At 40.0% G+C, this 140,004-nt stretch overlaps 1 protein-coding gene across 2 annotated transcripts; it reads left to right on the top strand.

The window, feature by feature from the left end:
* Positions 1–42,426: 42,426 nt before the first annotated feature.
* On the top strand, positions 42,427–98,411 carry CNKSR3 (CNKSR family member 3; the record flags this gene model as incomplete). 2 transcript variants are annotated; one of them, XM_080341770.1, is made up of 13 exons in its annotated part: positions 42,427–42,554; positions 72,329–72,492; positions 78,993–79,195; positions 80,689–80,776; positions 83,602–83,643; positions 85,488–85,607; positions 87,382–87,441; positions 90,173–90,241; positions 91,021–91,167; positions 93,327–93,451; positions 95,806–96,014; positions 96,488–96,589; positions 98,113–98,411. In XM_080341770.1, the coding sequence occupies exons 1-13, from the start codon at positions 42,503–42,505 to the stop codon at positions 98,409–98,411; spliced, it is 1,680 nt and encodes a 559-aa protein (XP_080197896.1). In that variant the 5' UTR covers positions 42,427–42,502. The 2 variants fall into 2 exon arrangements, with proteins under 2 accessions (XP_080197896.1, XP_080197897.1); XM_080341771.1 differs by having other exon boundaries at positions 96,488–96,577.
* Positions 98,412–140,004: the final 41,593 nt, after the last annotated feature.

A 140,004-nucleotide genomic window follows, 5' to 3' on the forward strand; every position in this document is an offset into this window, starting at 1 on the left:
GAAAGTCCATTTTACAGATGTTTGGAACACCATATTAATGTTGCCTCCTCCTCTGCAGAGGTACAACCTACCAGCCAACCTGAGAAGATAACGTCAGTTAATAGAAAGCCTGGTTAGTTTACAGAAAATTTCACTGGTTTTGTGGAAGACAGTGCTATTTAGAGAAGAAAGGTTTGTAGCACTGTTAATCACTATTTTTCTCAGGAACATTTCCCTTCCCAAAGACTGAAGGCCTTTCTCCCTACAAATGCAGCAATGCTGTCTCTTTCTGCAGTGGGAAGAATGAAGCTCACCCTGAAGCAGCAATCTGCAACCCACTTTCTGAAGTCTCCTGGTGGTGGTGGAGAACCTGCTGAGGAAAATGCTCTGGCAAACAGAGAGGGGAGCACACCATCTTACTGCTGGTACTCATCCTGTAACCAGTGCGTGCTTCTGTTTTTTTGGCTAATCTGTAGTCTGTACATTTCAAGTTTGTTTATACCTAGCAAGTAGGTTTATTGCTTGTTTTTGCTTCACTTACAGTTTGTTTGCATCCAGATTACAGTAGGTTCGCTGGCAAATTGTACCCAATTTGCAGTCTTCATTTAATTACCTTATTTGTTAATACCTTGTTTGCTATCTGTTTACAAAATTTGTCAGAGAGGCATTTTTTGATATTATGCAGGTCTGGATGAGGAGGAGAGGAGCTTTATACAGGTTCAAAATGTACATGGACTGGGCCTTATTTGCTCAGCTCTTGAACAGACTGCCATGTTAGTGGCATTAAAAAATGGGCCGTATGTTTTAAGTGGGGAGAAAATGAATAATTCAACAGTAAGGGTCAAATAATCCTGCCAAGAAAAACCTACAAAAGAGGAAGTACACTGGGTTATAATTATTTGCATTGTAGATAATAATATCAATTATAGCTTCCAGCTGGAATCAAGCCTCCATACTTTTGGCTTCCATACAACCACAGAGTAACATTTCCAGTCACAACAAGTTTCAGCCAAATTAAGACAAACTCAGTTAGCAAAAAAAACGCAAATTTGCAGAAGCACAAGGTTGGACAATTAGGGACTGATGTTTGGATACAGTTCCATATGGCAGTTCAGTGACAATTAGTAGCACTAATAAACATTTATAATTAAAGTCATTTTGCAAACAAAAAGTTTTAACCCTTCCCAAAAGCCGGATCAAAGAAAATCTCTAGCTGGGCACACTAGCAACCATCTGCATAGGATTAAGTCTATGGTCTAAGTGAAATTGCCAACCCACAAGGCTTTGTTGTAAATGTAATGCTATCAGCTTCTTCTAAAAGCCCCAATTTCTGCAATCTGGTGATTATGTGGGAATCATATTTTCCTTAAAAAAAAAAAAAAAGATAAATCAGTAGCAAGGAGCATGCTGGCAGGTGCTTGGGCAAAAGGGCGTCAAACTAGTTTGAGGCAAATGAAGCAGCTACATTTGCAGACTGCTGGGGGACTGTGCCTGGCACAGAGCTCTGAAACCCAGGCTGGCACTGCCACTGTCCAGGCAAAACATCAAGGTGTACAGGGAAGAAATAATAGCAATAGGGCTAACCCTCTTCAGCGCCTCCAATCTCCCCTCCTTCTGTGGCAGCAGGAACAGTAATCCTGGCTTTTTGAGGTTCTTCCCCGTTTTCCTTTTCCTAGTTTCCCTACATTTTCTGTGTCTTCCTCCACCCCTCTCCTCCTACCATAAAAGTAGCTTGGGTCCCTCCCACCTGGGGTTGCAAAATTCAGTTTTGCCGACACAACTGAAAAGCTTCATGCAGTTTCTGTCCCAGATGAGGTGACTAACTTTTCCATGGGATTGAGCAGTGAGGCTCTCACAGAACTGAGGAGGCACAGAGCTGGAAAACACCAGCCTTCTTTCTATAAATGAAAATGTAGAAGTATGGACATCAACCTTCTTGGGTGAGTTGTCAAGCATTCATGCATGTCACCGATCTCCATGGAGATGGCAAAGGCCTTGGCACTTCTTGAACCACTGCTTGAAAGAAATAATCTGCATATACTTCAAACAGCTCTGATGGTCCAACCATCCTATACAGAGTTCTCAGGTCATGGGGAAACCCAAGTATGTGTCACTAATGGGACAGAGGAAGGTACCAGGGTAAGATGAAGAAAGAAATAATGTAAGTGCCCCTGTGGTAGTCCATGCAACTGTGGTCAGCTTTCTGGAGTAGCTAGTCTTGACTTTATCTTTGCAAGACAATTTTTTTTTATTTCAAGGCAAATTCATCCTAAAAAGTGGTAGCAGTGGAGCCAGCCAGAGGCTTCCTGCTTTCTTGTGGCACCTGACCCTGCCCATTGCACAGTGTGTTGGTTCACACCACACTGATTCTTCTTCACCTTCCCTGTGTTGCTCACACCTGATGAAGCTCCTTTTGTAGGACAATAATCCATGATGTGATCACAATGGATTGCTATTTTAATAAGTGAGTGACGAATGAGTAGAAACACCTCTTAAGCCTTCCTTTTCTAGCTGGTAGGAGAAGACATAGCCTTCTCTTCAACTTCCCACCCTTTAGGAAGAAGAAACTTTCTTTTCTTCTCCTACCTAAAGCATATAGCAAGAGGTCTCACTTAATTTCCCTAGTGTGGTTGTGGTCATCCAGAAAGGTGACCTATTTTTGTCTCCCATTAATGCACTCTTTGGGAAACAGATGTGTCTGGCTACCTCATCCTTCTTGGGGGAATCATGCATGCTCCCACTTTTAGATTACATCTCAAGGCTTCAACTTGCTTGTTTACTGGCAGGGTTAACTTGACAGGCCTAACTGGATTTGACACATACACACCCTTTATCTCTGTTGTGACAGCAGTTAATTAAAGTGACTCAGAAAACAGCTTCTCCAAAACAAAGTAGTGTTTATTTGCCAAAGGAACATCCAAAGAAGTGTCCTAAACAGCAAAGAGATGCAGCTTAGCTTGACCTGCTGGCAGGTCCGGCCCTGCCTCAGCTTGGTAGGGAAGCCTGCTACCTGCTACACTGCCTTATTGCCCAGATCTCCTCTCTGCTCAGTATTAGTGGCAGCTTATCCCTCCTCCTTGCCAAACCAGTATCTTTAATGTGTAAAATCCACCTTGACCTCAGCTCTTGGTGTGAAGAAGCACCAGTGTGCTGTCTGCCTGAGAGGAGCAAGCCTAGAGTAGACCACTTTTCTTCAGAGGCACTCATATTGCCCATTCTCTCCTTTCTTACATGCTTCCTATTAGCAGTTTCATTGCATTTTAGCTTCTGGTGCTCAGAAAAAATAAGACACGTCAGACACAAACAGTACACATTTTTCTTATCCAACCTAATTACGTTAGGAAAAAGAGGAGGATTCTCTTTCTTACTCTTAAGAGTAGGTGGAAAAGCATATCTTAGTGTAAAAACCACAATGTAAACAGCAAAAACTCTTGAGACTGAGTCTGCTTCCACTTACGTCCACTTAAATGCTGTGGAGTCAGATGAACTTTGTGCAGTCCTTTAGATCTGTGAAAGATCTGTGCAAGTTTGCTACTGCAGCTGCGCCTGGGAAATCTGCAGTAAGCGGCATTTCCACTCATGCAGCTCTGACACCAGTGGGACCACAGCAGGAATAGCGGTGCTGAATCACAGTCACCAAGGAGCATGGAATTACTCACAGGTGTTTACAAGATAAAAATCAGCCTTCTGCATCTAAGGTGTCTCTAAAAGACATTTGCGTTAGTGATGGGCCTAGTCTCTAATTCTGGGCATTTGACTGCCACTGTTTTGCCCATCACTGGTGGTAAGCACAGGGGCTGAAAGGAAACACCACCCCTTTGATTAGGAAGATATGATGCCATCCCTAATCACTGCACAAATAAAACTAATTGTAGTACAGAAAATGCAGTTACGAAAAGAAAACATACCCATTTCCTTCACAAGAAGAATTTAGGTCTGGAAACTTGAGCAGGTATTGCTGAAACTGCTTTGATGACTGTAACTTCCGCACATTGCGAAGCAAGCAGGTCAGGGACTGTGGCTTAAAATAAACAGGCCCAAGCTGAAGAAAAGGAAGGTTCATTAAGTTCCTCTTGCTATGCCTACCTAGTCCTGTGAAGCTTTGGCACAGAAATCTGGAGGACCAAACTTAAGAAAAATTTCTGAATGTATAACGTGAAATAGTAAGTCTGGTAGTTTCTACCCTGTTTATTCAGTATGATAATCAAACATCATGTGTGAAAAAAGTAAAAATGGAGCACCAACAGCTAAACCAAGACATGTCAGGTCACTGAGAAAGAAACATGATAAGCATATGGCATGTTACTGGTGATACTGCATTTGAGGCCCCAAGATTAGTTTTATGTTTGATGGATGATTGCTGCATGTTAAAGAAATAAAAAGTTATTAAGGATCTGTTTTCTTTGTCTTTCTCCTACCTAGGTTCCTTATGTATTTGGCTCACAATTTTGTGGAGGGAATTCTTCACCCATATGAAAGACCTTACTAAAGTTACTAAAAGGAAAAGCTTTTTAATTTTTTTTCAACATTTGCCTTTTCATTCTTTTTATTTTTTATTGTTCTTGGTGTATTTTCATTGTTACACTTTTGGTTTTCAAATGTTAATACCAGGTTATGAAACAAATATTCTTTTTATATTCCAGTAGTCAATAAATGCAGTTTGCTTACTTCCATTTCTTTTTTTTTTTTTTTTTCCATTGTGCAGTTTTGGGCACAGAGTATGTGAAAACTGTTATTTTAGTATTTCAGGCATTTTTGTATTCCTTATATAGCTGTGGATTCTGTATGCATACAATTAAAAACCATTTTTTTGTGATGTTCACAGTCACACCATTCTTCAACTTCTGACATGGAGAATGCTTGAATCATGATTCTTTTGTCATACTTCCATCCCCGCTTCTCTGAAAGTCTGTAAACTCCTACTTTATTCAGGTATTAGGGAATGCTCAGAATCCTCTTGAGCCTCAGTGGTAATTAAGACCCATTGGGGACATGACAACACTCTGAAAACAGATAAGATTATGGAGAAAAAATCCCTACAGAATAATAATTTTTGCCTGAGAAAGAAGTTTGTAGACAGCAGTTGCTTTATGCCAAGGTTACTGTGCCTGACTGGAATCTCAGAGCAGTGTTTGGGCATGGGGGAACTGCAGGATCACGGGCTGACTTCAGCTTCAGTTTCTGGAGCAAGTCTTTAAGTGATTAGCTTCCTTGAGCTTTGTAGGTGTTGGAATATGATGTTTTAATCTTTTTTTTTTTTTTTTTTTTTTTTTACAGCTTGCCTTCCTACTAAAACATAACTAAAATTTGTATCCTAAGCTAACAGTTGAATATTAGCTCTGATTGCCTTCTGGTTCTAAAGAAATGCCTTCTAACACTGCTTTTTTTGGGTTTTTTTGCTGTTGCTCAGGAATCTGCTGACATTTAAAATCCTTTATGAGGTAATGTCATTTGTCTGAGAAGAAAATAATTCTTGCCTGAAATGTGACATGGAAAGTACTGGTGCCGCAAAATCATAATTTTTATGTTTGGACTTTATTTTCACATTGATTTTATTTTATTTTTTTAAGAAGGAAATAATGACAGAAATAACAAAACCCCCACATTATTTATATTACAGTTTCTAAAAAAATAGCTTTTATTGAAACTGAACACAGAATTGAAATCTACTGTACATAGTGATCAGGAAAGGCTTATTCTTAAAGGACACACCCTCAAAAAAAAAAAAAAGCAGAATAGGGATTTTATAAATGCTATCATATAACATTTTATCTTCAATAGATCGAAATGCAGTTTATCTTTCTGATAGAGAAAGAAGACGCCCTTCTTCTGCATCCTGTGATGTGCAGGTATTTCATGTCAGGACAGCTTTCTTGTGCAGGTCAGCATACAGCTGATGTATTATGATCAACATGTAATTAAGATTCAGGTAAGTTAACAGACTTTCTATATTTTAAAAGCATCTAAAAGTAAAATAAGGAATACATTTCTTTAAGAGCTGAGAAATCCTGATCTCCGTTTTTTGCTTCCCTGCTTCTGAGCAACTGCACAACCATTTAGGCTTCCTGATTGCCCAAACATTATCTACAAACTTGTAGCAAAGCTGTTGTGATTTATGCGCTTTGGATGAGTCACTTCTATGAAATTCCACTCTAATATGGGGGTCCCATGCTGAGACAAGAGAACTTCATGTGGCATGAGAGATGTGCAGTAGTGAATGAAGCTCTTTTCAAATATTCTTCCCAGTTATTTGTGATGAGGGGTTCTCAGTGTCTGTGTATGTGAATGTGCAAGTATGTTAATATGTTTGTATGTATTTATGCATTAGATATTATTTATATTTTAGATATGTCTCTCATTACTATAATGTGCAGTCCAAAATCAGTACAATACAGCTTTTTATTTCAGAATTTATTGCTGCTCTGAAACCATTATTGGTAATTGGAGGAAGATGCTATTTTCTCATTCTTTACAGATCTCCTTTACAGACTGCAGTGGATTAAAGTTGTTATGGTTATGGCGTGATAGCTAAATGAGATGCTTACTCATTTAATATTAATCTACACTGGAGACAGTAAGAGTTTTTAAAAGGTTTCCTTCCCTCTTGTGTCAGGAAACTTCTCTGTCAATCATTAAAAAAAACATTTTTGAAATCAAATTTAAACAGAACATTAGGTATGCGACAGTAGGCCTAACAGTTAATCTGAGTAGATATTTCCGATGAAGATTTTCTGTTTGTCCGTTTCAGATTCTCTTCCTATCAGATACCACTGGGACAATCAGTGACATTTCAGTTTGTAGGTTGGGCTTTAAAAATTTATTTATTTCCTTTCTCTGTACATGAAAAAAAATACAGTGAAATCTGGTTTGTGGGAATATAATTTAAAGCAAATATTTATAGATATATATTTCCTTGTCACCTTAGAGGTAAAACATTTAATTATCCATTATTATTTATGAGGTAGACTAGTAATCAGAAGAAAAATCTGCAGGAATTGGTTATTCTACAGGAGAAAGTTGTCAGAAAACTGGTTAGGTTTACCAGTCTTTCTGTAGTGGTATGTCAGAAGTGGCACATGAGAGCTGCCATTCATTGTATCATAAGGGTTATGAAAAATACTGTTTTTCTAGCAAATTGAGCTTCACTCCTAGACTGAAGATTATGCTGGCAATAGCTTTCCCCCCTCTCAAAAGTTTCCCACCATAATATCAGCTAATATTTCAGTGGTGGTAGTATTGAAAGCAGTAGCATAGACCAAGTTCAGATGGTTTCCAGTGATTGACTTAAAATATTGCCAGTATGTTGCCTACATGGGCAGGTCATCACTTGAAAACAGTTCTTCTTTCATGCCTGTTAAGTAGTAGAATTGTATATTCATTAAGTATATCCATGTTATAATGATCTAAGTCTGGTTATGCTTTGCTGTGACATCTTCAGTGACAGCATTTTTAGCATTTTAGGTATTGATCCAACCCAGTTAGAAAACAGTTTCCTACAATGAGATTTTGCATTTTCAGTTTGTGCCTGGCCTGTGCATCTGTCATACAGATTTATCTCCAAAGCCCCCAGCACGTCACTCGCTAACATACGGATTTTGACTGGTATAGGAAGAATTCAGGACATACTACAAACATTGCAATAAACCTATTGCTGAGCCTGCAGAGTTCTTTAATTTAGATTAATGAGATTACTGCATATTGACTGCAATAATCATTTACCATAAGATTAGGTAACTAACAAAGATGTAAAAAAGCATTTGCAGGGCAGGGAGAGCGGCTGGGCTGTCTCTTGGAGGCTCTAATGAAATTACCTTCCTACAGCTCCAGCTCTAAGGCACTCCAACCACACTAAGGTTCTCCTGGTCTTCAAACATATATCACACCACAGAGGAAATACTGCCATTTCCAGGGAGCTGACATGCACCATTGTTTCTGTCAACAGATGGGACATTGATGGGATCTAGCCATGTGCTACAGGGCTGTTTGTTCTAGAAATGCTTGTTTCCAGGGTTCAACTTCAATGAATGTTTATGCCCTGTTGCCATTGTGGAAGCTCAAAAATATATTTCAAAAGCTGTCACAACCTTTATGAAACACTCAAGTGATATTATTATTGCACTAGCACTGTCCCTGTCCCTGCCTGTACTTGAACTGCACCAACATTAATGACAGCGGGAAGCGTCAAAAGCCTGAGAAGACTTGGAGTGCTTTCAGCCATTGAGTGGCTCCACACCATCCCCTAGAAGGATGGACCCTGCCTTTGCGCTGATGATAGGATTACCTGTGCTGCCAGGAGAAACTCCTTTGCTCAAAGCACTTCTAAAATAAAATCTATTGTAACTTGTGACTCCCTGGTTTACCATGGAGATAAGTGCTGACTCAGGGATGGTGGAATGGACCACCAACCTCACCCCACAATTTGTGCTGTACCTTAATCTACGAAGACTCATTGGGAAGCACATACAGACATCTGAAAATCCTAGAGGGACAGTGCAAATTACAGTGAGTCAGCTGTACTTGCACTGTAGTGAAATGTGGAGATTCCGGGCAATGGGAATTGTCAATTTTGTGACATTCACCACTGTCCTCCATGTGCCAGTGCACAAAGAAATATTTCCCACAGTTGAGCGAGATATTAAGTTCTGTGGGGAAGAGCAAGACATTGTGGGAAAATGTGTCATGTCACATACCTAATACTTGGCAAGTCTCAGGTAATAGTTATGCCTAAGATAACAGCAGCTAGCACAGTGAAAATAGGTTGGGCATGCAAAATATTCACTATACCCTGAGGTCCTCAAACACTTCTGTGATTAGATATGCTCACCCTCAGATCAAATGAGGATTAGAGGAAAGGTGTAGCTGGCACATGTATCAAAAAGGAAATTAAAAAAAGAAAAAAAAAAAAAGAGTCCTTAACCTGCTGAGTTCACAAACATAGGGTAGTAAAAATAGCAAACTGAAATTCTTCCAAAAAAGACAGGTGTGCAAATATTTCCTGCTGAAGGGAGGTGTAATACTGTTTACATTGCTGTTTTTAAGCAAGACTTCACTTCACCACCTCCCAAAGCATAAATATTAAGATTTTTAATGAAAGCAGCTGCAGTACATCTAAGAACAAGGATAGTATCTTTGGATCAGGCTATATCGACACAGTGTATGTTAACCCTGCAAGTCAGGAACAATTAATAAAGTAGTTTACATTTTCTGGTTCTATACTCAATAGCAGAGATTAACAAGGCAGCAACATTTTAGACTTCATTTTCTGTGTGTTTCACTCTACATTTTGATATCTATAGATAGATGCAAATATGTAGCTGAATAATTTGGCGAAGTTTGGTTTTAATTAGATCTTCTGTTGCTCCAAAAGAAGCAAATTTGGAGAAATCTTCTGGGGAGGATAATGACAACAAAGTGGTTGTTGTAAGCTTGGTAAGGACTCCAGGTAATCAAGCATGGAGAACTTCCTGTAAAGAAACCTCTTAGGAAAACCATAGTGAGAAGCTGGAGGTTTTCTGCAGTCAATCCTACAGAAGATTGTGTTTGTAAATGAACAAATACGTTGAACTGGTAAAGGCAGAAAAACATATTTCTGTCCATTTTATTCACTGTTTTTGAGGCATAATATCCAAAATAATAATATAGAAAACATTTTGTATACTAAGCCATTTGAGGTAGTTATCAATATTGCAGTTTAGTTTTACCTAACTGCTCACAGAACCTGCTCTCCCGATCAGTCTCAGCCCACCTCCATCCTCAGGGAGGTGCCTGATGCTGCGGCTGGGGCTGCCCTGGTGTCCCCTGATGCTTGCCCTTGGCTGGGGTGATGGGATGGGTCCTGGCTGCCATGTCATGCTTTCCTGTCCCCATGGGGAATCCCTGCACTTGGTCTTGGGCACCCAGCTCCTGGGAAACCCACTGGTGCTGGAGTAGTGCTACATTCACTATGTAAGAAAGGGACAAACAAAATAATGCAGCATAAGGTATCAGAAGTGTTCAAGAGAGATGAAAACCCAGCGCAGTGCCAGCCCCATGCCAGCTAGACAGCCATCTCCATTAGTCATAGCCTGACAGTCATTTCCAGCTCCAGTAGCAATAAAGATGCTGTATCAGATGCTTCCAATTATCTTCTAGTGCTAAATATGGAAATCTTTTAAATAAAATGTAGTGCTTGAGAAGGTATGAAATAAATGATAGGACAAGGGGTAACGGGATCAAGCTGGAACACAAGAGGTTCCACTTAAATGTGAGAAAAAACTTCTTCTCAGTAAGGGTGACAGAGCACTGGAACAGGCTGCCCAGGGAGGTTGTGGAGTCTCCTTCTCTGGAGGCATTCAAAACCCACCTGGACATGTTCCTGTGTGACCTCACCTAGGCGTTCCTGCTCCAGCAGGGATATTGGACTAGATGATCTTTTGAGGTCCCCTCCGATCCCAAACATACTGTGATACTGTGATAAAATCCAGGATTTTATTCAGTTATCTTTGTCAATCCATGGAAGAATGAAATGCTGACTCTTTTGGATCCCAACTCAGTGGCCAGCAATGGACATGGAATGAGTTCTTTCTTGCTTACACACATCACTGCACATCTGGCCTTAGCAAAGCAGAAGAGAACTTGAGTTCTTCTGAAGCAGATCACATTAGAGATTGACAAATGCAAATTATTAGGCAAGAGGACCAGTGACTGCACCCACTACAGCATGGCCCATTTTTAAATTTAATGTGCATACTTATCTCACAGAAAATAATTAACTATATCAGTTAAATTAACACTGAAATCAAACAGCACTGCTGCTTGGCTATGTGTCCTGACGTGGCATAGGCACTGTTTTATGGTGTACCTGCCAGGGACACCTGAAGACCATGAACTACATTTCAGTAAAAAAAGGTGATATAACTGAATTTTATTTTTCTAAAGAAGTACATGTTGATATATTTTTTAAACTGAGGACATGAACTGGGTGGAAAATTTAAACACAAGGCTTCCAGATATGATACAAGTAATTCTTTCTTCCTTTCCTTCCTTTCCTTCTTTCCTTCCTTCCTCCCTTCCTCCCTTCCTCCCTTCCTCCCTTCCTTCCTTCCCTCTTTCCATGGTGATGTGGGTAGCAGCTGGCCAACAAATTCAAATTCAAAAGGAAAAAAATGACTCAGCAGTTTACCCTTCATGGAAACCCCCCCTTTTTTTTTTTTTTTTTTTTTTAAATTTTGAAACATCACAGTATAGTAATGATTAAAAAATTCTCTGTCTCGTAGTACATTATCATACTAAGTTGCCATGCTGCATTAGTGAGCAAAAAAGTATTTTTTTAATAACTGGAGGTTTCAGAGAACCATAATTCACGCTGCCTGAAATACAGCTCAATTTCATTTTGAAAGGAGCCTTTCTCACAAGGTTCCTGGCACCTCTTGGGTCCAGCTGGATCAGAAGCAAAATACAAATAGCCTTTCTTTGAATTCAGTGTTTCTTCTCTGGCCACAACATCGACTAGGAAGTCAGCAAGGGTGTGTACGTGTGTGGGTAGATAAATGAATAAGTGAGATTACTTTAGTTATTCCCATAGATTTAGCTGCCACCTTTGTGACGATGACTCTAAAAATCTATTTCCTACCTCTCCCACTTTCATGTATAATATTAGACATGTCATTGGTGTCTTCCTCAATCAAATCTTCTCTATCTCAGTTCTTTCCTCACCCCACTTGGGCTCCTGCCAGGTCACATAGCTTCATAAAAGCCCTGAAATCCATTCCCACAGCCACCAAACTGATTCATCCTATGACTTGTTTTTATCTTGGCTATTGCAGGCTCTTTGTTTCAATTTACACAGTCCATAAAGCCTGCACTTGCACAAGTAGTCATGTTAGTTATAGGCACTAGCAATGTCCTGTGCTTTCACTGGCAGATGAGAACGGAACAGAGTGCAAAGAAATTGCCAGTTTAATATTTGTCCACCTTTGAGAATCTAGTCAATTTGATTGACTCCTATTTTCTTAATTAATGCAGCTTAGAGGATCAGAACATGAACAAGCTGAGGTAGCCTCTTCATATTTTCATAATATTGGGTCAGTTGTGGGAAGTTCCAATTTACTTCCCTTCTGGTGGTAGTGGCCTGTGTGGCTCTAAATACCACTTTGACAGAGAATGGAAGACAGGATTCACAGGTGCTATTCTTGTTACTATAAAGAGATTTTCTTTTATTTCTACCTGCCAGCTATCTGATAACTTTCTTTTTTTTTGTTGTTGTTTTTTTTTCCTTGCTGGATCCCTGGAAAGGAAAGCAAAAAGCATATTCACCTAGATTATCTTAATTGAAGTGATATACTCTCATACTCAATACAGGGTCATCTGTCTGGTTCTTTAGGTGGGATTTGGGCACTGCTATCCAAAGAATTACTATGTATTATGAAGTATTTCCTGAAGATGCTAGTGAAGACCCTGCTGTGTACAGTGGTGCTCATACTTACATATCTTCAACACACCTGTCACGAGAATAGCCAAATCAAACAGGAACCACTGCTGAGCCAGACACAGCCCATTGCTGGCAGTTCCGATGAGAAAAAACATCATCACCCAAATCTCAGGCCCCTTCCACTGGTTCATTATCACTGACAGATGACATGGATTATAAATCCTTTTAAAAACAGAGAGAGACAGATGGAAATTGCATTTAAGAACCAGTCCATAATAGCATTTTCCCAGCTCATCCTTCTAATTGTCCTGTGATGCTTGGAGGGTTAAAAGACAAGAAAAATTAATTAATATAGAAAGAGACAAATCCTAGCAATTACATTCAGCTGAGGATTTGGGGTAGGCTGAGGAAATAGGCCTTGACTGTCAGGCTGTGAATGGACCCATTTTTTCTCACACAGGGAGTGGGCCAGCAAATTGCACAGGGTGCACAGAGACCTTGGGCTCAAGCACAGCACTCCCAAGTTAAGCTGCTCCCTTTTTTTAATCTGGAAGTGTCTCATTGCTTCAAAAGGGTTATAGCCATCTGAAGTCACTGAACCTGAAGACTCAGCCATGGATCAAGCACGTGAAGAATGTGTGACCTTCTCAACATGGAAAACCTTTGTCGTGCAATGAACTTGAGTAGCAACAGAGGAAACTTGTAGTGAGAATCACTAGAGCCTCTCTGCTCCTCCCATGAAGAGATAAATAATTCATCCAGTGTTTGAAAGTGGGAAAAGAAAAGCATACCACAGATAACCGTTACTTTTTAAATCTACAGTTTCCAGGACTCTTTCTGAGTCCTTGGTGAGAACAGTTATCACTGCATAACGAGGGGACACTCATTGGTTCTCACACATAGAGCCCAGGGAAGAATTTGCTGTTTCTTATTGCTTTGTTTGCTTCATAGGCAGACTCTCTCCTCAGTGAAGGAGGTAAAAAGAAATGCTGTAGCATCATAATTTGAAAGGGTGAGGTCAAAATCCACGCTGTTTATATCATTCTTTCTTACCCCTCCAATGTGACTGTAAACATCTGAATGTAATTTTTTGCCTGTCTACTGATTGGACAAGTTCTGCAAAGGCGAACAACTCCGATGCTGTAATAATATTGACCTGGAAAATTAGTCTGTAGAGCTTCTGTATGAAATTCTAAAACCTTCTTGCAAACATCAATGAAAAGCATTTCACAACCTTCTTGTCAGACTGGTGTTATTGTCATCATTTGACGTCTGCAAGAACTGGGCCAGAGACTATGTGAGTTGCTCAAAGTCAAGTGACAGAGCTGGGAACAGCATCCAGTTCCCTGTGCTACAAATATGTACTAGTAAAATGTGACAGCTTCTCAATCCATTTAATTTCGCTAACAAAACAATGTAATGAGGACATATACAAAATCAATTTAATCTGTGTGGTGACACAGGTAACTTTTTTTTTTTTTTTCCAGTAGGAATTGTATGAGAATGCTTCAGAGAAGTCACAGCAGATACAATGGCGGATGTGTCAGCACAGTGTCCCCACGTGAGCAGGGGCATTGAGACACTGGGCTTCTATTTCTGCATGCTCTGTTGACCTTCTGGTGAAAGCCTATGCTTATCTGTGCAAGGATGCACAATTCCAACTATTACTTGATCCTTACAATTGCTGGAAAGGTCTTAAAAATAAGTCTGTGTTCAGGGTTTGGCCATTGACAAACCAGCTTGGACTGGCACTGTCCCTTTTGCTGTATATAGGAAAAGATAGCAAGAGATGGTTGGTTCATCCATGCCCAGATTCTCTTGCAGCAGAAGATGTGATTCCATTCACATGTGATAGTTGCCACATTTTATTTTCACCTAGAAACAAATGGGAAAAGTTTCTTCAGCTACTAGGCAAGTTGCACCATAGTGGATTAAAATGACAGCTTGTTCTACAACTACTTAAGGATTAAGAGCATACATTTCTAGGCATTGAATCCCAGCAAAAGGGCAGGAGGAGTTTGGTTTGGGCTTGGAGAAATATCACAGCTGATAGTAGAGACACTGAATAAGAATATAGTCAGCAAGGTTGGAAAAATGAATAAATGCAGAATTAGATTTCATTCTTTTTACTTTATTTTGTACAGCAGATTATTGCATTGCCATGTGTTTATAGTAAAGAGTACGAACTTAGGTTATACTTTGATTTTGATTTCAAAAATTGTTTGTATTCTCTTCTGAGTTAGTGAATCAGAAGTATTTTATAGGCGGAAATAATTATCCTCCCTCTTTGGCTGTGCATTCTACATACAGCAAATAAATTTCAGCTGAATTTTGGATGCTTACCAGTTTAAGCTATGTGATGTAAAAACAATGAAATTCATTTTCCCTGAGTTTCACTGCAGTAAACTTAAAAGCAGATGGTGGATTATCTTGAAAATAATCTTCTTATAAAGTTCTCTTTATGATCTTGTATTGTTCTAATTCATTGTATACCTAAGACTCTTATTTACCATTGACTATTAACAAATGCCAGGGAAGATATGTGTATTTGAGGGAGACAGGATATTGTATTGTCCTCATTGAACTGAATTCACTCAGGACCAAACAGGTGTCAAAGTTTCCCAGGGTTTATGAAGAGGTCAACCACACTGGGCAAACACCAGTAAATGCTACTGTATATCTACATCAGAGGTGTACATAGATGAAGCTTCCTAAATGTAAGAACAATTTTTTAATCTAGCTAAACTTTGGGGGTTTGCATTTTAGATTATAATGTTTTTGCTCTGTATTTCCTCTAGTATGCTGGACTTGGCCTTTTAGTCTTCTGAGAAAGATGTAATGGCTTGGAAACTTCCAGGTAAGAATCAGGTTTAAAATCCAGTTTGATTTATATGTAAGGACCCAAATTAATAGTTTTAAGGAGAAAAAGCTGTAATAGTGTCTTATGTTTCTTCTCACTGTTTCTCTTGTTTTGTTTGGTATTTCAGTTGTGCTTTGTTTGTTTTGGAACCCTTTGGGCATGAAAAGATATTCCCCTGAAATGGTATTAATTATGTGTCCTTTCTACCAAATGAGAAAGAATGCTAGTACTTGCTATGGTCTTCTGATGCACAATAAGATGTTCTGGCATCTGTCTAAATATTGCATCTACTTGATCTGTATTTTATTGTCATTCAGTACTTGTATTTCAAGAACATCTGATATGTTAAGAAATCACTGAGCAGCCAGGAGAGAAAGAACAATGAAATCTAGTTGTGGAGACTTCTGGTTGTGCATAGACTGTCAGTGTGTCTGGGGCACTCCAAGGCAGTGTTATATGGCTTAGAGATTGCAGTCCCCTGTAGACGTGCAACACACCCACAATGTTTCATTTGGGAGCTTGCCTTCAAGCCCTCTGACATGATAGGGAAAGAATTCAAACTGAAATATCTCAAGCTGATGAGCTTTCAGGCAAGTATGTTGCGGATTCAGCTTTTTTGAGTTCTTAAAATTGTAATGCAACTCTACAGTCTCTTTGGGGGTAAAATCCTTGACAACTCTAATGTAAAGAATAAGGCTGAATCTTTTGTATGCCTCTGCGTGGCTGTGACAGCATCAGTAAAACATGGAAGCAAATATTGAGCATTTAGCAGATACTGTAAGAATCACTTCGATTTACCAGTGGTGTTGTTCTGGGTGTTGAAGAATTCTTGCTCTCTCCCTTCTAGTGTCAACAGTGAAGTACTTTAATGAGATTCTTGCACTTTGAGAATTTGCACCTGAGATTCAAAGCTTTTCCAAACGATCAAGGTTATGCCTAGACTGTCAGCGGGATGCATTCATGGCATCCCAACAGGCTTGTTTGTTTTCTTTTTTGACCGTCCCAGTTGTCTGGCACTGTTTTGTCATTCATACCACGATGATTATTACTACAGATGCAGTTCAGTTGTAAGTATGATGAAATAGGCCATTGCAGTAAATCTGATATTCTCACTGTACACAATCAGACCTCTCTGTATCAGATGGCTCCAGAGGGGCACAGTCCTTCCTCTGGCTGTGCTTGTCTTGTGCAGTTCCTGCTGTGCAGCCATATTGCTCCTCCTGTAAACAGATTAGCTGGTCCTCTCTGCAGAAATAATACTGCACCATCAAATTATTTTTGCTAAATGATATTTGCTTTGATATTCTTTATGGAGACTATTGAAAATCTCCAAGAATATATAAAGATGTAATAGGGATGAAGGCAGTAGAATGCTGTAACTCAGTCTGATTCTGTGATAGAAAATACTACAGAAATATAAACTTTGAGGGTGAAGAATTAAAACATTTCATTATTTGCCATATTTAATTGGCATGTATGTCCATTGTATGTGTCTAACATAAGACACAGAGGTGGTTTGTGCTGGATTTCCTCAGTGCAAAAAATAGATAATCTTTTTTTATAATAGAGATATTATTCCTATTAAATTCTATGCAGCTCTTCTATGTTGTCTTCTTACAGGTAGAACTGCTATACATGAGAGTAATATTAGGTGTATAACTTCTGCTTATCAGGCTGGAGGCATCTGTGCGTACACTCCAGTCCTTTGATGTGTTGTATGTCTTGGATCGCCACAGATTCCAGAGAAAATCTGAGCATCTGAAATTAATGTTTAGCACTTTTTAAAACTGAACCCTGCTTTCCTTAATGGGTTTCTGGGCCAAAGAGTAAGTGGTACTGTTAAAAACTGGGGACTCTGCTGGTTGGTTGTCTAATTTCAATGTCTAACTTCCAGGTGATAGCTGAAGCTGAATTTTTGCTTTGTTGTGTGTGTCACACACAAATAAAATAATTCCTTTTCCATTTACTTTTTTGAGGTTTAGCATCTCCATATCTAGAGCCCAAGAAACATTTGTCCCAAAACATAGTTTCTTTGTGTCAGAATGTGGCTTAAGTGTTCTCCCTTCAAATATAGTCTTGGGAATTCATATATTTAGCCACTATAATGCAACCAAAACGCTGTTACCCAAAAGTGAGTTTCCACTGACTCAAATTCACATTGGATGTGCAAAAGTTGTACAACTGATGCAAAAAAAAATTAGACTATATAATTACCAGTATTCCTGCATTCTTTCTGAATCAAAACAATCTAGACCAATGCTTAGACAAAATACCTTGCTGCGAATTATTTGCCTTTTCTAGGAGTTTATTATTTCTTATTTTTAATCTGTAAAATATAGATAGAACCTCTCTGCTGCACACACTTTGAAGTACATTTCTGGCCTTCAAACACAGAGAAAACTTACATAATAATTACTGGACTGGATGTTCCTCTCTGTCTTCCTGTGCATCATCATGCTGACATTTCATCAGTGACATGAATTTTCCGTGTGACTTGTATTTAGTTTTTAAAACCTGCCTGCATATAGCTGTGTCAAAGTTATCTACTTTCAGAATCATTATTATGCTTTAAATGCTTGCAACTGTGAAAACCCATAGCCAGATGTTTCCTAATGAACAATGTGTGCCATGGCTGGCTGCATGTGAACAGTAGAAATACAAACTTTTCAAAACAATACACATTTTGTGGTCGGCTTTCTCCAAACTAGTGAGTGTCCACACCAAAAGCAATTTCCTGGCAGAATGTAAGGGTACAGCAGCTGTTTGAGAAAAAAAGAATAAAGAAAAACAAACCAAAACAAATAAAACCACCTCAGTTGCTGGGGTGATTTGATATATCCTCATTTTTATATATATATTTTTTTTTAAACTGCCCAAATTTGCACCTGGAATTCACGAAGTAACACACAGAAAAGGGTCCTTCATATGCATTAGGTATGAGACATCATTACATTTGTCGTGTCATAAGTTCTGTATGCAAGCCTTCTCATTTGGGAAGCTGAATGAAAAGTTACTTATCTAGAAGTCAGACACATCTATGAGGAAGAAAAGATGCTTTTCTGAGCCCATACTTCCTTAGCAGAATAAGCCTAAATTTCAGAGGACTTCACATATTCGGATCCCATTAAGTCAATTAGAAATATTCTTATTCAGCATCTCAGCTAATTCTTTCTAGGAAAGTGAAACAAACAGAAGTGGTAATTTCAGTTTAAGAGGTATATTTTGTTAACAATTTGTGTTTGGCTGCTTTTTGGTACAGAAGTGTATTATCATTACAGAAAATGACTTTAAAATCCATTTCACCCATAATTAATTATGGCCTTTGTTTATCCGTTTGTCTTTGCTTCTGTATTTATCACAGAAGATTAATAAGGTCAGTGTATTACATGGAATGCCTCACTGATCTATAGGATTTTTCTGTTATTCATTTACTATTTTTTCCTATGGGAAAGAAGAGAAGGCATACACCATGTCAATATTATGATGTTCTAAAATGCTGTCTGAAGGCATTCCCTTACGTATACCAGAACTTTACATATTTTTTTTGTGTTATCCCTAGAACAGAGAGGCTTTCAATTTCTTTTAAATATTTATTTTCAGAAGAAGTGAAAGATCTGTTTCTTTGTCTTCTTTATTCTGGCAGAACATAATAAGGAAAAGAGATTTTAAAAATAATCATTATACTTCCAAACATATTTAATGTGTATATATTTGGATACATATTATTCAGGTTTATATTTTCTTTTATTACTTGCTTCTCAGAATAAAGAAGGCAAAGAAACTAATGGAAATACAAGCCAAAGAATAGTGTGTTAGAGGGTGTATATCTGCATGTAATAATTTATATACTAAGTTCATCACATAGTAATACAAACCATCTAAGTAGCAATGTTCCCCTGCTTCATTATGCTGTGCACAGAAAAACTGACATTTGTATTAGAGATCTTGTAGTATTCATTGCCATCTGGATCTGTTGCTCTTTCATTGTTCTGCTCATCTCAATTTAAAACACAGTTCTGATTTTTATCTCAGAGTACTATAAATCCAAAATAGGTCTAACAACTTCAAAGAAGTTTATTTCTGCTTTACATAGTTATAACTAAGATACCAATCTGGCCCACAGGCACATTCATTTTATAGCGAGTTAAAACATGTACCCTTACTACTGGCAAATCCTTAAGGTTAACAGAAAAACGCGCTGTTATCACAGCAGCTACAGTGCCTATTTTTTTTTTTTAAATCCAGAGCTATTTTTGGTTCCTTCCCCTTTAACACACATTCCTGGTACCAACTAAGAGCAGCTTGTATAAAATTAAAGCTGATAGCTGAGCACTTTATGTATCAAATACTTTTTCTGTTTAGATGATGATGGTTGTATATGGAGTAGAAATGTGAGGTCTGATTCTCCCTTTAGTTGCAGTGGTGTAAACCACCAGAGATGGGGTGAAAGGTAGATAGGAAAATATTCTGGGGATCTATTCATCTTTGATGCTGAGCTATCAAAAGAAGATTGTGATGCAGAAACAGGGACAGCTTGTGCCTTTGTGGGCTCTGAACCAACCCTGACCCTGTTTGCGGAAAGTCTGCTTGGAGGGGAAAGCAATTCACAAGGTCGTTTGCAGCTTTCTCCTCTTGAAGGAGCCACAGTTGACACTGTAGTACGATGCATTAACGGGGTTTGCTTTGCCCTAGGTGGGGAGGTAGGACTCGCAGGAAAGGACTGCTCCCACTGTCCCTGCAGACTGTCCCACAACAGTTACAGGTCCTATGTCCCTTTTGATGCAGCTGTTGCCCTTGAAGGTTGAGAGGGACTTGGTATTTGTGCTCTGCCTGTGGATAGACTCCACCCCAAAGGTGAAAGAAGAAATGGATGACTTTGTCCGTCACGAATTCCTACAGTGGGCCTTTAATCTGCCTTAATCCCCAGGTGCTCTTACTGATGTAGACTACTGAATGCCCCTGCATCTAATTGGTTTATTCCAGCAACTCAGGGAAGGTGTTCCAGACTTTTTTGGGATCATTTTTAGGGACTCAGGGCTCTCCTCTTTTCATATGATCTGGCCTAGCCAGTAATATTTCCTGGGGTGATTTTAGGTTTACTCCTCAGATGTGAATTTCCAGGTGCTGGCAACAGAAGGTTCTTAGCGGAAAGTCCCTGGGATGTTAACTCATTTCCTCTTTTTTTTTCCACTGGGGTCCATATTTTCTGACTTTCAGTGTGCACAACCAGGAATATTTATTTAATTTAGCATTCCTGAGTCTAGGCAAAATGCCAGGAATTATTTTATCAGTAGGTGGGGTGGGCAGATGGTGGCATGGCTTTGGGCATCTGCCAGCGGTTGGCAATTTCATTTGTTTATTTTTCTTTAACTGTGCACTCTACTTACATATGACATTGTGATAAGGGGGCAAATACCCACGAACCGTGATGAAGGAGATCAGCTTCTAATAAGATCTCCATTAAGGTGAGAGCATGTTAAACTCACAGCCTACAGTCATCTATGTGGACTCCAGGCAGCCTGTTAACCCAGTTCAACAATGTGTGTTAAAATGTCAAACCCCTCCTCAGGAAAAGTTTCCCTTTTAAGGGTACTATGAAGGATTTAGGTTCAAATCAGTTGGATTTAAGCACAGGCTTGTTTCCTGCAGTAGGACTTTGTTAAGTTTCATTCCTTCCAGCTAAACTTCAGCATTGCCATATATTCTTCAGAGATGAAATGCAGCCAGGAAGTAAATGTTTTCACTGAGATTAGCTCTTGCACCCCGAGTCACTGGGATTCGAAGCAGCCTGTGACTGCATTTGGAAATGGCCAAAAACATGGGGGGAAAGGGTCCTGTTTCTGGGGTGGTTGCTGGAGCAAATACTGACAGTGTGGTCATCAATGGATGAAGACGGCTTGCTGTCATCTTGTGGTGGTATGCCAAACACATACTTCATGGTAAGAGCTGAGATACTGCATGGTAAAGAATGTAAGAATAGTGAACATGTTCCTGTAATAAAGACTAGCAAAGTCTTATTTGGTGTTAGTAAAGATTATACAGTTGGCCTTAAAGGCAGAATCTAGGTGTTGGGAGATGATGCCACCTGTATTACACGCTCTGTGTGTGTTATTTTCCTGGTTATAGGGTGCACACAGCAGCACTCTGGGGATCCCACATGGCCCATGAAATGGCGTGGCAGTTTCCTGAGATGCAAAAGGCTGAAACTGATGCTCATTAAAATGCCATTAGTGCCTTCATCAGGGCTACAAGTAAGTAGTTAGCTAATTCTGTGCACCTTTTTAGAATAACACTTTCTTGTGTAAAGTTGGTTATTGGAAAAACTTGCATCCTTAAAAGAGCAGGGTGGTTTGTGAGCATTACTGTCATATGTGACCTCCAACATTTGAATCTCAGAAACTTTAGGTGGCTTTTTTCTGAGTGTTGCAGGTGCTCTGATCATAATTCCTGTAATAGTCCAGCCCATAAATACTCAGTACAGTAAATAGCCAACACTGTCTAGTGCAGCTAAACCTTGTGTTTGCCTGATGACAGTCAATATTCATGCTATTTTAAAGACTAAACTTTCTGATTAAGTTATACCTCTCATTATAAACTTTGTTCAAGTGAATTCTGTGATGCACCATGACATACAGTCAGGTGACACTGTTTTGCATCACTGGAGATGTTATGTAACCACAATGCCCAGCCCTAAGACAGAGAGTTGCTTGGTCTACAGCTCATATGAGGCAGTTTGCCATAGGAAACACCCTGAGCCAGTTCAACAAGTCAAAATACTGTGAGTTGTTTGTTTGTTTGTTTGTTTTTTCCCCTAGAAAATGATATATAACTACCATTTTCCTCTGGAAAGCAACAGCCTTATGGGAACTGCATTTTCTGTTGGAAAGGCATAACAGTGAGAGATCCTTGACCGCTCTAGTAATTTAAGCACTGTATCTTTATGGAGTGTTATTATTGACTCTGGCAAATAAAAAAATGTGTCCTTTGCTCCTTTCTTTTACTTGCAATACCCTCCTTTCCTTTCCTCTGCTTCCATCGCATTGGCCCTGAAAGGCTGGCTAGACAAACAGATCAGCTAACCTCGCCCATATAGTCATTTTTCAGCTAATTACTTTGTGCTCCCAACCCCAAAGCAATTTTCATGTAAACATGTTTCAGGAAATAATGTTTCATTGTGGATAAATTCCCTTACCACTCTCAAGTTCAGGCAGGTGTGGGGTTTGTTTTGTTTTGTTTGTTTGTTGTTGTTGTTTCTGTTTTTTTTTTTTGTTTGTTTTGTTTACATGTTCTTATTCTCTATCGTTAGTTTTTGTAAGTCATTATTTTTGTTTTAACTGCTTTGATCTATTCACTAACTTCAAACTAGTCTCAGTAAAAGTTGACTCCTATATGTTTTCACTGACTGATCTTCATGTTATATTAATGTTCCTAAACACAGCTTATCTTCATTCAGCTTTTCACCTGTGCTAAAATAAAAGAGATTTATGCCACAAATAGGACCCACAGACCTTTCTTTCCCACAAGAAGAAATACAGATCATCATGTGGCAAGAGCTGCCAGGTAAAACCCCAGCCTACATCTGACTGAGGATGCACATACTGTGTGGTGATCCACGGGAAAGCTCCTGTGGCTCCACAGGATGCTCAGCTGCATCAGGTCATGCTGTGAAGGTCCAGGTGCTTCAGAAGAACACCAGAGATGTCCAGAGCAACAGCCCAGCTCCAAATGCCAACCTTCAGCTTGTGCAAGGGGGTGGCAATGAGCTCAGGTAAAGCAATTTATGCCCTGAAATCTTCAATTTTATTTCCAACTTTTACCTTTGCAATCTCTCATCTCCAGCTGAGACTAAGCTTGCCTTACCTTTAAAACAGGTGATATTGCCTGAAGTCTGTAGTTATCCTTTGAATATTCTTCAGCAGATGCGGAAGGTCATGCTCCTGTTTTCACATAAGCACTTTGAACTATTGCACAATCCTAGAGGAAAGGCAGGGCCTCTTGGTATACACAGCTTATGAAGAATAGCAGGTAAATATGCTACCTAGAAATATGAGTTTTCAAAGATCAAATCACATCACAAAATAGATGACAGGGCAGAGTTTGTTGAGGTTGCCAGTGAACATTGAGTCTTTTCTCTTGAGATGCTGAAAGCTGAGATGACACGTCAGGCAACTTCTAAATTAATTAGAATTTTCTTTTTTATTTACTCAAAGTCCCTTGAAAAACAGGGAAAAAAAATATGTTTCTTTAAAACTGCTGAATAGAAGGTGTCAATCTAAAATATTACCAAGTTTTTATTGTATTTAGTAAACAACATAAATAGAGGATGGAATATCACTGGAGGAAATAATGGTATCTGTCTAAAGCTTTTCATATCTACACCTGGTCTGGTCAGTTATACATGAACCTATGTCAATGACAGTATGCTCCTTCTTCCTGAAATGAGCTAGGTCGTAATGATGTGAGGTTTTGTTTGTTCATTTGGTTTTGTTTGAGTGGTTTTGTTGATGTCTGTTTGTTTGTTTTGTGTTTTTTTAATGTTCTTTTTTTTTTTTTTTTTTGTTTTCCTGTTTGTGAAAGAGAAACAAAAGAGAATGCTTACAATAAGATTTCCCTATTGTAACTGACATTAGAAACATCGATGTTGTCTCTTAGTGGGAAATCCGTGAAATCCTTTGTAGAAATCCTGTTGATTTCAGGCGGGAGAATAGCAGAGGTTCTGCAGGTTTCCAAGACCCAGCTGTCAAGTACAATGTGTAGAAAGCTATGATTTAGAATTTCCTCTCTAGGGTTCCCTGGTAGAGAGTCTAAATGCAGAGTGTGTCTTAGGGAACCTACATTCTCCCTGGGGAGGTAAACCAAACACAACCAACAGTCAGAAAAGAGTCTGTTCTCATAATATTTCCAGCTTGCTTTCAAACCAGCTGGGATTTCCATGCTGTGAAACTTGGATCCATATGAGAATGACTGTGTACGACTCTGACCCTAATTTTACTTTCAAGCTTTAGAGTTTTGTCCCCCTCAGGGAATGATGCAAAATGGAATCAGGATGGAAGCAGAGGAATAAACATATTTGTGCAACACATTTGGCTTCACAGTTAGGCATTCTTGCTGCTAAACTCAGAAAGTCATTCATGGCTTTCAGGGGAATTTTTGCCTCTTGGTGCAAAGATAAGTAAATGTAAACATTTCTTCCTTCTCAGAAACAGAGTAATGTGGGCATGATTTGACTTGACAGTAAAAACAGCGCTGACCTGGCTGTGCCACCGGGGTCTAATGGGCTAAAGCTTTAATTCACTAAGCTGCCATGTCAGCTTGGCTATTCCTTTCCAGCTGTTGTGAAGAGAGAACTACTCTTCCTCTAACTCCTCAAGCCAGTCTGGTTGATGTGCTCTTCATATGAACGTGGCAGACCCCGCGGTAGATCAGTACATATTCTGTTGTCACTGACTTCAGGTTATGAACACATTTCTCTTGTCTTCTATTTCTGTGTTTTGGTGCCTCATACAGTGTGTTGGGTGTGTTCTGACTTTCTTGCTGCAGGGTGCAGGCAGGTCTTTTCCAGGTGATCATAACTGCCTTTTCGAGGCATAATAGAATGTATTGCTAACACTGTTTGTTAGTACAGGAGTAGTAGCAATGAAATTCCTGTAGCTATGATGACTGCAGATGTGAGAGGGTCCTTTCCTGAGTGCTTGGAAGGTTTCCTGTGTCTTCTACCTACATCACACAAATGAATCTTTTTGTGCAATGCTTACTTCTGTTTGCTAGTAACCTTAGAGAAAATGTCCGCATATATTAATCTGTAGCTAGGATTTTAGTTTACTCCCTTCCCTACGTTTCTGAAACTAATTAAGACTTAGCTAACTATTAAATAAAGGATCCCTTTACTTTCCCCTCAACTTGCAGATCTGGAAGCAGAGTGGAAACAGACCTGGTGCAGTGTAATCTGTAATATTACTTACTTTCATTATATTTATTTTTTGTTTCCCTTTCCCTTGAAATCTTTTTCCCTAGGGTTTACAAATCTGGGGCAAATTGGCTGATGATGTTTTTCAATATTTTTTGATGGAAAAGGGTGCAAATTGATGCATGTAACCAGATAAGTTTTAAAATAAGTCTTCTACAACATGCAAAGCCCTGCTTTGTCTTCATGAAATTAGCTTGTTCTTGTAAAGAGACAGTGCTTAACAGAAAACAGAGAATTTTTTTTTAAGTGTGTTTTATTAGTATCATAATGTAGTGTTGTAAGGTCATAGCAGCAGAGAGTTACTTGAATTTATTCCAGATGTTGCTTAAAAAAAGCCCAAAGTGATTTTTGGAAGATGTTTGAAAAGAAAATATAGACAAAGACAACTAAGAACTTTTGAAAATGCAACTCTATGTTGTAAACTTCACATCAAGGTGCAAAGAGTCATTGCAGTTATTTTGTGCAGCAGAGGAAAATTTGTGCCTCTGTTGAGGGTAGTCTCTATAAATGAGCTCAACTGTATTACCAACCACTATAAAAAGCCACATGGGAGACAGACGATGGCAATTCGGAAATGCTCTGATCAGACACCATGCTTTGTTACAGAAGGAAATAAACCACATGTCGTACAGAGACAGAACTAATCTTTACAGTTGCCACTGCTAACTGCTGTCTTTGATTTAAATGAACTGTGTTGCATGCATCACTGTTGAAACATTCTGTTGAAAACAAAAGAACACAAGTTGAAGGTTTAGACTGAAGTTTAAAACAAAAGAGTTGTATAGGATCTTAGAAATCTAGAACATTATCTATTCCATCTTTTATTGATTTTTTAAACTGTATGAAACCTATAGAGCTCCTTGTTCTGGGCACTTCTGGGACTGACACTATCACCAGTTTCCAAGCTTCCAGTCTCCACCAGAGGCTCTGGCAGATGACTTGCACTGACTTAATCTGTTTCCCCCACCATGTTCCCCCACCAGCTGTCCACCCCACCTTTCTACTGGGGCTTATCTTCTCTTCTGCTGTGTTACCACACAGAGTGCTTCTGCCTGGGCTGTTCCAGTGCTCACAAATAAATAAGGCTTGAGCTAGGGCTGAGATGCATTTCAACATCACAGTTTAAAACATCTTACTTATATTCATCAGTGAATTGCAGCCACACTTGTGAAATAAAGATAAATTTCTCTCTTCAATCTCTTGCAGTGGTGGCTGTGTCTGGCTGAGGCAAGCTGGAGCCTGAAGCTTTTTTGTTTGTTGGCTGAATGGGTACAGAAGTCAGAAGCTCCCTAGCAAAAAAAGTTAAATCACAATTCAGAAGTGTGTTTGGGTATGTTCTCTGCTCTGAGCACCTGAGTAGTGCTCAGATGTACAAAATGAACCTGCATGCTTAAGCCAGGCATGAGCTTAAATGTGCTACTGAATCAGCAGCATGGCTGTTGCTGCAGCCAGAAAATGACTTCTGGGCCTTTCTCTACTATTGATTTTTGAATGACTCTGCCCAAATCAGTCAACGTTTATCACTTTCACTGCTCTCTGAGACTCAGTTATTTGTGAGCTTTCTTGAGTTCCTTGGATGAAAGTCTATGCAAGGACAAATTAAAATACAGTAGCATGGCGTAATTCAGTGGAAGGAAAGTATTCCCTTTGCTTAGCTTTGCCTGATAAGGTCAACATTATATTTTTTTCTTTCCTTTTGAAACCAGATTTTCATTAATGTCAGTAAGACCTCAAATTGCCTTTTGCAATAATGCTTTTGAAATATCTTTAGTAACAAAAATAAAGTCACTGTTCTGCTAAAAGGATTGGTTTCAGCAGATGGTGTTCATGTTTGTAATGTTGTGATAAAACAGTTGAACAAGAGTCCTCTTTCTTCACTAAAATACATGTGACATTGTGATATACATGGGTCTTCTTTCTTCTTCTTTAATATACATGTGAAATAGATGTCCATCTCAACTTGTTGCATGAGAATTTGGCTGCTCACTTTCCACTAGCATGAGAAAGTCCGTGTATTTATTTGGCAGCACAGATTTTGGTCTATGACAATACTGCTGAAGCATTTTGGGATTAAAAAAAAAATACAAAAGCCATTATCTTTCCATATAAACTTGGACCACGTTCTGTCTTACATCAAATGACAGAGTTAAATATATTTCACAGGATTGCTGAGCCCAGTATGACAAAATGACCTTTGAGAAAGAACCAAATATAGACAAATGGCCAAAGGCCATGACAAATATCTAATTTGTATTATCTGCTTTACTAAAAAGCATATTCTCCTTTTGATTCTTCTTTCTCTGTAGAATGATTTTTTTCCACATATTTCCAGAAATATGAGATGTAATCCAAATAGCTGTCTTCCTGACTCTTTATATACACAAGTCTTATATACCTGAGTGGTGTCTTTCTGGGAACTAACTTTTGTATTATCTCATCCCTTAGGATCTGGGAGACAATGGGAGGCTATTGAGAGACACGGAAGTTTAAGTTGCCAAAAAGTAGGCATTGCAGGCTAACTGCCTGCATACCCTGTTGTGTATTAGTACCTTCCTCTGCAGTATTTGATGTTTTATTTATGCTCTCTTTGTTTTTTTACTCTTTGTTGGGCCTGCCAGCTTCTTTCCCTAAAGTTTCTCCATTCCTCCATCAGGCTGTCCCTGGCAGCCAGAACACCCTCCCACAGCAAGTGCCGCCCTCTTGAGCTTTCTGCTCTTTCTCTACAACACAAAAATGTTGGCCAGTACCAGCTCCAGTGTATTGCTAAATAAAACTAAACAATCCTGCCTTCTTCTTTGGACACCTCCATGCTCGGGAAAATGATTTCTCCACCACAAAGCTAGGCGGGTGCTTGCAGTTTGGTGGTTATCTTGGTCTGGTTAGAAGAAGAGCTCCTTGAGGCACAGGTTAACCTTAGGCTATTGTCTGTATCAGCACAAGTACACAACTGGCACATAGCTCTGGGTAATAAACGTAACACCAGCCCACAAAAAGCCGGAGATGTTACGCTGTTAAAATCTTTCCAAGCTGCAGGTTTCAAAAGTAAAGCGCTTAAGGAATCATGAGTCATATTGAAGGATGAGGAATAAGTCAAGTTTAAAGGGTTATTATTGTGTATGGAAAAAATATTTTAAAAACTGAAAGAAGTTCATCCAGCTCCCCAGATCAAATATGTATTGCTTGCCTTGACTGACTCATTGGGACACATTGGCTGCCTCATTCTCTTGCTTTTTCCTCCCCACAAGTGTGTAAATAGCCAGATATTTGGACAAATAAAAACAGATCAGTCCTTTTGCAGACTTCTGGATAAGATGAAAGTATCAGGACTGAATAAGAGCTGTCTGGTTAGAGATGCTGTCAGTTATATAAACCTCCTAAGAAAGATCTCCCAAGTCACTGCTGAAGCCACCAAGAAGACTGAGGTAATTATTGCCACCTCCTGCTTTATGCAAACTCTATAGCACAGTTAAAGCCACAAAAGAAACACATCACTTGCAAAATGAAACAAAAATCTCAATAGATTTGGAAGTTTTTAATATCAACTATTAGCCGGTTATTGGAAGACTAAGAAGTTATATTGGGAAGACAAATAGGTGGGAAATCCATCAAGATTTTTAGCAAATTAAAGCTAAAGAGGGCTATTTCCAAAAAGATTCAGAGGCCCCATTTAGTTCAAATGATAAACTCTTAATAACTTGCGTATTTGTCTATAACTACCTTTTGAAGTGCAGAATACTGAATCTAATTTTATTTCTGTTGAAGTCAGTAAGAATTCATCCACTGATTTCCTGTACAAAACATTCTTCTGTGTCAACAGAGACTACTATGAAATATCCTTCCTTCACCATTTGAAAAACAGAGACGTGCACAGTGTCACAAATTGTGACAGCAAATGCCACAGTCAGTACTTCCAACTTTGACTAAGTTTCAGCAGACTTTGGCAAAGAACAAGACCAACATGGAGGATCTGAGATTAGCACCAAATGTGGCTTAGTTCATTTAAGAACATACAAATAAGACCATTAGTCTTTAGAAATAGCAGCTGCTTAGTATTTTAACAAGGGTCTGTATGCCCAGGAGAGTCTCAACAGGGGTCTGTATATCCCGAAGAGTCTACACAGAAGTTGCCATGAACCATGCATGTGAGATCTCAAAACTGTCTTTATAAGCACAAGACCACCACATGTCTTAAGGGAGTATGGGAAAACTTAATGTAGTGATATGTATCCAGGGGAAGATTCTTTCTAATGGAACTTCTTTCTAATGGTTTGAACAGTTCAATATGTCAACAAGAAGACATTCAAAGGTTCCAAATAACCTAAAAACCTCATTCCTTCATTTATAAGCAAATCTGCTGAAGCGTGATTTTAAAAAGTAAAAAAAAGTACAGAACACGTGGTGGTAAAAAACCAAATACAATCTTATTGTTCTGCTGCCTTAAACAACAGATAAATGAAATGCAAAATCCCACTAGCTCCCTGAAAGCATTCCTGTGCACTTTTTTTTTTTTTTTTTTACAGAAATCTGTGAAAAATAGCCCCAAACTGCAGCCATTAGAGACTTTGGTTTAATTGGCAGAGGAAGGCAGTGTTACTTAAACATGGAACTTTTTGTTGTTGTTTTTTTATTGTTGTTATTCATCTGCACTTTTTTTTTTGCTGCAGCTAGAATGTTTTGAAGAACTGCCTGTTGTAAATGGCGTTCATGAAAAAAAACATATGGAATCAGAAAGAGCTGAGAATGCACTACCAGTTTTTATTCTGAGATATTATGTCCAGAAAAACAAATACTGAAAGTAAAATGTCCACTTGAACCTTACAAATTGTCTAAATATTCTCAAATGTAGTGCTAAGAATTGTTTACACAAGTTGTGCCAGCTGCTTAATGGTTAAAGACTTTACCTTTCTTCACAGTGAAGCAGCAGGGAAGGAGACACATAGAGGAGGAACTTGCAATTAGGAGCAAGGTAATTGATCATCCAAAAACCATCTGGAAAATTTGCCTGCTGATGGACAAACTGCTGCTGATGGTTTCAAGATGTTTAACTCTTAACACCCAACACTACACTATGCTCACAGAATTTATGGCCTTAGGAGCAAACTGTCTGGCACCACTAGTTTCTGCTTGGCCTTCTGCACTACTGAAAATCATGAACCTACAATTTCAGAATTGTTTCCTCACTTGAGGTCAGCTAAAGACATTGATCAGCAATGCCTTGCGCTAGTGACATTTTCCTTCAGAAGCTAACAAAGTACCTTATTAACATCAACTATTTACTCTTGTTGTTTATAGTGTTGAATCCTTTAAAATCACATATTAATGATATTACTGAGGCTTGTGGTCCCTCACTTACAATGATATAGTCAACTAAGAGAAGCTCATGTTTGGAATTTTAATAAAAGCAGCTATTTGATGGCTTATCAGAAAGTGCAAGTATTTTTTCCACGTATATGGTCTTTTTCTCTTAAATGAATCATCTCAGCTTGGCTCACAGCATTAAGGTCTGATTCCACAAAGTACTTAAACACAAGTGTGACTTTAAACATATGACTAGTGGTACTGTTTCAAAAATAGCCCCAGTGTGCATGCCCCTCAGTTTACAAATACTGAAGGACCTTGTTGAATCAGCAGCTTCAGCAAAATTGGCAAACTTGTACTGCTCTGAATCACATTTAGTGTTTTATTTTGTTTTGTTTGTTTGTTTGTTGAAGTGTAGGTCTTCAAAACAAGAAAACCAGTGGGAAAAATCCATAATTCAACTCCAAGTAAACAGAGGACATAGTGATAATAGTAAAATATACCGTACTGTCATACTGTGACTGTTAGTAGACAATTACACACAAAAATAAAAAAAGACTCATGCTTCACCAGGCAAGTAGACCATTTCTAGACCTATTTTGTTCAAACGTATATCAGCAGCCTTAACTACAGATTCAGTTACCAAAGACATATAGTAGTGCAATAAAACCCAGCAACTGATGACAATAAAACTAGAATGTTGTCAAAAGATAGTAAAATATTGCTATATAAAAGAATTTGCCAGTACAGTAACACTGAATGAAAAGGGAGTTGTGAAGCCTTTGGGACATATATTTTATTTTTCCATTGAATTTGACTCCTTTCAGAACATAAACAAAGGCTGCACAGTGCTGCCTGGTTCTCCTCTACTTCTTCAGAAAAGGAGATTTCTGTTTATTGCTTTCATGTGCAGTATATGTGTTCACCTCTTTCATTAAGAAGAGGTTTATGTTTTGATATAAACACTGCAGAAGAAATTGCCAGGGATCCAGGGGAGGCAGGCTTCATATAAACCTGCTGTAGGCAGTAAATGAAGACTCTCATTCACTTTCGTGTTAATTACGGTTTTATAGGGCAAATCCTGACCATCCTAAGGGTCAGTGAATGGAGAAGCTGCTCCTGGCCTCCAGAGCCAGAATTCACCCCAGAAGTCTGCTGGGAGTCCTGCATGGAAGTACAACCTTTCCACTTCTGGTGCTAAAATCCTGTAGCATCATTTTCAGTCATGGTTAAAATCCCTTCCAGTTTGGTCCCACGGGGCCTGCAGGTGCTCAGCTTTGAGAAATCTGCCCACCCCTTCCAATCGCAGCAGTTGGGGGCAAAATAAACAATGCAAGAGCTTGGAGAAACCCCATTTTCTCTTTCTTCTTGAGCGAAGCCTCCCTAGGCCTCCTTTGAAACCACTAGAAAATGTCCCAAATCTAGCTGTAAATTAAAGAGTGGCATTTCAAGATCACTGGAAGGATTTAAGTGATCAAATCTTACTTCTTGTTGGGAGTTGTGCATATAAGTCGTCAGAGGTGGAATTCATTCCACCCTCTTCCTAACCGAATGCATTTGCCCTGTGGTGATCTCTCCCTGTGACTATGGAGTGTGAGGGCAGCACTAGGCTGAGTGAGAGCAGTGTTGCTCTTGGACTTGCTTTCAATACTGCTACTCAGATGCTCACACAGGACTTGATATGAAAATGAGCATCTCCCAGGGGCTGGGCCAATTCACCTCCTTTTATTTTTTTCCAAAAGATAAGTCGTTTTGGGAAAACACAAGCAAAGGTCCTTACAAATAACTTCTCTGTGTGTAGCAGGGCCACTGTGCTTTGGCAAGGCTCTGTGAGGAAAATGGGCTTTGCCATCACCCTGATCCAAAGATCACTGCTGCCAACTTGCTCAGCACACTGTACCTCTTGTGCCTTGCTCTGTTGGAGCTCTTGGTTTCTATGTCCTCCCATGACCACAAAAATCACTTTAAATTGAAGAACAAATGCCAAAAATATATAGAGCCATAAACTAAACAAAAAAAAACCCAAACCACACACAAAAAAGTAGGCCCCAAGCTAGTAAGTTGCAAATACAGCTCTGTCTGTGTGGGAGGGATGGATAATTGAGGGCTGAATGAGGATTTTGAACTTGTGATGGATCCTTGCGGTGCTGTTTGTCTTTCAAGGAGCACATGAGAGGTTCCAGCCTTCCAACAAAACACTAAATATTTAAATACAACAACCCCACTCACATGGTGACTGCATTTGAAAGAACAAACATCAGTCCATTGTCTGGCTTCAGCCGTCATCTTGTACACACAGAAAACCAAAGACTCCAAATAATTTTGTGGCCTCAGGCATCAACAATAAACAATGTATATTTGATGTGTTGGCCTAATTTCTGTCCACTGAATCTGCTGTCTTAAAGCTGTTTCCATGCTTTTTTTTTTTTTTTTCGTTATGTTCAGGTCTTTTATATGTCCTGCAATATTTCTTTGCACCATTCTCAAATGTTACAGTTTCATGTTTAGGACGCTGTTACTGAGGAAGAGGTGACCAAAGTAAAGTGCTCTTTTGCATTAAAAGGCCACTGCGGACTTAATTCTTGCAGAAATTTGCAATTCCAGTCTGCTGAAGCATAGCCCGTTGCCACACTTTGTACTTACATTATCAAGTTTTGGGGGGAAAGTTCTGAAAGCAGGGAAAAGGAAACATAATTATCCTTGCAGTGGAGACAAAAAATACTTACTGAATGTGGTTTCCAAAGTTTTTTGCCAGACTTCTGCTATGAAAATTATTGTCTAGAAGGGAGGCTGTAAACCTATTTTTGAAGATCAGTATGTTTCAAGGACTACTGTACTTCAGATAATTGCTTTACCCTTTCTCATATGATTTATAAGGTCTTCCAACACTTGTGGTACCAACATTTGTTTGTGACTTTTATTGCTCTCAGAGCAGTCACTGATTTAAATTACAGAACCTACTCTTTGGTCCCTGCAAAGCTGTATTTTCAGAGGGTTAAATGACTCCTTTTTGCCCTCCATTCCTCTGAGATCCTCTCCTCAGGGCTTCAGTTTGCACCCCAGGCTCAACACAGCCAGTGAGTCAACTCTTTGCAGAAGCAAGAGTAATATACAGTCTAAGGAAGCATTATACATAATGTAGTAATTTATTAAAAGAAAAAGCTTGTGATGAAATATTTCAATGTTACTCCTCAATGAAGAAATGATAGATATAAACTTCTCAGCAATTATGATAAAAAAGGTGTAATGTATAGAGCAAACTGTTAAGTGTGAGTTACCATTTCAATTTCAAGCAGCGTTTTATAATAGCAGTACTTCACCAGTACCAACAGCACTTGCAGCAAAGGTGAGTGCCACAGAGCCAAGGCATTTGCTTTCTTCTGAGATTACACAGGCAACACGTGAGGAGAGCTGGCCACACACAGGGTGTAAGACACAAAATCTAAAAATCTTTGTAAGACCTAGCTGAGCCAGTCCACTAAGAAACACTGCTAGGGTTAGGCTGGGGAGGTGAAACCCATAGCTAGAAACGGCCTCAGGAAGCAAAGCAAAATGCTGAGGGGTGGAGCGGGGAGGCTGAGCTGAGATGCCCCACAGCCTGGGTGAGGCTGTGGCTCACCCAGCTGGTGGATGGAGCTCCAGTGTTTTCACCCAACTGGTTTGATCAGACCTACTCTGAATGTGCCTATTAATTCAAGATCCCCACGTGCCACAGGGAAGCGAACAAAGTCAGCACGTGAACCCAGAAAAGGCCTTGCTCAAAAGATGTCATTGCTCCGTTGAGTCTGGTCAAGCCTGAACCTGGGCAGCTGTACCAAGACAGCTGTAGTAGTAAATAGTCTTGTTTTAAGACATTATTGCTATCCCTCCTGCAGCTACAGGAGGGTTGCTTGGACTTTGAACCAAAAGGTACCCTTAAATCCTCTTAATCTGAAAACACTTGAACGCATTATTCCCACTGAATTTAACAGAATTATTCTCATGCCTAAATTTAAAGCACTTCAGGATCAGAGTCTTTCGTACTCTTGCATGAGCTGGCTGTTACAGAGCATGGCTTTGAACCTCTTTCTTTTGAAATTGAGTTGGGCTGTCTTAGCCACAAGACCACAGGTATTTTGTGAGACTGCTTATTAATGTTTGCAGCATGTTTTGAGATCTGAAGATTTGAGAATGCTATAGAAGATACTACAACAGTAGCTTGCTTTCCAACTTTCTAGAGAAACTGTTGCAAAAGTTAATGAGGTCTTTGATTCCTGATTAGGTTGATTTTCTTGTCTGCAGTAACCAGTTGTGATACTGTTGCCAATTCTACTTAAAACATTTACATACATGACAACAAGTGCAAAAAAAAAAAATTAAATTCTTCTGCTGAGATTTAAGATATTATTTTGAAAGCTAAGCAAATATTTAAATAATTAGTTTATTTAGTGTTAGTCTTTTCCTCTTCAAAAAAATAGCTGTAGCTGTTATTTGCAAGTGAGGCTCTAGGAGTTAGAGTTAATCCACCTTTCTTACATTTTGGGGTCTGCAGATAAATTTAGGCTATTAAGAAAAATGGCTGAATATATCTAGCATCCTTTAAAAAGAAGAAGCAAGAGGAAGACTACAAAAGAGAGCAAGAAAGTCTGCATTTGTTTTTTCTGTTAAAGTTCATATAGCTTTTCAAAAAGCCTGTTTCTAGTTCACTGTTCCACTGCTGCACATGTACAGAGACCCAGATTCAGCCAACCTGGCTTTAAATCCCTCTGGCTGTTATTTCCTGATGTCTGAAGACTTAAATAAGGGGGAGGAGTTAGAGTGATTTAGGCAGAACACAGGCTTTTTGAATCAGGGTCTTCAAATACAATATAAAAAGGACTATCAGCAAGCTCCATGCAGGAACATCTCTGATTTTCCATCATACCATTCATACCTCTTAGAATTTATTTTGAGCAAGTTTCCAGACAAGGTGTGCTGGCATCATCTCTGATACAGTAGAGATGGTCTTCCCTTCTTAGGCCTACATGTCTCACTTCAGCAGCAGCAGGAGGGGTCTTACATCTGCATGTTCCTTCAGGGGTGGTGGTGAGATCCCATCTGCTCCAGCAGCCCTTCTCGTCTGCACCACCTGCCATCGCAGCCTTGCTTCCCATGCTGCCTCAGCCCGGAGCAGGGGGGTGCCTGAAGGGAGCAGAATTGTACCTCTGCTACCTCCTCTGCTCTTGCATCTAGGGCTTGGCTGTGCCATGTCTGCTTCACCTGCTGAGGTACAGCACTGTGTCATGTCTCACTCACCCTCTCTGCCTCTCCAGGCACCAGGCAGGATGGGCCCAAGTTGGCCTCTATGTGCCTTTGATAAATGACTGCTGGGCAAACATCCACAACAGATGCTGCTCCTGCTAATTTTGTAAAGTGCTTTTCCCGCTCTGCCACCATAACCTTGTCTTTGCTAGTATTAAACTCCCAACAGTTGTTCTCCATTTGGGAATGTGATTCTTCTGGATCCAACCAAACTGACTGATGGGCTGTGTTTGGGACAAATCTTTCTTCTGGTGTGCCATATGGGCAAGGAAATGAGGATCAGGTAAAGTCACCCCCCTACTTCTGTATACAAATATGCTGCCATTTGACTTGAATTTTCTCTTTAAGCATTGATATTGATGAGTTTTGTAATTTTACACAAATCACTTGTGTGCTCGGCTTACCTGAAAGTCAGATAGTTTCATAGCCATGTCAAGAGACTCGAGGTAGGCCAAAATAAATTTATAATCTGATTTCTGTTAACTATAAAATATAATTATAACCGATTTGTATTTTGCAAAACACGTTTGTGATCCTCTTCTAAAACATGCTACCTTTGCACAAGGTGCAGTGAAGGAAATTATTTCCATGCAGTCATTTGAGACTCACTCAATAAAATTGCCTAGTGGATTAAAAATGTGAATGTATAAATATATGACAATTCAGGTCTTATTTCCACACTCTTGAAGGAAAACAAATGCTAAATAAAGTTTAAAGGATTTTGCTTTGAGTAAAATATTCTGCAGAAGGCCTTTCTTCTTACTGATTAGCTCAGTTTAGCACTGTCATCAGTATATGTGTTTATCTCCACACATATATTTATATGTAGACATATACATCTATCAGCAGGCAGTGGCACCTTTCACCTAACTAGGAACTTTGTGTAGGTTGTTTTAAAGCTGAATGGAAGAAAATAGGGACAATCCAAGTATAGGATCCAATAGAGCTCTATCCTTAGGAAATAAGTGGTGCAGGCACCTGATCATGGGGGAAAAAAAAATCTGCAATAAGTCTGATAGAGCCATTTCTATATGTAGGTCTTCCTAACTAACTTTGGTTCCTGATAAACCAGCAGTAACTGTAGCCCTCATTATTCAGTATGTGTTGTACTATGGCCAACTATAGATACACATAAAATAAAATGAAGTTAGCAAAATAATTAGAACCATTTTGCACCCATCTCTTTATCTATTTCTTACTCCTTTGTACCTAGAGACATTTCAGGGCTTAGAAATCTTTTCATTAACTGAAGTTAGCAATTTACTTTTGTTTCTACAGATATTTAAGTTATTTGGAAAGGAAAGAATATACTGGATAAAGAAAAATGGGGTATTTCTCACTAATGTGAGATTATTATCCTTTGAGTGGTGAGGTGGTGGAAATACAGAGATTAAATGATTTGATCCAGGTCAGCCAGGGAACTGGAAGGAACACGGGCCAGAATTCATACCTTTCTGATGTTTCCTTTTCTTGGCAACCAGTATTTCATTTAAAGCAATACTTTTTATAATATATAGTTGGTCTGATATGAAGCGACTGTGTTTGTTTTACTGAATATTTAATTGCTTTATTAAAACCATTCTGAATTTGTGAGAGTATTTTATGAAACAACAGTACACCTTGGTCAGTTGGTTCTCTCTAGGGCACAGGGAAGGCATGGCCAGGACACTGTTTTTCCAGAGTACATGCTCAAGCCAGAAAGACCCTCAGGCTACCCTCCTTACCCCATCCAGCTGAAAAAGACTCTCTTTGAATGCAGTGTATTCAAAAAAGGACTAGGCAGATCTATTTCTCTCACCAGGCCACACCAAGATCTCCCACACCGTCATATATAGAAGAGAAGTATCGCTAGCAATCCTGGTATCAAGGTGAGAAGTAGGATGTTGATTCTTGTGCAACAGTTTCCTATTAGTGTGAAGTTTTAAAATCACATGCTTATAAAACCAAACCCAGTTCTGAACGTGACTCACTTTGACTCAGTTAATTTACCTGTTGCAATTTCCAAATGAACTTTAAATACTCACTGACCTTACCAGGAAGCCCTGTTTAGGAAGGGTAAAATTCTCTTACTATTGTGCAAAAAATCCTACAGACTTCTGTGGACCATGTGTGTAAGATAATGCTTGTAAAATCATATGTGACATCTATTTTTTTTTATAGTGATGGTAGTAGTGATGGACTCTGAAACATGAGTGACAAAATGTCAGGGAATGACTATTCCCTAATGATCATCTGTGGATTGTAAATAGATGCAAACTGGATTTTCTACCCATACACTGGCTTTTGTTCATGATACTTTAAACCTGTGAATTTTCACAGCTTTCGGCTGTGAGTATTAAATAAATAAATCTGTAAGCTTTTCATGAATCATGTGCTGAAATATAGCAAAAACTTCTTAGACAATGCTTTGCCAAACAGGATAAACAACTCTTCTACTCAGAGATACAAATTACAATATGCTGAGCCCTCTAAAAATTTGATTCAGGAAGAAAAATAACTTTTTGTGTCCCTGAATAGAAAACACGCTTTTTAAACTTGGTATATGGCCGTTGGCTAAATGCTTGTTTATTCACCCCTCCAGAGATGAGTTTATGGCAATTACCTCTCTTTGAGAAAGGGGCTTAAGCCTGGAACCTACATCCCTGCAGGCAGAGCACTCTGCACCTGGGCAGGGCTGCCGCTGCCTGTGCAAACACACGCTACCCAGAGGGACATGCTGCATAGCTCTGGTAGCTGGTAGCAAGTCTGGTGATGGGCAGTGGTCAGTGGTAATGCAGTGGTCAGGGGACACAAGCAGCAACATGATGTAAAGTGATAACCTGGTCCAACCTCACTAAACTCTAAACTGCTCAATGAATTTTGTTGTGTTCTCTCTGTACCAGCAGGTCTTTGTGCTAGATCAACCATTGTCTATCTCATCAATGCCAGCTTAAAATTTGAATACCGTCCTTGTTGTACACATACTTTGGTTACTTTGTCAGAAATGTGATCATCCACTACCATGCATGGCTCAGATCTGAGCTGGTGACCTGGAAGCACACAGATTTGGTATTGAAAACTATGGCCTCAAAGGCAGGGTCAATCAGACTGTGCTTAGATAAAATGCTAAATCCAGTGTTAAGCCAGACTAGAGCAAACATAACTGCTGAAATGATGCTAAGACTTTCCAATGATTTTTTGTTTGTTTGTTTTTTGGAAAGAATAAGTTTTCTCCAGCAGACTTTCTGTTATAAAGAATCACCTGCCCTCCTTCTGCTGAGCAGCAGCCAGGACAGAAACCTGAAGGTGACAAACACTGTGTAGCTTCCTCTACCAATTTGACAGGGTGCAGCTGTGGGTTTATGACTGTTTTGTAAGTCTGTGCTGTGAGGTGACAAGAGAGTGCATGCTGCTGTGTTCATGACTGTGAAACCACGATCCTGGTCCACAGTGAGCTGAGTGGTGCCAGACTGCCCATGCAAACTAATCCAATGTCCTTTTGAAAACTTGGTCTGCAAGGGGAAATGAATAGAAAGAAAACAAAGCAAGAAGGGAATCACTAAACAATTGGTCTGAATCTCCTTATAAAATCAAATCACTTTTATTGCTGGTAAATTATAACAAATGAAAAAATGTGCACTCCTGGAGAGCTGGTAGTGGGGTCCTTGCCACAGCAATGAACTCCACACAAAGCTGAAAGCTGGGAAAGGAAACTGACATCTTTTAAATACTCCATACTGGCACAGAACTCATAAACTAACCCACAGAGTCTCTGAAGACATGCAAAAGGGCAGTGTTTTACTTTTATTTAGCACTACTGGAAATCAGAGAGAGTTGTTTAGATTTTTGGTTTTAAATTTATTTTGCCAATTAGTATTTTTTGAACAAAAACCCCTTATTCTACAACCAGAAATTCTAATTGCATCATGTCATTCGACTACTAATTAATCTTATCTCAAATAAAGATGAGACTGAGATGATGCAATCATGAGAAAAATCAACTCAACAGTTGCAATCTGGGCTTGGAAAAAGTAACACAGGTAAGCAACTCAGCAACGAATCCTTTTGAGAAAGTGGAGACACGCTGCTTTCCCCTGTCAGCCCCATTTCATTTGTCCAGAGCAGGCTGTAAAGCAGCTGGTGTTGGGGGACATAATGTAATAAAAGAACAGAAAGTCACTGCAATATTGTCCTGCTTAAAAAAAAAAAAAAAACATATTAATAGATTTGTCATTTTGCAAATTACAAAAATTACTATCAATGAATTATGGATTTATCAGATTGGCAACCTGCTAGCAAGTGACCAGATCTGCTTGCCTGACTCATAAAATATGGTGCTCATCTTATCCAAACCAGACACAGGGTCTGGCCCAAGATATCTGACAAAGAAGGATGACGGCAGATGAATGTTCCAAATACCAACAGCGAGAGACATTTGCTTTCCTGCGTGCAACCTTGGGAAGCATCTGTGCAGTTAAGACAGAAACACTGTTACATTAACCCTTGTGAAACCATTAACAGGGCACATAGCAAGGCCCATCTGTTTACTCAGGCCTCTTTGAGGGGGGAGAGATGATGTTTTGTCACTCTTTAAATGTGACTGACACATGGTTCACTGGGAAACTGAGAAACCTTTGGTCGTTGCACCAGTATTGAAGCCGTGGTGAACTGCATTTTAAACTTCCAAATAGGCAGAGAGGTTATCTGACAGGCTTAATATTTCAGAAAGTAAAAAGCAAATAAATAAATTCTCCATAATGAATTGACCTTATAATAAAAAAATAAAAATACGTCTTGAACCACCATGTAACAAAAAGAATGAACAAATTACTAGGTTTTGGGTATACATGCAAAAAGACCATTTTTAAACTACTAATTCTCAAAACTAGGACTGTGAAGTGTCACTTCTTAACTCCGTGGCAGGGGTCTGCAGCAGCGTGTGCAAGAAAGCAGCTGTCTGTGCTGTGGTGGGAAAGCTGGGTGCTGCACAGCTGGACATTGCACAGCTGGATGCTGCACAGCCATGCACAGAACTGACAGCCCCTGTCCCAAGAAGCCTACATTTGAAGTATATGAGTAGAGATAACAGATGGATAGAGATGGGAGCTGATGAAAACAGAGGGATACTGCACAGTCTGAAATCCCAGCTGTTTACCCACTCTCTAATATTGCCAGGTTAAAATTACAGTCTTATTGTCACAGCAGAATTCACTCTGCTCTTCTTCACTGAGGAATAGGAGCAGCAAGTTACCAAAGGGCTTTGGGCTGGAATTTTCTCCTGAACCAGATCCTGTAAGTGATGTATGTGATAAAAATACCTGTTTTTCCCACATCTTCTTACTGCTCTGTTGATGGAAAAGTGGTTGTAGATAATGTGTTCGGTAACAAGGAATGGTGGAGGTTGGTAAGCTTGGCACACAATTTTGAAGGTCAGCACTTGAAGCTCTAGGTATAGGCTGACACTCGCTGGGGGCTCCCATGGGCTTCACGAGGCTGCTGGGATACAAGGGACACATTTCCTCTGAGGAAAGTAAGCTTGAGGTACAGCTGATGGCTTAATGTAGCTCCCAAGTTGAGAGCAGCAAAACAGAAGTAATCATCTATTATGGTGAAATAGCCTCCACACCCAGGGACACTTTAAAGTGCAGGATTCAGAAATAAAAACTCAAATGCCAATACTGGGACAAGTGTGGTTGAAGGCAGTCTGCAGTCACTACTAAAATTGCCATGGGGCTGTGTGACTCACACAGAGCTGCCATGGAAGCAGGATGAAGATCCTAGCCACCATTCCAGCCTGCGGGCAGGTCACCAATCCCAGGGTAGGATGCTGCATTCCAGGCCACCCCCTGCAAACTATGGTGAGGGGAAATCTACTGTACATTCACCAATCCTTCCCTTTCCTCAGCATGGCATCACCAGTCGCAGCGGCCTCAGTGGTGGGCCTTCCCTCTCTTGTGTCCATGGAGATCCTGAGCCTTCAAAATATGCTCATTAAAAAAAAAAAAAAAGGCATTTAACACTGAATACAAATTGAGCAATTTTAATAAGACAGTAGCAGTGATATGGCTCACAGCAGTTCCTGTTTCTAGTAATAGTTGCTGTTTCCATTACCTGGTCTCTGTCAGGATTCTTCAAATTTTCCAAGCTGGTCTTCACACCTGGGAGAACTAAAACTGCACCTTGCTTTAAGGAAAAGTGAGATCTGTGCCACCACAAGGTCCCAAGAGCAGTGGCTTTCAGATGTGTCACACTTAAAGGGTCTTGTTGCATGGTCTCAGCTACTGTCCTGCTTCAGAACATCTTTTCTGCGCAGATTTACAGTCAAAATCAAAGCTGGATGTGGCTTATAGACAGTAATGACATTAAAGCGTGAGATGAAGTGTCAAGTTATTTCGTGTTTTGGGGAGTTCACTGGCAGACTCTGAAAGGTATCAAGATTTTAAAAGCTTTGTCCCCAGGCGCCTTCCCCTCCCCTTCCCGGGAAAAGCAGCAGGGACCCCAGAAAGTTTCTCCTCAGCACAGGGCCCGACCCGCTGGGGTATCGCACCTGGGGGCGGAGCGCCAGCGGGGCGGTCCCGGTCGCGGCCGCTGGGAGGAGCCAGGGCCGGGAGGGGGTGGCCCGGAGCGGCGCTGCCGGGATGGGAGCTTGAGAGGGGGCGAGTGTGTATTCGCAGGAGCGCGGTTGCGGTGTCTCCCGCGGGGGTTGGTACTTGGCGGGATTGAGCCCACCATGGAGCCGGTGACCAGGTGGAGCCCGAAGCAAGTGGTGGACTGGACGAAAGGTAAGAGGGCGATGCCCCGCTTCGTGCCGCGGGAGTTTTCCGGTGTCGGGCTCGGAGTCGGGCTCCCGGCGGGGCGGCCGCGTGGCCGGCGGGGCGAGTGGGGCCGCCGCCGGGCGCCTTTGCCAGCTCTGGCCTCGGCTCCGTGCCCGCCTCCCCCTGCTGAGCCCCGGGACAACCGCGGTGTGCTGCTTGGGAGCTGGCGGCTTTCCGTTCTCTCCCGACTTGTCTCCTTGCCTGGTAGTGCACTTGTGCAGACTTCGCCTTGCAAGTTTTAAGGTTTTTGTGGTTGTGGGTTTTTTTTTGGGAGAGGGGAAAGGGGTGAGTCGAGCACCGGGCTGCGTGAGGGTGGCTGGCTCCGGGTACATGCATTTGCAGTGGGGTCTCCCCAGGGCTCCGTCCCCTTTCTCCGTGGTCGTGCTGGCCGGTCTGCTTGCGTAGACATCGTAACTGTTCTCCTTCAGGCAGATATCATGAGTTGACTTCCAGCTTTTCAGGCTAAAGCTGCCCACTGGTCGAAAAAACTTCAGTTTTGTAAGTTAAGCAAAAATTTTATCAGCTAGCTCAAGTAAGCAAGAACTCTTAATCCCATCACCATTAAGCAGAATTAAAACGCTGGGCTCCCGCTCGGAGAGTTGCATAGCGGCCCCTCCATCTGTCTGTCCATTCCTCCCACCCTTCATCTCTGGTGTATGCGCTTGTTTCTCTCCCTCTCTCGCCTATCAAAACTTCCTGGTCTGCTTCGAGGTTTGCTCACGATGTTGACATAGCTGCGGAAAAGCCTCAGCGGGACTGGTGAGTGACGGAGGCGTTTGGGAAGGTCTTGGATGGGAGAGAAGGTGGGGACGCTTCGGGCGCTGGGTTGTGGGCTGCACCCGCGATGTGCCCCGTTCCTGCCGTGGGGGACCCCGCGGTGTTGGGTGGTCTTGGGTTTTTCTTTGAAGGTAGGTTGAACCTCAGTTTTGTCTAATCAGGTTGGACTCTGTGAGTGCTTTCTGAACGCTGGTTAAGATATTTGCTGTCACAGTTCCTGCTCTACAGGGAATAAATCAAAAGGGAAATAGCTATGAATTCAGTGAAGTATTTATGAAATGTACTTCTGTTTTCTTATAGGACTGCGTCTTATTGTGATAATCTTTTGTTAAATAAAGTGTTTTCCCAGGCTTTGCTGAAGTTGATGTGAAATGAGAAACTCTTTCAGAGGTGAAAGTTTTCCTGGATTAGGAGTGGCATTTGCTTCCAGCAGCCATTACTCCCCTGTCTCAGGACCATAACGCTGATTAGGCTTGTGTGCCTGTGGTCAGCGCTTGGCTGTAGTTCGGCGTAAGACTGAGGCAGTTTTGAAGAGCAGGCTTATGTTTTCGTACAGTGCGAGATGGACACTCCCAGCCCTCCTGAGCCTGAACATGTGCACGAAGGGGCTGGTGCCAGTGAGGGACCGTCCGAGCAGCCTTTGTGAGAAGAGGATTCCAAACAAACGTGCAGTGAAGTTACGCGTTAACATATAAATAGCTTCCACAGAAAGATCTCTCTTTTCTGATTGGTATTAGTTTAAACAGGAGTGCATTGTTCCAATGAAATAAGCCTTTTGCTTTGGCATGTGGAATATTTATACAATGCTTTTCCTTCATTGTGTTTTTTCTCTTGGGTGCTGAAAGTTTGTTACCTTGCCAGATTAAAGAGTAAACCTGCTAATCATTTAAAAAGACTTTATTATACTGAAGCATGCTTGGCTTGCTTTCTTGCATAATTTATTTTACTTGCAAGTTCCTTGAACAGGTAACTCTTTAGCTGGACCCTCAATTAGTGTTATACAGACTAATTTGAGGGCTGGCTCTAGTTGGGAGGTGGATCTTCTGACTAATGCAAACACGTGTGTCCTTTGAAATGCAAAGGAATAAATTAAAGGCTGCTGGTGACTTTTGTTTCTCCTCTTGTTGTTCAGTTTCTAGGTAAGCTTTTGACCTCTTTGGTGCCCAGCGTCATTTTATGTCACTCCCTACATGACAAGACTGTAATAAAGAAATGAAATGTGGAAAATTTCTCTTTATGGTTACGCTTTCATCTCTGCACATTAAAATTGACACTTTAATAGCGAGCTAACAGCCTTATTAGCACAGTGTTTCATAGTTTATTTTTAATCTGAAATGGTTATTTACTGTGTAGTTCATAACCACTGGATTTTATATATGACCAAAGACTAATATTCTGTATTTTACCTTATGAATATTATATTGAATTCCCAAGGTTAGTTTTATAGAGCAAGTGATTGGAGGGGAGCTTATATTATTTGTTTTCTTACATGTGCTGTCTAGGAAGGGTGATGCCATGATCTTCACTGAACTGGTGAAACTGTGGGACAAAGTATTTAGCTGGTGATATCTGCTGCATGGAGTTAGGGCTGTGGTGCCATAGAGATGTGTTGTGGAAGAATGACATAAATAACTGTGGTGGGAGATGCCAGCTCTCAGTGGGGAGATTGTTTTGCAGATAATGATGCATGTTTATCGTACAATGATAAAAACGTATTGGAAAAATGTAGAGAGTAACGGAAATAAGTAGCCTGATTTATTCCCTTTTAATATTCAATGTAAAACTAAGAATATTTCTCCAGGAACTTTTTCCTTTGAGATCTTTTTACAATTAAACACCTATGAATTGATGTCTTTTTAATAACTTTTCCAATCCAAAAGAAGCATGAAATTTTCCTTCTATTCTATGAAACAAACCCCCAAAAGCAAAGTCCAAAACCAAGCTGTAGGATCACTGCTGGGACACTTAAGCATTTGTTGTGGTTTTTTTTTGTTTTTTTTTTTTTTTAATGGCTTTTGATTAAGTTTTTCTTTAACGAGGTAACTCTTACCCTGAGTAGTTTTATTCTGTGATTTTTGAGCTATTCAATCCTAGGTAAATATGCAAATAAGATTTATCTAGTATTTAAAAGATAACCTGCCAAGAATCAGTAAGTCAAACATGAACATTTTTAGATTTTTTTTTTTTAGTCAGGCTTTAAATAAAAAGTACTCTGTTCATTGTTACCGAGAACAGCTGATACAAAACACAGTTGCTTGTCTTCTCTTGCTAATTCAGACTAGAATGCTGCTATTTTCTGTGAACTGGGCTGTTTTTTCTGGCAGTGTGCTGTACTGACAGTAGTAGGCTATGTAGCTAGTAAGAGTTTGTCTAGTTGAACTGAATCTGCTGAGGAAGAGTTGTGCCTTTACTTGCTAGCAATTCTCTGTGTAGGTGAAGCATTTCTCAAGCTTTGACCAAGGATGTGATTACTTTTTTAGCTACAGTATCAGTATTTGAAAACTGTAGCAGAAATTTTTATAAGCACCTCCTCAATTTCTGTCTGGAAGAAGTGATGGTGTAGTTTTAGGATTCTTATACAGTATGACACAAATTCAAGTAGTATTTAGGGGCCATGTTAAACCATGAGAAGGTACTTCTTTGGCTAGGATGCTGTGTTGATTTGACTTGTGGCTGGGTTGATGTGGAGTACATGCTCTTTGATATAGCCTGCAATGTTTTCCTGGCTATACTGAGAAGATTTTTTTTTTTTTTTTTAAATTATCTTTTTTAGGCTATAAAGTAACATCTGGATGGTGTTGTGGTTTACCTGTGGTCTTGCTCCTGTGCAGGCTAAGATGCTTATGGGCTTAAAGTATGTGTCTGTATCTCACGAAGTATGTACCTATATCTTGCAGCACTCCATTGTGTGCCTGTGAGACTGAACTCCCCCAGAGTTCCTCAAGAGGGATTCCTGGAGTTATTTGGGTTATTGTGGGACAGGTGCATGGCCATGGAAGTTGTATCACACTTGTAGTACACTGCTGGCATTTGATTGCAGGCTTGAAGTTTCCTGGGCTATCCTGGGTGCAGAAATCAGCAAGAACTTGTTTAGTTCCGTAGGGCTATGCACATGGAGAAATATCCAACATAGAAGTGACTTAATTTTACTGGTGTGGCAACAATTTGAAGGAAACAGAGTGATCTGATGGTGTGGAGAAACTTTCTCTGGTCTCAGGAGGCCCTGGCTACTGAAAACCCTGCAGCTAAGGTCATTCCTCAAAAGATGTGAGGGGGAGGAAATCTGTGTATTGGATGGAGCCTCCTGTGTGGGAAATGTCATTGTCTTATTAGAGAACATTGCTGTGCCTCCTCTTTGTTCACTGTAGCCTGATCTGTCTCTTCCCCCCGCCCCCAGGCCTCACCTACTTATGTGAGTTGTGACTTCCAGCCAAATTTTACACCGTAAAGACAGTTTGACGTGCTTGTGGTTAGAAGCCTCTGTTGTTGTGAGGCTCCATTACAATTTGGCCTTTGTCACTGTAGCTGTAGGCTCAACCAGCTGGAGATCACGCGTTGGCTTTGGTCTCTTTATGACACTCCAGGTTCAGTTATTCCCTTCCTCAGTATTTCATGGATATCACTTATTCCTGTTATATCAAGAAAAACTCTGATTTCCATTCCTGGTCAAGCTTTTGAGCAACTATTTTTATTTATAGGTATGTCTGGGAGAAGTGGGAGAAATTCGGTAATTTATAAATAGTTAGCAATTAATCATGAGGGCCTGGTGTTATTTTTTTTAGGGCTATCTTGCTTACCCAGGGAGATTTCAGCAAGGTTAGTCATCTTAACTGTGCATGCTGGGAGCTGCAAACCACAACTGGATTTTAGAAACAATTATGGGTAATGCACAGCACTGGAGTGTGTGTGGTGTTTTTTTTAAGTTTTTTTTAGTCTTTTTTTTTTTTTTTGACAGAGTATTTTGTTTTCAGTTAAGAAGAGTAGAGAGCTGACCATAAGTGGGGCTGCAGAAGATCTCTTTCCTCTGTTTACAATTATTTTTTAAGTAACCAAGTATAGACTGCTTATTTGTTATACAGATCAGAAAATTACATTGAATAACCACTCTTTGCAGATCTCAGCTGAAATTCAGAATATAGTTGGCCCATAGTGTTTGACTAGCAGAAGGTGAATTTATTAAATACATCTGTTTATATTTATTTGTGGTTTGAAACAAAGTAAAAAGCTGAAGTAGTTTGTACTACTGCTGTCTTAAAGTCATTAATTCATTGTTGCTAAGATCAGTGCATATGTATGAAGAAAACCCCAAAATTTGTCTCTGTGTTCATGTGCTTAGATCATGTTTTCATGGGTTTTTTTTCTGCTGTGTTGCGTTTTCTGAGCTGCTTGTGGGTTCTGTGATTCCCCTCCCCATCATCTTTTAATGTTCATAGTCAGCTCTGTTTATTTGCAGTTAAGTTGCTGTTTAAAGTATTTTAACCAAACATCAGGAAGTCTAAAAGTTGAATGCTGTCAGCATAATATCTGGAAAAGAAACAACATAAATGCTAAAATCACAACAGTCATTAGTGGAAAGCTGATTGTAACCTTTGAGGAATGTAGTGAAACTGATAATGAATTTTCTGAGTACAAGCAATAACGCTCCACAGCTTAGAGGATCTGCAGGAGGGACAATGAATCAGTCTGATCTGTTTCACTGGCTTTACACATTCATTACCTATTGAAATAGATATTTATGATATGTAGCTAATTTTTGACAAACATCGTATGTGCTGGAGAAAACCAAGCACCTGTGATTGATTTGGTGAGATCAAATCACTGATCTCTGTAACTTTGGTCTACAGACATGCATTCAGTATCTGGCTGAATTATAATATTGCCTCAGAGCTGAGTTCATTTGGTTTTTTTATATGTACTTCTCTGGCACCCTCTTACATGAAGACAGTTCTTTGTTGCTATAATGACAAAATCTCTTTAGTTTTTTGGGCTGATTCTTATACTAGTAGTTAGGTGTAGGTAAGCAAAGCTTACCTACAGGTGTGCTGTTGCAGTCAAAGCTCTGTGGCATAAATGTGATCTTATCTTGCTCCTTGATCAAAGAAAGAACTCCATTTAAAACTTAATTGGTGCTCATCAAGGGCTAAGGCTTCTGCTAAAGCAGGTGTTGGTACAGCTTCTAGGTTAATGATCCTGATGTCTCTGTCTTCTGTGTGCAAAATGAATGTTGCTTAGGTTGCCATCTTCTTATCATTAATATCTTTCCTTGTCTCACAGAGTCTTGTGCTACTGTGGTGAAGTTTGCTGGGTAAATCTTTTATGAAAAGCTCTGCAATATGCCCATTTCATCATTAAATAAAATATATCTTGCCTGGTACAGATACTTTCTGAGCCAGAGCAGAAGGGCTCAAGTTATTGCCTCCTTTGGATATGAGTGTAACGGGCCAGTGAGGCAGACTGGTTACAGACTTCTGTTGGGCTTTTTAGCTTTTGTAGCTTGTAAAAACAAAAACAAAAAACAAACAAACAAAACTAAACAAAAACAAACAAAACAAAAAAACCCCCTTATCTAATAAGAGATGATTTCTGACTTCTGTTCTTATGTCATTGCTGTTGCCCATTCCAAAGATGCTTTGCTCTGAGCTGCAGGTCTTGGCAGTGCTTTTTGCGCCTCCTGAAAACCATTGTAAAAGAGCTGTGTCCTTGCTGTGATGGCCAAAAGGCAACTCCTTGGTGACAGGTGGAGATGCAAATATAAGAACGAAAATCTACCAGTCCGTTTCATTGGGACAGCAGTATCATAATTTCAGTGCCTTGAAAATTTAATTTCAAGTTGGCTGCCATCCCACTGATGAAGGAGGCAGAAGAACAAGTTCAGGCATGCCTGAAGAATGTGGACTGAAAAACATTTGAAGGGACCAAGGGATGGAGCTGTGCCTGGAGAATATTGTAGAGCAAAACTGAAATATAGATACCTACTCTGACCTTCGACATGAGTGTGTTTGTGTGTATGGCATTGTGGTTTGTGCTTTTCTTTTCTTTTTTTTTTTTTCCTCCCTGAATAGTTCTAGTCATGAGATGTATTCATTCCTTCACTTCCTTCACAAGGTACAGGATTCTTTCTGTTTGTATTCTATTAGCTTCACCAAACAGAATTTTAAAAGGGTTATGGCAAAACATAAAACTTGTTAATTGTTGGCATTCCTAACACAGGCTGTAATGGAAACTTTGGAAGAGAGAGAAGACAAAAGATAAATGTGCTATAAATTCTATGTACTTGTGTTTTTTCTTGAAAACTTTGAGTATTCCATGTAGGACTTGAACTTGAGCTGTACTTGCCAGAGTATGTAATAATATACCTCTCGAGAAATATAATCCTTGTATAAACATAAAAGCATTGTAGTTATTTCCTTGTATTTAAACACAATCCTTCATTTTTTTTTTTCTCTAACTATACATACTTAACACTATTTCAGACAATAACATCAGATAAATAAATCCATGTGTGATTGAAACAAGAACCTGGGATTCAAACTGCCAGTAACATTTTTATTTCTTGCTGATTTTGGTTTTATCTCATGACAACATGTGTTAAGCATCACTAAATTTAAATTAAAAAGATGAAACAAAACATGATTTGCCCTCAGTTATGATTAGGATTTAACAGTAATCTTAGAGGAGTGTGTAATATTGGCACTTGACTGAGAATGGGATTCACTGCTTATTTGGCGGGGTAGGTGTGGGTTTGATGCAGCAGTGCTGAAGCTGGAACATTAAAATGGACTGAGATGGGTGCTGTGCTTCCATAGCAGGTACTCACTGGCAGTGGAGGCTCTAAATAGAGGGGGATCTATTTTTATGCTTGCTCTTATGATAGTTGCATGCTGCTTAAATATTTTACTGTTTACTGCTTTATTACCATATACCTACCAGACTGATACTAGCTGGTAGGATTCTGACTAGTTGTGTCAGAAGGATCAAGAGAAGGAAGACTAGAGTAGAGCCTTGAGAAACAAAGTCTCTGGGGAAGAAGTATTCTTTTGGTCCCTTATGCAATTCTTATCTTGATTTAACCTTAGTGTGTCATTATCGCAGTGTCCCTGGTGCTTTGCGGTCTTTATTCTTTCAGCACACCTCTCAGTAGGAATTAAATCTATCTTTAAAATGAAAATAACAGTAAACTTTGTGAGGAATTTGGGGTGTGCCTACCTTAAACAGTACAGGTCCAATTAACCTGAAGGAAGTAATGTATGTAGTAGAGGCAGCATTAGCATGATTGTCTTGGCTGTTTTAATTCCATAATGCATTTATGTTGCTTATGAACTCCTGAAATGTCTGTTTGGGCTACTTCAAGTGTCCCATTTATGGCTCTGCATCGTGAAGCATACAGTGAAAGTGATTCGCCTCTGGTCATACGGTGGGTGGCATTCAAATCAGGATTAAGACATGATTAATTTAGATGTCCATATTCCTGTTACAGTCACTGGAGCCTAGACAGTGCCTCAACAGATCTTGGTCTTAGTGTCTGTTACATGGCAAGCTGAATCATGCTCTGGGCTCCATCGAGTTCTGAGTAGGGCTCCATTGAGTATCCTGAGAGTCCAAGCATGTCAGTCTCCAAATGGGTTCATCCCATGGTGTCTGCAGCAGAGGAATAAAACTTGCAGGCCCTGGTTCAATGTTGTAGTTACTGGATCTTCCTTTCTCTTTTGGTTACCTGAGAACTGCTGGGGTGTGGGAAGTCATAACAATGAATGAGGGGACATGCTTGCTTAAAAAAATAGAGCATGGCTGCATTTAGGGTTGTTAGGATAGTACTAGTCAATAGGCATCTGATGTATGAAAGAGTTGTTGAATGTAATCTGTGATATGTCTGTGGGAGAGCTGCAGTTGTTTTGTTCTCTTTAGCATCTGATGAAAAAAATGTTTTGTTTTAACACAGGTCTTAAAATATGGCTTGGGAGAGTAATAAAAGATATATGATAACTTACCTCTTCTGTCCTTTTTGTCTAGTTCCGGTGCAGCATCTTGAGTCAGTGGACTACCTTTTAAAGCTATGCAGAAAGATGGGCAGCACCTCATATTATTGCATGAAAAAGGAGCATCTAACAATTGTAACTGAATCAGGGGTAGCTGATACTTTTTGGGTATTTGTGGTATAATTAGAAACACTTAGAGCCGCCTTCTGGAGCTACTTGGGATTCTTTTTACAGCAGAAACTCTTCCTATCTAATGGTGTTAGCCATGATGGGAAACCAGTAGGAAAATTATGTTTTCCAATGATATTGCTGGAACCAAATGTTTCAAGTAGCTAGTCTTTAAAATTTTGGGAAGACGTTCAATATTTTGTCATCTTAGACCACATGACAGTGCTTAGGTTCCACACTAGTGAGCATTTGGGTGTATGATATTGTCTCTTGAAATAAGGCAAATTGACAGTTGGACACTGCGATGTGGCCATGGTACCACTAGCACGCTGTATGTCAGCTTTTAGTGTGGTAAGATTAGTACTGGCTTCTCAGGGCAGTATATCTGGTGAGGAATTCCAGCTCCCAGTAGAGTCAATTCTGTGCTAGGCATGCCTGGAGACTTTTCTTGAGCTGTCATTCACAGACATACTCGTTTCCCAGATTGTCAGCTGGTATGTATGCTTACAGGTTTTGCTCAAATTAACATGGCTTGGTTGCTGCAGAATACTGAATGGACTGTGTCATTTCTAACCCATGTATAACTGAGCAAAATGCATGTAATTTTATTGTCCAGTATCATCTTCAATATTCCAAGGGTTAAGAGTGTGTTGAAACGGAAACTTAGTTAATTATCTCTTGTGGCTTTACTGAAATACATTTTGCTTTTTAATATTCCTCCCTGTCATTTGGTATTCTCAAAAATCTCTTAGCTTTTGAAAACTAGTCTTCTATTAAGATATAAACTATTTTCATTTCACCTGCAGCATCCCCCTAGCAGCAGCTTTGTTAGCCATATATGCAAGGGCCCTCCCTAGAGCTGCTTCTGGCACCTAGGAATTATGCACTCACTGGAAGCTGCACCGGTACGGTTGTATTCTGTAAGAGATCTTCCAAAAATAACCAAAACCAACCAACCCCAAGCCCCCAAACCTCATTTTAGCTGAAATGCTGTGAGAAAGAAGCAAGTAGCCATCAATTGAATCGAGTGACTTCCCTACAAATATCTGATGGTGTTTTGCTGGGCCTTAAAAGTATCAGGAAGACTCATTTGGAGCTTCAGCAGAGGGTCAGCAATGTCTTGTCACCACCCTACTAAGAGGGTAGAATATTTGCTCACACTCTTGCCTCTTCTTAGTTACAGAAATGTCAGATGGAGTGGCTGAAATACATACAGGGCTTTTTCCTGCCTTCTTCCACTCCACTTTGCATCTAGGAGGGAAGTAGGGCTCCTGGTCAAGTTGGTGATGTTTTGGACATGTGTATGATTCAGACAGAGCCCTCAGGCAGCTTTGCTACCACTGGCAAAGAGGCCTTTGGCTTTCTTACAGTTGAGGTGTTGCACTTGAACTCTGAGGTCTCTGCTATTTTAGGAAGTAGCATTGTCACTGCACACCTAGCTAGGTTTGTAAGACTGTGTGGAATGATGAAAATGTGTCAGGCAGCTAATTGTTTGAAGCAATTGCTTTAGATGTTTAAAGCAATTATAAAAAATGAAAGAAACTAAGAGATTGGGTGATTGACTGCTCAGTTGATAAACCTGTTTTTTTGACAGTCTGTTGAAAGGAAGCTGAGATGCTTCAGTGAAATGCTTTAAAATGCCTATTGTATTGTGTGCCTCAAGGCAGGTCTCTCCTGTCACTGGGACAACATTATCAGTGTATTTTACTGCTGGAAAGTTGGTGTGTGTGGTGTGTTGTGTGTTCCTTTTTTTTCCCTCCCTCCCATCTCTGGTCTGGCTAGATGTGCTAAGTGTATCAGTCTTTTCTTCCTCCCTCTCTACTGCATTTATTGCTTCAAATGTATGCTGGCTACTTTTACTCTCAGATTTTTGTGGCCAGGTCTTCTAGCATTGCTCTGTACATCTTCCCTCATCTGTTGTTTGGACCCCAATAGCTACTTTACCTGAAGACCTTTAAGCTTTCTGATCCTTTTCACATTGCTGTGAAGCTCTCCTCAAAGCTGTCAGCTGTGATGGCATTAAACTTTCCAGCTCTTTGCAGGTGAAGGGTGATGGCTAGCATAGTGAAATGGTCACCTGTCTAATGGTATGGAGTGTTATTCTTTGTCTTATGTTCCTTTCTCTGTTTCAGGCTCCCTTTGGACAGGGTTTGGGATTTTTGTTCTTTAGTCTTGAGGCTCTTCGTGTGTTGGCTCATGGAAAGGACTCGGATGTGCTATATAAAAGAATGCAAACAATAACTTGTAAGAAGCTAGAATTCCTGATGTAAATGATGTGGGGATTTTTAACATGAAGTAATGTATGCATCCAAGTAATGACAGTGTCTCCTAGGAGAATACAGTAGTGACTCTTGGGGATCTGTCCATGATGGAAAGAAGTATGCACTGTCAGCAGTTGTCAATGTCATTCAGCTTGCTATGACATAGTAATATGATTAGCAGATGCTGATGGCTGGAGATTCTCATGTGCCTGTACTTATACCTCCCTGGTGACTGTGAGATTGTAAGGTGCTAGTCATAAATGTTTCGTAACAGTGTAGGAGGTTGTCATCTAAAAGGCTGCCTATCTGGCAGCTACATCAGCTGTTGCCTTGCAGCAAACTGCTCCCTGACAAGCTCATGGGTGTAACAGTAATCACAGTGTTCGCAAGGGTGCGCACACAAAGGAGAGGCAGATGTGAGTAATGGGCCTTGCTGCAATCAGCCGAAACAGTTCCACGTGGTGGTGTGAGAAGGCAGCCAAACCAAATTAGAGGGATCACCCCATTTCTTCCTGGGAACCAAGAGGCAGGCAGTTTTGCAATGTTGCCTTTTGCTTCCACTGTGGGAACAGACACCATAGTGTTAATTGCCAGAGTTCAAGAAAAAGAGCTCTTGTGACTAATGAACTGATCCTTCAACCACAAAAGCCTTGAAACTTTTAAATGGCACACTCTTAATTGCATGTTTGGGATGAAGGCCCTAGGGCGGGGGGTTGTTGCACACATACAGGCTTTGTGTTAGAAATACAAACATGTACAGTGTACTGTTACTGCTTTTAGCAAATGAAATTATTTTGGGTTTAACCTATGGAAGGATACTATCTGTTTTTAGGGTCAGTAAAGGCTCTTTTTGTGCTTACTAAAGAGTACAAAAATTACTCTTGGTAGAAAGGTGTTTCCAACAGAAGAGGCCCAACCTATTAAAGTTGAGGAAGGCAGCCACCTTAAGAAGTATGCTTTAAAGGAGACAGTGCTTTTGTATTGCCTGTAGTCAGTGTGTAATTACTGTGATTAATATGAATATTGCATGTGACTGAATTCTGTGCTTATGCTTACTTCTATTTTATTCATTTGAAAGAGTATTTATCCATACTGTTGTGAAGAAGTTGCTACCAACTGTTAACCAGAAGAACAGAGACTTGGTGATGGGATGCAGGGACTGGTGAAGTACAGCTCAGGATAAAGTAGGCAGAAGTTTTGATTTTTGTCTCTGACTGACTGGAATGAATTGGGCTTTTTTTCAAGTTGGGTTGTTGCTTTGCTGTGAGTTTTGCTGTGTAGTAGTCTCTAAAGGCTTCCCTTGCTGGAGGTTTCAGCATGAAGATGTGGCTGTGTGGCTGGTGGGGGTCTGGCCTGTCCCAGAGCTTCCTAAGTCCAGCCAGTTTGCCCTCTAGGAAGAGGGTGTGAGCTGCTGCTTTCAGCTCTAGTCTTGCAAATAACTGCATGGTTTTTTTTGTATTGCCCTCATTACAGCGTCTTTTAGCAGGATTAGTGTGTGCGCATGAGTGGGGAAACAGAAGTTGAAGTTTAGTGCCTGCAGACCAATAGGTTGTTGACAGTTTTGTATCTGTTATAATAAAAAATGAAGAAGGTAAAATATATGTTTGTGTTATTTCACAGGAGAGGGATGGGATGTTTAGAGAGAGTAACTTGGGGACTTCTGTGTTACCCTGTTTATTATATGCCCATAATGCTCTTATGTGGATTGCTTGTTTTTGGAATATTGCTAGTTCTGTCAACTTGAAATAAACACTAGGATAGGAAAATAATGTAAAAATTTTTGTACTTACTGTAGCTAAAGAAGGGTGATGGTTTAAACATGAGTTAAATGGTCTCTGGGTGAGTTCCTCAAATGGAAGTATTCAGTAGTATTTTCTCCTTTTTTTTTCCCTCTTGTGACTGTATTTCCTTTCATTCCCATTATTTTCCTGTTACGTGGTCTTCTTGCCCAAGTGGTACTTTGTCATGTTGGTCTTACATGGATAGGAGCTGCTTTGCTGTCTCCTGACTGTTTTATAACAGTTTTGAGAGGATTTTGGGCTTCTTTCCTCATTAAAGAAGATGCTTAGAGAAGTGGCCAGTAGCAGAAAATGTTTTGATGAATTGCATTAGTCCTTGGGTGGAGAGCCCTCATTCTTTTCCAGTGAATGGCAAGCAGAAGACAGGAGTGCCTGGTAGCATCTGTGGTCACATTTTGGAAGTAAGTTGGTACTTTGCACCTTTCTGCTTATGGATCTCCATTACTTTTGAAGAGGATACTGTTGGAGTTGGTGGGTTTTCTGGAAGTTTTGGTAGAAGAGCACATGGGGATGATGCCATCTTCTCAGTAGCAGTCTTAGTTTGGGGTTGCAAAGCCAAGTCTACATAAAGGGAGCATCTGTATGAGATGCTGTTTCTTTCCTACTATTTTGAGAACTTCTAAAAATCATTAATGCCTTTAATTTAAAAAAGAACTGCCTACCTCTCCCTCCATCTCCCTACCGCTTACCTTCTCCCCACTGTTCCTCACCCCCTGTAAGACCTAATGATTAACTTAGGTATAAATAACGTCACTACAGTGACTATAAGTGAAGAAAAAAGATGAACAGTGATCAAACAGGCTTCCATAAATCACCATCTTAAAAATCCATCATGGCATAGTTAACAAATAGGAATACTCCCAGGGGTTGAGAAGGATCCAGCTGGTTGCATGTTCTCTCTCCCCTTACATAGCAGCACACAGAAGTATTACTTCTGAGTTGACATTTCCAAATAAATCCTTTGGCACAGTGAGACATTTCTTATGATTTGGAAGTCTGAAAATTGCAAAGAGATTGCTACACAGTACTAACCATGTCACAGATCAACAGTCCAAGCTATGGAAATTCAGATAGCCTGGAAATAAGACTCTGTGATACTTGAGATGAAGTATGGATCCAGGAGAAAGGCTGCTCGGGCAGCTTTAAAATGGTCAAAACAACCAACTGTATTGGAACAAAACTTATGATATTTCTGGATCAACTGTGATATCTTTTTATTAGTGGACAAACTGCTTCTTCTAAGTTTCTATGCCCTTGAGTTTTATACACTGATACCCATCAGATGGCACTCTTACAAAAATCATGCAACTTTTAAAGATGGGGAAAAGGAAGAGGGTGGGCAAGAAAAAATAATAATTTTTTAAAGGAATTTTGTAACCTTTTACATGTTTTGAATTAATGACTCTAGTAAGTCTATTCTGTGACTGAGGTAATTATAACTCCTTTGAGAAATCAGGAGGAGAGCAGATCATATTTCAGTTTTGCTCTGGAAAATGATGTTGATGATAAATATTTGTTAAAGTGGCCAGGCTTCTTCCAAATCTGTATTTCAAGGACGAGCAAAGCTTTGAGAATTTTACAGTGCTCATTAAATATAATTTAGTTTTTCTTTCTATGCCATTCTTCAAGTATAATGTTAGTCATGGAGCTACATGAGGTGTTCAATTTCACATAAAACCTTGCATTTACTACTTCTCATTTCCATTCTTTGTACTGATTTGCAAAATGAGGATGAGGGCCTCATATTAAAAGATTGCATGTAATCTCCCACGTGCACACACATACACACGTAGTGCGATCCCCAAGGAGTAAATTATGTCAGACGTTAAGAATGCAAACAATTTATGGGATTTTTCAGCCCTTTGTGCATCTGTTTTGCAAATACAGAACTCAAAGCCTTAAGGAGAGATTGTTCACTTAATACTTACTTAAAAGTAGAGCTGTTAAATGGTTGGTTTATTATCTTCATGAATGTTAACTATTTAGCCTTATTTAAAATCCAGCTTAGAGAATCCTCCCCCATGGTTACTCTACATATGTAGACGTGGCTGATGTGAAGTTTGATAGAACTGAAATTAGGAGTAATAGTGTTTGGGATGAGGGAGAAATATGGTCCTTATAAGGTGGATCAGCCACTGGATAAACAGTCATTTTCTCCATGGGTGGCTTGTCAGTTTTTAGGAGGCATCTGCCTGTTTTTACCTCTTGCAAGGGTTGCCTTTCTGTACCAGTTCCTGTCCTTTCAGATGTTGAATTTAGTACTTAATTGAGATGGGCATGGGAGCTCTTTTTAAAATGAACTGTTGATTAGTTTGTTTTGTATGAAAGCTAATGGAAGAGTTAACATACAAAGATATTTTGCTAAAAAAAGCTTTGAAAGTAACTCTTTAAAAAAATAAAACAAACAGTGCCATAGAAACCATGCTGTATGAGGCAAAATTGACTATACATGAGAAATCAGTGATGCTATGTAGACAAAGAGAACTGTTAAATGCATTAGAATAATCAACTGAAGAAGCATTGCTTTGAAGTGTCAGTAGGCAAAAGATGATACAGGTGGAAATACAGGTGGCTGTATATTACTGAGGTTAACTCTCTGTGAAGCAGAAGCATTTCCTCATTCAGACTGCTTTGAATTTCTGACACCTTGAAGTTTCATTATGTGATGGTGCTGATGCAAGCTGCGTGTTACTGTGAATACATTAACATTACAATTGAAATTACAAGACTTTATAAAGGGAATGGCTCATTAAATTGTCCAGGAGTCCTCCCATGTCTGGTACTGTTGTGAAAATAGTTTTTAAATTTGGTTGTGAATTACTTTATAGTAATAACAAAGTTAGGTGAGGTAGAAAAGTACTGTGATAGGGGAGCTGCCTCTTGTTAAGTTTATCTTTATGTTGGCTTCTTGGAAAACAGGAGCAGGGAGGCGTGAGGGATGGGGTGAAACTGCCAAAGGACATACCCCTTGGTAAGAAGTGAAATGTTGCTTCACTTTAAGCAATATTATACAAAGTGACTGATGGTAATAACATTTGAGTCCCATAAGACCAGTCTGACCAGCAGCCTGGGACACTGGTGTGACACATGTTGTGTCAGTTTTGAACACTTAGTAAATGCACTTGTTGTGTCTTGAATGCTTTGTATCTGGGGATATGGTGAGAGCACTGGCATGCAGGAGGGACTTCATTTTTATGTCAGGCACTGACAGTGCAGAGATCTTCTCCATCTCTGTCCCATCTTCTCTTCCTTTCCCCCCACCCCTGCAAGTACTTGGATGAGCAAATAGGATTGTCAGCTGTACCTTGTAGGACCACCTATTAACCTGCTGTGCAACCCTACATCCCACACCACAGTATATTCCTTGCTGTCCTCAAAGTTTTGCGTATTCACTGCCACTTGTCCAACCTCCCATCAGTCATTAAAGGGCCTTCTTATATTCATTAAGTCCTTGATGTCAAATGCAGTCCTGTAACATCTCTGGTTCATCTGTGATACTTCCTCTGTGATACTTATGTAGTACATTTCCAAAAACCTGTGCCTTGCATGCTGTCCTTTGCTGCCAGGCTGTGTGCTAGTGTCTCAGGAATGGTTATGCTAGTCCATGACAGAGAGTTTGTCCAGCCTACTATTTGCAGTGTTTTTCTGGTGCACTGGTGTGCCTCCCAGAAGATAATCAAACACAGCCAGAGCACCTGATGAGCTCCTCATCACCTCTAGTTTGGCTCTCTGCACCACTGTTGTTATGGATGGGACCTGGAAGGTTTTCTGGCAAGGTGGTGGTAGTATGGTATAGGTGAGAAAGAAGAGGATCAGGGATGTTGGAGAGAGGAATGGACGGTCAATGGGAAGAATGAGACTAGGGGGTGGTCTTTAGCCATACAACATGACTTGGAGACTGTATCCTAATTCTGTAATTTACATAGTTTCTGGAGTTTTTTGCCTCTGGGGACTTAAATGGTTCCATTTTCCTGCTATGGATTAAGCTACACTTAATATACTTATTTCACTAGAACAATAAAAAGAAATTGTTTCCATTAAAAAAAATAGCTGGTTCCTGTAATCTTGTGGATGACTCTACAGCTAGCATTGAGACTATTTTAGGTTCAGTGCCATTATACTTCTGTGGGTGTTCTGGTTTTGGCTGGGATAGAGCTAATTTTCTTCATAGTAGCTAGTATGAGGCATGAGACTATGTTTTGGATTTGGTATAAGCATAAGCTTTTGCTTTACCTAATTAAACTCTCAACCCATGAGCTTTCTCATCTTTCCCATTGCAGGGCGAACAAGTGAGTGAACGTCTGGGGAGTGCTCAGTTGCCAGTTGGGGTTAAACCATGACACATAAGCAAAATAGTGAAGTGTTTTAAAGGCTTGTTTGGAATAAAAGTTCTCCTGTAAAAAGTGTGTTAGAATAGTGGTATAAAAATGTAACTACTGAACAAATTCGGCATGGTTATGTGAGTTGGAAAATTCTGGGAAATGTATTTCTCTGTGGCTGCACTGATTTAGTGAAAACATCTGTATGTTAGTAGCAGATACAAGATTTATTTCGGACTTCTCTTTGGAGCTGTTAATGGGTGTGAGGAAATACACCTCTCTCTAAGTGGGGTCCACAGCTGTTCCAGTGAGGAGCAGCCTGGGGGATCTCAGGAGGTGCACGCCAGCTCTCTAGCAGATGAGGTCTGCTGAGCATAGTGGTGCCACTTTCTGCTATTTATTCACCATCCCCCCACAACTCTTTGCCCTCATTCTCTGCAGGAATTCCACAGCAAAAATGGCAGACAAGGTTGTGTCCTCCTACTTCTTTTCCTAGTTTACAGCCCATTGTACTAGCTGAAGCTGCTGCTGATGTTGAGTTTATGAAGGTCCTGTTGTGGTGGTTGAGGCACAGGCATCTGTGCAGTTTGCCTTCTCCTGTCAACCTGTTGATGTTAAATGACTGGGACAAATCTGGCTTTGGTGGTGTGGGGAAGCTTTACCTGAGTTTTGGATAGAAGTGAGTTGGCAGTAACCAAGTATTCATCTCTTTGTGCCATCTGGAGTCCAATGAAGTGAATGTTCTGAGGTAATATTGTCTTCCTGCCTGTTGCCTCTTTAGTGAGAGTGTGAGTCAGGGTGTTTGACCATCCTGAAGATGAGATGGCAAATAGTCTCCTGCCTCAGTTCTTGTTGCCACCTAGCTGCAGAAGAGACAAGTGCCCATGGGTGGTTTGTTTCTGAAGTAGTCATCCCAAATGCTCTGTACAGGAGAGGGCACATGGTGAAGTGGATCGATTCTGTACAAAGCCTAGCACTGTACGGAGGGAGCGACAAAGGTCTCGTCTGGAGATTCTTCTCAACTGCAGCTTTCAGTGGCCAGATTCCACTGTGATTTCATTTCTGCTGAAAACCCTGCTGTGCCTAGGCAAAGCTGTTACTTGCATCAGTGGAAGCAACAATTAATTTTTCAGTGAGAGAGAAAAGCATGTCTTAAAGTGTCCTTTGTATAAATAAAGAGCCTTAGTGGAGTGAGAAAAAGGAGTACTGGAATAGCTTGGTTTTCTCCACTTCTTTTTTTTCTGTTTTACCACTGTCTTTTTTTTTCTTTTTTTTTTTTTTTTTCTACTGGAAGACTTGGTCGTTCTTTGTGCATCGGGAAACAACTTCTGAGCATCTTGGAGTGAGATTTTTCAATGCCAGTGTGAAACAGAGCACCCACATTTAAACTCTGGTGAAAGATTGTCAGAGTTTTCACACAGTATATGAGGACGATATGTTATGTCACTAATTGCCTGTAGGACATATTAGTGTATTCTGTTGTATGTGGAACAGGTCTATACTCATTGCTGAAGTGGAGTTAATGAAGTCACTCTGTGCTTGGATAACAAAGTAACTAACCTCTGTTGATGCCGTGTTTAAGCAGCACCTTTTGATTAGTCACAGCCATCAGTTGCAAGCAGCAAAAAAAAAAAGATAGAACATAATTTTCTAGGGTGTAGAAAGGAGCTGGCAGTGTGTTTGGATATTTTAAATCCTATTGCATCTATTTTTCACCACTGCCTTTTAGTCATCTTTCTTGCCCCTCCTAATGCATGCATGCATGCAACTTCAAAGTCACATTGAGTGATAATTCTTTTACCATGCTACAAGGTCCATATTTGCTGATGCTGTCAGTCATGTCTTCAGCAAAATTATTTTAAGTGGTGACAAACACCAGGGTATGTTCAATGGAGGCACTTGCTGTCAAAAGAGTTTGAATGAATTGGCTCAAGAACCATTTTTTTAGTAACAAATAAAGGTGAATTTTTCTGCCATTGCAGTAGTCTGCTATAGTATGCAGCACCAAGCTCTGTGGGTTTAAAATAATTTTTGGGGTGGGGGGAGGGGGAGCTACATTGATTGCTAGATATAATGGCAAAAACTTAAGGTGGAAAAGAATAACAAGATCTTGGTCATACTTGCTAGAGGTGCTTCTGTGTCAGTGGAGTGCCATTTTAAACCCATTTAATTTAAGCTATTTTAAATGCAACCAACAGACAAATAGGCACACCTTTGCATGTATTAGTATATTGGGCAAAGGGATGTTTTCTTGTTTCAGTTTATTTTAGTTCTTAAGTGCTACTTGAGCAATAAATATTGATTAAAGTGCCTCATTGCAGCTGCTGCTCTTTAATTTGGTTTGTGTTGCCTTACTCATGCTGCACTATACCCAGAGGATGAATGTTAGTTACATTTTGCCACAAGTAGGATATTGTTTTTACTGTGAAGTTTAGGGAGGATGTTGTCACCAGTGTCCCTGAAGACATATTGTGTTATTGGCTAGGAAGCTATTTGGGCCTGTCTGCCCAGGGCAGGTGTGCTCTCTCTTTTAATATGTTTTGCATGCATTTGCTGAATGTTGGCTTTCATTGCGTGTTCTGTTGAAACTTAGGGTGCCAGGTCTATCTGCATACAATATATGGATATGCTCTGCTTTCATTGCATTTATTTAGTTTGTCAAACAAAATCTGTTAAAGCATGGAAAAATTGCTTTTACCAAGTGTAGCTGGTCAGGGAGTGATGTAGTTGGTTCTTAAAAGAGAAAATCTAAGTATGGGTGTTGTATTGTGTGAAGATGCTTGATGCAGACAGAGAATGTACACCAAAGCAGGAAAAAAAATGATGAGCATCCATTTTCTTCTTTTTTTTTTTTTTTTGTTCTTCATCTTTTTCTGGTCAGCAGTCCTGTTCTGGTGGTGGCTGGGATTAGCAAAGAGTTACAGCTGAAATGCTGCCAACAAGATATTGTGCTGCCAGGTGTTTGAGGTCTTGAATATGAGCCCTTGTTTGTGGTTCCTTTTCTTCCTTCTTGGAAACCAGTTTTTTCAAGTGTTCTGTTTTTGTCTGGGATAGTTATTTTTCTTCCTAGTAGCTGGTATAGTGCTGCATTTTGGTTATAGAATGAGGATAATGTTGATAACACACTGATGTTTTAGTTGTTGCTAGGTAGTCAAGGACTTTTCAGCTTCTCATACTGCCCTGCCAGCAAGAAGGTGAGGAGTGCACAAAAGGTTGGGAGGGGACATAGCTGGGACAGCTGACCCCAACTGGCCATAGGGATATTCTACACCATATGATGTCGTGCTCAGCATATAAAGCTGTGAGAAGAAGGAAGGAGTGGATGTTCAGACTAATGGCGTTGTCATCCCAAGTAACCATGATACATGATGACCTCCGCTTTCCTGGAGATGCTGAACAACTGCCTGCCCATGGGAAGGAGTGAATGAATCCCTTGTTTTGCTTGTGTGCACAGCTTTTGCTTTACCTATTAAATTGTCTTCGTCTCAACCCATGAGTTTTCTCACTTTCACCCTTCCGATTCTCTCCTCTGTCCTATTCATTTCAGCCCTAGAAGCCAGAAGATATTTAATGGCCTAATATTCAGAGGTGGAGTCAGTGGGGTTCTCTTGGGGTAGGGGTTGATGTTAGACAGCAGCAAAGCCCCACGAGGTTATGGCTGGCTATGTGCTACAAGGGCCCAGAGCTGTGCACAGATGTCCAGTCCAGCTCAGCTGATGAAAAACATGACTGCACCTGCATGTGGACTCACCTGCCTTCAAATTGGTGGGAATGTAATACAGTGGCTTTTTCTTTTTGATTGTTGTTCCTGGGTATGCTCTACCTTTACATGGTCTAGAAGGAATTTCCTGTCAAACTGAAAAGCACTGTCAATCTGTGATTGTGGCATAGTGATCTGTTTTCAGTGTAGTAAAGTATGATTGGCCTATGTCTTCATGCTTGTATCTCTTTTATAAAGAGAGATTTTTCTGGTTAAACTTATGTCATTATGCTGTGGGGTGTGTGTGTGGTTTTTTTTTTGTTTTGTTTTTTTTTTTTTGTTTTGTTTTTTGAGGTGTGTGTGGGTTTTTTTTTTTGTTGTTGGTTGTTTTTGTTTTATTTTTTTTAAATGTGGAATACCAGCACAATTCACTTTTCAATTTCTATAGTGTTATATTTTAATTTTACCTTTAACTTGAAGCTTTTAAGCAATGTTGTAATAAGGAATTATTTTTGGAAAGAGAGCTATTAAAAAAGAAAGAAAACTCAACTTTTGAGTTGAAATGCTTTTGGAATTAAATACCATTGACTTTTCATTTATTATACAACTGCTTTTATCTCAGTTTATTGTATACTACCATTCACTCACATCGAATATATTTTTGCAGTCTTGATGCAAGTTCACTCATTGTCAACTGAAGGTACAATTTCTAAATAAACTCACTCTTGCAATTTTCCACTTGCTGTTAGTATCTCAAGCTGGATTACAACCCACAAGAGCAGCTGTAGGATTCATTGTGATCTATTTCCAGTATTACCAGGGTCTATTTTTGCCTTTTTTTTTTTTAACCCGTCTGTAAAGGTCTTTAGTGTTTAGCCTTTTTCTTCTGCACTCCCATTTCTCTATATACGTTTTTTTCTTTTTTTTTTGGGAAAATCTTCTGCCACTATTACAGTAACTACCAACACCAATAACAGCTTCCACTAGCAAAGAGTTAATGGTTTTCTTATGTCTTAGGATAAAAGTAATTAAAACAAAGCTGCTATTTACATTTTGGTGCTGTGTGCACAGCTGTGGAAGTCCTGTGTCTGGTGCTATCTAGCTCAGTGTCCCATCCTGAATATTTTTGGCAAAAAGGGCTATGTTAAGGAGTATCATAAGAAAGACGACATATTGTGTGTTTCCTTCTATAGGCTTCCTCAAGCCTCCAACCATTTCTGGTTTAGTCCTTCAGAGTTGGGCAGACTTCTATGGCATTTACTTTCATGAATCTGTTCACCTTCCCCTGAACCTGAGTGAATGTTGAATACTCATTGTATACTGCTGTGTGAAGAATCACGCTCTTATTGCTTGTTTCGACCTGTTGCGTGGTAGCCTCATTGACTCTCCCTAATTCCTGTGTTGGAAGAGATGATGTATAATGAGTGTTCTTTCTGTTTTTCTGTGCCTGGCTTTATAGGCCTCTCTTGCATCCCTCTCCTCCCTACAATCTTTTCTTTCATAAAGACTTCACTCTTGCTTGGTCCAAGTCTGCTTAGTTTCCTGAAAATATTTTGTTTCCTGATAAATATTTTTTTTTTTTGTCTCTTCTAGAGAGAGGTCTTGCTTTGCAAACCTGCTGGAGTCTTGGAAGGGTACGGCAAGTGTGTAGGCAAAAGCTATTTTGAGTCTTCCTTAACACACTTCCATGTTTTACCCTGTGAAATGTTGAAGGTTATAGTTGTCCTCATATTCATGGTCCAGAGCATAATGGATACTGCTGGAATTGTAGGGAGGACTGGTAAAAAGTATAGCACAGCAGAAGGCCTGTTAATTTGCAATTGTGTGGAACAACTGAAGGTTAAACACAGCCTCCATAGCCCTTCTGATCAGGATGGTTTACAACCCAAATTTACCCACCATTTCTTTTACTACAAGGCAAAGCTTTCAGTGTTGCATTCAAAACAAGCTGATGGATTTATGGATGGATCTGAATGAAATGAATGGATTTATTTTGAGGTAGTGTGAACGCATGTGTATGTAGTCTGTTTTTCCAGGCTAAATATGTTAGTTGGAAATACTGCAAATAGGAACATGTTGTAAAAGGCTTTCTGTGCAACTGTTAGTCAGAAGGAACAGTAAAGCATTCATTATCGAAGCTGAAGGCTTTGCCCTTTCCCTGTGTCCTGCTGTGACCTTCATGACAGGGCTGCCCTTTGCATCCCTGCTGGCAGGCAGAGGGTGGCAATTTGTCTGGTTTCATCCCTGTATGATGTGGGGGACAGACAAGGAACTTCTGTGCTGTTCTGGCTGTTCTAGGCAGTGCATGTCCTCAGCAAAGTCAGACCTAATGCCTGGTAAGGCAACAGGCTGTTCCTGCTTGGTTAGGATACAGATGATTAAATAGAAATGTGGAAGTGTTGCTTGTAAGTTTTCCTCAAGTAGTCAATTATTTTATGAACAAGTTTGTTTATGCAGGAAACATTTTATGATGCTAATAAGAAGCAACTCTTGCTCTTCAGTTCTTTTTTTTTTTTTTTTTCCCCAAAGTGATTGGTGATTGATACTTCAGATGGTGGCGGTGTTATGAGTGATTGTGAAACTACTTTGATTAAAAAATTGAACAAGGAAGGTTTTTTTCAACTATTGTACACTAGACAGTAATTCAAAGATCCCTTGAAGGCTTTTTTTTCTCTTGGCAAACTAAGGCCTTTGAGCTCTTTTCTGGCCCTTATAAGTGACTCATGTCACCTGATAACTGAGCTTTTGTTTTGAAAACTTATGGAAAGATAAATGCTAAGACAATAATGTTAGCTAAGAAAAAATCAGGCTGTGTCCCAGAAAGTCAGTTCTTACCTAGCCTTAAGTTATTACTGAATTAGCTTTCCACTGACTGCTGTAGATTTATTTTTTATCATCCTTTTAGAGGAACCTGAACTGTCTTGTCAATGTCATCCCTGGCTCTGTTTGTCTGTAATATTGGAGGAGGAGAATGGCATCTGTGGTGTTACAGTGGAAAAACCCTTCCACAGTGTTCTATACAAAGAAACTTTGTGTTTGAAATGTTCAAGGAGAAAGAAAACAATTTGTTTCTTTTCACCTTGTACCTGGCCTGCTGAGCTGTTTCTGCTTTTCACAGCTGTCTTGCAGACCCTTCTTCTTCTTTTCATTTGCCTTCTGAGGCGCCTGAGTCACTTGCTTATCAAGTAGCTCTTTTCTCTCTCTAATGTTCATTTGATTCCTTCTTGCCTTTTCTTTTATTAATTTCTTCCAGTCCTGGAAACAGATGGAGGAAACGAAAGGAGGAAGCTATCACAAGAACAGTTTTAAAATTATGTGGAATATAAATGGTTGTATAATGGCATGTACTATGGGCTCTGTCAAAGATTCTCCTAGAATCCTGGTAGACAGCAGGATGACCATGAGCCAGCACTGTGCCCTTGTGGCTAGGAAGGCCGATGGCATCCTGGGGTATATTAGAAGGAGTGGTTAGTAGGTAGAGAGAGGTTCTCTTTCCCCTCTACTCTGCCCTGGTGAGACCACACCTGGAATATTGTGTCCAGTTCCGGGCCCCTCAGTTCAAAAAGGACAGGGAACTGCTGGCGACAGTCCAGCGCAGGTCAACAAAGATGATTAAGGGAGTGGAGCACCTCCCTTATGAGGAAAGACTGAGGGAGTTGGGTCTCTAGCTTGGAGGAGACTGAGGGGTGACCTTATTAATGTTTACAAATATATAAAGGGTGAGTGTCAAGAGGATGGAGCCAGGCTCTTCTCAGTGACAACCAACAGTAGGACAAGGGGTAGTGGATTCAAGTTGGAACACAAGAGGTTCCACTTAAATTTGAGAAGAAACTTCTTCTCAGTGGGAGTAACAGAACACAGGAAACAGGCTGCCCAGGGAGGTTGTGGAGTCTCCTTCTCTGGAGACATTCAAGACCCGCCTGGACACATTCATCTAAATGTTCCTGCTCTGGCAGAGGAATTGGACTAGATGATCTCTTGAGGTCCCTTCCAATTCCTAAGATTCTGTGATTCTGTGTAATTTATGATCTTTCAAAGTTTGGGAGGACGAATTGAAGTTGGTGAGTGCAAGGAGTCCTTGGAGAGTAAAAGTGACAATTCAATAAACCCTGGAGGGGAGACCAGAGTAGGAGTGACTTTTGTAGGTGGGAAGGTCAGATTATGTCATTTGAATGTGTGTTTTTTAAGGCGATGAGGCAAAAAAATCCTTGGGCAGCCCCACCTAGCCAACCCTCCAAGGTCCAAGGGAGCTTCTCGATAGGTTGAGGTTTGTAGTTGAACCTTGGTGATACCCTGAGACACAAGGTGCTGCCAGTTGGTAAGAGTCACCCAAGAGAGAAGTGATGAGTACATGTTCATAATAATGAGGCTGTATTTCCTTGAGACAGTGAGCAATGATCCCTGTGGTGGTGCTGTGTGAAGGAGAAGGTCTTGTTCTTGTAAGTTCTTCTTCTGGTCAAGTGGCTTGTGCTCTTTCTGCTTTCTCATGTCAGCTATGCCATTTTATGACCTATCCTGAGAATTTGTTCAAGCTCCTGAACTAATGGAAAATTATCCCTATCACCTCCCTGTTCCCCCTCACCATTCATTCCTTAGCTCCTTGCCCTGTCTATCTCCCCTTCTGCTTCCTTGCTGTCTCCCATAGTGGAGTATATATTATAGAATCTATGGTCTCAGAAGAGAAGAGAGTGAGGAAGAGTGGGATGGTGGGAGGAAAGAAGAGGTGGCAAGCCAGCTCATTTTGGACCTGTGGCCTTAATATGTCACTTAAATGTTTTTGTTGATATATGGTAGGTAAATTTGGTAATCTCCAGCACAGAGGTTGAGGAAAAAATATGAAACTATTGAACAACAATACTTAGAAAACACATGTCTCTAGTACTTTGAAAGCTGCATGTCATTCCTGAATGGCTGACATCTGTCAACAGTAGAAATGTAAATTTTCTCTGAATAGTAAACTGATAGGTATAGCTTAGATCCAAGCCTCTCCCTTCACCCCCTTAATGTTTTATTTTTCTTTTCTTTTTTTTTTTCTTCCCTCAATTCTTATTCAAAATAACTTTCTTAATCTTGAAAACAGACTGAGGTTGGTATCAGTGCAAATCTGTAAGGGTAAGACCTGTTCTAATGTTTTTACCTAAGTGAAAGGTATTGAATATCTTTTGGAGTGCTTTGCATGATGATGGAAGGCTATTTGAACTGAGAAGTCTAGACAGTCCTTAGGATCTATTTGCACATCTTTACACCTGCCAAAATTTGGGAGGAAGTCTTGTTCAAGTTACTCTGTAGTTCCCCAGAAGGGTTTTCACAACATGAATCACATTAACTAGACTAGTCTCTCTCCTATCCTCCCTCTTCATAAAAATCACTGCTACTGTTGTTGTAAAAGTTGGGTAACATTCTGCAATTGCTATTTCCATTTCCATCTTCCCTCATTCTCTAACAGTTATGCAATGCGATGCTATCTTTCATGTGTGGTTTTGATGTATCTGCAAGGAATATTACAGAGATTTCTCACATGCAATTGAGACAAATGCTTTTTAAACACACTTTGAGCATAAAATGAATAGATTAGACTTCAGAAGGGTGCTTCAGTGGGTAAAGGAGATAAATATAGATATATTTTCAAATGTGAGGGTCTTAATTGTATTTTTTTTGAAACAGAGAAAGCTACTTTCTTGCTTGAACCTGCTAATGTTGCATGGCTGAAAATGACCTGGCATGTAAGAAAGCACCTTTGAGTGATGTAGACTGCTTCTTATAGTTTTTAATTCATCTAAGTTTCTCAAAAATATCCAGACTTTGCTAATGGGCAATAGCAAGTCTATGTGAGGCTCTGAAGTTCACAGAGAAAATACATGGAAAGAATTGAGATGCTTGGAAGAAGGAAAAAATGAGCAGTTAATTTAGATTACAGTGGCATTTGAATGCCGACTTTCTAAACTTCACTTAAATATTATTTAGTTTATTTTACTGAACTGATTTATGAGTGTCTTTTTTTTTTTCCCCCCCCCCTTCTCCTTTCCCTCTTGGAGAAATAGGATTATTTTGTTTGCATATGATGTTTAAACATTTAATGTGATGGAAAATTAAACAATAGGCTGTGTGGTTACAATATCAATTAAAATATTTTCGTAGTAAAATATTTTTCGTAGTAAAAATAATGTTAATGTTAGTAAGCTCATCTTAAACAACTAGTGAATGCTTGTCATGATTGTATAGGTCTGTCTTCATTTCCTGCTTTGCATAGTTTTGGTCACTTAAATATATTTCTAGCTAAGAGGCTGTTCCTCTGTGTTGACTGTTTTGAATTAACATTTGTGTGATTTTGTAACGTTTTATTTTATAAAATAGAGTCTTATGGTGTGATGGTAGAATGATTGTTTTCAAGGACTTCTATTAAAAATATCTTAGAGGTAGCTGTTCAAGTTGTACTAGACCTTCAAGAACAGGCAAATAGAAATTCAAAAGCACAGGCAAACTGAAAGCCAGTTTTATTTCTTGGGAGGAATACATACATTTGAGTCTCCTGTTTTAGCACAGAATGAGGACCTAGGAAATTGAGCCAACACACAAAAGGGAAGTAAGCAAAAGCTATACTGCATCCAAAAAACTTAAGCTATAACCTTCATTGCATGCTGAATATAGTGTTTTATTTTAGGTATTTGTGTAATTTGTAATGGAAACTGTGGGCTCTACAATGGCAAATGATGGGAAAGAGTGGTCTGCAAGACAGCATTAAAAATTAGGAATGCCAAATATGTGCACTGTATGTCAGCCTCAGTTGAGAATTTGTTTTGAAAAAATAAATTGTTAAACAATGAAGGCCAGATCTTTTTATTATTTTTCCTGGGAAAAGAGTTTGTATAGCCTAAGGGAGAATTTGGTGCCTGTGGGAAAGAGAACACTGGGCTCAATTTTCAAAATTTGTACAGCCTTGCCAAGACAGATGGGAAGAAACAAGAGTGAACCCCGAACAACTGTAGCCCTGGGAGACTCTGCTTAGCTTGCATGCGGGTTTTCCCATTCATAATTATGCTTAAAAATCAAGCTGTGCATACTAGTAGCTCTGCACGTGGAGGAGTCAAGCTTCTTCAGCCAGATTTTGATGTACTGCAATAATTAAGCATGCCTGTGTGCTGTAAAGGGGTGACTGCTAAGTGCTGGGATATTCGTACTTATTAATTTCTAAGCAAGAGTAATAAAGGCAAGCGATGTGTGTGAAGGAAGTCAGGGTCTTTGGGGGTCCATAGTTTACCAAGTCGCTGTGACCAGACACTGCAAGGCAGCAGTGACTGCTGGTGCTGCTGTTATGAAATTAATATGTTTCCTGTGACTCCTAAACCCTTCCCTTGTGTTTTTTCTCGTGGGTTTTCTTGGCAGTAGCGTGTGCTGGGAGTGCTTGTTTTCCAGGCTGCTGCTGCGGCTCCATGAGCAGAATCAAGTGCTGGTCTTCTGGCTCTCATTTTCTTGTAGTTCAGGACACTGTTCATGTTTCTCATCTGTAGCACTTGACATCCTGTCCATCTCAATGCCTTCCTTTTGAGCCAGTGTTGTGGATAAACATCCTTTATACAGCTAATGGTTCACTTTTTTTTTTAATAAAAACTGAATCGTCAAACAGTGTAGCTATTGTGGTTGCTACAAAGCACATGTTGAATGTAGAATCTGCATTTTTGCTCCCGTCAATTATTTTCAGTGAACATGGTGTATTTCTATAAAACAGATCGAATTAAATCTGTTCTTATTGCTCTAGGTAATATGCTGAAGTGGAACAGGGCATCAGGAGCACTGCATCATCTTTGAAATAACACATCCAAAAAAATTTTTCCTCAGATTGTTGCTGCTCACAGGATTTTTAAGAACAGAGGAAAAGAGCAGAATACACAAGAAAACAGGACTAACGCATTTAGTTAAATAAAACAGAATGAACACCAGAAATGCTTTCTGTAATTGCTGGGGGAGATGCTGTAAAAACAGGATCGTAGAATCACAACTTGAAGTGAGGATTTTGGGGATATTGCTGGGACAAAATACTCTAAACTACTTGAAAAATAGTTCATAGATACAGAAGTGAACCAGATTTCTTATTGGTTTGTGCCATTAATCCTTAGCAAGGGGAAGGAACAGCTGATTCAGGAAGCTGCAGGGTCTCATAAATCAGGGGAATAATGAAATTTGAGCCAAACATGATTTTGATTGCTTTGCCTTTGTTCTGTTTTCCTCTCATAATTCATTCAACCCTTTTATGTAGAAGTGGATGGGGAGCTGTGTGGTTTTGTGCTTTGGTTTATTTCGTTAACTAGGATTTGGGCAAGATCTTTGTTCTTGCCTTGCTTTTTTTTTTATTTATTTTTTTTTTTTTTAATAAGTAATTATTTTTTGTTGTTGCTTTGATTGCCTTTCAAGGTTTTGGGTTATCCTGATAGCTGGGTCTATGCATACCCCCAGATAGCTTTGCCTGTGCAGACACAAAAAGAACATTCATATCTGCTGAACAGGTGGGTTGTGCATTATCTTAGGTCACCTGAAGACCCACATGCAAGTTTCTTTCAGAATTTGGCATTGCATGTTGTATGAGCTTGCAACTGGTGCCTTTTACAGAGTTTGTTGTTGTGTATGGTGGTGTTTTTTTTTGTGTGTGTGTGTTGTGTCTTTTCCCCTTTTCCCACAAATGCAAATTAAAAAAAAAAGACAGAAATTTGTAACCACATCCCCTTCTCTCTTTTGTGCTTTGTTAGGCCTGGATGATTGCCTGCAACAGTATGTCCATAAATTCGAACGGGAGAAGATAAATGGTGAGCAACTGTTGCAGATTTCTCACCAGGACCTTGAAGACTTGGGTATCTCACGGATTGGACACCAGGAACTGGTTCTGGAGGCTGTGGATCTCCTGTGTGCACTGGTCAGTTAAGTGGTCAACAGATACTCAAAGAACTTCTTTAAGTGCTCTTTTAGGTGAATAACCGAGGCAAGTTATAAAAACAGAATACTGCTGACTCTTGCTTTCTGTCACACACCATGGCTAAATAAACTAGTTAAAATTTGTTGAATTCTAACAAGCTTTATGTTAATAGCTCTCTAACTTTTTTTCCTGATAAAAGGCAAAGCTAATTCATTGGTTGCACTTTTAAAGAAAGAATTTGTCTGAGTAGCATTGTTAGTTCTTGTGGCTCCTGTCAGTGAACAGAGTGGTTAGAATTGCTATTGAGTAGACTGAATTTCTCATAGAAGGTGGAAGGACATCCTGTTGGAATGACAGCTGCTAATGGTTGCTCACATCAGTTGAAATGGGTTTAGGGCAATTCTGTAGTCTACATACAAAGTGAAGAAAATGTTCTTGAAATGAGGGATGTGTCGCTAACTCAGTTACAGTTGAGTTCAACTCTCATTGGTTTCAGAACTTAAGCTGTTCCTCTGTCTTAGTCCTAATAAACAACTGTGCAGATACTTTTAAAATGAACACACTCTCAAAAGAGTAAATATATTTCAAATTGTTTTGCTGGTGCAGGCTTTATTTAAAAACCGTAGTTTGGGCATAGTCTTGAAGATGTGTTCAAGGTAACATGGTGAATGAGTGCTGGAGATACATATCATTTGCATCATAGAAAAGAGTAGGAAAGGCTGTCTGATGATTCCTTAGCCAGCACTGGCCACCTTCCCTTCATTAGGCCAGGCTTGCAGCACCAAGCATACTTATCTTAAAAGGGAGAGTCTTTATTGTCTGTGAGATACGTGGTTTATTTGCTGTGGAGAGGTGCTACAGGGATTATTCATGCTCTGTAACCAGGAACAAATTGGATAGCCCATACTCAAAGAAGTCTGTTTAATGAAATAACTTCATACAATCCAAAATGTTTCCTGAAAAGTTGCTCTTATATTTGAAAAACTGTTTTATTTCCCCTTCAGTATTTGATCTATCAAAAAATTTTAGCATTTACCTTGAAAATCTAATAGAAGAATGGAATTAGTCTGAAATGCAACTAATGTTGTAGGAAAGGATGATCTGTCAGGCAAGTGAAGAGGTCTGGTGAGTTAGTAAATGTACAGTCCTGACTTAAGTAATGGATGTGGCAGCCCCCAAAGGCATTTTTTAGTTCTTACTCTTAAAAATATTGGAATAAAATGAACAAAGCTGGATGACCACCAGAACCTAAAGCTGTGTTTTATCTCCTCCAATTTCCTTCTAACTTCCTCTGTAGACAAAAGTTTTGACCTCAACTTGTTTCTGGAAATCCTTTCTGAAATGCAGCTCAAGTTAATGCATTTGACAGAGTTCACATATTGCAGCTGAAATGTCCTTGTTCCATTGTAAGCAGTTTTTTAGGTATTCCCTTTGTCACTCTCTTGATGCCCCTTCCCTTCAGTTTTTGGGATTGTTGTGCAAAATCACTGTTGATTTAATTCCCAAGGGGATGGTGTGTTTTAAATTCTAGCTACAGCAATTTTGTTATTTTCCTGTCTCTTCTTTTTGTGTGAGAGAGCAAAGGCTTCCCTATTCCATATGTAGTAGTTCTTCAAAAGTGCATCTGTATATTGATATAATTTAGTAGATTTTTTTTTTTTTTTTTGTCTATGTATGTGTATATATATGGGGAAATCTCCCTAACTTTTTGGGCCTTGAATTAAAAAGCAAAGTAACTATTTTTGAGATGTTTTTGCTTTCCCTCATTCCCCCTCCTGTGCTTCTAGCTCACGCTCTAGAAATGTGGTGTGGTGGTAAACAGGGGGCAGGAAGGACTGAGAGGGGATTTTGATGGTTCCCTAGTCCTGGAGTTCTCAAAAAAGTATTACCTATTTTTCTCTAGGTTTACCTTGGCAGTTTTCTGGCTGAGCTTCCTTGAGATCGATGCTTTAGTTCTTTCACATCACAAGAACACTTGCAGCTCTGAAGACAGTAAAGCAGCTCTTTGGAACATCTTTCTCTTTCCAAGCATTTACCATACAGATCTTTTTTCCAGCCTCAGTAGATCAGTCATAAAAATACAGTGTGAAAGTAGTCCTTTCCTTGAGAAAGGACACCAAATAATTTTATTTTTTTTTTTTTCTACAAGTTTTGCCATTTGCTGCTGCAGTAAGTGACCTCTAGACAACCTGTAATGACTACATCTTTCTCTGCTGCTTTGGTGATGGAGCAGTGTTCCCTCATCTCACATGTGCAGCAAAGCTGCAGCTGAAGAGGCAGCAGGATGAGAGTGTGGATGGGGATAAAAAGTGAAGGTTTCCTGTGAACACACATTTCTATTGCTCTCATGCTAACAGGCTTTTCTGAACAGGTGTTGAAGACTTATTTGAAGAAGTTAGAGGACATATCAAAGAAACTGAATTCCTCAGAGGGGAAGAAAACATCAGCTTGAGTGCCTCCATCTTCTTGTTGACAAAAATATTTGCTTGGGGAGTAAAGGGATGGGAGGAAGATATTTCTTAATTGACTGAAGTATTTGGGGGAGGAGGAAACAAACATACATAAATATGCTTTTTAATCCCATGCAAAGCCAGAGAAGAAGGGATAGTGATCCAGAAAATAAGCGTTCTCAGCCAAATAATTGGAACAAAAAGCATCTAGAGTGGTGGTGAAAAATGAATACTTTATTCATCATTCCCTGATGACTTGCTTGTTTGGGCTAATGAACTAAACCAATGCAAGAATTAAGAGGAAACTATAAGCAAATATTTTTACTTTTAATGTGTTTCTTGCATCACATTTCTGATTCTTTACCTGGACTGTATGAAATAAAAATAGCTGTTTCTTTTTGAAAACAAACCCAAAAACAACAATGAAAACAAACACAACCCCACAAAACAAAAAGAAGGTAGTTTTTAAGGGTGTGTCTTTGATAATTTTACTCACAGGAAAGTTCTGCCAGCATATTTGCAGGGCAACAAAATATAACATTGTAACATAGAATGAAACATGCCTACATGAAGACTTCTACTTTGTGGCTGAGCCTTGTCAAAAGCACTGTATCTGTGTACAACCTTGTAAGAGTGCAGTTTTCTAGAGGTGTCTTCTTAAATTTAGTGCTGTTATTGCGAAATTTGGGACACCAAAGGATTCTTTAGGATGCATTTTTGTTAAAAAGGAGAGAGCAACAATGGTTGACTCCGACAGTACCTGGGGTTAACTCTAGTGTTTGCATAAACATACAGTGAATTGAAACAGCTTTTGAGGAGATATTTTGTCTGTTTTTATTCATGGTGCGTGTTGGGAGAGTGGTGTGTGTGTGTTTGGGATTTTTGGTTTGGTGTGTGTGTGTGAGGGGGGTGGGTGTTTTTTTTTTGTTTTTGTTTGGTCCCACAGCTGGTTTTCAGTTGGATCAGCCAGCAGATCCAACGCATCATGCTGTGGCCCATGAATGTGGCTGTGAAGAAGGTGATGCTACCCCTGGGCAGTAGCAGAGCTCTGGATCAGCCCAAGCCAGCTCTGACACTGACACAACTGCTGTGCTCTTTTGACATTACTTAGCCACTTTTTTTTTTTGTTGTTGTTGTCTGCCTGACCTTGAACAATTATTTGGTCACTGTACTTTTTCTCATTAATTGTACTGGAGCTTGGGAAGAGTGTGCTCTTGTGCACATGTACTCTCTCATGCACGTGTGTGCCCTGTGTCTCACTTCAGCCCTGTGTGTGGCTCCTCAGGTTAATGAGTAACAACCTGGGAATGTTAGACATAGGGTGCTCTTGACCGCTGGCTTCAGCCTGTGTTTTGATGAAAGCAACTTTGATATTTTAAATCCCGAGCGATGGGAAAATGTAACATGTTTTGTTTCATGAGCAACATCTAAAACCTTTAGGTTGCTTAAATAATAATAATCACCTGTTAAATATTTTAGCCTCAGTCTTGTTAAAATATTTCAGAAAAGCCTGCTAGCCTTTGCATTTCAACTGTGTGTTGGTGTGAAGGCTGTTTGGTGTGCTGCCACACTATCAACATTCCAATCTGTCCTGAACTGGGGCTACAGCTCAATGACAAGTTAAATTAATCCAAGTCAGCTGCTGTCTCCACCCCCTCCTCTCCTCCCATGAGTGATCTTTTGTGCTTGCACTCATCTGACCCTCAGGTGAGCTACTTCAGGGAGCTAAACCAGCTGAGAGCACAGTACAGTAAAAAAGGGAATAGATTTTTTTTTGGTAATGGTTTAATTCTCCAAGCAGCCCTCCCAACAGACTGGATGTTGCAAGTGGAGGAGCAGAAGAGTAGCAGAAACAGGTGGTTGTGTGTGAGGTGGTCAAGATAGCATCAGCTTGGATAGAACCATTGCTGTATTAGGTGAAGGGACATAATGTTTTCTGTGTATTAGAGCAAATAGATGAGGAGGCTGGCTTGTCCCTGGAACAGAGGTGGTTTGGGTTGCGATGACTCTTTGTTCTGGGCAAGTTCATCCCTCAGGGCTGATCCTTATGTAGCTGGTGAATTTGGTGGCCTGAAGAGTTGCCTGCTCCTTGTTGTGCTGGATGAGCACAGTGTGTAGCCAGGGCCTTTCCTAGAGCATAAGCTACTGGTTTAGGTATCTCAGGTGCCTTCTATAGGGGGAAGCTGTAGGAAAGCTTAGTGCAGTGACTTGGAGAGCTTGGTTGTGATGTGCTCTTGATAGGCTGTTGGGGAGGCCAGTTGCACTTGTAAACTGGAGCCCCTATATCTCCAGAGGCAACACACCTGTGTTGCTCAAGTCCACCTCAAAACTGAGGACTACTTAACAGACTTACTTAAAAACTAGCTGAAATGGGAAATTCGCAGTGGACTGACCCACTGTATAAATAAGGTTAAAGAGGTGTGGTAAGGAATATGTGAAAGTTTTGGGGCCAAAGCTGAAATCTGGCCTGGTATATCATTACATACCCTCTTAAATGCTGGGGCTATCTCTAATCACAGACACCCATGGGTGCTGGGCACAATTTCTGCCACTGAATGACAGAAAGACAGACCTGGAGATACTTAAATATATACAGACTCCCAAGTTCTGACCAGAGTGGTTAGGTGGTTATATCACGGTACAGAAAAAAATCTTTAGTATTTTCTGTCCCTTTATGGAAGAACAGGTGGAGTCAGCATCCTCTAATACCCCTGTAAAAGGGGGAGACTTCTGGCATATGGCTAATTTCAAATTCTTGTGGTCACAGAAACTTACCCCATAGCCAGACTTGTTGGTGAAAAAGTATTCCTCCAAAAATAAATTAAAATGCAGTATCCTGTGAGGAGGAGGAGAAAACTAACTGCAAGAAGCACATCTTAATGATGCTCTTGTTTTGTGTGGTGGCTGGTGTGTGTGTGTGGTTTGTTTGTTTGGTGGGTTTTTTTTTGTTTATTTGTTGTTGTTTGTTTTTATGAAAAGGTGGTAAGTTCCCACATGATTGTGTGCAAGTACTTTAACATCTTTTAGTAATCCCAATCTTTCCATCTCTGTGATCCTGGAAAATTTAAGGATATACTTTCCTGCTCCAAGAGTGACTTTTTTTTTTTTTTATTGGGTATATTCCCTCAATCCCTCAGCCCTTACTCTTGGCTGCACTTTAAGGGTACTTCCTTGCCTAGAGCCCTGAAGGGGAGCAAGGATGCACTTGTGTAACTTCTACCCACTGAGATCTTATCTGTAGGAGTTGGTAGGTAATTTAGAGTTAGCTGAGTAGCAGAAACCTCTTTTTATACTAGTGGGTTAATTTGGGGCAAAGGTTCTGTTTCATTTCTTTGTAAATGGCTTAGTCCAAGATATTAAAGGTTTTTTAGGTTTAAAAAAAAAAAATATAAAGATGACCTTGAATGAAAAATACAAGGTCAAAGAATGGTTTTAATTACTATGTGTAGAGTTCATGCAGTCCTCAAACTTGCAAATAATTGCACTGCTGTAATGAAGGAGCACTATTGCTGAAAACTTGTGATCCAAATATTTATTGCAGCTTTTGACTGTGAAGTTACTTTTGCTTCCTGTTGATGTTTTTATCTCTTGCCAGATTAAATTTATCTTTAGTTGTGAATGAAATGTTACTTCAGTGTTTATGTATCACAGTACAGAAAGCATTTTCAGAAAAAGCAACATTTACTTTCTTTTAACAAAAAGAAAAACCAACACAGTCCTGTTACTGCAACTACATTTTAAAGGTAAATGACATCTGATAGGACACTTGGACTTCATTCTGATTAAAAAGTGTCCTCAAATCTCATTAGTGTCAGAAACTGGGGGGGTTTGGCACCCACAGATGTATTCTTTATTTGCTAGAGTGTAGAACAAATCTTAGAAGGAATTTTTGCCTTGAAAAAAAAAAAAGAGAGAGAAAAAAAGGAAAAAAAAATAGAAAAATCGGGCAAATTCTTAGACCTTGCGTTCCTTATGAACTTATAACTTGTAGTATAATGTATAGGAGGTCTCAATAAGGAGATTTATCAAGCTTAATACTATTCCTTGCAGAACTATGGCCTTGAAACAGACAATATGAAGAACCTGGTTCTCAAGCTGCGAGCATCATCCAACAATCTGCAAAATTACATCAGTAGCCGTAGGAAAAGTTCAAATTATGATGGAAATACTTCTCGCAAACCCCCCAATGAATTCCTTACTTCTGTGGTAGAGCTTATTGGAGCTGCTAAAGCCTTACTTGCATGGTTGGACAGGTAAGAATAAAATCTTTATATTTTAATTTACTGCTACAATGAATTGCTGCTCCTTGTTGGGGCAGTTTCTAGATGATTTGGTGTAAGGATCTTGGTCTTGCTCACCCCTTTTGTGGTGTTGCCAGAAGACCTCTAGTGGGCAAATTTAATCTAGAGTATCTATTCTTGTGCTCCCATTCTTGCTAAAACCAGTGAAACGTTGCATCCAAACTGGTATTTATAAAAGTAGGAGTCTTCCCATCCAGGTCAGTTGCTCATACGTGTGACTTCCTCCTCTCTCCTTCCCATCTGCTAAATTACTTGTCATTGGCAGATCCCTTTCTAAAATAATTTTTAATGTTCTGCTGAAATTGTAGTGCCTTTTAAAACTGCTTTCAATTCTGGCTGGTTCTACTGCTTTCAGCTCTTAAACAAATTTATTGTCATGTGAGGTTGAGTTGAGGAAGAACTGAGGGTGGTCCCTACACAGGACCCATCATCTCTACCACCCCCCTGCCACTACTCTCACCCTTCCCCCTCTGTGGCCCATACCCTAAAAGATACCTGACTTCTGCAAGGGGAAAAAGGTCCCTTCTCTCTCTTTCACCCTCACAGGGCCATTTTCGTGGAAAATAAATTGTTCTGATTATGACCATTCTACTCCTCCTAGACAAGTATTTAGGCAATCCAAGCTTTAAAAACACTATTTAATTATTCCGGATGGATGCTGGCAGGGATGCTGTCCATGATAACAGATGAAGGTAAACTCTCAAGCCCCTTGCCAGCTTTCCTGATAAGGAAGGGTAGGAAGAGAGCTGCAGAGGGATTCACATCAAGGAGAGCTTCCATCCTTCAGTATCCCGGCTCTACAGCAAGGAGCTGGTTCTGTGTGCAGACAGTGACGTTAACAGTTTTTGTCTCTTATGTGGTCCTCTCTTCTCACCCTGTTGCTGGCAGCTCCCTTCTGAAGTCTAGCCTTCTCAGCTGTAAAGGATCTGAAGTGAGACTCTAAAGCTGCCCTACCTTTAATGATTTATTTCTGAGATTGAGTCTCACTGCACCTCTGACTGGAAAATGTGAAAATCCACTTTTCTTCTTATAGAAAGTGTGTGGTTTATTAACTTTTTTTTCTCTCTCCCATCTGAGTTTAGTAATCAAAGGCTTGAAAGGTAGAAATCTACTCACTGGCAAACCCAAGAGTATCATTTTTACAACACAGTCAGTGTGATCTGACTTGAACATGCAGCTAAGAAAATTGTAATTTGGAAAATAGACCATGTCTTCTGGTTTTAGTCTCCTAACTTGCTTACCACAGGGCTAGACATTCCCCAGAGCTGGTGGAAGGATGGAGTGGGGCTATGCAGTTAGGAATATTTATACTGTAAAACTGTGTCCTAATGCTTGTGTGGATGTCAGAGTAACAGCTCTTGCTCTCACATGCTCTTCCTCACTGATGAAGTAGAATGGGAGAAGACTGGTCCCCTCAATTTAATGGGAATTTTCTTTTGTCGCAGGGCCCCGTTTACAGGTATTGCTGACTTTTCATCAATGAAGAACAGAATAATTCAGCTCTGCTTGGATCTCACTACTACTGTTCAGAAGGTCAGCTGATTTATTTTCCTTTTAGGTTTCCAAAAGGGAAGGAAGAGGGGGTGTTTGTGGAAGTGACGTGCTTGCTGTGTGCAGAGTGTTAATTGGAAGGCAGATCTGGAGATGAATGCTTGCTTCAAACTTTGAAGGTCACTGTCAGTTGTCTGTTTTTTCTGAGTTGAGTTCCACCCCCCTGCCTTAATTTCCTATTTTGCTATTACTGACTGTATCTTAAGTGACTGTGTTATAAAGGCTACTCATATTTTCTTGAGCCTTAATGGAAAGAAGGTTTTAAAAATAGTTGGTCTACATTTGAAAATTTTCACGTTCCTAACAACATGTTGGAAAACAGTTATCAGTGCTAACTCTAAACAAAAATATTATTCCATTGGTTACTATACCCATGCTTGCACAGTCCTTAGGTCTTGTCCCATATAGAGTGGTTGAGCCATGAGATGGGAAATGCTGCATGTAATGGGAGGACCTTTGTAACACAAATCCTGCTTCTACCCATAGTGTGAGACCACAGTGTTTTGTTCTAAACTTTCTATTTATCAGCTGTGTGATGAGCACTCATATTGGTAGGAGCTAAAGGAACACATAACAACTCTGAGAGTTTTGGCAAATTCTGTCATTTTTTTCTCTCTGAATAATACTGCCTGTCTTCAAAATCATTCCAACAGTGTGCCACTGCTTTGGCTGTGAAACACGATGTGGAGGCTTCAGCTTCTGCTGAACTTGCTCATAGCCATTAGTCCATGGCCTCCTGTGACAGTGATTCTCTCCTAGTTTTGACTAAGGACGGAAACATCCCATGAGTTGTCAAGCTATGATGGCATCCAATTACATCAGTTGGATCATTCTGAAAGGATAGTGTCTGGGCATTATAAATTCAAAGGCACAGAAGTTTGGCTTGCTGCTGAATGCCCTTCTTGTATGGGTGCTGTGTGGGGATTGCAGAAAGTCAGTGATTTACAGCTACAGAGTTGCAGACTGTGAAGTAGAACATTAAGCATTTCTAGCAGCAGATGGTGTTCACCCGAGAGTGCTACAGGAACTGAGATATGAGACTGCTGAACTTGTATTAATAAAACTACTAAAAATGATGTCTAATCTGTCAGTTAAATCAGCCTTTGGCAGAGGAGTGGAAGTTGGCAAATACAACCGTAGCCTTTTAAAAAGTGTCAGAGTACTTCTCTGCCAATTTGATATGAGCTATAGCAAAGAATGGGATTGGTACATGTAAGAAAAAGCTTTAACGGGGAAAGAATCAACACTCATTTGTACCGGGATACTGCAGATACATTAGAATGGTTGGAAGGAGCCCACTGACATGGAAAAGAGATACCTAAGGATTTTTCAATTGTGAGTTTTTAGACTTGAAAAGAATTTCTTGTTAAGGAATGGAGTGTAGGAATAAGTGATCAATTCTTATAATGGAAAAGAGACCAGTGTGGCTCCCATGCAACCAATGTTGCTCTGCTTAATCATAAATGATGTGTAAAAGTAGATGAATAATAAAGCAAGATGCAAATGCTATAAGATTCCAGTTGGCTTTAATGACAGCTAGATAGATACAAGGAACAGAGTTTATTCTGCTGTTTCTTAAAGATTCGTGACAAACTTTAAGGTTAAAATAATAATCAGTGTAAATAGAAATGAAGAGGAGCAGAAGGACTTTGCAATATTGAGTAACTGGGCTGCATGATGGTTGGTGACATTCGCTATTCATTCATACAGATGTGTTTAGCAGAGAAAAATTATGCTGATGCACAACGATGGAGTCTAAACTTTATAGTAGTGCTCAGGAAAGATCTTGAAGCCTATTGGTGACAGAATGCAAAAAGTATGACGTCAGTCCTTGGTGGTCATTACAACAATGATCAGGGTGTTAAAATTCATTATGAAAACACAAAACAGAACTTAGCTTACCTGTTTTGTATATCCAAGGTGGGTCCATATCTGGAGAACTGTATTTTATTATTATTATTTTTTATTTCTGTATTTAAAAGTACAGAATAGGGTTAGGAAGGAACAGAACAAGAGTTGAGGATGATTAGAAATGTGGAATGGCTTCAATTCACAGCTCCTGGATGCATCTCTCAGTTATTGTGTGCTAGTTGTGCAAGTTGAGATGTCAAATGGCAAATATCTTGGAATTTAAGCTTATTTAAATACTTAGGGTTTGGGGGTTTTCTCCTTATAGATATTGTAAATCTTGTTTCATTATTTACTGGCTGTTTTAACTTTTAGTCAGAGAATCTAATACTATTCTCTAGTTCAACTCTTGTAGAAAACAACGACTTCTGTAATCTGTTACATGAATTTGTTTCAGTTTAGAGACTTTTGTACCTGGGTTGTGTAAATAACACTTTGTGTGCAGTCCTCTGGCCTTCAGGAATGTGATCAATAGCATATTTTTAGGAAAACAACTTTCCTTTCTATTTTTAACAATATGATTTAGATCAGTTTTGATGCCTGGGACACAGGAGTGCCTGAGTTGGGGTTTATCAGTGTAAGGCAAGCTTGTGTGCCCGACCTTCTGTGAATGTAGTTCTGTTGTGCAGGGTTCTGCTTTTCTAGAAGAGTCTGCTACTGTAATTGAATCCCATGTTCTCTTAGTTTTCAAGGTTTATTATTACTTTCTACTAGGGCCAGAAAATAGTTGTTTAACAGTACATTGGAGCCCTACTGGGTGAAACTAATCTGATTAATCTCTGCAGCATGAATAACTATTCAGTTGGAGGTCAAAGTGTCAGTTTTGCAGAATTTACAGAGATGATACGTTTACGCATTTATTGGTTAATGTAGGGCTTTTGTTCTTGTTTTGTTTTTAGGACTGCACTGTTGCTGACATGGAAGATAAAGTTCAGACTGTAGTAAGTACACACTTCTGTTGAAACTCAGCTGTCTGTGTTCACATTTATCTCAGCAGCTTCTGTGTCAACTGTACTGACAACAGTTTTCCAATCCCGTACATACAAGCATATCATGCAAGTAAACCTTGTTATGGGTCATTTAATGAATATTCTTAACTGTAGAGGAAATCCAAGAAATTTGAACAGATGGGTAGTGTGTGCGATAGTATGGAGTCAAATATTCCTTGAAGAACAGCTATTTTTCAAGATAATTTAGTGCTTGCATTTTCAAGGGGTGCTAGTGCTGTAGAATGATTGTAGGCTAAATAAACTGATTATGCCTGTGATGTGCATTTTGTGCCTTAAGAAGCAGAGACTATGCCTTATTAAGTCTCTTCATGTAAAAAAGCTGCCTGGCCACAGTTTTGCCTCTGATTGTACTCGAGCTTGAATTTCCAGGGTTATTTGAAGCAGCCTTGTAACCAAATGAGGAGCGTCATGGAATGCTTTTTATATTTTGCAACAGTTAATCATCGCTTCCTGCTTTTGACATGAACCAGGCTGTGCTCTTTGATAAGGCCTTCCGCTAGCTCATAGATGCTTAGGAATTGAGTAGCACAATAACTAAAAATAATTTTGTCCATAAATAATGAAACCACGTAACAGGGAGTTTTTTGCATCTTTCTTTTTCCATTTATGCACACCCACGTTGAAAGTAGGTATTGTTTTTTGGAGTTCCCTTGTTTGAGCAGTTCCTCGCATTCACACTTGAGCATTGTTTTGATTTATTTTATTGCTACTATAATAAATCTGATGTAAAACAAAACCAAACACATTGGAACTATTGTTTCCAGGGACCATTGTAATCCAAACCAATGTCTTCCTAGGAGACAGCTCCCCTCGTCTGCTTTCACATTGTGAAAGGTGTCTTACCTTGCTTGGTTCCCTAACCGTGTATAACTAACTACTGTACTGTATACTAATCCTTCTTATCCTTTAAGCTTTTGGAACCTACTTCGAGTTTCAGCATTGCTTTAGTTAATTTCAAGACCTAAAACATGCTGTGGGATGTTAATGAAATTTGTGAGTGTAGGCATGGTACAGATTTTTGGACTGTGTTTTTTTTTTTTTTTCTGATTACTAACCAGCTCTTCTGCTAGTTAGAAGCTCTACAAGACAAAGCTGTTCTGCATCTGACTTTACTGACACACACAAAAGGTCAAAATTTGCCTTCAGTTATAATGTTGGCTTAGGATCAGTTACGTTTTGGTCAAAAGGAAATATGAATCTTGCCTGTGTAAGCATTCCAGAAGAGGTCAGCTCAGAGGCACGGTAGAGAGAACTTATGCTGAAATGCTTAAGTGCTAGATGTCCTACCTGATACTGTAAAGCTTTGTGCAGATAAGTCAGTGGCCAGCACCTCATTTTTTCTGACTCGTGGCCAATTTTATTCTCTTAGCTGAAATAAAGAACAATATGAAAAACTATTAATTGTTCCCACAAGGAATCATCAAAATGTTTCAGTATTGTAATAGGCTATTAATATTTTGGTTAAAGCAAAGAAAACCCCAACCCTGATTTTTTTGCTGTATTTTGTGTGCTTATTTTTTGAAACAGAGGATGTGTTGGCATCTGTTAGCGATGGTGTGGCACTAATTGAAGCAGGTTGTTTGTATGAGGTTACAGTAAGAAGATAAGCATGTACAGAATAGATCTGTAGAAATGAATCTTCTGTTTTGGTGGTTCTTAACTACACTGTATTAGTGAACCAAATGTTAGTACTCAATGCCTTTCCATTTTTGAAAGCTGAAAGAAGAAGCCAAGAGAGAAATACTATAACTGGTTTTTGTATGTTTTCATTGTAGGCCAAGACATTGAATGGCATTTGTGATAAAGCTATCCGATCAACTACGGATCCGTTGATGAGCCAGTGTGCATGTCTAGAGGAGGTTCATTTAACCAACATTAAACCTGGGGAAGGCCTGGTAAGAACCAATTCTGGAGTGTCCTGATGTCCCCACTGTTTAATACGTAGGCTTGTGAGCAACTCTATGTGTGTGTGTGTAGCAAGATATTTCAAACCCATTGGTATCCTCTGTGGAACAGGAAGAGGCAAGGGAGGGAACTCTGAAGGTGAATTGTCAGGCAGTGTGCTGGAGTGGCTGCCAGAGATGGGTGTGCGTGTTAATAGGTTTGACCCCAAATAGGATTTTTGATGAAGTGTTTCAGACTTGTGTTTTATCCAGGATATTGGGGCATATAGAGAGGCTTGTGAAATCTTACATTTGATTTTTGCAGGTTACTTAGCTAGGTGTTTTTCAGGTATGGGAAGGAGAAGATAAGAAATTTGAATCTTTTGAAAGACACTTTTATGTATGTCTATAGCAAGATTGTGTAAAATGTGAGGATTGTTGAGATTTGCTTTTATCAGGAATATGAGAAATCCTTTTAAGTGTTCAGTGGTTAGCTTATTACTCAATCTAGTTCATTCAGTGGATGCTTCTTAGCTGAGTGCTGTTGATAAGAAACTGAGTTTGAAATCTTGCTGGATTTTCTGTCTGGGGAATGGACATGTTAGAATGAGTTGGAGGGAATTTAAGTGCATTTGTATTTCCCCCCAGCCCTGGAGGTGAAAGAGATGAACACTTTTAAAGGAGGCTTTACAGTCTTACTGTGCTATATAGTTTTACCTAGGCCACTCAATTTGACTGAGTCAGTCATGCATTCTTGAAATTATGGGGACCTCTTAGTTAATGCACAAACTACAACAAAGCAGAGTCAGCCTAGATTGCACTAAGTAAGGAAGAATGAGGTAGATGCACACAATTGGATACTGACAGGCAAACAAGGATACGAATTGACTGGAGAGGAAGGGGCAAAAAAGAAAAAAAAATCTTACATCTTTCCTTTCATAGCAAGTGTGGTAACTTCAGGCAGATGAGCTGCCTACGACTCCTGAATAACATCCAGTTCTGTAGACCTCAGTGTGAGTGCTTCTAACAACAGACAGAGGTAGGAAAAGTAGAGGTGTATTTGTTCATAAATGATGAAACCATTGTACTGGTCACTTCTTGTGGGGAAATCTCTGCAATTATTAGTTAACAGCCTGTTGGTGACTTTTAATCTGGTGTTCATATGGTCAACACCCACTTCATCTGTGTTTGTCCTAGCATTCACATTCAGCATTAACAATCACAGCCATAAATACTTAGTTCTGCCAGAGCTTTCACTGCTTATGTCAGCACTGTTACAAGGCGGTTTGTATATTGACCCGCCAAGGGAAATTGTAATAGAAGACATAGGCAATATTTGTAGCCCACCTGTGTAACTGTGCTTTGTATGGAGAGAGCTGGTGGCCGTCTAGTAAAACCTCTAATTCTCTAGTGCAGACAGTGCAATAAGGAAATAAAGTTTTGTATAAGGCCAAAGACTGACAGGGCAGAAAAACAGCGCTGTTTGGTATTACCAACCAGACAGTGTTTCTAGATTGCATTCCATATATTAGTTTTTTAAAGTCATTACAAACATAATATTAAATACATTAAAAGTGATCTGTGAAGAGGTGTAGAATGTTGTAATATTAGACCACACACTTTTCTAGGGAAAATGTGGGAATTGTTAAGTGTTTTTAATGATGTTTTCAGTCTGTTCTCAACGGTTGTTTAATCAGATAAGCTACATGTTTGGTGGTGTGTGGTTTTTTTGTTTTGTGTTGTTTTTTTCCTTTAAACTTGTTTTTAATTTTCTACTTACATATAGGGAATGTACATCAAATCAACTTATGATGGATTACATGTAATTACTGGAACTACAGAAAATGTAAGTGAAGTAAATATAGATTAACTCAGGCTATCTGACAACAGCTTTGAGTTTGACTTTTACTACTTTTTGCTGTTTTGCATGTGACTTTCATGATATTATTGCTTTAAATCCTATGTGATGCATCACTTGTTTATCCACAATTTGTAAATATATTGTGTCTGTGTTGTTTCACTGTTAGTCTAATTAAACCAGTTTCTGCAAATGCATGAGTTAGTTCAAATGCTTGGCATTAAAATAATTGCTTTAATAAGTTACTGTATCTGCTGTTCTGAATGCTTATGGTGTCTTACTTAACAAACCCTTAAATGTATTTGCTTTCTGCTGGCAAAGGCAATCTCCCCTAATGGGAATGTTAAGATGGTAGTGTACTAAATTCAGTAATGAGTAATGAAATCAATGAGTTGTCCAGTGACACAATTACCTTGTTGATTAGAAAGACTGCAAAAAAGTAGAACTTTTAATAGTGTCCTGCTGGAAGAAAATGATCAGCACAACAAGCAACTGTATTTTTTGCTGCAGGTGGTTGCTTGTGTTTTCTTACGGTGTGAGTTCTCTGTAGCTGGGACTTTATTAAAGGCTTCTGGGCAGTGTTTGCAGTGGACCTCTGACCAGCAGCTGGGGCTGGTGGGTGATACTGTGGTGCTGTCAGAAATTCCACTCTACAGAAGCAGTGGCTGAAAGAAAAAGGAGTGGAGGAGCCTGGCTTTTGCAGCATTGCTTTTTTTTTTTTTTTTGTGTGTGTGTGTGTGCATAGGAAAGAACCAGTGGTTCTAGTTGTACCTGTGCCAAGTCCGGGGACGAGTGGGTGGAAATCTGTGCTTGCAGGTCCAGAGTGAAAACTGAAAACTTTTATAGCTCTTATGTTGTTGCCCTGGCATAACTCTCTACAGGGTCTGAAACATAGATGGAGGACACTTTGTTAGGCATTTCTACATGTGATAAATGTGAAAGAATGTAACACTGACTGCTGCCAAGCTCCGTGTGGGTATAGATCTCATTCTGGAGGCCAAGAATGAGTCTGTATTGCTTGTATAGCTCTGAGTGTTGACCTAAATTTCTACTTTTTAAATGAATGTTCATTCTTTCTTTGGAGCAACAAAACTTGGGAAGTGACAGAGAGCTGCAAACAACTGGTGACTTTTGGTGTCATGGGATCAGGCAGGGTCTTTCCTTGATAGGTTTGGAATAGTATTTAGTAGCTATCCCTGTTGGAATGTGGTGGGATTGCACCCCAAAATTAACAGTACTGTATACTGGAGGGACTGGGAAGTCCACACATTTTATACCAGTCAGCTAAGAAGATTCTGGGATTCCGGAGTTGTGCTGTCCCACTTGTGACTTCCTGTGTCATGTTGGCCTAGATCTAAACTTTGCTCTTTCCTCTGTTCTCACAGTGTGATTGCAGCATCTGGTGCGGTAGCTGGCACATGTTGTAGGAGTCCTCTGTGCAAGGGTCCCCCACCCTCCTCTCCAGACAGGCTGTTGACTGCTCAAAGGACAGCTTGAAATGAGCTTTGTTTTTCACAAACTTGACTTTGACCCAGCATTTTTTCATGATCTTGGTTGACTTGTATATACGCAGCCTTCCACTGAGGCATTTCCTCTCAGAGGAAGTGAGAAGACAATGAAGAAATGGGGTTACTCATGAGAGCTGGAGCCTCCCACAAATTGCCCCATGTTGTCTTTCCTTGTTGCACTGTTTATTCCTACAGTTCCTTCTAATAAAAAAGTTACTTGAGCTCTAAAGATATGATAAGGGATGAGGATAAGGGAGTCCTTAATCCAAGTGCATAGTTGTGGAATCACTAGGAAGAGCTGACCTGCTGCAAGATGGTTTCTCATGGGGTGCTAGGGGATGGGAGGAGAAGTTGTCCTGTGGCCAGTGTGCAATGTACCAAGGTAGTTTGCTTTTGCACTTTGGGTGTTGTCAAGGCTGGTCAGAGTTGGTGTATTATATCAGTGAGACCATTTTTAATAACTGCAGTGATAGCTTGTGAATGGTACCAGCTATAGATAAATCTAAATAAATATTGGCTTGTTTAGCTCTTCCTTGCTAATGGCTCCTCAGAGCCTTTTTTTTTTTTTTTCCCCAGAAATTTGTGTTTTAACATGTATTATTGTTAGATTGGTATTTGGTATTGGAAAACACTTGATGTATGCAAGCATGTATTTTTCTCTTTTGACCTTGATACAGGTAGATAATTTGACATTAAAGTTGGTAGCTCTTATTTACATTAGGAAACAAAAAAGGAAAGTGAAAGAGATCTGGTTTGTGGGCTGGAGGATTTTTGGTCCTTTGCTCTGTACATTCAGAATCTTAGTGTATTTTTTTTTTTTTTTAAATCTATATACATTTATTTGAAAGCTAATTTTAAGATAGGTGCTGTGTTAAGACAGGAGTCTTCTCTGCAGTCCTCTGGAACTATGGTAAAAACTGGAGGCAAAACAGTGGAGATCATCTGGTGACTTAAGTACAACTTGGCCTCTGACAGATGCAGATCATGCCTTCTCCCTTTCTGTCTAGTCCCCCTAGTATAAAAAATCAATCATAAGTTGAATTCATTTGCATTTTCAAGTTTTGAGTGGATGTAATGTGCGATCTGGCTGTGTGAAAATTTTCAGCAATGCTCTTCATTATAGATACAACCTTTGAATGAGCTTGGTGATGTTTGTTATGGGAGGGAAGGAAATCTTCTGAAGCATGTACCTCTTGTTTTCTTCTTTGTAGTCCCCTGCTGATCGATCTCAAAAGATTCATGCTGGTGATGAAGTGATCCAAGTCAATCGTCAGACTGTGGTCAGTAACAAACAGCTTTACCAACTTTCCCTTCTGATTGCTTTCCAAAACTCCCTCCTCAAGGGTTCTGAGTGGATGGGGCATGGGAGGGAGACAGGGGATGGTTCTGGTGTTTTCCTGTTGAAATCTTTGAGGCTTTTCAACATTTTGTTTTCAAGACAAATTTTACTTGGACTTAAAATTAATTCTTTGCAATACTTGGATAAAACAAATATGCATAATTTTGTGTTTAAATGCTGTATGCATATTAAAATATTTTGTTACATTTAAGGCCTGTTATAAAATGCCTTGTTACAACCTACTGGAATGCAGATAAAACAGCTTTAAAAATACCCAAATATTTGTCAAATTATTTGCATCTGGGAGCTTAGATAAAATTATTACAGTTTTGCTTATTACAGGTAAGTAATTTTAATGTGAGAAAGAAACATGACAAAATTAATTCTCTCTGAATACCTGTGTTGCTCAATTTGAGCACATCCATGTATCCTTCTAGGACCAGAGGTGAGGTATAAAGAACATTGCTTGGTATCTCAGTGTTTAATTTGCAGCTTAAGTGGAGGTTTTTATTTGAAACAACAAAAAGAAGATCCTTCCAAAGAAGGAACTTTCCAATTTTTTTCTTCATTCTGGCTTTTTTTGTATCTCTTTTCCCTCTTTTTAGGTTCATGTTAAAACAGACAGTTTGACTTGGAGCATTTGGTTTTTTCTCATTTGTTTGCTTTAAGAAAGGCAACACTGGGGGGAAAAAAAAAAAAAAAAAGTTTATTCTCTTCCAGGTTGGATGGCAATTAAAAAACCTGGTGGCAAAGTTGCGAGAGAATCCTGCTGGCGTTAGGCTGCTTCTTAAGAAACGTCCTACTGGCTCTTTCCATTTCACGCCCGCTCCACTGAAGAACCTGCGTTGGAAACCACCCTTGGTGCAGGTGAGAGGCTGCCGGCTCAACTGTACTGTCGAGATGGGAATGCCTTGGTTGCAACTTGAAAAAGAGAAATACCAGAAATTCTCCCAGGCACTTATGTTTAAGTAGAGGTCAAGGAAGTTTAGGTGACATGGCTGTCCTCTTCTGATTGCTAGATAAAAGGGAAAATGTTCTTGGTTTTGGTGTGGGGTGTGTGTGTGGTGGTTTGTTTTTTTTTTTTTAATTTAAGAAACTCAGATAACGCCCACTTCATACACAAAAGGACTAGGTGTGCTGAGCCTTTTAATCAGTCAGCGTGCCACTGGGAGAACTTATCTGAGGCAAAACTGCTGAAACTGCTGATATGTATGGAATTCATCAGCACAGAGTAATAAATACTTCCTCTGTTTAGCAGAGTAATAGGTTTTTGCTGAAATAACTTAGATTATTCCATGTATTTGTCCTCTTAGTCTGGTGAAGGGTGGGAAAGGGTGTTTTTCAATAAGTTGTTTAAACTGCTTGTTTAAATAAGATTGGTTGTTGAGCTATTCACACACCGGGTAATAAGCAGACAGGGAAAGTGACATTAATAACACTTTAACTATTTTGAGAATGGCTTGTTGTATTAGGAAGCTTAAGGCTTACTGCTTACAGGGGAAAATAACCGAATTTATCTAAATTGATAACCTGGAATAAAGAAAATCAGTCAGTTCCCATTCCTATTCCTGCACAGACTTCCCTACATAGCTGTGAAGGTAACTTATCAGCCTGTGAAATGCCAGTCGTTATCTGAAGTCTTGATGCAGGCAGATTTAGTAGCCGAGGGAATGGCAGGAAGATGTGCCAGGGGAGGTTTAGGTTGGACATTAGGAAAAGGTTCTTCACCCAAAGGGTGGCGGAGCACTGGAACAGGCTCCCTGGGGAGGTAGTCATGGCTCCAAGCCTGACAGTGTTCAAGAAGCAATTAAAGAAGCCTTCAGATGCATGGTGTGGATTTTGGGGTTGTCCTGTGCAGGGACAGGAGTTGGACTCAGTGATCATTGTGGGTCCCTTCCAACTCGGAACATTCTTTGACTATGATTCTATGAGATTTCTCTTGAACTTGGCAGAGGATGCACACTTGACTCTTTTCTCATCCTTTCACCAATGTGTGTATTCTGTTTTTGTGGCATCGTGCCTCTTGGCTAATCAGACCCAAAGGAAAACAAACAAAACAAACAAACAAAACCCCAAACAATAAGCAGACAAACAAATAACACAAGCAAACACCCCCCACACCGCCACCCCAGCACTCTAAGTTTTTTAGAGCTACCAAAAGCTGTTATACTGATAAGAAGAGTTGAGGTGGGCTGGGATATATAATAGTCTGTGCCAAGCAGCATTTCCTTGGGGGAATGGGTGGTTGGAGAAGCCAGTTAACAGTTCTGGCCTCCAACAGGTACAGACTGGTAAAAGGCAGATGCTTGTGCAGGGGTTCCACTAGCTGAGTGACCAGTGGAAAAGCCTGGGCACGTACTTAGCAAAATGGGGAGAGTGCTGTCTTCTTGCCTGACAGAGGTGAAAGGGTCCTTCAAACTTTTGCTCTCCTACAAGCAGACAGGAGCCTGGCAAGACTCTGGGCAAATAGAATTGAGACATAAAAAGCAAAATGACAGACTTGCTTAGATGAGCAATACCAAATATATTTTTGCTTTGCTTCCCTTACCCTAGTTATATCACTTGATGCAATCTGTGGTGAACTTAACCATATTCCTGCCTGTGCCCATGCCCCAGGCATTGGACTGTATGGAATAAGGGTAGCGTGAGCTGGCTTTGTGAGTCTTGCAGATCATATCTGTATTTAACAAATTGTATTCTTTTAATGGATCTGAAAATAGAAGAAAGGGGTTTTGTCTCTGTTGTGTTTTCTGTCTATGGAATTTGCAGTAAAAATAAAACTTGAAAGAGCAAAATATTCTTGAGCAATACATTACCTGTGATAGGATTTCTGTGGGAGGAACTGCAAAGCTAGCCAAAACTGGAGGTCGAGAAAAATATATATGCTAAGAGTTTTTAATATATTTATTAACTATACAAATAGTCATTCACTAGGGGATGATATGGTACTACTGACTATTAATTTTTTTTTTTTTTGTGAATGATAAATCAGTGCTCAGATGTTTGACAGCTATCTAACATTTCAGACCAGCCCTTTGCCAACTTCAACCCAGTCCCCAGAAAGCACCATGGATACCTCACTGAAAAAAGAGAAGCCGGCCATTTTGGATCTGTACATACCACCTCCACCAGCTGTTCCGTATTCCCCTCGGTATGTGAATAAACATGCACTAGTGAACAAAATCTCCTTTATTATGCCTGTTTCTGAGCTGGTTTTCTGTTAAAGCTCTGTGCAAATTAACTTGAGGAAATTGTAGATCTTGCAGACTTTATTCTAGTTGCTTAAATGCATAGGTTTGCTTAATCTTATGCTTAAATGCATAAATTATCAGGATCATAATAGATGCTATTAGAAAACTGTGTGCCGCATACATCAGAGTTGTTCCCAAAGCATGAACGGATGTCATCCGTGATTTTGTTCTGGGGTTATGTTTTTGATTTTGTTTAAATCCAACTGCATGTAGCAAGAAGTAATTTTTGTCTGTAACTTTTTCCACTTTTTTTTTTTGTTGGTGTTTTTTTGTGTAGTGAGTTAAGTTACTGCTGTGGGAGTTAGGATAGGAAAAAAAACTTGTTTTAAATTGTTAAACTTGGAAGTTGTACAAACAGGAATGTTCCCAATGAGGGGAAGGGAGAGTCAAGTCATTCGACTTTATTTTTTTCCCTGCAGTTTAAGCTATAAAATGCAGACCAGTGTACACAAAAGAAGGTGAGGGATGTGGGGCGTACTTCCTGTCCTCTCTTGACACTTCAGGTTACATGTAGATAGCCCAGCACAGAAACTCTGACCTTTTTACCACAGGACTCTTATAGGAGGAGAGCTTGGCTCCTGTCATGTAAGGTCTGATACAGAGACAGAGGTGTGAACTGCAGTCTTCAGGGCAGTACTAGGCTGAAGGGAGAGAATTTCTTCAATGTGGGGTCTCTTTACCTGAAGTTGGATCCACCTTCACCTATTGTCTCCCTGTTTTTCATGTTTATGTGTACTCAATTCTTAAAAAAAAAAAAAAAAAAAAAAATCAGTCAAATTTTGTGTCATAAAAACACGAATGCGTATTTAACAGCAGAGTTTATAATGTCTTGGTCTTTTCCTTAAATTTTTATGTATCAAGCACATCGGTCAACTATGTGCATGAGCTCAGTTTGTTTATCTCCTTTCTAAAGAGTCAGAAAATGATATCTGGCTTCAGATGCCTTTAGACTTGAATCCCTGTTGACAGGGAAGGAAGTAGCAATGTGAGCTGTAAAACTTGCCCTGGATGATGTGTGGAAAGGGGAAGGCTTCTTGACTTTTCAAGAAAGCAAATGTGGAAAGCTGTGGTACCCAGCAAGAAGAGAAAAGGCATTTCTCTTACCTTCTGTTTGGCTATTTAATTTCATCTCTGCCTGTTTTGTTCTTCTCTTGAAACTGTAATACTTTTGTGTGGTCATTTCTTCCCCCCTCAGCATCCTGTTCTCTTCCCTTCCTGGTATAGACCTTTTCTGGTCCCACTGGCAAGGCAGAGCAGAGTGGCTGTTTTCCTTCCACATGGTGGTGTTGTAGGAGAGCTCTCTGGGTACACATGGTTGTGATGTAACACTTCTGTACCGTTTTTTCCCCCAGAATCTCCATAAATAGCTCCCTGCTATTCAGTGAGTTCTAGAATTGTTCTTGATAGCTGAAAAAGGTGGTGTGTGCTGTCCAGGAGGCTGTTGTGAATGTGGGGGTACGTATGTGCTTAGACAGTCACCTGTGTATTTTTATGCCTGACTTGTCTGATGATCACTTCATGTACTAAGATTGTAGCATGTACAGCGAAGCAGGGGGAAAAAAACTCAGAGAAATCCTGACTTGGAGAGTAGCTCTTCTTCCAAAAGTACTCACAAGGACTGGTTCTAAAAATGTCTGTTTCTGGCCTTTGGAATGAAGGGTTACTCTGGGAAAGGGAGTTTCTTCAGAAATTGTTCAAAATTCTATGTATATACACAATGATTTTTGTTTTTTTTTACTGAAGCTCTCAAGGAGGTCTCACTTTTATATATAGAGAGAAAATGGTGAATATCCAGTGGCAGTTATTGTGCATTGGGAATGACCAAGAGGCATAGTCCTTTAAATGGAGGCAATAGGTGTTGCCATTACACAGAGGTGGATAAATCTTTGCATGCACTCCTCTGTCACAACTGTGTAATGAACAGACAGTGAATCAGGAGCTTTGATACCCTCAAGGCAGGAAAGTCTTATTTCTCAAAAGCTTTTTCTGGGCTGGTACCTCTAAACTTCTCTCTATGTTAAATTAATGGCTGATTAAAAGTGAATTAACATGAGGGAGTTAGCTTTCTTTTCTCCTTTGTAAATATGTTTATAATGAAGTCTTCTATCACCTGACTTGTGTTTTTTTTCTGCTTGACTACAGCACAATGCTAGTTGTCAGGAGCGTGACTGGGGGCTAGAAGTATCTTTCAAACCTACTCATGTCTAGTGTGAACCTCTTTTAAGCTACTAACTGAAGTGAAATGTCCTTTCAGAGATGAAAAAGCGAGTTTTGTATATGGAGGAGGCAACAAATCCAGTCAGCCCCTACCTGGGTCCAAGGGTGCCGAGTCTCCCAATTCTTTTCTGGATCAGGAGAGTCGAAGGCGAAGGTTTACTATTGCCGATTCGGATCGGTTGCCTGGGTATCCCATGGAAGCAAATATCCTACCAGCCAAGATGAGGGAAAAAACACAGTCTTATGGTGAGTTAATTCCTATTTCATTGCTGCTGTTATGATAAACACTTTGGTCAGTTTGGAATAATTTGTTAGAAAAGTGCTTGTTGGACTTAATGGATATTATGGGTAGTTCGTAAAAAATTGTGAATATAATTCCATATCTGAAATAATTTCACTTAAATGCTGTTATTTCTTTAGTAAATGTTGTTCAACTGGGCTCTGCTGCCATGTTTGACAATTTCCTTGCATGTCTTGGTTATAGCTTTAGGTCATTATGTCCACCGCTGCTGTAAATGAGCAAGAGTGTGACTATTCGATTTTGACACATTGCTTTCTTATATTTCACCAGTGGAAGTAGTTAGAACTATTTTTTTTTTCTGCAATTTTAACTGCTTATTGCTGTACCTCTCCTTTTGTGTAACTGAGAAAAATATCAGTCTAAAAATTGGTTTCCTAAACTTAATGTAATTCCTCATAACCTTCTCTATTGCCTTTAGGAAAACCTCGTCCTTTGTCAATGCCTGCTGATGGGAGCTGGATAGGAGCTGCAGAACCCTTCTCTAGGCCACGAGCATCAGGGAGAAAAGGCAAGGTTCTAGATCTTGTCCCTTTTTCTCTTCCTTTCCTCTCCAAAATTTAATTGGTGTGAAGAGGATGTGCCTGAATTAGGAATGAAGAATAAATGTTTTTGTGTTGCTGAACTGATCCAAGATGATGATTGTTGGTTGTAGCAGGAATGCCAGATGGTAGTTGTGAAATTTGTGAGGCCATTCAGTGGTAGGGCTCCAACTTCTGTTGTTCAATCCTAGAATTCTTGTGAGTATTAAAAGTAGGGCGGATCTGTACTTGTCTCTTATAGCACAAGTTTACTATTTTGCTTTTACACACCAATACTTCCCTTTCTTATGCATGTAGTATTGATTATAAAACTTCTTTTTTGGATATCTGTTTGTTTAGCTCACTGTGGTAGGCTATTGTAGAAGCAAGCTTGTTCTCAAAAGTAAAATGTAGGGCCTTTTAGGAGTTGCTTTTTTCGTGAATGCTGTTAGAAAACAATATACAATGTATTTCAAAAAGATGGATGCAATTTGCGCTGCACTGCAATTACAGATTAGGTCCATCTTTTTGAAACACCCCTTATTCTGTGGATGTCACAGAATGGGAGAAAGACACGAGCTGATAATGTTGGGCATTAAATTAGGTATTTTTTTTTTTCTTCCCTCACCGAGCTTCTCTTCTTCTCCCCTTTTGCATCTGAAAGAGACTGAGTCCTATTAAGGTGAAAAATAGGAAAGGATGAGTAATTTATTCTTGAAATCAGCTCTGAAAGCTGATAGGAAAATATAAGGTCAATTCTATTAATGCAAATATAGAAGCTGATAACAAGAAACAGCAACCTGGAGGGATATCAGAAACAGGCTAAGTAACAAGTCTAACAGAATGATCACCAGGTGGCAGGGCTGTTTTTTGCATGCATGTTTTTTTGTTTCGTTTTGTGTTGACTTTTTTAACACTTGAAATGTACTTAAGTGCTGCAGGCTTGTGTGTAAGCTGTTTTGGGTCAGAACAAAGACCTGCCTAGCCCAGTATGATGGACATCTCTAGCAGCAGCCATGACTATGTGTCTAGGGAGGAGTAAAACCAGAGAAAATATCACAAATCGATAGTCAAAACCAGGGAAGTGCTTACATTTTTAGCTGCAAAATTAATTTCTGTTGTCCAATGTAATATTTGTAGCTTTTAAGTTAGTCTTGAGTTATATTCAGCTAAATGCAGATTCAATTCTGGTCTATCAGCATCTTGAATGACACATGTTATGAGAAGGATTTGCATGAAGGTCATCTGTAGTAGCAGTTTTGATGTGTGTGAATCTGGACTTTAACAGTCAAACAATATCTGTGTGTGAATTTCTTTCGTTGTTCTGTGTGTTGCTTAAAAAAAATTAAAGATGCAAAAAGCCATAGGTCTATCGACAACTGCTTGTGTCCATGTGTGTTTTGAAAGGTACCAAAATCTGGGTAATTTGAAATATAACCAGAAATTTTTAAATAAAAATAGAAAATGTTAAAGGAAGGTTTTGTAGTCAGCAATAATTTTGGTTTTTTTTCTCTTGTTCACACAGGTGAAGAAGTCCTCTGCAGGTACTTCAGTAATGAAAGGATACCCCCAGTCATTGAAGAAAACCCCACCACACAACACCCCCTCTCAAGACCAGTGTCTGAGAAGCACTTAGTGAGGGGAACAGATTATATTCGAGGCAGCAGGTGTTTTATGAATACAGACCTCCACAACAGTGCAACAATTCCTTTTCAAGAAGAGGGTGCTAAAAAATCCTCTGTTACATCGTCCACAAAATCTTCCTCTGCAGAGCCCTCGCTGCTGGTCAGCTGGATCACGAGACTCAAATTGTTGACTCATTGACTGTTGTTCACAGGACTGTTACCAAGTGCCTTTGCTCATCGGTCAGACTTCTCTACTTTTCGGTTTAACTGATGCATAGTGACTAATGCAGTGTTCTTTTCCTGGAGAATCTTACACTTTTGCCTTTTTGTTTGTGATTTTTTTTCTTTTTTGATGGATCAGAGGGTTTCATGGCACAAGGAGGGAGGAAAGATAAAGGTTAAGTTCCTCTTCCTGGCCAAAAGCTGAGGGCATTTATTACCCTGGAAACGAGCAAAATTTCAGTGATATAGAGGCCACATGTGACCTGAAATACACAAAATGACTCAGAGGAAATCATTATGTTACTGTAAAGGGGCACTTCATTTGTCTGAATGCTCAGAGGCTGGTGCGTCTGACGGGTGTCAGAGTACGTAGAGTTCAGCAAAAGTTGTGCTGCTCTCCTGACCAGGAAAGGTAAGCAGGGAAAAGGCAGTTTCATGCAAATTAGTGAAGCTGTTGCAAGTGCTGCATGAGATCAAGCTTGTGAGAAAGAAGTACTAGCATTACCATTCTTTTTCTGATATCCACAGATCTTAGGAAGCCTTAGAAAGAGAGTTCTCTTACTCAGAGATCTTAATAAGTTGGACCAATTTAATTATAAATCAATCCAACCTGCTATAGAATCCATTTTATTGAAATCACAGTACCAATAAAGAGCGTTGAACAGCTGTGGTGTTCATCCATAAAGAGATATGGATTGCTACAACATGCCAAGGAGATGCATCTGTAGAGGTGGTAAAAGAATATATATTTTTCCTTAATTGTTTAAGAATGATTTGCTGTTAACCAAAGTAGGCTGTTAAAGACAGTCCTCTTGGACTAATGAGAATTTTGACAGTGGTTCAGTTTTTGAATGATGTATTGTTTTTATGAGAAAAATGTGCTATGATACATTACAATTGTAAGACGTCTTGCTATTTTCTATATAGCTCAAATTTTTCCACCTCCAGAATTTTAAAGTAGCATTGGGTATTTTGGGAGGAAAATAAAACTTGTTTAACAAAAGAGGAGGATATTAAAGAGGTATTGTTTAAACCTGAATGTACATAAGATTGTTAGTATGCAAACAGTTGTGTTTAAAGTAATTTAAATGTTAAATATAGTTGTATATATTTTTTTCACTTAAACAGATATAGTTTGTACCTTCCTGTCTGCAGTACTTGGCACAGATTAGTCAAATGCAAAGACAAAGCAAGTCTTTTTTACTCCTCACTAATTGTAAGACTAACTATTTTTGTAAAAGATGCATTGCCAACAGCCTTTGGGCCTTTGGTCTTGCTGAAGAAGAGAAGAATTTCTATTTAATAATTGGTGGAGAAAGAGGGAAGTTAAATGTCCGTTAGCATTTTGGATGGGGGAGGAATTGTATGTGGTAACATCAGTGTTAAAACCATACTGTGTTTCTGGCTTGTGAAAGTGTGACCATTCTGCTGCAACAAGTTAGTGAAGTTGTGGTACAACCCTGCAGAGACACAGGGTGTTAAATTCAGTTTTCAATTAATTATGTTTGATTCTGACTCACTGGTGATTTAGGTGGGGGCTGGTTTGGACTTTTTTGATCAATGCAGAATATAATTTGCCTGTCTTGTGACACACTTCTCTACCCTGCAAAGACAGTAGCCTATAGTAGAGATGTGGCCAAACACAGCTGCAGTGCAATTGAATCCTCCATGAGTTTGGTCCTGCCTCTGAGGAAAGGGCTGAAATTGTCATGTTGCATGCAGTGTTGTAGTGTATAGTCCAGCCCCAAATTGACTGAACTGTTTTAATTTAATGTACTTCAATATCTTTTATTTAAAGTCAGAGACGTTGTCTTAACAAGGCTTTATAATAGAATTTCCGCTTATCTTTAATGTACTGTTTTCCATGGTTTAAAAAGTGAATGGTGGGGATGCACTTTGGTTTATGCATTCATGCATATTGATGTGGAAGATCTATAGGTGCACTCGGTTTCTTTGAGTTGTACCCAGGCACATTTTTAAGACACTGAAAAGTTTTCTCACTTCATTTGGCTAGGTTCTCTTGCAGTTTGATCTATGAGTAGTGAAATAAGTTTGCCATAATTTAACAAGTAGATTGAAATCACCGCAGCTATGAAGAAAGAGGAATTTATAAGCATTTAGGCAGTGACACTTTCAAAATTGGTCTTGTTGCCAAAATACAAGCTAATTCTCCCTTCACCACTGAAAAACACCGACAACGAAACAAACCCAACTAACTAATGTCCTTTCAAGTTCATCCTCTCCATGTTCCAGTGTCCTAACCATGCTGAATTAAGGTACTGAATTTGACCGTTTGTCAGTCAATCATAAGGATATCCAACAGTTGATTGTCCAGGGAGAGAATTGCCTGACTCTTACGAACAGGGGAAACAGAGGTTCTTTTCTGGAAATTAACAGAAGTGGTATTGTAGTTTCTCAGAATCACATGGTTGAGGTTGGAAGGGACCTCTGGAGATCATGTTGTCCAAACCACTGCTCAGGCAGGCCCACCTAGAGGTGGTTGTTCAGGACCACATCCAGACAGCTTTTGAATATCTCCAAGAATGGAGGCTCTGCAACCTCCCTGGGCAACATCTGCCAGTGGTTGGTCACCCTGACAGTAAAAAAAGTGGTTTTCACTTTTCAGAGGGAACCTCCTGTGTTTCAGTTTGTGCCTCTCACCTCTGGTCCTGTCTCTGGCGAACACTGAAAGGAGCCTGGCTCCATCATCTTTGCTTTCTCCTTTCAGGTATTTATACACATTGATAAGATCCCCCTGAGCCTTCTGTTCTCCAGGCTGAAGAGAACCAGCTCTCTCAGCCTCTCCTCACAGGAGAGGTGCTCCAGTCCTTTCATCATCTGAGTGTCCCTTTCTTGAATTCTCTCCATATCTCTCTCATACTGGTGAGCCCAGAACTGGACACAGTACCCCAGATGTGGCCCCATGTGTGCTGAGAAAGGTTATCCTTTCCCTCTACTCAATCTGCTGGCAATACTTTGTTTAATGGAGTTGAGTTTCCATTGTAAATTAGCCAAGACCATTGAAAACAGTCATGCATGGTTTCTCAATCAAGAAGGCAAATAATGTTGGGATTTTTTTCCCCCTTGTGCTTTATCCATCATTGTTGATGGACTTTTGGCCATCGGAGTGTATGTATACAGAATAAACGTAGCAGAACATGATATGCCTGTTTTTGTTGCAAAAGCCATATCCTTACTGCTGTCAACTTACCATGTACTCTGGTATGCTACCTTGGCTTCTTGATATTCTTGTCTGCAAGTACTGCTTACTGCTCACTATACTGCAAACCTTTTTATTTAATATATGGCATACAGGAGTTTCTCTGGGAAGCTGGCATTTTATTTGCCTCAGTGGAGGTTTTGGTTTGGTTTTTTTTTTTTTTTTTTCTCCTTTTTCTCCTCTTCATTCTCTGATTATCAGATAGAAAAGCTTCAATAGCTGTTCTGAGAAGTAATTAATAGGCTATTTTAGGTTGTGGCATGAATTGTAGATATTGGACACAAGTACCCTTCCTCCTCCCCTCTACCTCTCATGACTTTTTAATGTGGTGACTTCAGTTAGAGGAACAGGCAGTTTAACACACTGAATTAAAATGTGGCCATATCTCAGGTTTTTGAAACATGAGGAGGCAAATGCAGTAGAAAGACTTATGGGAGCAGACTCTGTTCTTTCTAATATTCCTAAACCAGAAGTTTACAGCTTTCTATGCTTTCTATGCTGGATTACAAAAAAACAAATGTATCAAGAAAACTTAAGTACAACAAAATAGGTGGCTGTAACTTTAAGCACTTAGTAAGGTGAATTAAACACAAGAGCCTTTTTCCTTTGCCTGTATAGCTCTCTGATATATGTAACTTGAATTTCTTCCGAACATCTGCATCTTTTTAAAGACCTGGTCTGATCTTGCTACACTAGGGTAGCTGTTAACGTATTGGCTGCAAGATTCTCCTCTAATGGAAATTTTGTCAACTGTTGTTGGACTGTATCATTCACTCTAGAAATCTTGATTCAAAGTGGAAGTGAGTTTTAATAGACCCATTTTGTCGTTTGTCCTAAAAGAAAGGAAGGAGTTGAAGAGAATATCTGTGGGAAACATGCATGTAAATGATGTCAACTTCAAGGGGAAGTAACAGTCCCCTCCTTTCCTACGTGAAGAGGGGAGGAGGTCCGAAGAACTCAGGAAAGACTAGAGGTCCATAGCTACCTGCAGCCCTGGTATTTCAAGGGAAAACTACTGTTCCCTAGCCCCTCCTCTGATCAGTATTAATCAATAGGGCCAACACTAGCAGAAGGAACATCTCTTAGCTCTTCAAGGACATTCTGGCAGCTGCTTTGCCTATGAGTATGTCACATCCAAGCTGCTCTGTTCCATCCCATGGAGCCTTTTACGATGTGGAGTGGTTGTATGTGACTGAGAGGTGACCACTAGGCAAGGGTGTTTTGGGGCTCAGATAGGTACAATGTCAAAATCATTTCTTTACCAAAGGAAGAAGCATGTTGCTCTTATTGCCTTTTCTTTATATTTGCCACAAAATGTTAATAATACTAGAAAGATCTTTCCCGGAGAACTGAAGGAGTAGATGGGGGAAATAGGCTATGAACAGGAGGTGGTTTTGGTGTTGTGTAGAGAGCAAGTGTGCAGTTGTCAGTGGATGATAATGCAATTGGTTGAATATGCTGCTACAGGTGTCTAGGGACAGCTAATAAAGTCCTATATTTTGTTTCAAAGAAATGTTGAAGTTCCTCACTGCATGAAGACCAAATGAGGGGGAAAACAGAAGTACAAGCGTAGGAAGAGAAATAAAATGAAGTTGCAAGGAACTGGTAGAAAGCAGATCTGTAAGAGCAGCTGTTACACTGTTCTATGGAAAGCATTTGGACTTCACATGATATGCTTCTCTATGTGACCTCTCTTCCCTGGGAAAGAATAGAGATTAAAACCCTCAGCTTTCTCTGTGTCTGTGCACAATATGCAATATTAGCCAGCTGATGTTTAGCAAATAGCAACATGGCACAGATCATTTACTGCTATTGTTATCATTTGGGAGAAATGCTGCTGTTATTTTGGGAGAAAGATTTAAAATGCAAGAAAAACCCATAGCAGTGCATGTCACAATATTGCCAAGTGTGGTTATTTTTCTTCTTTACAGTAACGGCTCCTGTTATAAGTTCTAGTGTACAGAGAAGTGTTAAAAAGTCAACTTTTCCAGATCATTCCTTTTGCATGTTAATCTCATTCAGAGAGGGTGAAATCTGTCCTGTGTTTATGAAATAATTTCTCCTACCTGCCTCTTCTGCTCTTCCTCTTTGTACAATTTTAATTGAAAAGCAAGGGGAAACGTCTGAAAAGCCTGTACTCTCAAAGACTAGTGCACTTTCTTTGTCCAAGACGTTAAATTTGAAATATGTTGATAGCTTAACTTCTTGTTGTGTATGATGAATATGGAGGGTGCTCTCTAATTTGGGAGTTTAAAAAAAAAAAAAAAAAAAAGACCTGCAGATATAGGAATAAATCACAGGCAATATCTTTGTCTCAACCTGAGAAAAATGTAGGTAACAAGTTAGAAGCTGCTATTATGTGGAAACTTGGCTCATCTCTTGGTATTGAAGGTACATGTATCTGTTATATCAAAAACTGTGCCTAGGTTGACTTCCCTAATGAGTACAATATTTATCCAGGTAACCTGCGGGTATAGTACTTTACAGTGCTCTGAATACACTGCCATGGTGGCAAAACAACACAGTTAATTGGAAAAGGATTGTAAAACACAAAAAAGGAAGAAAAATAATATTTGGTACTCCTGAATATACGTATAGTAAGGTTTCGGGGAACGTGCACTTCAGAAATGCCGAGCAAGCTTCTGTTTTAGTCTGTAGAGTATTTGCAAGCCAATACCCTGGGTATTCCCTTACATAAGCATTGCAAGAAAATACTATTCTAGATGGTAAAGTACAAGAGGAAATACTGTATAAAAATGAATACTAATGGCTTGTAGAGACAGAGTTCAGGGCAATTTTTCAAACAATGTTTTTCCTCTAATATTATGGATAATGAAATTAATCAGTTTGAATTCTGGATGACCAAAAGAGGTGGACATAGTACTGTGAGAATCATACTAATTTTGTACTAATCAATGAAATGATAACCTTTTCTTCCTCCTAAGGAGGGCTTGTTCTAAAAACAACACACTTCGTAAGCTGGGTGCTCATTGACCAGAAAGAGGAGGGGAAAATAAAATATCTAAAACTTAGCCAAACCAGGAAACAGATGGTGAAGACTGACTTTAATGTTGGAGAGGATAAAGAATTTTCTTTTTGCAAAATTTTTTTTTTTTTTTGATCCAAGTCTTATGTCCTGTTTTTATTACATTGCCAACAGGCAATCTTCCCAACTTGCTCTATACCTGTGGTCGCATCCTGAATAGACCAAGTTAAATGTCTCATCAGGCTCTAATTTGGACCTTGCTCATAGCCTCAGCTCAAATATTTCCTGCAGGTTTTACTTCCTCTGGGGCTTTCCTGCGTTAATCAATCAGTCAATATTTGGAATCTCTTATGCATGATCTGGGCAGCAAGATTTGCTTTCTCTGAACTGCCTTTGCCAGCAGTATTGGTATATTGGAGGAGGGTGAGTGCTGGCTTGTGCTTGTGGTTTCTGTACTTACCGACATATTCCACTGTACATCCTAGTGCATCACATCAGGGAGTGAGTTAGAAATGGTCATGCCCAATTGGAAAGAAGTGTTGCGTCTTTTGGAGTAAACTGATTTTTTCCTGCTATACAACTGAAGCTTCTTTCTTCTCTTTGGTCTGTGTTTTCATTTGCATGTGCTGTGCTAATGGAGCATGTACTCTGGTCATCACATAGAAATGCTTTTGTCATCTTGCAAGCTGTAAGGTTTTATAATCGACAAGAGCTCTCAAGAAAGCCATTGACTTAAATTAAAATGTAGAAAGAGCATTTCAAAGGGATTCAGAGGGGCTGGGCTAAGCTGAATGTATGGGTCTGTGTGTTGAACACTGTTTCAGCTGTGTAGCAGTAACCACAGAGAAAACAACCCACGTAAGTGCTACATGCCCATTTGTTTCTACTGCTACTTTTGTGTGGTGCTGGAATATGAAACAAGGGTAGTCACAGTACTTATATATAGGTCCATGCATGGCACTTGAGCTGTAAGATGCATGATAAAAGCGATCAAGAGCTGCTGTCAATATATAATTTTGCCAAATTCTACTGCCTACGCTGCTGCTGCTCCATCAGTTTAAAATAGTAACCCTTCTTTATCCTGTCATCAGCACAGTGCAAACCTAGCTCTCTGGCAAGTGTGTAACCACCAGATTTGCTGCTTTTTGTGATAGTCAGTAACTGCTGGTGATATGGTGTCATTCCCACAGGACGTCATGCAGTGGTCTAAAAGCTTAGGTAGTTTGGGTTACTCTGGACTCCGTCCAGAAGTGGAAAGTCAGATTTAAAAGTAATATTGATGGGCTAATATCACTTAGACTTGGGATTTTTTAAATGCATACTAGGTATGAAACAGGCAGGAGTTGTCTGTTGCACATACTTTGCCAGTAGGAAAAAAAAAAAAAAGAGGATTACATATTTGGTGGAGGAAAAAACCCCAGACCTTTGGGTGTCCTCCAGTTCCTGCCAGTGGCTGAAATGTGTTTGTTTTAGCATGACATGGAATAGATATAAACATTCCTTTTTAAACCTCCTTGTGTGGCCACCTCAGTTTTTCAGGATGATGTAAGCCACTGACTTTCCCCCTTAGAAGAATTAACCTAATATATTTTTTTGGGGGAGAGGGCAAAGGTGATTCTTAGGTGATTATCTAATTTGTTAATTGAGTGTGGAGATAGAGGAATTAATCATGAAACAAATGCTGGACAGTGCTCTTTAACAGGGAGAATCTTTGGGGTTAGTCTGTGATTGCAATTTGTTTGTTTCCTGGACCCTGTAGAGAAGGAAAGTTCACCATGCATGGTAGCAATTTGGCAGCTAGGTGGTAGCCAAACAATCAGAGGACAACCAAGCCCTACTTACAATGCCACTTTCAGCAAAGTGGGTTAGTTGTGGTGGTGTGATTTTTTTTGTTTTGTTTTGTTTTTTTTTTTGTTTTGTTTTATTTGTTTCCCTCCTCCCCTAAGTGTAGCCCTCCTTCAGTACAGCTGGGCCAGAATAGGAACTGTTGAAAGGTATCTGGAGCAAACTTGATGAGATCCTGATGAAACAGTGGGCTATGCTTGCTGCTGGCACTTGACTGCCACATGTTTTGATGTACCGTGGGAGTGCCTTTGCAGGTAATGAGCCTCAGACCCTCATGACCCTCACTTGGAGGCTTTTTTGTTTGGGAAATATTTACTGAGGGCAACAGAAAATGTCAGAGTCTAAACTAATATGTGTATTTAATGGCTTTTCCAAGTAATGGCATGTTTTGTGGACCTACTTAGTAACATGTTTCCCTTTAACATCCCCCATTAGCTGTTTATAGTGCAAAGGCATCTAATGAAGTCTTTGCATATTTTCAGTGAAAATGTTAATAATACCAGGTAGTCACAAATAGTTCATGAAGTTTTATCTGTAAACTGTAAAAAAGCAAACAAAAACACAGGAAAACCACCTTTTTTTTTCTACCTTATGAATAATAACTTAATGAATGATAATAATAAAGGTTTTCTTAAGCATAACACAGCTCTAGCTGAGACTGTCTACGCCAAGGCCACTGAATGTCCCACTGAACATGCAGAAGTTTTAATGTCTTCTGGCACAGATCTTGACTGTTTGTTTCTGGTGGGAAGTTGATGTGAGTTGCTATAGCTTATTGAGTAGGATAAGAAAAAAAACACTGATCTCCAAAATGAATTATTTCCCTTTCCCTTCTTCCTCTGTGACCTTCCCTTCCCTACATTAAGGCTAAGGGACTTTCCAGGAATTTCTTGTACAAACAAACAGCTATAAAGCTTTTAATATTTATAGCATAAGCTAGTTTGTTTTGTTGTCCAAGATAACTTTGGCTAGAGCTTTTCAGTAAAAATAGCACTGCCGGCAAGACAGTATTTTCAAGCTCTCGACTTGTGTAAGAATTCCTCTCTGTTTAGTAAGCTGTTGATTTAGACTCTGCTTTGAAGCTCCTTGGACCACCCCAAGCAGCCCTTGGCCCTTTAGCTGCAAACACATAGGCTTCTTATCACTAGAGGGAAGGAAAGGTCTGCTATTTCCCCTAGGCCTGAGTTTTGTAACTCTGGATTCCCAGGTCCTGTTGGAGAGATGGGCACAGACCCACCACACAGGCCTCCTGCCCTTCCCTGCCTGCCAGCAGCTAAAGCAGCAGTCCCTCTCTTCCTCCTACTCAGGTGCTGAGTGATGGGCCTCTGATTCAGCTTTCAAAATAAAGTGTGAAAGTTTTTGGTTGCATATGAGAAAAGTAATTGTTCAGGGTTGGTTGTTTTTGTTTGTTTGGTTGGTTGGGTTTTTTAGAAGTAATAAACTCAAAGACGGGAAGTACAAACATTTAGGATTGAGTATGTCAAGTTTTTTCCTAGTTGGAAGGCTTGCCTGGGATGTTGCTGATGTGACTAGGCATTAACCGTTAATGCAGCAGGCCACTGGTGAGCTCTGTGGTCCCTTCTCCTACCACCATGCAGGCTGGTCTGTGGCTTTCTTTTTTTGAGAGATGGTCTGGACTTTTACTTAACAGCACCTGCACTGACAGCTTCTGGCTGTGGCATGGTGGAATTAGAGGATTTCTTCCCTCCTCCATTGTGGCTTTTTTATGAGCTGGGGACCAGGTGACACTTGCTGCCCATTAGCAGGGAGAGAGGGGAGGTTGATGTGGTCATACACCTGGTCAGCATCAGCTGTGTGGTGTCCAGTGGTGAATAACCTGCACTTGGTTGCTGTGATTGGTCCCAATGAGCTATAGGTCAGAACTAGCTTATGCATATACTTGAGTAACAAACAAATCTGGGACTAGAAAATTAAAAACTAGGTTGAAAGGCTAATGTGATAAGATAAATGAGTTGTTGTACTTGGATTCGCAAAGTTTGTTTTCCTGTTGAAGTATGGGGATAGTTTGGAGGGGTGATGTGTCCTATAACACAATGTTAATGCACAGGTAATACGAGGAAGCCGTTATTTAAGAAACAAAGATTTGGTGGCATATGAGCTCCTCATATGGCATGGGCATGATTGATCTAATGTTGTGCAGAAAGGCCTTTATTAAAACAAAGTGGGCAAGTAAGCTGGGGTGGTCTGGGAGATGCTGTGAAAGGAAGCACTGAGGCAGACACTTGAGGGGTGGGAGTTCACACATGACTGAGCCTGGCCACAAGAAATGCATTTGGCTTGCTGCTGACTGGAGTTTGCTGTTGTGTTTGGGATGGTATGGTTTCTGTGTGGGGAATAAGGCCTCTAGCAGGATGTGTAAGAGGCTCGAGTTTCAGTATTGTGACTCATTTTCCCAGTAGTTGACCAAAAAGGGGGAGTGTGATGGGAATTCATGTTGAGAAGTACTCCTGTTGTTGTCAAGAAATGGTGGGGAATGAAAAAACCGTCACCACAAATTTGAAGTTCAGAAAACCTGAACCAATCCTGGTAACTGAAGCACATGGCATGTCACATAGCTCACTCCTGTAAACGTGGATTTTTTTTCATCTAGTTTCCAATGAAGTATTGGGCATGTTTTCAAAATGTGGAAGATTTTGGACACCTTCTGATCTCACACAGTGCTTGCTGCTCACATAGGTAGATGTGATTAGACACATCTTGAAAAGGGTGAGTGAGTCTGGCAGTATTAACTCTGGGCAGGAGCTGCAAGGTGACAGTTACACCAACCTGACTAGTTTGATACAGACTCTTTGAGTTGGATGTACATAACATGTCTACATTTTAGAATGAAGTAAAAAGTCAGCTATAAAAAACAAAAATCAAACAAAAGCTATTACAAGAAGAGATGTTACCAGAACATGATTGTCTAGTTGCTTTTTGATTCTTTTGGCTACCTTGCACCCCTAAGACAAAATCCCATGTGATGCCCTAATGGAAAGAAACACACTAGATGACCCCAAAGTCTTCCTTCTGTTGATCAAAGCACCAGGCCAGGCAAGATTTCTGTTGTTTTCCTCTAGGTCTTGATTGACTTCCTGTGATGACTAGTCCATTCAATCTGTTGCTGTCTTCCCCCAACCTTAAGTGAGGTGGCCTGTGGTGGCACAAGTGCTGCGCTTGAACTTGAGCAACAGTTGTGTGTTCTTCTGGATGGCTGCAGTTTGACAGCCCTTGCTGAGCACCTTGGGCAGTTTCTGTGTTGTCACACTCATGTGCTTGCAGAAGGCCGTGCTACGTTTGATGTGCTTGGGCTGCCTTTGTTCTCTAGGATAAGTACGCATTTCTCCTGCAAAATAAACAGGACATGTCTGGCAAGAGGTTCTGTCCAAGGCAGAACTAGCTCTACTTATTATTTTTACTTGTTGTGTCAAATCTGTTTGGTTTATTAGAGACATTCCTGATTTATGGCTGCAAGAGTGGAGTGAAATGAAACTAGGACCTTCTTGATTAAGAGGATTCAAGTGAACATTTGAGCAAATGAAAGAGGACAGGGAAATTGGAGAAGTAAAACCAGGCACTGATTCTTCATCTTTGATCAGTGCTAAAACAAAAATACACCAAGTAAATGTGTCTGTGTTTGTGTGTGTGGTTTTTAAATTTTTTTTCTTCTTCTCTTAGGCTACTGTCTGGAAACTTATGTTATTCTTATACAAGTTTCTAGACAATGAGAATATCTTGAACTTTCAAAATATAGCTGTAGGTAACTTTGGGACACTTACAACCAAGCTGCTGCTTATTGTGCTATTGTATGTGGGAGAGCAGACTGCTTGCAACATCGGGCTTTTCTGTTCCTTCACAGACCTCCCACTCGAAAACCAATGCACGTCACATCAGGTGGCTTTCAAAATGATGAGCTTTTCACTAGATCCTCTTTTCACTGCCCTGTTTGATGTAACTTTGTGAACAATATAGAATGGATTTTTAAAGACTAGAGATACTGCAGTATAGAAGCACAAGTAGATGTAATTATGAGATTTGAGAACTAGATCTATTTTAAGTAACGCACACACTGCTACATTTTAGAAGAGGAGTTGTTCTTCAAATATAAATTGTGTTGGTATATACTTAGACTATTAATTATGACTTTGATTCAGAAATGCACAAAGCACCATTTGTGTGCCACTTCAGTAAAGTTCATGTGGAAAAGCTGAATCATCCAAGCCATCTGAATGATGCACACTATTCAGTGGTTGTTCTCCTCAGCAGGCAGCTGGTGATCTCGTTTCCTCTATTTGTGGCGAGGGGGGAGAAAAGGAAGATGGGAAGGAGTCTCCATGGTGGGGGAGCCCTCTTGGTTCATATGTGCAAATTTAACCATTTTCCTCAGAGATCTTTAGATTTGTGGTAAGTTAAAACTATGTTCAGAGGATTGAAGAGGCAATATATATTACAAATAGGCTATAGTATTTTTATTTTAAAGTAATAATGTTTTATCCTCTTTTCAGGCATGATTTGCGTAGTAGAAATTGTATTTCGGGCATTGCTTCATAGAGGGGGCACAGGAGTTGTGGTAGGGCTGGGTATCCTTCAGACTAGGTGGCTTCTGTGTCCTCTGCTCCTCTCTGAAAATCAGGAGGTGAACTGTGAGATTTAGTATGTCTCAGCCACCAGCCAGAAAATGCTAAGTTGACTTATGTCTTGTACTGGCTATGTTGTGAATGGAATATTTATTTTATATGTTAATGTACCTAAGCTCAATAGTAGTAAAGGGCTGTTTAATGCTGTAAAAACTACTATCTAAGGAATGGGACACACAGCTGATAGGGTTGGGGGAAGCAGTAGTTTTGCAGACACTCCCACACACATCCTGCAACTGCAGCATCTTTAGTTTTCCAAATACAGGATATATCTAGTTTTCTGTGGGATATTTTGTTTACATTGACATTGGCAAAGAAGTTAACTGTTTTTTATGCTCTATCCCTTCATTACAGTCTGTCTTATCTATTTAGATGATAACTTTTTTTTGGTAGCAAGATGTATCTTACAGTTGTAACTTCTTGAGCATGCTGGGTTGGTGATTTAGTTGACCTTGAGACACTTTTGTACTAAATAGTAATATTATAGTAAAAAAATGCCGGAAGAGCAGCAGAATGGAAAAAGAAATGCAAAGAAGCTTTGCCTACATCTTGTTGGTGCAGTGGCAAGCTGAAGCTGAAGAGAAGCGCTACCAGCAGACATTCAAATCTGCTTTTGATTCTATACCAAACTCTACAACTCTGTCTGTATGAATAATAATCTGCCTGGGAAATCATGGTAAGTTGCTTGTATTTCCAACCAACATAGAACAGAAAAGAGGTCAGGGCTCTTGTTCTCAGCAGGTTCTTCAAGAGAGTCTTATGTTGATTTTGCTGGAGGGGCACTTCCATTCCTTTTGATGACTGCCATTTAAGAACTGGCAGCGCCTGTCACATAACCTGAACAACAGATAGTTCTAATGAGGGGACAACAGCCCTCTTATAGGACTCTTTGCTTAGAAAACATTGGCCTTTGAGGAAATACTAAATATAATGATGTTGCATAGTCTTAAGAAGAGGTGACTGAATGTTGTAACAAACGTGATAAAGATTTGTTTAAGAAACTTATATGACAGATTTTTATAGTTGTCCTATACAGTAGGCTTAAGTTACAGCATGGAGCTTCAAGTTTGGTAGAAAAGCTGAAAGTCAGGGAGAGTTAAGCACTGGCTTAGGCTGCTGAAGGAGGTTGTGGAACCTCTATTATTTGATGTATTTAAGAACAGGTTAGACAGCCTCTGTCAGATATAGTCCAAGTATAATTGATCCTGCTGGGAGGGACAGACTTAATGATCTCTTGATGTCTCTTTCCAACCTTATCTGCAGAGTTGTGAGTAGGCTGTGTATAATTGCATCCTGGTGGAGTTCATCAAGGGCTTTTAGGTTATTCTGGATAAAAGCCACTGTATGCACTTCAAATAGCTTTAACCATAGTTAAGTTTTGAGGTTTAAAGAAGCCCAAAGCAACTGAGTGACTCTGAGAAGATTCAGTTTAGTGGCACCATACAGCAAAAAAGGACAGGGAGCAGCAACATACGAAATCAATACTTTTGCATTTTTTTAGTTACCTAGAATAAAATAATCATCTTCTGCAATTACCATTGTCACTCCTTCAGTAGAGGCACTTGCAGGACATCAGAAGAGCTACAGTTGTTTTCCACTTAATAAAAGTACCAGGGGTGGTGATACATTTCTGAATCTTCAGGGGAAAGCATATTGATAGCTTTAAGTATATTTTAGTCTTTGAAAACCAAAGCAACAGATCTACAAAATGTACTCTTTTATATTGCTTCCTTTGATATGATAGAGTTGAAAGACCCCTTTTCACCCACACTCACCCTCCCTTTTCCTATTGCAATCCTTAGTTTTTAAAAAGTAAAATAACTTGTGGACAAGCAGAGGAGCTCAGTGCTTATGAAAGCAGCTTATTTCTATGTATAAGTTCCTTGCTAAAACAAGCTGTATAGCAAAAACTACCCACCTTCATCTTCTTTCAACCAATGGGTAGCCCAGGGGTAAGAGCTCTGTGGGGGAGGCACAGTGATGGCATTGTACTGAGAAATTAATTTCCCACACAGTGGAAGTCATCAGTGGCCAGAGTCTACAAAAAGTGATGCTGGATGACTTGAGTATTTTTCCATGTAGAAATCTCCAAAGAGGAGGAAGTGAAAGGAGGCAAGTCTGTTTTAAGCAATTTTAGAGATGTGACTTCATTTGTACATGAGTATGACAGCTCTCTTTAACAAAAAGCATGGTGGAAAGTGGGATAGACTGTGCCTTTTCTACCACTCAAAGGACTGAGCCATCTGTTTTTCCATGTCATCACTGAATATTGTATGGTTGGCTGCCTTTATCTCTTCTATGGACTATTCATTCTTTCCATAGGTAGCACATACGTTTCTTCAGGCCTATCACTATTCTCCTCACTGTGATTCAATGCACATGTAAAGGCAGTAGTTATTTTAGGAAGCAATAGCTCAGTCTGTGCACCAGATTCCAAGATATTTTCTTGGGCAAGTTTTCAGCTAATCCATTGATATGCAATTAAAGTGCTTTGAAGATGTAAAGTGCCATGTTACTGATAAATACTGATTAGTCATGCAAATAAATGGAAATATTTTAATTAGGGCAATTTCAACATGACTTGCACTGTGGAAAAGAGCCTATATAAACATATTAAATAGATAATTTATTAGTGGGAACAACCTGTGATTAAGGGCGTTGTGTTTTATTTTTGTTTGGTTTTGGTGGGGTGTTTCAGGGGGGAGGAATAATTACATGGTAAAGTATCAATGCAAGAGAATAACAATTAGATAAACTAAAAAACAATAACTGATTATCTCTGTTTTTCAAAGTATGCAGAAAGCTACAAATGAGATTTTTGTGTCCCTCCATCTCTGCTTGAGCCACAGTACAACTCCTATGTTGGAGGTGCTCAGCTATGCACTGCCTGAAATGTGGCAGCTTTGCTAGCTGGTCGTTGTTTGAGTATACCTGCATGTCCTATGATGCTGTAGAAGTTTTGTTCTGGGATTTACCATTGCTTTTCTGCCAGGATGCTTCTTGGGTTGTCTGCCAGCATCCTGACTGGGAGTAACAGCTAGAGGCTGGAACATTTGTTACAAGGCTTCCTGGTGTTACATAGGAGATGTGTGTCAAATGTTGCTAGGTCTTTTTTATATTTACTTCATAGTCACTTTTGCATATGTGTGCCATTACGTGTAAGGTGAATATAAATGGAGGGCCAGGATTAAGGTAGTGTGTTATGCCCACATGGTCAGGAAGGCTTTGGACAGTCAGAGCCAGATCTTTCATGTTCTTGCATGTGGTTGCACCCCATGCTTTCGCTTCTCTTGAAAATCAGGATCAGGTACTTCTGTGATAGGCAATGGAGCAGAATATCAGACTATTGTTATTGATCTGTGTTTATCACCTTTGACAGTATATCTGGGCAATGGAAGTGATGAATGTTTGGACTATGGGAATACATTAATGAAATTATGTCTTTTTCTTTTTAGTTCCAAGACTTGTTTATAATGAAGTGTGCCGGAGTTCAATTAACCTTCTATTAAAAATCAGGAGAGGCAACAGGTTACCTCATGGTGAACACCATGTAGCACCCCAATTTACCATCACAACACCCACAGTCTCTTTCATTTATGAATAAAATGCAAAGACTTAATGTGAATTCAGTCTTCCAGTCCAGCTTCTAGTTTCAGTTGAATTTACCTGAGCTTTATATGAGTGCATTTATGTATGTGTATGTCTGTGGGTATATGTATGTACCTATGCGTTTTTTAATGTTGCCTGAATGTGAACTACTAGTCTATAATATTTGTCAGAGATGGAATTGCAGGACTTGTCAGCTTTATCTTTCAGAGTCATGTTCACCTTTGATTCAACCCTTGTCAAAGAGCTGAGACTTTTAAATTATGGTCAAGGCACGTGGCCAGTTGCCTGTTGCCACAGCCATTCCTCTTACCTAGAAAGGTAGTAAAACCAGGCTCAACTAAAAGCTATAATGATGCAGCTCATGTGTAACTTGCAACTTTATGCCTGTATGAGAGAGATACTTCTCTTGCTTTTCTTTTCTTTAAACTGAGAATGTGCAATAATATTTCACAATAGTTTAGGTTATGATGCCTGAGTAGGCATTTAATTTTTTTTATGGATGCCTACATGAAGTTCAGTGCAAAGCATCTTGTTAATCATTGCTATTCTCTATCTAATGTAAGGGTTACACTTCAAGTGCAGTTGTGTCTGTCTCTGCTTTCAAAGAGCAGTCAAATTGACATTTAGAGTTGAGCTTTGAAAAAAATGCCTTGACTTCATGACCTTTCTAAAACTGGTATTTTCTGGTTTTTAAATAGGGACTTTCACTTGAAGGAATTTACAACAGGTTTTTTTCTCAATCCTTTGCACTTAGATCCTGGCTTCATTCCAGACTGTAGAAACTAGATTTGTAATTGCCTTATTTACAAGGTAGGCTTTCCCCTCCTTCTTGTTTGCTTAACTTGACAGATTGTAGACTGTCAGGCGCCACTTAACCTTTTTTTTAAAAAAAATTGTTTTATTTTGATTCCTTTTTTCTTAAAGATCGATTTATTCTCTCTCAAAAACTTCATCAAAATGAATAGAAAAAAGGGGATTATTCTGGATTAAATTTGTAACACCAGAGACTATGTCAAATTGTGGGTTTACCGAAATGGAAGAAATTAAAGTTGTACTTAGTTTTATTAACAGATAGTTTGACTTTAAATTCCTGTTTTATTTTTCTGTGGATTTGCAGATTCTGATAAAATTTGGCTAAAAAAAATGCTCTGAGTTTCCATTCCAAGTTTAAAATGAGAATCAAACATGCTAAATGTTTCGGGTAACAAAACTCCTACCCCAAGTGGCCTCTGGCTTGAGACTGTGGGTTATTTAATTGATTTTTACCTTCTGTCTCTGCCTCTTTGATATCTGAATGGCACTACAAGTTTGAAGTGCAGTGCAACCGGGAGAGACAGCCAGCATGGGGACGCTTATCGGGAAGACTTGTGCCTTCAGGACATGCACAAGCTCTTCTCTCCCAAACAGGCCACCACATGCCCTTTTGCCTTCTCGCTGCCCCTCATCAGAACCTTTCTCTTCCCAATAATCCTACCAGCAGGTCTTGGGTCCAGCATTTTCTTTAGGAAGAGATAGCTGATCGGTGAGAGAGGGTGCAGTCCAGAGTTTGTTTTGGGACCAATGGGCTATAAGAAAGCTCCCAAGTGAGATAGTTACCCTCTTGATGTTTCTCCACTGGACATCTCCTACTGCAGGAAAGGACTTCAGCAGTGTCAGGTCATGCTCATGAAGGTGGAAATGGAGGAGGAACGATGTCTTCTCTTGGCCATGGTAGGTGATGGACCATAGTTGGGGAACCTAGGGTATCTGTCTGACTGTCTTGTTGTGCCAGGAGTGCTGAGTGTTGCTGAAGATCCCTGAAGAGGATTGTAGACTGGAGCAAAGAGGAGACTATTCCACACCAAAGCATGTTTGATATCTGCACAGTCCATCCACACAGCATTGTCATTGTGCGAGTTGAAAGCAGGCACAGTGGTACCACCACTGAACCTCACTCCTCCGAGACTGGCACCGAGTAACTTACCAGCATTGGTGCCCTGAGGCATTTGTGCCTGTGCTGCTTGTCAGAAGGTCTATGTCTGAGAAAGTTCTTTCCCTTGTATGCAGTCCTCTGGTGCTCACCTACTGGAGCCTCCTCACCCTGCCCCTTTTACAGAGCATGCAGGGACATTAGTGGTACAGCTGGAGAGATCTGGTGCTTTTCTGCAAACTGCAGCATCTTGTGTTGGTAACCATGGCAGACCTTACATCAGTCTTGGCTGGTTTTGGCCAAGATGGGAACTTCCATGCAAGTATGCAGACAGTGACTACCAAAGTGTGTGTTATTTATACAGCATATTCTCATATCACTTTCTCTAGATTTATTTCAAGTGGATCTGTGTACCAAATACCACTATCTGAGCAGATGGCTCTTGCAGCTGGGTACTCAGGCTTTTATCTGTATGGGTCTGCTGTAGGAGAGCACCATATAACTATTCAGCTAGCTGGGCTACTGAGGAGTTGTCAGTGCTGACCAGTGCTGCTTGGATTTTCTGGTTCGCTCAGCCTCTCTCTTTTATCTCAAATAGATTGCAAAAAGATTCTGAGTTCTACAAATTGACTTGCTTGTAACAGTGTGACAAACAGCTTCTGTATAACAGCCTGGTGTACAAGTCCTTCAGAAACTGCTTCCGTGGTTTTCTGTTGGTTATTTGTGGCTTTTGACTGCCTGGATAAGCTGTGCAGATCTCTCTCTGCTCCCTGGCAAACTACTGCAGTGGGAGAAAGATGTATTTTTTTTTTTTTTTTTTCCCCTTTTCTCTCTGTGTGTGAATGTGGGTATTCATACAAAGCACAGACTGCCTGGTCATGCACATAAATAATCTATTCAAGATAATAATGACGAAAAAGGAACATAAGTCAAATATATCATCTTCTGTAAACCTAGATGATAGTGAGGTCTGCAGAATCTACTTAATTTCGGCCCTGGTCCTACAAGCGTTTATCAGTGTTTGAATACATTTATGTAGCACTGTTGACCTCTAGAGAACTCCTTGAGTTTATAAGAATAGTCCAAAGGATATGGAGCATCCAGAGTCATTTTGTTAAATCTCATCTGCTTTAATATGTTAGTCTTTAGGCTGTGGTCATATGTATTTTGTATTTCATAGGAAGGGGAAGGCTATTCCAGAGGTCAACAGCTGTTAACTGAGTGCAGGTCTCAGGGCTGCTGCAGCTGCCTGTGCCATCTTGCATCTCAGCAGTAGGAAAAGGAAGGTCATGGTAGAGAAAGTAATGTTTAACTCGCATATTACAGAGTTTTCTAAGAATGAATATTTTTAAAACTGTGAGGCAGTCAAGAGCTAGCTGTGGCTCTCTATATTTCCTATTTTGAGTCAACAGGGTGACTGACATTTGATAATTCATGTAGTTTATTACAAGCTTTAGATGTGAAAGTTCTTACAAATGCCTTCGGGTTTGCCATCAGGAATAGAATATATAATGACTTGTTTGGCCTCATCCACAAGGTAAAAAAACTAAATAAAAAGGGCTTTGGAGATAAATGACTGTTTAAAAGCATTCTGGTAGATGAGACTGAATTTATTAGTGTTTTGTTTGTTTGTTTGTTTTTTAAAGACAAGAGATTCAAAGCATGTACATGTTAAATATGACAGCAATGAATGCTGATAGCCATTTATAACTGTTCTCCTTGCTGATACATTGAAGACCTGTCAGCTGTGGTCTCTCAGTAGACACTGAGCAGAATGAGGCTCATTCCTGCACCATCTTTGCTGTTGAACTGACTGAAATGTGAAAATCCAGATGTCTCTTTAGGGTATAGTTTCATGTTTTATAGTGTACATGCCTGTTATAAGAATTCATGTTTGAATTGATTCCATGCCAGTGAAAAAATAATATATAGCTGAGTCATAATGGAAATCTGGATACAATGAATAACAAGAGAAGAACTTGAAGGGAAAGAATGAGAATAGGAAGTCTAATCTTTAGCTTTTCTATATATAGAAAACACCTCAAGGGTAAGCACATACTGTTTTGTATAAATACATATAAAATGTGTTTTGTAGGCACATATTTTCAATGTGTTGTCATGATCAGAAACACATGTAGGCTCTGAAAAATTATGTGAAGCATGCAGAACCCTTTTCCATGCACATAAGTAAAAGCTATGTGCAGTGTATATGTGTGCAAATATTTAGCTGGAGGAACAGCCACATAAATACTACTTCAGAATGTACAATCCCCAAGTCAGGAAGCCACAAATTATAGGTCTGAAATTTACCACACTGGCTTGTCTACATAAATAAAACCAACTGGAAAGATAGGAGGGAGGAAAAATGCATTTACAAATAGTATTGGATTAGAGAAGAGGAGAAATGCTAAATGCTCTTCTTGGCTCTAATCAGAAGGCAGGAAGATTATTACAGACAGGAGCTTGCAGGCTGCTGCTAAACAATTTCCCGGCTCTAAATTTGAGTCTTGATTTTTATTTACGTGTATGCATACAATGAGGCCTTTACACATAATCATTATTTTGACAGAGGCCAAGAGGAGGCATGGTTGGATTTGTTTTTCCCCTTTCCAGGAACATTGCCATCATCTTAATCCCTCTTTGTTTTTGCCAGGTCTTTGTGATGGGATGATGTCATATTCTTTATCTACCTTTTATCTACCATGATGAGGCCTTCATCCTGACCAAGGGTGTTGGCTGTTTAATGAATGTTGAATTGGGAAGCGGCCATAGGAAACCTGAATTTCTATTGCAGACAGCAACACTTGGGCTAGAGTAAATACAACTGATACTTGTAAAACCACAGAGACAACTGCTTGTTGTCAGAAGGCCTTATACAGGCGTTGTTACATCAGTCCTCTTCCAGTTCTCCCACTCTTGGCCTATGCCTTGCCAGAGCAAGTTCCCAGAGCTTCTCTTCCCCATGCAGCTGTCATGCTTGCAGCTTGAACTCGGCTGCAGCTGGGGCTGCTTGGAGGCTTGGAAAAAGTAGCTGCCCAGAAGGACTGGTTGCTTATCAGATCCAGGTGTTCCTGGAACTGGAAGAGGAAGGACAGCAGGTAAAATACCATCCTTTGAATTGAAGGGTAAAAAAATGGGATGTCATTAGATCTAAAGAGCAGACTGTGTGCACTTTTCTGTAGTTGTCTCTCTGAAGAGAATCTCTGAGCAGAGGTGTAATTGTCTCTGATGTGGAGCATCCCAATGTGTTAGAGAAAGCCTGGCGGCCTGGCGCTCTCCTCGTCTCCTGGTTGGGCTTGGGAGGTCTGTAGCATGACTGGCAAGAATCACGGCTCTTCCTTATGCAGACTTCTCAGGGCTTCATCTGTGTCCTCTGCTTCACTGGCTTGGAGAGTGTAAGGGAAGAGGAGGAGAAGGGAAAGCACTATGTAAGTTGGGGAAACTCCCTTATTATCTATCTATGTCTAAAACTTTTAAATAGAGGAGTTGGAAAGCAAGCCTTTTCTCAAGACAGCATGTTGTGAAGCTAGAACTGAACACGCAGGTTCAGCTGTGTTACCTGCCTTCTCTGGAAAAGGAATAAGAGGAGTTTATTTGGTAAATGCCTGGAAGCTGGAGGCTTGGTGTAGGCAACTATCTTGCCCCAGAAGGATCAGTAAGTTTTGAAAGTTCAGTTCTATCCTTAGGCTCTGCTGTTGGACATAGTAAGCGGATGCGTATAACACTAAGGAAAGTGACTGCTGAGATTGGGTCAGCGTTAACATTGTTACACGGCAGCTCCTGGAACTGGAGCATGGTAGCACCTGGATGAGAGGTGTTTCTGCGAGAATGTACCTCCTGTTCTCACCCTAAGAGCTGACTTCTGTTTCATCGTAACTATGGAATTAATCAGCTTTGTTAACTTAAAATCGTGAGACTTTGGTCAGCCATTAGTAATCTTTGCATCTTTTTCATTCCTGTGTTTGAAATGTTAACTGCTACTATTAGTCAGCTAGACTGATCTCAATTGGCATCTAATAACAAATACTTGATTTGGGCGGTACCTGAGGATTGCAGTCCCCTGGGAAGGTGAAGCTGCCCATAGCATTTCATGGATCTATGTCTGCTCCTCAGAACACTTCCATCTGTGGGAGAGAACAGCCATCACTTTTCTTCGGTGATTTGGGGAACTGAGACGGAGGTAAGCCACGTTTGCTCAGCAATGCAAAGCAAATGTGGGAATGGAAAGCCCTTGAATTGTAAACTAGTGTTCTTCTACAGCTGGGCTATCTTCCCTGCTGCCAGTCTCTTAACTATTCTGTGTCCGTGGATCATTCAGCAGTACATGGTGGAAGTTTCTATCAGTTATTAAGTCCTTGAAATTACCTCTGCTTGATGGGCTGCAGAGAATTTGTCTGAACTGTATTTAATGAAGAACATGAAAAACTTAGGTCTGTAAATTAGCACTGAGAAAAACATCCATTTGAATATTTCTGTATCCAGAACAAGTTTTAATTTTCACTTAAGATTTTTAGTTACCACTTTGACTTATTTAGTGTGATTCCACTTTCTGTTTGCAGTAACAGAACTGATTAGGGTCTAAATCTTATTTCTGTTTAATTCTCCTGGATTAGAATGTGCACAGTTCTCCTTACTGGAGAAGGGGGAAGGAAATGGTTTGAGCTGTGGTACAGAAGAGTTGTGCAAAGAAAGGCTTAAGATTAGTGCTTTGTGGTGTTTCCACTGCCTGATTCATTAGTGAGTGTATCCAGTGTGGTCTCTTTGGGGACAAGATACATGAACTGTTGTCATCTTCTTGCAGAAGAAGGCTGAGTAGACAGCTGCAGGTGGGGAAGTTTCTGCTCAGTTGTAATCTTTGGAACAAAGCTGTTGTGTTCCAGGGATTTCAGTAGAGTCAAGATTATCCATGACACTTCTTTCAAAATATCTTCCTACGTATTTTCCAAAAGCTTTTTAGCTGTTTGTAATGTTCCTTTTGGATTTCCTAGATGTGACAGGGCAGGGTTGGGAAAAGACATGTAATCTGACTACCATTGATGGAATTAAAAATTGGTTTTAACTAGTGCTTTATTGAATACCTTGTTTAACTGTAATCTCTAGCATTTCACACAACTTGAAGCTGGTTATGCTGAACAGCGTTTATCGTGCTTTGGTTAGATAGATCTGATGGAGTTCTGTACAGAAACTAGATGTCTTATTAGACTCTCCTTATCTCGGAGCATAAGAGGTCTAACGGAGCCTCCCACTGAAACCTGAGCTTTTCAAACGGCAAGCCCTGCATGCAAGTATAGGTCCTTGCTTCCCTCTCCGCTGGAGCAAGTTAGTCCACCAGCTGTCACATTCTGCTCTTTAAACCAGCACTTCATCCAGCCATAACACAGTGGCTGGACCAGGAAGTGTGTTGCTGATATAAATGTTCCATGAGCCAATGAGTAGTTAAACACTGTATGGCTGGTAGTGGCAGTGTCATACAGTGGTTTAAATTTATGTGGGGTTATGCTATAGAGAAGTCTTGAAGTGCTGCAGTTGAGTGTTTCTGGCAGCCAGCTTAAAGGATGGGATAGAAAGGCTTTTTAAATACACTGCTGTACAAATGTATGCTTAATGTGTGCATGCATATGTAGTATTATTTATTAAAGTAGCTTTGCATAACATGAGATGGCAGCAGCTGTTCTGCACATGGCTGAGGCATGGTGCTGCTTTCCAGCAGAGCCCTGTCCCTGTCTTCTCCTGCCAGGTGCCAGCAGCCCCAGAGCATGGCAGCAGCAGCAGCACCCTACAGCCTGTGGCAGCCTCCATGGCTGTGCTGGTGCTGCAGGGGGAGCAGTGCCCCAGACCCTGGATTTGGGGTCTAATTGTTGCTGGTATTATTACTATTAATATTCCAGCTCAGGATTTCTGACAAAGCAAACATCAGCACTTAATCTGTAGGGATTTTCCTTCTGAGGATGGGCAGAATCTCTCAGTTATAAAGATTGTTCAGTAGGAAGTGCTTATTGAGAAGAAAGAAAACATTCTGGATGTCAGTAACAAAAAAGAGGGTGCCAAAGAAAACATCAGATCTGTCATCTTCATTAGGTTAAACAAGTGTAGCTCTATTACTGTCAATACCATAAATGACTTCTCCCTGAAATTATTAACAAGGCAGCCCATAAGACCAGAGCTTTCATGTAAGCCTGAGCAATGCACAGCAACCTGATATAAGATGTAAGAATTATTTTTCAGTAGGAATCACAGTGTCTTCAAATTCATCATCAATCTGATGGTTAAGAAACAAAAGAACTTTAAAGAGTGGATCTAAATAACATGAGAAAGTTTCAGAGAAAATAAAGAGGAGCAGCTAAAAGGATAAACTGTTTGAAGTGGCATCAAGGCTACTTAGGTCAGCCATTATTAGAAACTAAGAGCAAATGTTTGTCACTCATTATGAAAGATTTTAAAAGTACCAATAATAAAATTAAAAGATAGTATGTGTAAACAAAAAAAAATATAAGTCTATTAGAAATCAAGATGTCTATCAATAAATGAAATTCATGAAATAGAATAAAATAGAAAAGACTAAGTTGTGGTAAATAATGTTGTTAGTCTTTTTTGATTGCTGAAGTCACAAAAAATTAACTGAGGAGGGGAGCATACCAAAATCCTTTCAGATCTTTAGAAACAGAAACCAGGGAAAGATTTTAGTACCCTTTGAGTTGTAAAAGAAGTGGGAAAGGATGATAATACTGTAAGAAACAGTGTTAAATTAATCATTGTAATAAACATTTCTAGAGGAGAGCCTTCTTGTGCAAAAGAAATCAAAGGAACTGTTTCAAACAAATATTACAAGGATCTCTTCTAAAACAAGTAAGTAAAAAAAAGTGGATAGATCATCAGCCTTCGGCAACTGGCAGTGTTGATGCAGAATTCTAAAGCAACTGGAAAAATGAAGTACTAAATTATATACTGTGGTATGTAATTCATTAGCTGAATTAGTTACAGGGTACTAAAGGGGAGGAATAGAAAGTGGCAAATTAATGACTAGATGGATTGAAAAGTATAGAGAGTAATCCTAACTCTTTTTTAAATGAAGATGATGTTTTTCACAAACCCAGAGTTCTTTGGATTAATGAGTAAACTCAAAGTGAAGGTGCATTTGGTTGATAGAGGATGTGGTGCTGTAAGTGGATTAATTCAGATCAGGAATTCTCTTCTGAAGCAAATCTTGTGATCATCCCCGCTTACCTTGCTGTGGTTCACACGGTAGCTAATCGGACTATGGCTACTTATTTGCATGTCATATCCTTGGCATCACCTATCTTGTTCTACAAATGCATTGTTGTTGGCCTACTCCATTGCTTCCCCAGGAACATATCAGTGCAGTGGACTTCCAGGAATCTTTTGTCAGGGCTATTGCAAAATGTTTGTGAGAGCCAGGCAGCTACAGGTCTTCTGTGGGTTAATAGCTAATTAAAAGGTGGGAAGTAAAGGTTAGAAACAAGGTATGGAGAAGGGAAACTAGGGTTTCAGTACATTGGGGCTCCTCACCTTGAAAAAGAGGATTGAGAGATAATGTAATAAAGGTCTGTCTGTTGTGACTGCCACAGATAGTTACAGGGTTGCAGTCAATACTGAATACTTTTTTTTTTAATAAATGGGAAAGCTAATATGCAGCAAATAACAAGTACTTTTTCACACACCACACAATTAAATTGTGGGAATTGGTGTGGATTTTGTTTTGCTGAATACACAAATTGTTTCAAAAAGCAAGGAGAAATGTTTATGGAAGGGGAGAGGCTGTTGAGAGCTGTTGTATATAAAACTGTGCAAATTTTCCTTCAGGATGTGCCCATACTGTGAAGTGGCAGCAGTCCTCATGGAGGCCTTGCTTTACACTGTCTCTATTCCTGCACTCTCTATTTTAGTATCTGCTGTTGGCCATTGTCAGAGACAGGGCTTGAGATTACCTTTACTCTGACCCAGTTCAGATTGTTAGATAAAAATTCCACTGTTATTTCCTTTTCAATCCTGACGTGCAAGTAATTCAGAAAAAATAACTTGTGAGATCAATTTTCTTCAGCTTGTTATTGAAGATACAGGTGTTTCACCTCTGCATGCCCTTAGGACACCAATATTTTGCATACTACTTTTTTTTTTTTTTTTATGGTAGCTTTGGACCAAGCACTCTAAGTGTAAGGCATGAAATCTGCACAAGTGTGTTCTTCTTGCAACGGCCAGTGAAGCTTGCTTCAGTTCTGGAGATCCTGCTGGTCCTGTGAAGGCTTGCACAGGGCCTCTCAACCTTGTGCACCACCTATAACCTCACTTGTGAAGCCTCGCTGCATTATCCAGCTGTGGGAAGTGCTTTGCTCATACTGTCTCTGTGTTGGCCCTGGGAGCAATGTTGCCCTGGGCATTTGGTCCAAGGCTCAGTTGCATCAGGGAGATGACTGGTGGGGCATGGGACAGGTGAAAGGGTGCTTTGCCAAGGACAAAAAAAAGCAAGAACAGTTATAGGGTACCTTGGTAGCTTCTGACTGTGGGAAGAAGCAGGGATGTCACAGCTGTGGTTTCAACTGTTGTAGCAGGCTGTACCACATGAAGGGAATGACTTTAAAGTGGTAACACTGGAGAAAACATGTGGAGCTCCTCAGAGAGCTGAAATTGGAATACCAGGTGGGTCAGTGTCCTAGCAAACAGAAACTGCCTGGGGGTCTGTGGAGAGCTCTTCTATGTTTCAAAGATCCTTTGAACTCCTCAGTAAAGAACTGGTGAACACTCTTGAAGAAAAGGTGACAAAACCCTGGACTTCAGCAGGGCTAACTTTGGCCTTTTCAAGCAATTGCTGGGGGAAATCCCATGGGCAAGACTGCTTGAAGGAAAAGGGGCCCAAGATAGCTGGATTGCATTCAGAGATTGCTTCTTCCACGCTGAGGATCAGAGCATCCCCACACATAGGAAGTCAAGGAAGGGAGCCACGAGGCCTGCGTGGTTGAGTAGGGATCTGTTGGGTATGCTCATGCAGAAGAGGAGAGTTTACAGGTCATGGAAGCAGGGGCTGGCCACTTTGGAGGAATATAAGGCTGCTGTTAGAGGATGTAGGAAGGCAGCTAGGATAGCCAAGGCCTCCTTAGATTTACAGCTGGTGAGAGGGGTCAAGGACAGCAAAAAGAACTTTTTCAAATACATAGCAGATAAAACTAATACCAGAGGCAATGTAGGCCCACTGAGGAATGGGGTGGGTGCCCTGGTGGCAGAAGATACAGAGAAGGCAGAATTACTGAATGCCTTCTTTGTCTCTGTATACTCTGCTTGAGGCTGTCCTGGGGAGCCCTGTACCCCTGAGACCCCGGATGAAGCCAGGTCAATGGAGGAGTTTGCTTTAGTTGATGAAGACTGGGTTAGGGAGCAATTAAATAGTCTGGATATCCATAAATCCATGGGTCCAGATGGGATGCTGAGGGAGCTGGCTGAAGTCATTGCTAGACTGCTCTCCATCATCTTTGCCAAGTCTTAGGAAACGGGAGAGGTGCCCGAGGACTGGAGGAAAGCAAATGTCACTCCAGTCTTCAAAAAGGGCAAGAAGGAGGACCCGGGTAATTATAGACCGGTCAGCCTCACCTCTGTCCCTGGGAAAGTAACAGAACAGCTTATCCTTGGTGCCATCTCAAGGCATATCAAGGATAAGAGGGTTATTAGGGGCAGTCAGCATGGCTTTACCAAGGGTAGGTCATGCTTGACCAACCTCATAGCCTTTTATGAGAACGTAACAAGGTGGATGGATGATGGCAGAGCGGTGGATGTGGTCTACCTTGACTTCAGTAAAGCCTTTGACACAGTCTCTCACAGCATCCTCACAGCTAAGTTGCGGAGGTGTGGTCTAGACAATAGAGTAGTGAGGTGGGTTGCAAACTGGCTTAAGGAGAGAAGCCAGAGAGTGGTAGTCAATGGTGCGGAGTCTAGTTGGAGGCCAGTATCTAGTGGAGTGCCTCAGGGGTCAGTACTGGGGCCAGTATTATTCAATATATTCATTAACGATTTAGACGAGGGAATAGAGTGTACGATCAGCAAGTTTGCTGATGACACTAAGCTGGGAGGAGTGGCTGACACACCAGAAGGCTGTGCTGCCATCCAACAAGACCTGGACAAACTGGAGAGTTGGGCGGGGAATAACCTAATGAAATTTAACAAGAGAAAGCGTAGAGTCCTGCATCTGGGCAGGAACAACCCCAGGTTCCAGTATCGGTTGAGAAATTACATATTAGAGAGCAGTGTAGGGAAAAGGGACCTGGGGGTCCTGGTGGACAACAGGATGACCATGAGCCAGCACTGTGCCCTTGGGGCCAGGAGGGCCAATGGCATCCTGGGGTGTATTAGAAGCGGAGTGGTTAGTAGATTGAGAGAGGTCCTCCTTCCCCTTTACTCTGCCCTGGTGAAACGCCATCTGGAATATTGTGTCCAGTTCTGGGCCCCTCAGTTCAAGAAGGACAGGGAACTGCTGGAGAAGGTCCAGCGTAGAGCAACAAAGATGATTAAGGGAGTGGAGCACCTCCCTTATGAAGAAAGGCTGAGGGAGCTGGGTCTCTTTAGTTTGGAGAAGATGAGACTGAGGGGTGACCTTATTAATGTTTATAAATATATAAAGGGTGAGTGCCACGAGGATGGAGCCAGGCTCTTCTCGGTGGCAAACAATGATAGGACAAGGGGTAATGGGATCAAGCTGGAATACAAGAGGTTCCACTTAAATTTGAGAAAAAATTTCTTCTCAGTGAGGGTGCCAGAGCACTGGAACAGGCTGCCCAGGGGGCTTGTGGAGTCTCCTTCTCTGGAGACATTCAAAACCCACCTGGACATGTTCCTATGCAACCTCACCTAGGCATTTCTGCTCCAGCAGGGGGATTGGACTAGATGATCTTTTGAGGTCCCTTCCAATCGCAAACATACTGTGATACTGTGAAAACAGAAATCTGTACTGTTGGCTTGCCTAATGCATTTTCTCTCTTGCCTTTCCAATTCTCCTTTTTCACTCTTTCCATAACCATTCACTTTTGTTCCCCTTTGTCCCTGTTTTGTACAGACAAGGAATTCCTATACAACAGGAACTGTTGGAACTAAAAATACAATATGGGAGCTTGAACTGTTTGTTGAAGTGCTGTTATGCCCAAACCATTGCATGACGAGTTGTTTGGGTCTCAGCAACTGTTTATAGCTGTGGAACAACTCTGTAGGAGTAGTGATGGGGTGGAGGAGCTCTGATCGCTGCTTGAAGTGTCGGAGGATAGCGTATGGCAATATCACTGAGTCACACTGGCTGCAGGGGTGGAGAACAGTGGAAGGGTTCTTAATCTATTTCATTTCCAACACCTTGAATCTTGCTTATTTCAAAGGAACTTGCCCAAAGTCTGGTCAGTTGTGATACAAAAGGAAAAGAAATCTCTGCTATTTGGTGATGAGCTTGAAGGTTAGAGTTGACGATATCATAGATAACATTGTCTTTTTAATCAAGGAATATTTGGAAGGCTTTTCTGAGAGCTGGTTAAGCAATTGCTCCCTCATGACAAAGCAGAAACCAGGGGTATATCCTCAGTGTGCCAGCATGAGAAGCTTTCAGTGCTTTTGCACAGAATTGCTGTCATTAACAATGGAAAACTGTTGGTAGAGGTGTCACACAAGTTCTTTATTTGTTTTTGTTTAATCAGGGTACAATCTAGTCCTACTGTTTTCACATTGCTCATCTGTACAATGGGGAGATTTCCATTCTTATGTCTTTACCAAGGTGAAGTGCCCTGTTGAGGGATGTATGAACCTAGAAGAAAAGCGACTTTGTAAAAAAGGAACAGCAAGTCCCTATTACATTTCTTGAAGCCTAATGCTTAGGTACTAGCATAGGAGGCTGTTCAAAATATATAGAGAGATTTTAACCACTAGACCACAATGACTCAAATGTTTACTAAGATACATCACAAAATGTTTTTATTTCCTTCTCTCACTTTATGACTGACTGTTGATGATGAAAAATGGAAATAAGCTGGTGATGTAGAAGAAAGGTAAAAATCATAGCTGGGCAGAAAGAGTGATTGCAGAGCACCCTTCATCCTGATCTGGGTAGATTTGTTGCTGTGCTGGGGCAAATGCTGTGGGGGAGGGAGAGTAAGAGGAAGTAGCAGTCATAGATGCTTTGCACTGTCAGCAGAAAATACTGATGAGAAGTGACAAATACCATCTGATGCTGGTGCTGTTTCACAATGTGTCAGTGTTGCTGTGGTGACCCCTTTTGCTCCTTGTAGGTGTGAGAGCTCAGCAGTCAGCTTCCCTCAGCCCAAGAATAAGCACAAGGGAATTTGATTGGGGGAAATTCAGTTAATCCACATGAATATGGATGATATGTATATACCTAATGAGAGTGTCATTTGAAAAGCCATTACTTGATAAAAAGATGTGCAAATGAAAAGACCACAGTTTGTCAGCATTTTCTGAACAATGTTTCAAAAATTGACCTTTTGTAAGTTAAAGATTTTTGAAGGTAGTGATTAGGCTCTGCATTTCAGATGGCTGTATTATGACAATATTTGAATTTAAATGCAACTTATGTGACCCTAAAGTATGATTGAATTCAATGCACTCTGGGTGACCTATATACAAACTGATTAAAGTTTATTGATGAATCATTGGATTTGATGACCCAAGTCAATGGCTGCATTGGCTTTTTATCTAATTATCTTACAACTGGAATGGGACATCCCTCTTTTGGGTTCTTTACAAGTAATTAGATGGGCTAGCCTTAGGAAGCTTAGAGCACAACTCTAGACTTATTTGAAAAAAATAAATCTGAGATATGCGAAAATGTGGTGGTTTTTTTTTTTTTTTCAGAAGACTTTCAAACACTCTAAAATATTTTTGTTTTCAAGAAATAGACTAATTTTTTTCCTTTTCAATTTTTACTTTTGCAAAATGACCCTGTGTTTGGAATAGAAATGGTTGAGTGAGAATGTAAAAAGTGTGTGTGTTGGTTTATTTTTCCTACTTATTTTTTTCTTCTGAAGAGAAGCGTTACATCCAGTGACTACCCTCTTTTCTCAAATAATTTTTTAGAATATGAAACAATTGTATAAAGGTCTTATTCCTTTGTCTGTGAAAAAGGATGCTTTAAAAACTTCAATTTTGGATGACTTGCCAGAACAACTGAAATGAATGAATGAAGGAGAAGGATATGTTGGCTAAGTGAGAAAAGAAATCTTCTTAAGGAGTGTATTTTTGAAGGTGTATAGTTTCAGGTAATTACCATATCCCTAACAATGATATTTTGTGGTTAGATTGCTAACATAGATTTTTATGGATGTGCACAAGTACACAGGTTCTCCTAAACTTATATTTATATTCATACATATCCTGCTTTTTGCAAATATATGCATCTTTCAACTTCTGGGAAGCCTTTTAAATTTTCACTACAGGTTTGTGGATGATCTGCTAGTCAGAGGCAGATTTGGATCTAACAGAGAATGACAGGCTCATTGCACCACCCAGGATTGGGGAGAGCTCAGGAGGTCTCTGTCCAAACTTCTGCTCACAGCAGGTTCAGCTGTGAGCTCAGACCAACTCACTCAGGGCTTTATCCTGTTGGATGCGGAAAACCTCCAAGGATGGAGAATGTACCACCTTTCTAGGTGACTGGTCCCACTGTCCTCTTGGGGAAAGAGGTTTTCCTTATATCCAGTCTGAAGCTCTCTTGTCTCAACTTCTGCCTGTTGTGTTTCATCCTTCTGTCATGCCTCAACTGGGAAGAGCCCATCTCCATCACCTTGCTGATCCCCTTGTAGGTGGTGGAGGGCTGCTTCTAGATGGCCCCTGAAGCTCTTTCTTCTCCAAGCTGTAAATGTCCCAGTCCCTCAGCATCTCCTCACAGGACAAGTGCTCCAGCTCCAACCATCTTGGTGTCTCTTGCTGAACTCGTTCCAATTTGTCACTATCTTTCCCATATTGGGGTGTGTGTGTTGGGGAGGGGGGCAGATGGGTGGGCCCCAAACTTGATATAGTATTTAGAAGTGGCTCAAACCAAGCAAAGCAAAGCATAATTATGTCCCTCGATCTCCTGGCTATATTCCCATCAATATATTCCAGGAAGTGACTGGATGCTGGCTTTCTTGCAAGACCACCACATTCCCAGTGTATGTGGAACATCCAGTTTCTGTCACAAGGTTAGTGATGAAATTGTCCATCTGAATATTTACAATGGGAGGCTGTTGCAGACTCTCTGGCAAGTCAATGCATTTTGAACTTATGCAGCCACAACAAGCAGCAGTGGTGTTAAAATGATGGGAGCTTTGAAGGCTTTTTATCAGAGATGAAAGGAAAGCAGTGGCATAAGGTTGTGTAAGAAACGACTTTGAAGGAAAGAGTGGGATTTAGGGTGCTGTACATACATTAAACTGCTTGATTAGTATAGTGCTGCAATAAAACCAGTCTCTTATGTTTAACTTTGGCAACCATTTGTTTTCAGGACATTTAAGTAATTTTCTGGTCTCTTTAAAGATGTTATGTTTTTCTTTTCTGATAATGCTGTCATTATAAATATAGCTAATATATTGCTCTCCTGTGAAACAATCTGAGGAACACCAAACACCTTAGACGTATTAGTTAGCAAATTTTCATAACATTCCTCCATGTAGGTAATTACTGTGCACCTCCTTGAAAAGTGCAGAGGTAAATCTGTGGAAGCTGTCAGCTCAAAGTCAAGTGTGAGTCAGTGCCAGAGTTGGTGCTGCAGACTCCGAGTGCTCGTTCCCTGCTCAAAAGCTTTCAGTCCCATATTGTACACCAGCATTTTATTCTTGAAGTCTCACACTGGGTTTTAGCCAAGTGGTAAAGGTAAAAACATGGCTGATTTCCTCTCCTTTGATTTTGCAAATAGTACTCCTATGAGACTGACTTCATCAGGTATGAAACAAACACCCACAGAGCATTTTGAATAAAAAAGACACAATGTCTAATGGGATTCCATTGCAAATAAGCTGTGAACTAGGTCACTTTCCCCCCCTCCCCCCCTCACCCCCTCATTCCTGTGACAACTGCTGCTCAACTCAAGGAGAAAACACAGATCCTATGTCTTGAATTTTCAACCAGACAGATGTGTTTTCCCCTGTGCAATGCCCAGATTCAATGGATTTGAAATCAGCTGTAGGAACACAATAGAGAAGTAATTTAAACTGTCTGCTTTCACCAAGCCTCACTCTTCTCATACACATGAGATGCCCTCATGTTCCTGGTACATATTGTTTTGGTTATTCTGCTTCCATGATCCTTTGCTCCCTTACAAGGGGCTTGCCAGATAAATGAGAATTGGGAATTCCTAAATTTTTGTGGTTCCTCCACCCCAAGGTTTCTTGTGCCCTTGTAGCCATTTTGGCAAACTATCAAGGGCTTGGAAGTCCCTTCAGAAATCTTTCTTCTGCTGCAGCCTCCCTCACTTCCCTGGATGGAAGCCTTGTGGTTTCTACAGCATATATTTACATACTTTTATGCATAATTTTTCTCTTTGCATCACTCATCCTTCTGAAATTTTTATTCCTGTGGTGTACAGTGTCTACCTCAAAAGTTAGTTAAGGTCTCTTATTCTTTGTCACTGCTGTGGCTATAGTGAATAATTTTCTTGTGCTTTGAAATTTGCCACGTATGTTTCAACCTAATTTTCAGTGAATCAGTATTTGCTCTGCCTCACAGAGCAATACTATCAATTCTGCTCCAGCTTCCAGTATCAGTTCACTGTAGTGGTGAGTTTCACACACTGTACTCAAACCCACTTCCTTCAGTTCATTTTATTTATCACTTTTGTTTGTTCCTTCCCTTTTGTTTTATGTGATTGAGAAAGAGTTGTGTTTTCTCTACATAAATCACAATTTTAAATATTTATGTTGAATCCCTTATCAGTCATGCCACACTACAAAACATTGTTTGTATTAAAATCCATCTTCAGACCAGAGGGTTTTTTATTCCCCTGGCAATTCTTGATCATTCTTTTCACTCCTTGCTATTTAGTTCTACAGAATTCTTTCTATTGTTTGTTAGTGATGATTATTTTCCATAATATTCCATAGCAAACTGCCATTAATTTAAACAAAAGCATTCTTAAACCCGTTATACTATTCACTATTCTCTTCCTCATTTGGCTGAACACTTTGTTCTGGTTTTGACCACAGCTGAACATTAAGCAGAAGCTGCCTTTGAACATGTCGTACACCTCCTCTTTTAAATTTGTTTGCAGCAACAAATCTATTAAGTCAATCAGTTGAGTATTTTCCTCTTCAAATGTTATTAATGGAAATCTGACAACAAAAGTGCATATACTTACCTTTGTCTTGCTCTGTATCTTCAAATGATACATTGGAGAGAAGTCTTTACAGACATTACCTGAACTATGGGTTGGAAAAGTAGAAAAGGACTCTGTTGGTAAAGGCAGGACAGGGAAAAGAAAGCAACATAAGTTTATTAGCATATTATGAAGGATATACGAGTGCTTCCCAGCACGGATGCAAAGTACTATATGCATGCAATACAAACACTAGTCACTGAAGTGTGATGCACTGAGTTGCATAGTCAATAGCTAACAAGTACATTAAAAAAAAAAAAAAAAGTGTGCAGCCATAATAGAATCTTTCCTCAGATTCTTCTGTTTGGTGATTTCTGTCTTGGTTGGAAGTGGCTGAGGATATGGCAGTTCTCCACTGCCTGCAGTGGCACCAGCTCTGAGATGGATGGATTATGAGTGTGTTGTACTGGCATGTTCCACTCCCACAAAAGATACATCTTCATAGCAAAATATTTTCTGGGTGCACTGAGGTACTTAAAACAATGTATGTTGCTCAATGTGAGCAAGGCTTTCAAGTTACTCCCTGCACGATGACATGAGTCATCCATTTTCTATGTTCTTATGCATCTGCCAAGAGTACTAGAAAGCCTTATAATTACAACAACTAGTATTCGTGGCATCAGCAAGGCCCAAATTAAATTTCTTCTGGGTATCCTACAGGTGGCACTGTAATTTCAGCATCATGAATAGTAAAGCATTCAGATCTTTGGATGTCTCCTTCACTTGCCTTTGGATCTTGGAATTTCCCTGCCACAGCAGGGAGAGATCTGAGGAAATGCAGGAGAATCCCTTGACAGCAGCATCCTTCCCTTCTGCTTTGCAGAAAGCAGTCTATAATTTCCAGTGAGTCAAAAAGGAAAAAATCTCTTCAAAGCATGCAATGATCTACCTTATCTTTAGTAATGCCTATCCCTTTGAAGAAGGATGAGATTTAACAGACTGCATACTCTGTCTTTTCTAGAGTAATGTGATATGTGAAATAAGTAGAGTTGTATGGAGAGAGCAATAAAGATTCTTTAGATATTTGTGCTATAGTTAGATGTTTATTCTTGAAGTTCAAATACCTATGTCTGAAACTGTTGAATATACAGGCTAGAAAAGCATCCAAAACTACAAGGTTTTTATTTTAATTTGTTCCCCAAGCTTAGTGAAAATGTAACTAACAGACGCGTGTCTTGTGTGTTGAATAGCACTATTGATTTTTGACTTGCCATTGCATCATGTAGTAAAAAATGAAAAGTGGGAAATAAAGATTGTTGATTCAAAACTCTTGGACCCATGTACTCTTCTGCAGACCTTGCTGTCAGCCCCATCCCTGCCTGGGGGGCGTTTCCTGGGACACGCCTTACAGGTGACTCAGAAAAACCAAACCAGTAGTGCTTCATGCCCCATCCTTCTGTTTGTCCTGAGGGCTTCCTGGCCTCAGCATGACTGGGTTCAGACTGCCATGAGCTCTTCCTGGCCTTGGGGTGCAAGGTTGGACCCTGGAAGGCCCCTGGAAGACTGATGCTGATGGGGTGCTCCAGGGAATGGGTTAGAAAGAGAGACTGCACTGCAGCAATGAGATTCGTTACAGAGCACCTATAATATACTTTCTCCTGCCTCCCACAATGTTATCTGAACCTCTTCTCAGAAGTATGTGATAACACAGCTTTTAGACTAATTTACATTTGTAAAAAAAAGAAATTAAAGAAATAGCTATCTGGGAATATTTATAATTTTTTAGTCCTATCCCATACCTCATTTCCACCTAGCATGGTTCTAGTATTAATAGTTCTTGCAGGCATGGCTTTCAGAATTTGCTTTGGTGCCTGGCTTGTGGTTTGCATAGTCATGACCTGTAAAAGAGACACCAGTTTCCTCTTGGGCAATTTCAGCATTGCAACCAATTTCTGTAAGAATTTCCACTCTCCTTTGTGAGATGTGGGAGTTGACAAGGACGAGTGTGGCTGTTCGTCAGAAGTCCTTGCTGGTAAGGCAGGAGCTTATTTCTTTTCTCTTATGTGATGGACATTAGTTGTTTCTGTCTAATGACTTTTTTTATTTTTAAATGGTTTTAGTTGATGAGAAATGGACTTTCTTAGTACAATAAAGGAAGTTTACACTGGTATGTAACTGCCCTTTTTTTAAAGACTGTGTAAAAGATCTTATGCTCCCTTCCCAACAGCCCCCCTCCTCTTTTGCTTAAAAAATGCAAAGGGATTACTTAAAAATAATGAAGATATTAGAAATAATGATGTTTATTTGTGGAGTGAGGACAGGTGGCAGCATGCATGTGAATGATTCCTATTTTGAAGAAGTTTCATTCAGTTATGTGTTAAGATGCATCGAAGGACAGGATGAGAGTCTAGTCATGACTGTTTCATGTAAATCAGATATTTGTGAAGACAAGTGTGCATTACAGAAATAGAAACGATTATTTTATTGATTTTTATATGCCTGGATAAAAATGTGAACATCTAGTATTGTGTAAAGAGTATTTCAGGCAAAATGTGGGGGTAGAATGCAATGTGCTGTGGTGACAGCACCAAGCAGATAGATTTCTCGTTTTGATGTGGAAAGAATTTTAGAATGTTTTAATTTTAATGTTTTTCTCATAGATGTGGAATTGTGTGAGTAGAGACACAGCAGAAGTACTATGTGAATGTGTTCACCTATACCATGAACAAAAGGACAGCTGGAATTAAAATCTCCGGTCCTTTGCTCTGAAACAGAAAAACCACAATACTGACTGCATCCTGGGATGACAGTTTTTCTCAACAAAATGTTCTTCTGGTGAAAGCTGAGATTAACATTGTTTAATCATTCACTTAGCTGCTTGCTTCCAACAAGTCCTTTTTGGGTTGTAGGGTAATATGTATCTTAAATAGGGTAAATTACATTAACTGCAGTTCTTGGGAGGTCTATTATTAGTGTTCAGAAACTGCAGTTTAGTTCAGTAGGATTTTCCTGTTTGCCAGTTATGCCAATGCTTTTAATGGTTTGTGATAATCCATAAAGGGGAGAAAAATTACCTGGTAACTTTTCATGCACCGGCATTTCTGTACTTTCCCCTTGTACCTTATCTGGGGAGTGTTCCACTGTGCCCCTCTCTGTGTGTTGCCTCTGGTGACACAGGTGCACAAGATTTGATCAGGTGGAAGGACCCGTGACTGGGGTCAGGGATGTGGAAGCTCTCTGCTTTCCAATGCTGCATCGCTTTGACTTTGCCCATCATGCTGCTTCACTGTTGCAGTTCCAACACCTGCTTTCCATTGGGAGGTCATACTGGTTTCATAGGTGGGAAGGGTGAAACAGCACATGAAAGTGTGTACTGTCTGCAAAAGTGTGCTTCATAAGAGCATCTGCACTGAAGCTGGTAAGAATCAGGGTAGCAGAAAGCTTTGTTTCACTACATAAATAACAACAGCCATTAATGCCAGGCTGCTAAAGTTCAAATGAACTTTTTGTGAAAGCTGCTTGTCCCCATGCACACTGAGGGAGCTGATTACTTGCAGGGCTGTTTGGTGGTCAGAAAGCAGCATTTGCATCTCACTTTTTTTTTTTTTTTCTTTTTTTCCCCTCCATGTGTTTCCCTGAGTGGGTGTAGCAGCTGGGTGCTGCATGCTCAGCAGAGCATGGTCTCCACCAGCATCTGTGTAGTCCATGCAAGGTGGTGGGGGAAGGCATTGAGCTGCCATGGGCTGAAGAGCTGCGACAGTTGTTAAGATGCTCTCTGTTTTGTCCTTGCTAATTCCAAATGCTAATTTCCTCTTTCTCCCCCAATCCAACTCTTTCACACCCCCACATGACCTAGCTAAACTAAATGTGACTTGCTTGTGAGTGAATAAGATGAAGACTGGTTTGGATAAAGATAGAGAAGTAGCACATGGTACAGACAAGAGTGTTGTTCCTTGGCTTGATTAAATGGTATAGATGTGCAACCTGCTCCTGATCAGTTTGTCAAGTGAAGATCCTAACAGGTTCTCAGTTGGCTTTGGATCCTGAGGCAGGTGCAGAAACCGAGAGAAGGCTGTGTCACTGGATGGCATATTGAATAGTTTCACTCTTTTTCATACAGAACTGTCCTCAAGGCGATCACTCAACCACTTGCTAATGCAACTCATACTGTGAATGGGCCAACGTAGCAAGTACTACTTCTGAGCCTGGAGAAAGTGTGCTGCCTGATGCATCACTTATTCCTGATGAAATCATACTGAGTGTGGTTACACAATCACTGAACAGGGAGATGGATGTTGAGGTACTGTGGCATGTGAAACTGTACCTATTACCTCTTTCTGCATCTCAGTTTCCCTCTCAGCTGAAGCGGAGTCACATTTCTGTCTTTTAAGGATATTTCTGAAAAGCAGTACATGTAGTTAAAGGCATAGCCCATCAAAATGCCTATATGTATGCACTGTGTTTATGCCTAAGTGATACACATTTCTAAAAATATTTCCCTTTTGCAGCCTCCTCTACCCTTTAATTGTTCACTTCTCTTTCCTATCATCAAGTTACAGGTTGGCTGCCCTCCAGTGTCTGCTTCTTTTGCTTTTGGGGTATCTCTGGCACAGGTCCCATGAATAGACTGAATTCTTCTGCCATGATGAATGTGTCTGTTCTTCTTTAGCTCTATCCCATGCCTCTGGGTTAGCTGAGTCATGCTTTCTCTGTGCATATGCTTTCAGTTGTCCCCATGTTCTTGTCTCTTTCCTCTCCTAACAGGTTCTGCTAATTGCTTCCAAGGCGAGTGGGGGGGTAGGAAACCAACAAAGTGACATGACCTTGTCTCACCTGCTACTTCTTTAACTGCTGCTTCTCCTACAGGTACGGCTTCCTCATCTGGGAAGAGCTCATCTTCCTTCCTTTGACTTCCTTACCTTGCTTTTCCACAGAATGTCTTCTCCTTTTTCTCAGCTAGTATGGTTTTATGTCTTCTTCTAAATACAGTCAACCAATGAAAAACTCTACTAAAAGATCCTGTCCTCTGACCCACTTTTCCTTTGCATCTTATGCCCAAGTAAACTTATTCACAAACATCAGCATGGCTTCTCATCCTATAAAGGGTAGATCTATTCCTATAACACAGCTGCCTTTTTTTTGACCAAATGTAGAGTTTGATAGTCTGTCTCTCTGATATGTCAGGGCTCAGCCTTTAATTGGACCCAGCACAATCAACATCTTTCCTTTCCTAAATCATCCTTGCTCATTACTGACAATGACATTATGGTCTAAGTGCCTTCTTCAATTCTTTATATCCTCATTTCCAAGCCATGTTTAAATTTTGCACACACTTTCAAATGTCTTCACTCTTCATACACAGAAATAAACTGTCATCGGAGCTGTCATTTTATGTCACATTTACTGAAATCTCCTATTCTCTAGCCCTGACAAAAGTGATTTCATCTCCTCATATCAATTCAGAGTCTCACTGCAAGGATAATTTTCTCACTCTGCTTTGTTGAATCTTCCAGCCTATTTGTTTATACTTCTGGGCAGCATCAAACTGTTGAGCCTTAGCTCTTATTTTGAACTCCCTGGGATTCCTCCCCGCCTGGGACCCCCCTTTCAGTTTTACAAACATTTGAAAACATTATATCATTATTTTTCAAAGCCACTTACTACAGCACTAACATAAACCTGGACAATGTTTGCCCTCAGGCATGCCGAGGCTGAACATATGATCTTGATGACTCTTGTCTTACTGTTATCTTGGACTCTGATTAGTGTCTGCATCCTCCTGTTGTATCCTGTCTTAAACTTGAAGCTACCAAGAGCAGAGTTACCTTCTCTTTTCTTACATGTTCCTAAAGTACCTGACACTTGGTCCATCATAATGGAAATAAGCATACTGCAATCCCTATTGCTAACACTTCAGAAAAGTTTCTTCAACAACATTTTGGGTGGTAATTCTGTAAATAATTTTACATAGTTCCCTGCTTTGTTACACAGTGTAACTGCTTCATTATCCTCTTTCCTTCTTGCAAGACCTCAGGAGAACTCACACTCTTATTCTTTGGTGCATCCAAGTCTATAAGCTTCTTCCAGGAACAGCTTCTGGGTACAAGCGCCACCAAAATACTGCATCAGCTGAGTCATATTAATTTTGCTTATTTTCTCTTAATCTAAAGCAAATGCAACTGCTAGGCAATTCAGTTTAACTTAAATCTTTTGTAGTTAACGTCTCAGCCAACACATAGTAACTTGCTTGTGTGTCTGAGATTTCTTTAGCTCCCTAGTGGAGTCTTTAAGTATTTTGCGTGGATCTCACATAGTGCAAAGAGAATGGAGATGATGTTAAATAGTCAAATTTTCTCAGAAAGTAAAAGTGTGAAGATGTTTGTATTAAGTATCAAGCAACACTTCCCAAGTTTGTTGTTGAACATCCCTTCAGTTAAGTGCAAACCAGGGAATTAGGAGGGGAGGAAGGGAGGGGGAGAATGAGAAATGGGGAAATAAAAATTATTGTTATTAGTATTATGTACTAGCTATTTAGTGCTCTGGAGGGGCTCTTTTCAAGTATGATTTTTGTCATGTGTCTCTAACTGGAGTCTTGTGGGTTGTACCCAAGTACCCACTTAAAGCACTTTTCTTCCCACTGAGATGAAGATTGAAGCTGTACTCTGAAATTCCAGGTAGTACATGCCATTTCAGGGGGGAAGCAAGATTTTTCAGCAGTTTTTTGTCTTCTGGATGTGTTGTGTGTGCTCGGCATAAACTGTGTTTCCAGTAAAGATGTATTGTGAACATACAGTCCTAGAACCACAGTGAATCACAGCAACTTAAACATCGTTTTGGGTCCCTGCAACCACAGAGGAGACATCTTCATCTTCTTTTGGTTAATTGCTGAGTCTGTAGGTCTTTCTCCACTTTGATAATTTCTGATGAGACCTACTTTCAGATGGTAATTGTTTTCTGGCCTGTTTGTCTTCTGATTGAAACCTTCGGACAGCTTTAGAGACAGCTACTCAGCATGCTTAACTATTTCGCTTCTACTTTTGGCCCATAATATTGTTTTATAATACATCACATTATATGGTATT

This window comes from Nesoenas mayeri (assembly GCF_963082525.1).
Source record: "Nesoenas mayeri genome assembly, chromosome: 3".
Taxonomy (NCBI): Eukaryota; Metazoa; Chordata; class Aves; order Columbiformes; family Columbidae; genus Nesoenas; species Nesoenas mayeri.